The following is a 110,142-nucleotide window of genomic DNA, read 5'->3' as shown; positions in this document are numbered from 1 at the left end:
TGGTTTGTAGAAATACAAAGAAGATAGCGAGGGCGCTAAACAGCTAAAGATATCAGTAATAAATCCAGTTATAAAACATTTGTTGAAAACATTTGTTAGTCTGTCTAATATATCACTCTAAAGATAGGGACGTCTCCCTATGTGTATACAATGTATCAGATCTGCCAGTGGACAATACAATAAAAGCAACAAACTTATTCATATTTGGTACATACCAGTTAAAAGTCCCAATATGTCTATATATCACAGAGATATGTATTCAGAACTTATTTGCGTTTAGTGACAACATAGTTTTTTTAAATTATACCACCATAGAATCTGCTGATGTTTATTTCTGTCTCATATAATTCCGTTTATGGATAAGATAAAGGTTACCTCCAAATCAAGGGATCCTCTTATGTACAGTCTTTAAGAGTTTGCTCATACCTGAGCTCTCATGCCGTTATGAAGTTCCAAGAGAGTGTTTGGCGACTTGGTTCAATTTCTCACAACCTCTAGTGACCGATGGTGTCTGACGTCACGGGTGACCCTTGCAAAATTTTTACCCTCTGGATTCTGCAGCTTTAATAGATAGACAACTTTGACAGAAAGTGCTGAAAACACAACTTTATGTCTTAGTAGTGAACTCCGCTCCTGCACTTAGTGCCACGCACGCAGGAAATATCACAGTTGTTGCTGTTAGTGTTAAAAAGTCACAATTATCCTGGGTTAAAAAACACTTGAAAAGGTTTAAAAACAAATATTGTGAAAACACAATACTAATAGCCACTGGCTTCCTGTGTTGCTATTTACACCTCTGATGGTGGCGTTAAGCTCCATACCGCACAAAAGCCAAGGGCTGCTTTAACATGCTTGTGCACGCTTTGCCCCATAGACATCAATAGGGAGAGAGTGTTAGAAAAAAACACCTGAAGTACGGAATGGGGATCGCCGTAACGCAACCCCATTGATGTCTATGGGGAAAAGAAAGTTACATTTAAACCTAACACCCTAAGATAAACCCCTAGTCTAAACACCCCTAATCTGCCGCCCCGACATTGCCGCCACTATAATAAAGTTATTGACCCCTAATCTGCCGCCCCGACATCGCTGCCACTAATAAAAGCTATTAACCCTTATTCCGCCACTCTCCGACATCGCCGCCACTAAATAAAGTTATTAACCCCTAAACCTCCGGCCTCCCACATCTCCACCACTAAATAAACCTATTAATCCCTAAACCGCCGGCCCTCCACATCACAAAACACTAAATTAAATACTTAACACTAAAATCACGAAAAATAAATGTTATGGTATCACCAGATATCAAGGGTTAATACCAGGTGAACGATGTCCTGAATATGGGATCAGCAACTCACAACCCAGCTAATTCCCCCCTCAAACATGAGACCAGGCTCCACATTGAAGGTAAAAACAGAATGCACTTTATTGAAGGCTATATGCCCAGTATTTATGCAGGTCTGACCCCAGATGGGGGGTTGAAAGAATATTGTACATTAGACAGAGGGAAAACGCCCTTTGACATGATACAATAGAATTACATTACTTAAGCAGATAAACAATTTAGTCTTTCTTATCACTTGGGCGTCTGCTCTCTGGATGTGATTAAACAATGTGAATGTTTATCACTAAACTTAATTACAGTACACAATAGCTGAGGCTAGCAACCTTGTCTTTAGAAAATAGCTTCTTAAAGCTGAACAAAGTTAACTCTTTCAGTACTGACAGAAGGGTCTGTCACATAGCTCCCTCCTAGTGGAACACTCCGGCAGACCCGGCTTGACCCTTTGGCGGGTCAACCTGGGGATGACCGGACTAGGAGGTGGTAGGCATGTCAGTTTGCCGGGACAATCCATCTGTATTCCCGTTATGAGAGAGAATTCCTGCCCGTATAAATAAGGGTTCAACATCTTCAGTGCCCAGACCAGGGCTATACAGTCCTTCAAAATCTCATCAGCTTCTTTACGAGTTTTTTGTACCTGCTCTTTATAGGTATCCACAATCCCTTCATACTGACATAGGGTGCCCTTGAGTTGCTGCACCTCACTATGAGCCAGCATCAGCTTCTCCTCCAGTGTCGCTAAGTTTGTCTTTAATGTTTCATGTTCCACTCTCAAGCTGGTGTTTTCTGCAGTCTGTTGGTGCAGTTTGTCTAGCAGAGATTCCCGTTCTAAACGTGCTTTTTCCTCTGCACTCCTCTTCTCTCCCGCTAGCACTGTTACGTGATTGTTTATCGTGACCATTTCATCCTCTACTTGACTCTTCTCCTTCATCAGCGCATTGTAACGGGACTTCCACGTATCAATAGCGGATAGAGATTTACTGAGCTCAGCATCCTGGGGCTTAGCAGCAGGTGGGTCAGTCTCTGCTGCACGGATCTGGGCACGGGTAGTCACAGGGTTAAAATCAGCAAGACCCATAGGAGCATAGGCAGAAACAAGGGGGGCCAAGTTATTTCCAAGGAGAACATCAGCTGGTAAGTCCTTCATGACCCCCACATTCACAGGTCTAGCGCCCACTCCCCAATCCAAATGTACCCTGGCAACAGGTAGGCGGAACACAGCGCCCCCTGCTACCCTCACAGTCACAGTGTCTCCAGTGTGCTGTTTCTCAGACACCAAGTTCTTTTGAAGCAAGGTCATGGTAGCACCAGTATCCCGTAGACCACTGACCTCCTTCCCATTCACTTTAACCAGTTGCCGGTTATTCCGGTGGGCAGCTTGCACAAGGTCTGCTTCATGTAGGATGCCCCAGCATTCTTCCACCTCTACGCAGTGGGCCGCAGGCTGAGGGTTACGTGGGATTCCGCCGGCGGGTCTCCTCCATGACTGTGCTTGGTTCGCTGCGTTTAGGGGACACTCTGGTCTTTTGTGCCCTAGTTGCTTCCATCCAAAGCACCGAAAAGGTTGTGAGTAGTCCCGTGAGTTGAACCGGGCTCTCTGAGGATAGTTCGTGGCTGGAGGCCGTGTGGTAGAGCGGTGCGCTGGGGGTTGGTAACTGGTAGCTGCTGGGGTGACTGTGGGTCGGTACTCCACTCTGGCAGGGGGCTTAGTGGTAGCAGTGTCCAGTTTGCAGGCATCCATATACTCATCTGCCAAGCGAGCCGCTTCATGTGGTGGAGGGTTTACGGTCCCGAACCCACTCTCGAACTCCTGCGGGTAACTTGTCGAAGCAATGTTCCAACAGGAATAGCTGCAGCACCTCTTCCCCAGATACGGCTTGGCACCCCGCTATCCAGTGAGCTGCTGTGCGGTGCACCTTACATGCCCACTCAATGTAGGAATCACCAGCTAATTTAACAGTGTCTCTGAACCGCCTCCGGTATGCCTCCGGTGTAACTGCATACCTGGAGAGCAGAGCCTCTTTTACAGCATTATAATCCCCGACTTCCTCATCTGGAATTGCCCGAAAAGCCTCGCTGGCCCGGCCGGATAATTTTCCGGATAATATCGTGACCCAGTCCTCTGCGGGTACCTTGTGTAGTGCACATTGCCTCTCAAAATCCGCAAGGTACCCATCAATCTCTCCTTCTGTTTCCAGGAAGTTTTTAAAAGCAGCAAAATTTACTTTTCTCTTTTCCACTGGGGTTGCTGTGACTTGGGCTGCTGCAGCGCCGCTTTGGCGAAGTAGGTTGGCCTCCACAGCTGCTATGACCCGGTCGATAATTTCCGCAGATGGGTTGGGGCCATAATGTGCCAGTCTTATTTTTTTATCGCCCGATCAAAGCTTGCTTCTTCGGGGGATCTGTCTGATATGCTGGGCCCATTGGTTCCTTCGGTCCCTGGTACTCCTTCCATCTTAGTCAGTGTTGTAATAATCCCCCTCTTCCTGAGGTTACTGGCTTGTGTAGTTGCTCTTCTGGGCGATAAGGATCATCCCGTCGCTTGCCACCAATTGTTATGGTATCACCAGATATCAAGGGTTAATACCAGGTGAACGATGTCCTGAATATGGGATCAGCAACTTACAACCCAGCTAATTCCCCCCTCAAACATGAGACCAGGGTCCACATTGAAGGTAAAAACAGAATGCACTTTATTGAAGGCTATATGCCCAGTATTTATGCAGGTCTGACCCCAGATGGGGGGTTGAAAGAATATTGTACATTAGATAGAGGGAAAACGCCCTTTGACATGATACAATAGAATTACATTACTTAAGCAGATAAACAATTTAGTCTTTCTTATCACTTGGGCGTCTGCTCTCTGGATGTGATTAAACAATGTGAATGTTTATCACTAAACTTAATTACAGTACACAATAGCTGAGGCTAGCAACCTTGTCTTTAGAAAATAGCTTATTAAAGCTGAACAAAGTTAACTCTTTCAGTACTGACAGAAGGGTCTGTCACAATAAAAAACACTAAGATTACAAAAAAAAAGAACGAAATTATCAAAAATGAAAACTATTACACCTAATCTAATAGCCCTATAAAAATAAAAAGCCCCCCCCCAAATAAAAACACCCCCTAGCCTACAATAAACTACAAATAACCCATAATAGGGGCCTTTTGTAGGGCATTGCCCTAAAGAAATCAGCTCTTTTACCTGTCAAAAAATACAAAGCTCTTTTGCATTGTCCTTAAAAGGGCATTCAGCTCTTTTTCAAAGCCCAAACTCTAATATTTTAACGCCTTGGTAAAACACTCCGACGCGCGTTTCGGGACTCAATGAGTCCCGAAACGCGCATCGGAGTGTTTTACAGAGGCTTTCTTTTTCAAACTCACCATATACATGGGTCTCCCTGTTATTTTGTCCCGTGTCTCCAACAGCCTCTAACAGACGTTACAAGCAGAAGTCTGGTGCAGAATCTCACGCTCACTGAGCATTATCCTACAGGAAGCCGGACAGAGTATCAACAAATGTAATCTCTGTTTACTACAGGAACTGGGATATTACAAGCCTGTTCATTCATGCAGATGGCTTGTTTTCTTGTGTTACAATATGAACTGTAGATTTGCTTAGGAAATACTTTTAAGCAACATTTGCACCACACGCTAACTGTGTATAGAGGCTAACATATAGTCCGGTGATGAGGTCACTAGTTTTATGGACTGGGAATTTTGGTTTATGGGATAGATCTCTGGTATCCATCTTGCCTATTAGGGGTGTGAGACCTAGAAGGAGAGGAGTTCCCTAGATATATGGTGGTTTCATATGGTTTCTGTACAGCTGGGCAGTGAACGATTTGTAATGAGCTACAATCAAGCTTGACATATTGTTACAATACATGTGGATTACAAAGTTATCATTTTTTGAGCCCTTAATGAGCTACAATCACGCTTGATATACTGTTACAATACATGTGGATTACAAAGTATCACTTTTGAACCCCTACGTTATTTATTCACATCATTGTTCTGTGAATCTTTTTTGAAAAAGACACCTTTGTTTTTCTTCTCCTTAGGGACGCCTAAGGGGAATTGTTATGTATGCGGGTATATGCTGTATGCAAGTTTGAATAAGGATAGGTTAGGGACCTCTCACCATATTGGTGTTGTGTATACATTTTCTGATGGTATTCATACTACTGTTGTTATGATCAATTGACATTCATGTTAGCATTAAACATAATTACAGGTAGCCCTCAGTTTACGCCGGGGTAAGGTTCCAGAAGGAATGGTTGTAAATCAAAACCGTTGTAAATTGAAACCCAGTTTATAATGTAAGTCAATAGGAAGTGAGGGAGTTAGGTTCCAGGCCCCTCTCAAATTGTCATAGGTAACACCTAATACATTATTTTTAAAGCTTTGAAATGCAGACTTTACATGCTAAACAGCATTATAAACCTAATAAAATAATCACACAACACAGAATATATAATTAAACTAAGTTAAATGAACAAAAACATTTGCTAAACAGCATTATAAACCTAATAAAATAATCACACAACACAGACGTCACTTGCATTTTTCTGCAAACAGTTCTTTCTATGCATTCCAATCTGGACTGATTTATAGACAGGTAGATCTTGTTCCTTTGAAATCTGCTCGATAGCTCAGGTTCTGGTTAAACTGATTAATTTCAGCTTGCTTGGTTTGCTGCAACACAAGCGGACAGCTCAACCTACTGGCTATTTTAATCAATGCACTGCTTCTCAATAGCAGTCACATGACTGGAAAAAAAGGTTGTTATAATAAAACGGTGCAAATTGAACTGTTGTAAACTGAAGGCCACCTGTATTACTTTTTGAAGCATTTTGGTGTGCTGAGTATTTTTTAGTATTTTGTATTTGTGGGTATGTTGGCGATACCTTACTCTTGCACCCGTTTTTGACATCTGATGTTATATTTCTTACTATATTTGAGTAGTGCTGTTATTTTTAGTATGTTAAGTTTAATATAGTGTTTGCAATGTTGGAGGGTGGCAGTTTAAAAGTGTTAATAGGTAGTTTATGGGTGTTAGAGTACTTTGTAACATTTTAGTTATGAGTTTTGTGAAACATTTTTGTTACACAAAATCCATAACTACTGCTCTCAGATTGCAGTATGGATTGTGTCTGTATAGGCTGTAACGCAAGCATTTTAGCCTCACTGCACAACCTGTAATACCGGCGCTATGGAAATCGCACGCAAAAACTTAATTTTTTTGAGTGCGGGATTCACGTTGTGTTACAGGCTAAAATGCTTGTGGTATAGCTATACCGACACGACTCCCAATAGTAAGTTCCTGCTTTTACGCTGAAATTGCCATTTTTTCAGCGTTAAAAGCCGCAAAGCAAAACTTGTAATCTAGGTGTCTGTGTTTTACCTGATTGGCATCTATAAGTGTATGCGACTTCTTATTGGTTCACCAGCTGTGTCTTGCACATAGGGTTGCCAGGAGTCCAGTATTCAACCGGACAGGACAGTATTTTAGCAGGCTGTCCAGTATAATCTTCACAAAAATACTGCACACTTAAAGGGACAGGATACCCAAATACTGAAGCACTTGAAAGTAGCACAGCTGTAAAAAGCTGACTAGAAAATATCACCTGAACATTTCTATGTAAAAAAGGAAGATATTTTACCTCACAATTTCCCAAACCCCACTGTAAAGAGACTTTAAGCAGCCAATCAGGATGCTAGTCCCAGGACTTGCAAGGGAGCGTGCATCTGGTATGTGCAAGCAGAGTCATGTTTTTTCCTATTCAGTTTGAGGAAGTTGTTATGGTATAGCCCGGATATCGAGGGTTAATACCAGATGAAAGATACCCTTAACACAGGAATAGCAACACACGAACCCAGTTAATACACCGAACGGGGAAAATACACGAAATCCTTCTCTCCTGGAACAGGCAAAAGAATAATTCAAAGTAGCAATTCCCCCCAAACACGAGACCAAGCTCCGTCTTGAGGGTAAAACAGGAATCTCTTTATTGAGGGCTACATGCCCGGTATATAAGCAGGTCTCCCACCTGGTGGACAAGTATAGTACATTAGCCAATCGCAGTGGCTCAGGCATAAATGCTCCCCTTGGTACCAGTGAACCCCTCCTCCCTATCCTGGAGATAATTGGGAAGAAATCCAACTATCTCCATGGCTAGAGGAAAACGCCCTTTTACAGGATACAATAAAGATACATTGCATAAACGATTAAACAATCAAACAGAAGAAAACAATTGTCTATTCACAGGTAAAACAGATTAACATATCAAGTTAATTAACTGGGGAAGAAAGTTTACTCAGACAATCTGATGTTGGGCAGTCTAGTTAACATAATCACAAAGGAACACAATCAGTTTACCCAGACAGACTCCTGAGACACAATCAGATTAGAAACGAAAATAGAATACATCTTATTACAGAATATAACAGCTCTTATTAACTATTAAGTCCTTTATGCCCACTTGGTTTATAGAGTCACAATTGCTACAACAAGGGGCACTCACACCCTGTACCCATCCTGTATTTATGGATACAGGGTGACATGGACATAAGACAGAGTTATGAAAGTACATGGGGTGTCCAGCGTATAAAATTCCACATTTCCATGCAGTCTCTGGGTATCCTTAAGCCCATGTACCTCCTGCCCAAAGAATGTTCCATAACAGGCCCTCCAATGCACAGTGGCGAGATTGGTCTTGTCACAGAAGTTTACTATGAAATCTCACAAGATTTCAGTAAAATCTCATGAGATCATAGCAAAGCAATGCATGGCCTCAGCACTGTTGATGCTGATTGGCTATTGTTTAATCATTTGTTTTTTCCAACTTGCAGCTGAACAGCAACTGGAGTATAACTGTTCACAGAGCACTTACTCTGGTGAGCTAAAGAAATTGTGAGGTAAAATCTTCAGGTGATATTTTCAGTTCTGTTTTTTACAGTTATGCTGGATCACTTTCAAGTGAATTAGCATATAAGTATTATATCCCTTTAAGTGTCCAGTATTTTTAAAGTACCCATAGTGTCAGCTAAAAGTAAAGGGCCTCATATGCCTCTATGCATTACAAATATGGGCCAAAAGAAGTAACACTGTGCATTATAAATTATTTGTGGTAGAGGCAGCCATGTGAGGTGTTAAACCATTGCTGTGTGTGAGCTCCTGGCAGTCAATGGATCAATTCACTACTGTGTGTGTGTTACTAGCAAACAAGGGTATAAAATGACTGCTTAGCTGTGAAAAATATACACAGTGGGATTAAATATGGGCCTAAATTTGAGTTGTTTTTTTTTCTTTGGGGGGGGGGGGGGGGGGACCCAAGCTACCATCCATGCAAAGACACCTATAGGTTGTCTGGTATTTTTCTGTAGCAGAGCTGATAGCCCTACTTGCACAGGAACTGCAACTCATGAACAGGAAGTCAGTTATGCGATTAATCCCTTTGCAAGAGTTAAAGACACAGACCTGGATTTCAATCTTTTTGACACTGGGTAAATATTGCAAACCAAGCAAAACAATTTGAAATAACACCTGAGGTTGATGTATTTCCTGAGCTATTGTTTTCTCCTATCAAATTTGCTTCATTCTCTTTGCATTCTTTATTGAAGGAGCAGCAATGCACTACTAAGAGCTAGCTGAGCACATCAGGTGCGCAGGATCTTGATATACACAGATCTTAGAGTGGGCATCTTTTAGAGAAATATCCTAAGAGAACAAGCGGCTGATTATTTCCGCATTCGGATCCTCACAAAGGATTTAAAAGCAAATACCTAAAGAATAATGGGTTTAAATGTCATTATGTATAAGTATTTTACAAGAGTAACCTTTTTATTAGATTAATGGACCGGTGCCATGTAGAATCAAGTGGGTTTGAGGACAGTGACAAGTTTAGGTAAGTGATCTAATAGTAGTGACATATCCAGTGAGTAGGGGGTACCAAGAATAAAAAGTGATTGAATGCTCACTATTAGCTTTTAGCTTATAGAGCAAATTTAAAGTGACTTTGGACCTGGATCACAGCTGGTATCAGTGGCAGCAAATGAATAACACAGAAGAGGAAGTCATGTATAAGCCAATGAGTAATACTTATTATGTTTTGTTGATCACAGTTTTTTTCTGTACATCCTTGTGGTTCGATGGTCACTTCCCACTGAGCTAAAAGCAGAAGCAATAAGATACACAGATACATAATGATACATCGAGATATCACAGGGACGCTATACAGAGACAGTACAGAGAGGTAATACAGAGACATCACAAGGACCCAATACAGAGACAGTACAGAGACATCACAGAGACCCAATACAGAGACAGTACAAAAAAGAAAAACATTAGCCCATGGACAGACTAATTACAAAGACTACACAGGGATATACTGTTATGCAGACACTGAAAGATACACATGCACTTACACTCTGATAGAGACAGCACAGGGAAACTAAAAGAGACAAGACACTCAGATAGTGACAGCATAGGGAAACTGAATGAGATAGCACAATATGATAGAGACAGCACAGGGAAACTAAATAAAACAGCACATTCTGAGAGACAGCATAGGGAAACTAAATGAGACAGCACATTCTGAGAGAGACAGCACAGGGAAACTAAATGAGACAGCACATTCTGATACAGACAGCAAAGAAAAACTAAAAGAGAGACACGACAATCTGATAGAGACCACACAGGGAAACAGAGAGACAACACACTGATAAAGAGATAGATATATAGTCAACAACAGTGATCACAAAGACAACCGGAGGCAGAGCGCTGATGCTCTGTGCATGAGAGTACCATGGATTTCCTGCAGAGACATCTCCCCCGTGTATTCCTGGCGGTACAGAGTGCTTTGGTGAGACTAACCCAGAGGTCTGAGAGATGAGACAGACTAATATCTATAGTGTAAAATCAGCAGCAGAAAGTGCTGCAGGGAGGCAGTGAGAGGGTAATGAGAGAAAAGGGAGTACAGGAAAAGCTAACTGTGATACAGGAGGTAGTGAGAGGGTAATGAGAGAATAGTCAGTACAGGAAAAGCTAAGTGTGATACAGGAGGTAGTGAGAGGGTAATGAGAGAAAAGTCAGTACAGGAAAAGCTAAGTGTGATACAGGAGGTAGTGAGAGGGTAATGAGAGAATAGTCAGTACAGGAAAAGCTAAGTGTGATACAGGAGGTAGTGAAAGGGTAATGAGAGAATAGTCAGTACAGGAAGAGCTAAGTGTGATACAGGAGGCAGTGAGAGAGTAATGAGAGAATAGTCAGTACAGGAAGAGCTAAGTGTGATACAGGAGGTAGTGAGAGGGTAATGAGAGAATAGTCAGTACAGGAAAAGCTAACTGTGATACAGGAGGCAGTGAGAGGGTAATGAGAGAATAGTCAGTACAGGAAGAGCTAAGTGTGATACAGGAGGCAGTGAGAGAGTAATGAGAGAATAGTCAGTACAGGAAGAGCTAAGTGTGATACAGGAGGCAGTGAGAGAGTAATGAGAGAATAGTCAGTACAGGAAGAGCTAAGTGTGATACAGGAGGTAGTGAGAGGGTAATGAGAGAATAGTCAGTACAGGAAAAGCTAAGTGTGATACAGGGAGGCAGTGAGAGAGTAATGAGAGAATAGTCAGTATAGGTAAAGCTAATAGTGATACAGGAGGTAGTGAGAGGTTAATGAGAGAATAGTCAGTACAGGAAAAGCTAAGTGTGATACAAGAGGTAGTAAGAGGTTAATGAGAGAATAGTCAGTACAGGAAAAGCTAAGTGAGATACAGGAGGCAGTGAGAGGGTAATGAGAGAATAGTCAGTACAGGAAAAGCTAAGTGTGATACAGGAGGCAGTGAGAGGGTAATGAGAGAATAGTCAGTACAGGAAAAGCTAAGTGTGATACAGGAGGCAGTGAGAGGGTAATGCGAGAATAGTCAGTACAGGAAAAGCTAAGTGTGATACAGGAGGTAGTGAGAGGGTAATGAGAGAATAGTCAGTACATGAAAAGCTAAGTGTGATACAGGAGGCAGTGAGAGGGTAATGAGAGAATAGTCAGTACAGGAAAAGCTAAGTGTGATACAGGAGGTAGTGAGAGGGTAATGAGAGAATAGTCAGTACAGGCAAAGCTAAGTGTGATACAGGAGGTAGTGAGAGGGTAATGAGAGAATAGACAGTACAGGAAAAGCTAAGTGTGACACAGTGAGGCAGTGAGAGAGTAATGAGAGAATAGTACAGGCAAAGCTAAGTGTGACACAGTGAGGCAGTGAGAGAGTAATGAGAGAATAGTACAGGAAAAGCTAAGTGTGATACAAGAGGTAGTAAGAGGTTAATGAGAGAATAGTCAGTACAGGAAAAGCTAAGTGAGATACAGGAGGCAGTGAGAGTGTAATGAGAGAATAGTCAGTACAGGAAAAGCTAAGTGTGATACAGGAGGCAGTGAGAGTGTAATGAGAGAATAGTCAGTACAGGAAAAGCTAAGTGAGATACAGGAGGCAGTGAGAGTGTAATGAGAGAATAGTCAGTACAGGAAAAGCTAAGTGAGATACAGGAGGCAGTGAGAGTGTAATGAGAGAATAGTCAGTACAGGAAAAGCTAAGTGAGATACAGGAGGCAGTAAGAGAGTAATGAGAGAATAGTCAGTACAGGCAAAGCTAAGTGTGATACAGGAGGTAGTGAAAGGGTAATGAGAGAATAGTCAGTACAGGAAAAGCTAATTGTGATACAGGAGGCAGTGAGAGGGTAATGAGAGAATAGTCAGAACAGGAAAAGCTAAGTGTGATACAGTGAGGTAGTGAGAGGGTAGTGAGAGAATAGTCAGTACAGGAAAAGCTAAGTGTGATACAGGAGGCAGTGAGAGGGTAATGAGAGAATAGTCAGTACAGCAAAGCTATGGGCTAGATTTATTAACGCTGAGGCGTACAGGGGCGTGTATACGCGCCCCGTTACACCTCAGCTCGCCTGTGGCTTGGCGAAATTACCTGCAGGTAATCGCCATTGCACACGAGCGCAAATTTGCGTGCAATCCCGCCTCCTGCCCACGCACAGCCAATCACGCGCGGGCAGGAGCTGTCAATCTCCTCGGTCGGACTCGACCGAGGAGATTGAATTTCGCCACAATAGAGGTGGCGAAGATCTTAGGGAAGCAGCGGTCTGGTGACCGCTGCTTGATAAATCACGGCGAGCAAGTTCTTCTGAGAACTTGCAGCCGTAGAGGCTTGATAAATCGAGCCCTAAGTGTGATACAGTGAGGTAGTGAGAGGGTAATAAGAGAATAGTCAGTACAGGAAGAGCTAAGTGTGATACAGGAGGCAGTGAGAGGGTAATGAGAGAATAGTCAGTACAGGAAAATCTAAGTGTGACACAGTAAGGCAGTGAGAGGGTAATGAGAGAATAGACAGTACAGGAAAAGCTAAGTGTGATACAGGGATGTAGTGAGAGGGTAATTAGAGAATAGTCAGTACAGGAAAAGCTAAGTGTGATACAGGGAGGCAGTGAGAGGGTAATGAGAGAATATTCAGTACAGGAAAAGCTAAGTGTGATACAGTGAGGCAGTGAGAGTGTAATGAGAGAATAGACAGTAGAGGAAAAGCTAAGTGTGATACAGGAGGCAGTGAGAGAGTAATGAGAGAATAGTCAGTACAGGAAAAGCTAATTGTGATACAGGAGGCAGTGAGAGAGTAATGAGAGAATAGTCAGTACAGGAAAAGCTAACTGTGATACAGGAGGCAGTGAGAGGGTAATGAGAGAATAGTCAGTACAGGAAAAGCTAAGTGTTATACAGGAGGCAGTGAGAGAGTAATGAGAGAATAGTCAGTACAGGAAAAGCTAAGTGTGATACAGGAGGCAGTGAGAGGGTAATGAGAGAATAGACAGTACAGGAAAAGCTAATTGTGATACAGTGAGGGGGTAATGAGAGAATAGTCAGTACAGGAAGAGCTAAGTGTGATACAGTGAGGTAGTGAGAGGGTAATGAGAATAGACAGTATATGAAGAGCTAAGTATGATACAGGAGGCAGTGAGAGGGTAATGAGAGAATAGTCAGTACAGTAAAAGCTAAGTGTGATACAGGGAGGCAGTGAGAAAGTAATGAGAGAATAGTCAGTACAGGAAAAGCTAAGTGTGATACAGTGAGGCAGTGAGAGAGGGTAATGAGAGAATTGTCAATACAGGAAAAGATATGTGTGATACAGTGAGGCAGTGAGAGGGTAATGAGAGAATAGTCAGTACAGGAAAAGCTAAGTGTGATACAGGAGGCAGTGAGAGAGTAATGAGAGAATAGTCAGTACAGGCAAAGCTAAGTGTGATACAGTGAGGTAGTCAGAGGGTTATGAGAGAATAGTCAGTACAGGAAAAGCTAAGTGTGATACAGGAGGCAGTGAGAGAGTAATGAGAGAATAGTCAGTACAGGAAAAGCTAAGTGTGATACAGGAGGCAGTGAGAGGGTAATGAGAGAGTAGTCAGTACAGGAAAAGCTAAGTGTGATACAGTGAGGCAGTGAGAGGGTAATGAGAGAATAGTCAGTACAGGAAAAGCTAAGTGTGATACAGGAGGCAGTGAGAGGGTAATGAGTGTATAGTCAGTACAGGAAAAGCTAAGTGTGATACAGAAGGCAGTGAGAGGGTAATGAGAGAAAAGTCAGTACAGGAAAAGCTAAGTGTCATACAGGAGGTAGTGAGAGGGTAATGAGAGAATAGTCAGTACAGGAAAAGCTAAGTGTGATACAGGCAGGGCCGGATTTCCCATTAGGCATGTGCCTACAGGCGCCTTGCAGTGAGGGGCGCCTGTCTGTCAGTAATAAATAAAAAAAAAAAAATTTTGTGAGGGCATTAATTTTAGTAAGAATTGTGCTGCACCTGCCAGGTGCTTACAGAGTCGAGTGTTTCATTGGGAATATGTTACAGCAGTTGAGGGAGCCATGAAGGAGAGAGGGGCAAAGATTAAAACTAAACCCCTCCCATTTTCACCAGGCATGTTTAGTTTCACTTTTATTTTATGTACTTCTGTTGCCTCACACAGCCAAGCTACATGCTGATGTGTAGCAGACACTTTTTGTTGAGGAATAAAAGCTTCAGAACAGGTTAGGACTGTACAAGGCTTCTAATGCTGCCTAGAATGACAACATAACAAGCAGAGAACTTTAACCCCTTGGCTACCAGAGAGGGTTGCAGTGTATTCACTTGTTATGTGCTGTAGGGCATTTTTATAGCCAGGGGGTTAAATTCTGCTTCAGGATGAATGTTTTTGTTCTATAAAGGCCTTGGAGGTGTGGAGGTTATGTGGGACTAGCTGCTCTGCTCTTTATTACAAGCTGCCAATTGTGATTTACAGCCTTTAGGGCACTTTGACAACAAAGTTTGTAGACTGTAAGGCTGTAAAATGTGTATGTGTGTAAACCACTCACATGACATATTTGTATGTATATATATATATATATATATATATATATATATATATATATATATATATATATATATATATATATATATATATATATATATATATATATATATATATACACACATACATCACATTAAAAATTGTAAATCTGTTCTTTTATCAAGTAAGTGTGGTATTTTTGTATTGTGGTAAATTTAATTTCTAATTTTAAACACATTTGTTGACCCCTGGATTACATATAATCTACAACATTCCATGTTTTCCTTTGAGAGCAAAATCATATTATATTTATATTTCAGAATAAAATAAATGTAACATCTTTGTGTATTTGTACAAAAATATCAGAGTTCACAAGATTTTTTTCATGTAGTGAAAAAGATACCTACATTTTATATTTTCTTCCACTGGCTGCAAAGGTTGTTGATGAGCTTGCATGCTGCTAGTTTTAATATTGCTATTGTTTACACAAAACTGTGTTTAACTCCAACAAAATGTTAAACACATAGTCAAAATCATCTCCAGAAAAGCAATACACTAATGGCTTGTCAATAAACATGTCCTATGAGCCCATCTGGGTCTGCACAGATGTGTATTGCTGTCTCAGAACTGACATTGACTATGTGTTTAACTCTTTTGCAGGAGGCTAACACACTTCTGTGCAAGCACTAGTGCAATAATAAAATGCCCTAGCAAACTGTCACATTTTATGTCCCTTTAAATAGGGTTTTCTTTAGAATATTTTGCATTTAAAGTTTAACATGATTTGTTTTTGTTATACATAATATAAATTGTATGGCCATTTGAGTCAAGTGAATATTGATTTTTGGTGTAGCTTCCATTACAACAAATATTGCAATTGGTGTGTGTATTTGTGTATCTCCATAAAAGGGAAAATTTAATTTTACATCTAATATTTATTTTTAGTTGTCCTAAATAATAAAAAAATCCTCATTTTTTCCCCCTTTTTTTGGGGGTGGGGGGGGCACCTCAGGTTTTAGTGCCTACAGGCACCTGAGATGTAAATCCGGCCCTGGATACAGGGAGGCAGTGAGAGGGTAATGAGAGAATAGTCAGTACAGGAACAGCTAAATGTTATACAGTGAGGTAGTAAGAGGGTAATGAGAGAATAGTCAGTACATGAAGAGCTAAGTGTGATACAGGGAGGTAGTGAGAGAGCAATGAGAGCATAGTCAGTACTGGTAAAGCTAAGTGTGATACAGTGAGGTAGTGAGTGGGTAATGAGAGAATAGTCAGTACAGGTAAAGCTAAGTGTGATACAGGAGGCAGTGAGAGAGTTATGAGAGAATAGTCAGTACATGAAGGGCTAAGTGTGATACAGGAGGCAGTGAGAGGGTAATGAGAGAATAGTCAGTACAGGAAGGGCTAAGTGTGATACAGGGAGGCAGTGAGAGGGTAATGAGAGAATAGTCAGTACAGGAAGGGCTAAGTGTGATACAGGGAGGCAGTGAGAGGGTAATGAGAGAATAGTCAGTACAGGAAGGGCTAAGTGTGATACAGGGAGGCAGTGAGAGGGTAATGAGAGAATGATCAGTACAGGAAAAGCTAAGTGTGATACAGGGAGGCAGTGAGAGGGTAATGAGAGAATAGTCAGTACAGGAAAAGCTAAGTGTGATACAGGAGGTAGTGAGAGGGTAATGAGAGAATAGTCAGTACAGGAAAAGCTAAGTGTGATACAGGAGGTAGTGAGAGAGTAATGAGAGAATAGTCAGTACAGGAAAAGCTAAGTGTGATACAGGGAGGCAGTGAGAGGGTAATGAGAGAATAGTCAGTACAGGAAAAGCTAAGTGTGATACAGGAGGTAGTGAGAGGGTAATGAGAGAATAGTCAGTACAGGAAAAGCTAAGTGTGATACAGGGAGGCAGTGAGAAGGTAATGAGAGAATAGTCAGTACAGGAAAAGCTAAGTGTGATACAGTGAGGTAGTGAGAGGGTAATGAGAGAATAGTCAGTATAGGTAAAGCTAAGTGTGATACAGGAGGCAGTAAGAGAGTAATGAGAGAATAGTCAGTACAGGAAAAGCTAAGTGTGATACAGTGAGGTAGTGAGAGAGTAATGAGAGAATAGTCAGTACAGGAAAAGCTAAGTGTGATACAGTGAGGTAGTGAGAGAGTAATGAGAGAATAGTCAGTATATGAAGAGCTAAGTATGATACAGGGAGGCAGTGAGAGGGTAATGAGAGAATAGTCAGTACAGGTAAAGCTAAGTGTGATACAGGAGGTAGTAAGAGGGTAATGAGAGAATAGTCAGTACAGGAAAAGCTAAGTGTGATACAGGGAGATAGTAGTAGTAGATGGCGCTGGTCTATTGAGTGATTTTCTCTAGTAAGTGAAGAGAAAAAAGGCTTGATGCATATATTGAAGCCAATTAATATGGGTGCAGTATACTCACTCCATAAGATGAATCTTTACAGCTGAAAGGGAACGTAGCGTCAGATGGCAAGAGTCCACAGGTTCCTGGAGTCAAATACTGAATTTTCAGGTTTATCCAAAAGTGGACTATAAATGAATAGAGACCCAAATGACAAAAGTATCCAGTGTGTAATTGAAAAAATGTAGTAACTTACTCCATAAATAAGGAGATTCCAGCTCAGCACAGCAAAACAAGATCTTGAAAATCTTTCAACAAAGGATAAAAGGTTTTATTTGCTCAACGCATTTCAACATATTACACGCTTTTATCAAGAGCATACATTAAAACAGGTAAGTAAAACCAAGTATTGAGTGTGTTTGCTGTGGCTACAGGGCTGGTTTATATACAGGTGAACAATTAGTTCCAATTTCCTGTTGAGCACAGGAAATTGGACTCACAAAAACTTCATAAAATGTTTAATACTATATATATGCATCAATAGTAAACTATTCCTGAAAATAAAAATGAATAAAAATATATTTTAAAGAAAATCATTAAAAAACCATCAAAGTTTAAAAATAGAGGCTTAGTTTAGTATTGATACGTTATTTAACCAATCAAAATACTTCTTGAATATTTAGACCAATGAACAGACAGTAGTATAAAGTCCTCAATCAAGTAGTCCGTTGTGTAACAGTTCCTTTTCAGGTCCGATCTGTGGTCATATGCTTCTCTTGTCCAATCAGAGGACGGCTGTAATCCAAGGGTGAAAGCATCAATCCGGAAGAGTCAAAATTCTGTGTACTAATAGAGGGAGTGTCCTGAATGACATCAGACATACATCTCAGCCAATAAAACAAGATAAATAATTCTGAAACAAAAGCAGGAAAAAAGTGACCAGTATTTGCTCTTCAGAATGGATCTGAAACATTTGTGACACACTACATTCATATTTCAAAAAGGGAATCCTTACTGCAAATATTTTGTTTAAGGAAATTTCATGGTAAGAGTCCACAAATCTAGTAACATGATTATAAATAAATATTTTGTTTAAGGAAATTTCATGGTGAGAGCCCACAGATCTAGTAACATGATTATAAATAAATATTTTGTTTAAGGAAATTTCATGGTGAGAGTCCACAAATCTAGTAACATGGTTGTGAATAAATATTTTGTTTAAGGAAATTTCATGGTGAGAGCCCACAGATCTAGTAACATGATTATAAATAAATATTTTGTTTAAGAAAATTTCATGTTGAGAGCCCACAGATCTAGTAACATGATTATAAATAAATATTTTGTTTAAGGAAATTTCATGGTGAGAGCCCACAAATCTAGTAACATGGTTGTGAATAAATATTTTGTTTAAGGAAATTTCATGGTGAGAGCCCACAGATCTAGTAACATGATTATAAATAAATATTTTGTTTAAGGAAATTTTAAATATTGTCTCTAACATAAGAAATAATAAAAATAAATAGATATGTGCAACATTTGAATAGTGAAAATTTAATTGTGCTTATTTACTATAGAAAGTCCCTATACTAATACATTAATATTAATAATGAAATGAATAAAAAGAAATAAAAATGAATGAATAAAAAGAAATAAAAATGTGATAGATTGAAAGTGAATGTGATGTCTTAAATATTGATTTAATCCTAAAGTATAACATAAGTGTGAATGGTATGTGTGAAGTGTTGATGAGATACCTAAATGTACCTAATAGTTTATGAGTGTAGCATTAATTTAATAATGTGTCAAGAATAGTGTATTAAATTAATAGTAATATATTTGATATGTTAGATAAAGGCTGCTATCCTAATGTCCTTGTTTAGACCCCATTGGTTGTAGGTTCTCATAGTGTGAATCCACCAAAGTTCCCTTCTGTCTTTTTTTTAAAAAATGTGATACTAACACATATATCAGACACAACAGCCAACACCACCCCAGTTGGCTTAAAGCCATCCCTAAAGGCCAATTTCAACGCCTCAGACGAAATTGTGACCAATTAGACGATTATGAGGAACAGTCCATCATGCTAAAAAAAAGATTTTTACAAAAAGGATACAAGTCAGAGACATTAGAACTAGATAGACAGTATGCCAAAAATCTAGATCGAAGGGAGATACTTAAAGGACATAAAGGTATACAATCACAAGAAAGCTCCTTCCCTAGGTTTATAACAACATTTAATTCAGGACATAATCAAATTAAAAACATCATAAACAAACACTGGCACGTGTTAAAGAGTTATGAAGTATTAGATACAATTATTCCCTCCAAACCACAAATTACATTCCGAAAAGGCCACAATTTCAAACATAAATTAGCACCTTCATTAATTAAAGGGATGACCCCAAAAATTCCTTTGTCCATCGCGAACCTACAAGGCTTCTATACCTGTGGTCGGTGTAAGGGTTGTAACTACACAAAAAGGGTACACAAGTCATTTACTTCATCCACTACAGGACAGACATTTATTATTAAACATTTCATAACATGTAAAACCACTAACGTCATTTACCTTCTACAGTGCAATTGTAAGATCCAATACTTAGGCCAAACAACCAGGTTTTTAAAAACACGTATACTAGAACATCTCAATAAAATAGAGAAAAAGCACGAAGATCACGGTGTACCCCTACATTGTAATTCCTGTCAAGATTTCAACAAAAATAATTTCCTCTGGTTGGGTATAGAAAGAGTGTCTACCCACTGGAGGGGGGGGGGGGGAGCTGGAAAAAGAACTAGACAGAAGGGAACTTTGGTGGATTCACACTATGAGAACCTACAACCAATGGGGTCTAAACAAGGACATTAGGATAGCAGCCTTTATCTAACATATCAAATATATTACTATTAATTTAATACACTATTCTTGACACATTATTAAATTAATGCTACACTCATAAACTATTAGGTACATTTAGGTATCTCACCAACACTTCACACATACCATTCACACTTATGTTATACTTTAGGATTAAATCAATATTTAAGACATCACATTCACTTTCAATCTATCACATTTTTATTTCTTTTTATTCATTTCATTATTAATAATAATGTATTAGTATAGGGACTTTCTATAGTAAATAAGCACAATTAAATTTTCACTATTCAAATGTTGCACATATCTATTTATTTTTATTATTTCTTATGTTAGAGACAATATTTAAAATTTCCTTAAACAAAATATTTATTTATAATCATGTTACTAGATCTGTGGGCTCTCACCATGAAATTTCCTTAAACAAAATATTTATTTATAATCATGTTACTAGATCTGTGGGCTCTCACCATGAAATTTCCTTAAACAAAATATTTATTCACAACCATGTTACTAGATCTGTGGGCTCTCACCATGAAATTTCCTTAAACAAAATATTTATTTATAATCATGTTACTAGATCTGTGGGCTCTCACCATGAAATTTCCTTAAACAAAATATTTATTTATAATCATGTTACTAGATCTGTGGGCTCTCACCATGAAATTTCCTTAAACAAAATATTTGCAGTAAGGATTCCCTTTTTGAAATATGAATGTAGTGTGTCACAAATGTTTCAGATCCATTCTGAAGAGCAAATACTGGTCACTTTTTTCCTGCTTTTGTTTCAGAATTATTTATCTTGTTTTATTGGCTGCGATGTATGTCTGATGTCATTCAGGACACTCCCTCTATTAGTACACAGAATTTTGACTCTTCCGGATTGATGCTTTCACCCTTGGATTACAGCCGTCCTCTGATTGGACAAGAGAAGCATATGACCACAGATCGGACCTGAAAAGGAACTGTTACACAACGGACTACTTGATTGAGGACTTTATACTACTGTCTGTTCATTGGTCTAAATATTCAAGAAGTGTTTTGATTGGTTAAATAACGTATCAATACTAAACTAAGCCTCTATTTTTAAACTTTGATGGTTTTTTAATGATTTTCTTTAAAATATATTTTTCTTCATTTTTATTCTCAGGAATAGTTTACTATTGATGCATATATATAGTATTAAACATTTTATGAAGTTTTTGTGAGTCCAATTTCCTGTGCTCAACAGGAAATTGGAACTAATTGTTCACCTGTATATAAACCAGCCCTGTAGCCACAGCAAACACACTCAATACTTGGTTTTACTTACCTGTTTTAATGTATGCTCTTGATAAAGACGTGTAATACGTTGAAACGCATTGAGCAAATAAAACCTTTTATCCTTTGTTGAAAGATTGTCAAGATCTTGTTTTGCTGTGCTGAGCTGGAATCTCCTTATTTATGGAGTAAGTTACTACATTTTTTCAATTATACACTGGATACTTTTGTCATTTGGGTCTCTATTCATTTATAGTCCACTTTTGGATAAACCTGAAAATTCAGTATTTGACTCCAGGAACCTGTGGACTCTTGCCATCTGACGCTACGTTCCCTTTCAGCTGTAAAGATTCATCTTATGGAGTGAGTATACTGCACCCATATTAATTGGCTTCAATATATGCATCAAGCCTTTTTTCTCTTAACTTACTAGAGAAAATCACTCAATAGACCAGCGCCATCTACTACTACTAACTATCTATACACAGTCACAAGGGAGAGACTGCAAGAAGGCTGCGGTCTGACCTAAAGGAGAGTATCAGTTCTTAGTTCATTTGTACAGAATATTGTGTGTTTTTTTCCATAATGCACCTCTGTATATTGTTTTCCTTTTTGTGATACAGGGAGGCAGTGAGAGGGTAATGAGAGAATAGTCAGTACAGGAAAAGCTAAGTTTGATACATGAGGCAGTGAGAGAGTAATGAGAGAATAGTCAGTACATGAACAGCTAAGTGTGATACAGGAGGCAGTGAGAGGTTATTGAGAGAATAGTCAGTACAGGAAAAGCTAAGTGTGATACAAGAGGCAGTGAGAGGGTAATGAGAGAATAGTCAGTACAGGAAAAGCTAATTGTGATACAGGAGGCAGTGAGAGAGTAATGAGAGAATAGTCAGTACAGGTAAAGCTAATTGTGATACATGAGGCAGTGAGAGAGTAATGAGAGAATAGTCAGTACATGAAAAGCTAAGTGTGATACAGGAGGCAGTGAGAGGTTATTGAGAGAATAGTCAGTGCAGGAAATGCTAAGTGTGATACAAGAGGCAGTGAGAGGGTAATGAGAGAATAGTCAGTACAGGAAAAGCTAATTGTGATACAGGAGGCAGTGAGAGAGTAATGAGAGAATAGTCAGTACAGGAAAAGATATGTATGATACAGTGAGGCAGTGAGAAAGTAATGAGAGAATAGTCAGTACATAAAGAGCTAAGTGTGATACAGGAGGCAGTGAGAGGGTAATGAGAGAATAGTCAGTACAGGTAAAGCTAATTGTGATACAGGAGGCAGTGAGAGAGTAATGAGAGAATAGTCAGTACAGGAAAAGATATGTATGATACAGTGAGAGAGTAATGAGAGAATAGTCAGTACAGGAAAAGCTAAGTGTGAAACAGGAGGTAGTGAGAAAGTAATGAGAGAATAGTCAGTATAGGAAAAGCTAAGTGTGATACAGTGAGGCAGTGAGAGGGTAATGAGAGAATAGTCAGTGCAGGAAAAGCTAAGTGTGATACAGTGAGGTAGTAAGAGGGTAATGAGAGAATAGTCAGTGCAGGAAAAGCTAAGAGTGATACAGGAGGCAATGAGAGGGTAATGAGAGAATCGTCAGTACAGGAAAAGCTAAGTGTGATACAGGAGGCAGTGAGAGGGTTATGAGAGAATAGTCAGTACAGGAAAAGCTAAGTTTGATACAGGAGGCAGTGAGAAAGTAATGAGAGAATAGTCAGTATATGAAAAGCTAAGTGTGATACAGGAGGCAGTGAGAGGTTATTGAGAGAATAGTCAGTACAGGAAGAGCTAAGTGTGATACAGGAGGCAGTGAAAGAGTAATGAGAGAATAGTCAGTGCAGGAAATGCTAAGTGTGATACAGTGAGGCAGTGAGAGGGTAATGAGAGAATAGTCAGTACAGGAAAAGCTAATTGTGATACAGGAGGCAGTGAGAGAGTAATGAGAGAATAGTCAGTACAGGAAAAGCTAAGTGTGATACAGGAGGTAGTGAGAGGGTAATGAGAGAATAGTCGGTACAGGCAAAGCTAATTGTGATACAGGAGGCAGTGAGAGAGTAATGAGAGAATAGTCAGTACAGGTAAAGCTAATTGTGATACAGGAGGCAGTGAGAGAGTAATGAGAGAATAGTCAGTACATGAAGAGCTAAGTGTGATACAGGAGGTAGTGAGAGGGTAATGAGAGAATAGTCGGTACAGGCAAAGCTAATTGTGATACAGGAGGCAGTGAGAGAGTTATGAGAGAATAGTCAGTACAGGTAACGCTAATTGTGATACAGGAGGCAGTGAGAGAGTAATGAGAGAATAGTCAGTACAGGAAAAGATATGGATGATACAGTGAGGCAGTGAGAGAGTAATGAGAGAATAGTCAGTACAGGAAGGGCTAAGTGTGATACAGGGAGCCTTTGAGAGAGTAATGACTAATGAGAGAATAGTCAGTACAGGAAGGGCTAAGTGTGATATAGTGAGGCAGTGAGAGGGTAATGAGAGAATAGTCAGTACAGGAAGGCCTAAGTGTAATACAGTGAGGCAGTGAGAGAGGGTAATTAGAGAATAGTCAGTACAGGAAAAGCTAAGTGTGATACAATGAGGTAGTGAGAGGGTTATGAGAAAATAGTCAGTACAGGCAAAGCTAAGTGTGATACAGGAGGCAGTGAGAGAGTAATGAGAGAATAGTCAGTACATGAAGAGCTAAGTGTGATACAGGAGGCAGTAAGAGAGTAATGAGAGAATAGTCAGTACAGGTAAAGCTAAGTGTGATACAGGAGGCAGTAAGAGAGTAATGAGAGAATAGTCAGTACATGAAGAGCTAAGTGTGATACAGGAGGCAGTAAGAGAGTAATGAGAGAATAGTCAGTACAGGTAAAGCTAAGTGTGATACAGGAGGCAGTAAGAGAGTAATGAGAGAATAGTCAGTACATGAAGAGCTAAGTGTGATACAGGAGGCAGTGAGAGAGTAATGAGAGAATAGTCAGTATAGGAAAAGCTAAGTGTGATACAGTAAGGCAGAGAGAGGGTAATGAGAGAATAGTCAGTACAGGAAAAGATTAGTGTGATACAGTGAAGCAGTGAGAGGGTAATGAGAGAATAGTCAGTACAGGAAAAGCTAAGTGTGATACAGGAGGCAGTGAGAGGGTAATGAGAGAATAGTCAGTACAGGAAAAGCTAAGTGTGATACAGGAGGCAGTGAGAGGGTAATGAGAGAATTGTCAGTACAGGTAAAGCTAAGTGTGATACAGGAGGCAGTGAGAGAGTAATGAGAGAATAGTCAGTACAGGAAAAGCTAAACGTGATACAGGAGGTAGTGAGAGGGTAATGAGAGAATAGTCAGTACAGGAAAAGCTAAGTGTGATACAGTGATGTAATGAGAGAATATTCAGTACTGGTAAAGCTAAGTGTGATACAGGAGGCAGTGAGAGGGTAATGAGAGAATCGTCAGTGCAGGAGAAGATAAGTGTGATACAGGAGGCAGTGAGAGAGTAATGAGAGGGGGCATAAAAGCAAAGAGCAGTAAATAAAGTAAATTTAGAGTGAGTACAGAATTGGCAGGAACCATATAAAAGGATATAAATCAGTAAATAAATGTCAGACATAATGATGTATGTAAGCAAAGATTAAGCTGAGAATAGTATTTATATGTGTTTATTATAATTAGCAATTTCCAGACATTGAAATGCTCTCTGCTAACTTTCAAAGGCTAACCCTGATACATATCTATCTCTAATTGAATTGATAAGATACAAACTGAAAAACAACACATTTTATACTAAATTACTGACTGCAGCTAGCCTTGTTGACTGCGGACTAAAGAACAGATTGGTTCCTCAAAATAAGGCAAATTGTGGGTGGTGTTTATCTAGCGGATAAATAATTGTATTAAAGGGACATTCCGGTCAAAATTTAAATTCACATAGATGAATTACATCTTTGTATAGAACCATATGTGCAATATACATGTATTAGACAGTGCATACTCAAATATACTTTAAAAAAAGCTATAGCTTTTATTAGAAGCATTTTTGCTAATACGTGTATATTACACAATGGTTCTATTCAAAGCTGAAATGCATCCATGTGGGTTCCAATTTTGGATGGAATTACAAAGTTGTTTATTACATATAATTAAACATTTATGTTTTATTTTATTACAATCTCAAACTGTTTAATATCCCTTAAAAGTAAGATTTAAGTTGTGAGAACAAACTGCAAGTCTATTATTGTGACTAGCTCTTTATGGAGAAATGAGATTGTAGAGGTACTGGCGAGACAGAGGAACTATAGCATGAAACTGGGTTATAATGTCGCATTGTAGTAAAATATTATAGGAAATGCACACACAACAAAAATACTGAGGGGGTGAGTATACAGAGGCTAGCACACACACAGTACAGATACAGGGGTGAGTATACAGAGGCTAGCACACACACTGTATAGATACAGGGGGTGAGTATACAGAGGCTAGCACACACATAGTACAGATACAGGGGTGAGTATACAGAGGCTAGCACACACACAATACAGATACAGGGGTGAGTATACAGAGGCTAGCACACACACACAGTACAGATACAGGGGTGAGTATACAGAGGCTAGCACACACACAGTACAGATACAGGGGTGAGTATACAGAGGCTAGCACACACACAGTACAGATACAGGGGTGAGTATACAGAGGCTAGCACACACACAGTACAGATACAGGGGTGAGTATACAGAGGCTAGCACACACACAGTACAGATACAGGGGTGAGTATACAGAGGCTAGCACACACAGTACAGATACAGGGGTGAGTATACAGAGGCTAGCACACACATAGTACAGATACAGGGGTGAGTATACAGAGGCTAGCACACACACAATACAGATACAGGGGTGAGTATACAGAGGCTAGCACACACACACAGTACAGATACAGGGGTGAGTATACAGAGGCTAGCACACACACAGTACAGATACAGGGGTGAGTATACAGAGGCTAGCACACACACAGTACAGATACAGGGGTGAGTATACAGAGGCTAGCACACACACAGTACAGATACAGGGGTGAGTATACAGAGGCTAGCACACACACAGTACAGATACAGGGGTGAGTATACAGAGGCTAGCACACACACAGTACAGATACAGGGGTGAGTATACAGAGGCTAGCACACACACAGTACAGATACAGGGGTGAGTATACAGAGGCTAGCACACACACAGTACAGATACAGGGGTGAGTATACAGAGGCTAGCACACACACAGTACAGATACAGGGGTGAGTATACAGAGGCTAGCACACACACAGTACAGATACAGGGGTGAGTATACAGAGGCTAGCACACACACAGTACAGATACAGGGGTGAGTATACAGAGGCTAGCACACACACAGTACAGATACAGGGGTGAGTATACAGAGGCTAGCACACACACAGTACAGATACAGGGGTGAGTATACAGAGGCTAGCACACACACAGTACAGATACAGGGGTGAGTATACAGAGGCTAGCACACACACAGTACAGATACAGGGGTGAGTATACAGAGGCTAGCACACACACACAGTACAGATACAGGGGTGAGTATACAGAGGCTAGCACACACACACAGTACAGATACAGGGGTGAGTATACAGAGGCTAGCACACACACACAGTACAGATACAGGGGTGAGTATACAGAGGCTAGCACACACACACAGTACAGATACAGGGGTGAGTATACAGAGGCTAGCACACACACAGTACAGATACAGGGGGTGAGTATACAGAGGCTAGCACACACACACACACAGTACAGATACAGGGGGTGAGTATACAGAGGCTAGCACACACACACACACAGTACAGATACAGGGGGTGAGTATACAGAGGCTAGCACACACAGACAGTACAGATACAGGGGGTGAGTATACAGAGGCTAGCAAACACACAGTACAGATACAGGGGGTGAGTATACAGAGGCTAGCAAACACACAGTACAGATACAGGGGGTGAGTATACAGAGGCTAGCAAACACACAGTACAGATACAGGGGTGAGTATACAGAGGCTAGGACACACACAGTACAGATACAGGGGTGAGTATACAGAGGCTAGCACACACAGTACAGATACAGGGGTGAGTATACAGAGGCTAGCACACACACAGTAGAGATATTGGGGGGGTAATATACAGGCTTGCACACACATAGTAGAGATATTATGGGGGGGTGGGTTAGTATAAAGGCTTGCACACATACAGTAGAGATTATGGGGGTTAATATACAGGCTTGCACACACATAGTACAGATATTATTGGGGTGGGTTAGTATACAGGCTTGCACACATACAGTAGAGATATTAGGGGGTAAGTATACAGGCTTGCACAGACACAGTAGATATATTATGGGGTGAGTATATAGGCATGTGCACACACAGTAAAGATATGGGGGTGAATATACAGGCTTGCGCACACACAGTAAAGATATTATGGGGGTGAGTATACAGGGTTGCACACAGAGATGAGATAGAGAACAATAAATAGTAGAAAATATTTGACAGTAAAGTAAATAATGTATCTTGGGTAAACACAAATAGCAGAAGTAGTTACAGGTGAAAATGAAGTATTACAGGTAACAAACAACAATGTATTGTTATAGCACAGGGAACATAATCTGATACCATAAGGCCATAAATCACAGAAATAGCAGAGTGCTATGAGATATGTCTGATTAGTATCACTGTGTGAGCACATATTACACAAACAGCACAATCTCACATGTTTCATGCTAAATGAGAGTGCTACATAGTTAGTACGATGCTGTGTGACACAGAAGGAAGAATAGAAAATGTCACTGCACAGTCTTTAGGGTTCTAAAACTCACAAAATGACAACGTAGCTGTGTGAGGGTAAAATCTAACAGAGGGTGCACTGTATACAGCTAAATTACATGTATAATATAATAGTGTGTGTCACAGTGCTAAGTGAGTACAGGAATAAGGAGAGCAATGACAAGTAGGTGCCTACGGCAGCAGGATTGGCTTTCATCACTTTTTGAGGGGTATATCCTTGGGCTTCCACAGAAATATTTCATGGGGGGGGGAAACATATGCATCAGGAGTGCGCTGCTTGTGGTGTGCATAAGCTGCACGTCATTTTAAACATGGCTGCTCACTGTCATCAAGTCACTCAAGTGGAGACATGCTTAGATATAAGTTGCAAAGCTCAGTGGGGGAAGGGGTTGCATTTGCTGCCCTCTTTTACCCGCTCCTGACACCCATTGGTAATTCCCCCACCTCTATGCTCTGCAAATTTTTTATTATTGATTTTATTACAAATCAGTTATCCCTGTTAGTCTAGTGTGTACGCATGACTCCTCCAAGTGTTCCCCGCATCGGCTTGTGAGATATATACAGGGTGAATATGATCTGGAATTGTAAGAATTGGAGGTTTCTGGGGCGGGGGCAGGAGATTTCCTTGTGCCTAGGGCAGCACAAAATTTATATGCCCAACTGGTGCAGAGTTACTGGCATGGTTTTGTCATGACTAGAAGGACATTAAAGGTGTATTCTTGCAGGAAACGCACTTAGATCTAGCTGAAGCAATACAATTGAAAACTTCATGGGTTGAGGAGGTCCTTGCCTCCCCAGGGATTAAGAGGACAAGTGGAGTAGCTATTTTAATAGGGAAAAAGATTAACTACTAGATTCTACAGACCTATACAGATCCAGAGGGTAGATATCTGCTTTTAAAGTTAAGGATAGATAATCATATCTATACTTTGTGTAATATCTATGCCTCAAATTAATTTAGTCCTGGTTTCTAGGACTCGGTTCAGGAAAAAATATTGCAATGCTCAGAGGGATATTTATTGCCGAAGGTGATTTTAATATAGCTCCCCAGTGTCCTCTAGATACAGGAAAAAGATTCCTTCAACCAAAACTAAGAGAGATGGTCTAGAGACCAAATTGTTCAGAAAGATAAGCCTCAACCTGGTAGTCAGGGATATCTGGAGGATACAGAACCCGGATATTAGAGAATTTACGTGCCTCTCCCAGGCACATAAATCTCTCTCCAGGATCAATTTATTCCTAATAAATTATAAGATAGCTAGATTACAAATTAAAGCAATAATAAACCCTATCTCTATTTCAGACCATGCTCCGATCTCACTCCTAATTGTCATCCCCAACCGTAGCTTTTCCTCGAAATGGTTCTTCTTTCCAAAACATCTTTGTAATGAAATAAAATGTAAAGAATTTCTAAATAGAAAGTTTGATGAATTTTTACAGTATAAACATGAGTATGTAACCAAACCAGTAGTATTCTGGGAAACGGCCAAAGCAGTGTTAAGGGAGGAGATTATAGCCTGTACGGTTGTACTACGGAAAAGATACAGGAAGAGGGAACAAGAAGTGCCAAATTTCTTAATTAAATCCTATAATCGGTACCTGTTAGAGAGATCTACAGAAAATTGGGACACTTACACCCGAGCTAAAAAAGAAAGGGACACCTATTTAATACACAAAACAACACAATCTGAAATAAGATCACAAGCCAGGTTTTATAAATATGGAAATATATCTGGAAAGTTGCTGGCGGCTCTACTCAAGAATATCGATAGGCCATCAGCAATTAACAGAATTGAAAATAAAGGGATAATAGCTACAACTCCAGAAGAGGTGATGCAACATTTTACCAAATACTATACTAAGTTATACTCTTTGCAGGAATCTTATGTACAAAATAGAGAGGCTTTTTGGGGAAAGATTCAAAATCCCACTATATCTCCCGAGTCAGCTGCCATTATTTTTTTTATTTATTTTTTTATATCTTTATTTATCATACTGCAATACAAGATATTTACAGAAATCAACCACATCAAGTAAAGAGGCACACAAGACCTCTAAGACAAAAATAAAAATTGGTTTCTACTCAAGACATATATTCCTTATTATTGCATTTTACTATTTATCTAATACCACAACATAAAACAAGAGAAGAGAAAGAAAAAGAAACCAAACAACCTAACTGCCCAAAACCTCCCCTCTCCCTCATCTCTCCGTATCTTCACCCTCATTATTAGAAAAAAGCCAGGAATTAGGTAAATGGCCAGCAAGCATTTGTGATTGGACATATGCCGTTTTCATAAGTGGTTTAACTATGGTACTTTGGACAACAGGTGTAAGAGATAAAATAAATACTTTCCAATGTTTAAAAAACACTGCTATTCGGGCATCAGTTGTGTTTTGTAAATTACATTGTTCCAATAAACATTGGGCAATCAACACATTCTTAAGCTCTTTCAAGGTGGGAGCTAATTTTGCCTTCCATGTTCTTAAGATCAAATTCCTACCAAGAAATATAATTAAGTTAATTAGTTTTAAGTTTCGCGCCACTCCTTGAAATTTAACTAAGAAAAATATATCCAATGGCTGGTTGCAATAATCCAATTTAAGAATGACATTCATCCAATACACTACTTTGGCCCAGAATTGTCCAATTTTTGAACAAGTCCAAAAGCAATGTATAAGATCTGCAGTAAAAGAGCTACATCTAGAGCAAAAAATATTTGTCTTGTACCACTTAGATAGCCTTGCCGGAGTCAATTAGGTCATTAGAGATATTTTAATCTGTGATTCTCTCCAGGTCGTCATGACCCAACTTTTTTCCATTAATTTAAAGGTATCTGTTATTACCTGTCTATCTATATGTGGAAAAAGAGGGGTCCACTTTGCCACTATATATTCTATTTGCTCTATAGAAGGCCTTTGATTAAGAAGAGTATAGAGAGAAGAGATGGAGTACCGACCGCTTTGATACACATTAATCACCTTTTGAAGCTCTTGGAGAGACCAGTCCAAACCATACATTTGTTTTAATTCATATATAAAATGTCTTAACTGTAGATATGCATAGAAATCATGCTTTGACAGACCAGATTGGTTACATAATTCAGTGAAAGTTAGAAGACTTAAATCTGACTCTAGGGTTTTTATATGTTCCAAGCCTTTAAAGGACCATTGTCTAAACACCCCGTCCGTTTATCCTGGCAAAAAAATTGGGTTACCTGTAATAGGTAAAAATTTGGAAACATATGGGGAACATCCCATCTCCCCGCATATCTGCTGACATACTATAACAATATTCCTAAAAGTTATAAGTTGAAAAGGCAATGAAGGAAGGGAAGTAATTGGGCAATGTAAAATTGCTTTTAATCGAAAGGGGGCCACTAAAGAAGATTCCCACACTAGGGATGTAATTTGTTCTTGCTCTGTCAACCAGTCCATTGCGATCTTCCCAACGAGCAGCTAAACTATATAATTGTATATTAGGAAGTGCAAGCCCTGCATACATTAATAACACCAGCTTATGACCCCCAATGTGAATTCCCTCCAACTGCTGACGAAGCAAAATCGCCAGGGGTTCCAATGATATATTGAATAATAATGGTGAGAGAGGGCATCCTTGACGGGTACCCCTTTGTAATACTAAACTTTGTGAAATCTCACCATTAATGATTAAAGCTGACGTCGGGGTTGAATATCTTAACCAAATAAATTCATTCAGGCCAAACTGCTCTAGGGAGAAAAATAGATGATTCCATGAAATCTGATCAAATGCCTTCTCCGTGTCAACCGTTAATAAGGCTAGATCAGGAATATCTCTGTGCCTTAATGATCTAAATTTATTCCAGAAGAAATCTAACAGCGTCATTACCTTTCGCATATTCTTGGCTATATTCCTCCCTGACATAAAGCCTGCTTGATTCTCATGAATAATAAAGCCAAGATGGGGTTTTAATCTATTTGCCAAGATAGAAGTTAATAACGTATAGTCCGTATTTAGTACCGATATAGGCCTATATGCTGCTGGTGATTCAGGATCTTTATTTTTCTTAGGGATAAGAGATATATTGGAGGCCCAAGTTGTGAGCAAAATTTCTGTAAAATACGAACTTTCCTATCGAGTATAAACAGAGGGGTCTTATTAATTCTATCGAGTATAGGATCTGCAACTAAGTTTAGGTCTTCTGCCACTATAAGGTTTTCACCTATATATTTATATGGAGAATATGGAGAATTTATGCCTCCTTACATTCCAGGAGGCTAATTTAAAAGACGCTACCATTTACTTAAATTACAGGTAGCCACCCAAAATTCCATAGCAGAAATGAGGACGGGCAAAAGAAGCACCCCCTTCATAAAACAAAAAACAAAAAAAAAAAACAATAAATAAATAAAATTTAAACAACAATAATATACCATATATATTCCATAATATAACATCTGCATTTAACACCTTCAATGCAACTCTCAGCCTGCAGCTCCACAAGTAAGCTTGTAAATTAGCAATATAATACATATATATTCCATAGGGAAAAAAACAACCTCGCAACATAATTAAATAAAATTAAAAAACATATAAAACCAAACTCCATCCTTAATTTGATGTAAAATCCAAACTACATGTTGTGTTATATATATCTCAATGTTACAATAAACCTAATTCCTTACAGAGACAAATTGCTTCCTGAGTATTGTTTAATGTAAATGAAGTCCCTGCCTTAGACACTATAGGTTTTGCAGGATAAACCAACCTGACATTATACTCTGCTTCCATGAATTTCGTGAAAAAAGGTGACATTTCTCTTCTCTTGGCAAGCGTCTCAGAAGAAAAGTCTTGAAAAATCAAGATCTTATGTGTGTCAATAAGAAGAGAATTAAGTTTCCTATAATACTTTAAGTATAGTAGTTTATCAAGATAATTAACAAATTTAAAAATAATAGGTCTAGGTTTAGATTCTGCATTATTATTCTCTCTTAAATACCCAATTCTGTGTGCTCTTTCTATTTGAAAAGCGACAGAAGGAGGCAGGATCGAGAGTGCCTGAGGCAGGGTAAAAGAAACAAAAGCCATCAGGTCCTATGAGCCTACTGACTCTGGAAGGCCAATAACCCTCAGATTATTGCGCCGTGACCGATCGTCAAGATCTTCAATTCTAGCTTGCAATAAAGAATTAGTCTTACTTTGTTTAGTTATGATAGGGTCATTGCTATTTAATCTATCTTCCAAATCAGACACCCTTGTCTCTACCTCCTCAATTCTAGCAGTGAATTGTCGAATTTCACTCGAAAATCTCAATTTTGATTTATTTTTTAACAATATCTAGGTGAGGTGAGATCACTTTAGCCACCTCAGCAGCAAGCTCTGCCATATCATTAAGACCAGTACCCGATAACCTTTGCTCATGTGAAGTGTCTAGGGTGGGATCTGAAACCTTCGTACAACCCTTCTTATCCTTTTTTAGGGGGCATGTTTGGAGAGGAACCTTTTTGGTGAGAGATAAACCTATCCATTCACCTATGTGAATTCTTATGTGTTAATCAAACAACAACACTACTGTGTGTGTGCAAGTTAGTGAGGAAAAAAAAAAGAAGGGAGGGCTCTTTATCTAGTACGCAGTGACTAATACCCTCTGCAGACTTTGGCAGAGGAGTTGAATACTTTGAAAATAACCTTGTGAAAAAAAGGCCAATATACCTTAAATCTTATGCTTCTGTGTGTATGTGAATTAGTGCTAAATCATTCACCTAAAAAAAACATGTGTGATTAATATACTTCTAGAAAAAAAACCAAATACTATAAATAAAGTGAAATTATGTGACTCTCTTAGAAAAAGTAAAGCAGTGACCTTAAGGTTCCTAATTAAATAATATCTAATAAAGCTGTACAAGAAGTTCAGGTCGCAAACCAACTAAATGAACCACAAAAGCCGTAAGAGCTTCACAGTAACAATTTAAATCAAATACTAGGTCATAGGCCTGAGACTTGGCAGAAATGAAGAACTTACTGTAGCTTTCTAGTAATGACCCACAAATAGATGTAAAACTCCTTATATTACTGAATAGCTTAATATTACTTAGGCAAAACTAATGACCCAAAGATTTGATAGCTATGTTAATTAGGACACTAATATTGCTCTGACTAATATACTTCCATCTAACATTAGGCAATTCAATATAAACAGAGCTGTCTAGAAAATACAAATACATTATGAGGCCTATTTATCAAGCTCTGTATGGAGCATGTGGGCCCGTGTTTCTGGCGAGTCTTCAGACTCACCAGAAACTGCAGTTATGAAGCAGCGGTCTAAAGACAGGAATCGCCACAATTCAACCCGATCGAGTACGATCAGGTTGATTGACACCCCCTGCTGGCGGCCGATTGGCCGTGATGCTGCAGGGGGCGGCGTTGCACCAGCAGCTCTTGTGAGCTGCTGGTGCAATGCTGAATACGGAGAGCGTATTGCTCTCCGCATTCAGCGAGGTCTTGCGGACCTGATCCGCACTGTCAGATCAGGTCCGCAAGATCTTTGATAAATAGGCCTCCAAGTCTCAAGAAAATAACAGCCCTGCAAGTTTGTTTAAGTCTCAAGCCAAAATATAACAAGTAATACAAAATGTAGCAGTATATAGTCTATATAGAATACTCAGCGAAATGTCAGTTTGCTCTTAAACCCCAAACCAGGGGCCACCCAGGGGCCACATTATTACAATACCTATTGAATACTTTATATGCTCAAAAAGTTTCTTGGCATAATGGACAAAAATAACCTGCTTTCCAGAAGATACCAGGAGTTCCAATTGACAGTACCAATAAGGTCAAATTAAGCCAGAAGCACTGGGAAGGAAATACAATCACCGTGGGACACTCCACCACGCGGGCGACCCTGAATACAATAGAGGGTGTGTTCACAGTAGATAACGGGATTGGTCCACCCCACTCTTACCGGAGCAGCTGATCTCTGAAGTGAAACGCAGGTTTTCGGAGAGCCGTGGGATTTGCCCATCCCTCCGTTAAAGTAATACCTGAACCAAACACCGAAACTCCAGGCTCTCAAAGCTTCTTAAAAAAAAGCCGTTCCTCTTCCCCCGGGACCTCTCTCAGCTCATCTGCCCGCCTACAGTTCCAGCTCTGGCGACCTTCAACACCTCTGGGTTCCTGTTACGCCTGTCAGTTGACAATAAGGACAGGTCGAGCCAGAGGCACCGGAGACAAGATACAACCACTGCGGGCCACACTGGATACAATAGCAGGTATGTTCATTCACAGGGGGCAACGGGATTGGTCCTGTCCGCTCTTATCAAGACCACTGCTGATCCAAACGGAACTCAAGTTTACGGAGAGCCGTGGGGTTTACCCATCCCTCCGTTGAAGTAATATTTGCTTTATCCGATCATCTGTCCACTTCAGTTTTAACGGTGAACTCTTCAGATACCTCCAGGCTACATGCCTGTCAGCTGTTCCGCTCTTAGTGATAGAGCCGCTGCTACAACTCATCCGTTCCCAGGAATATTGTTGAATTAGGTAGATTTTAGCGGGTGCTTCTTAGCCCTTAAACCGCTAAGTGCTTAAAGTTAAATAGCAGCATCAGATGGACATTGTCAGAAAGGATTCTTATGCCATTTAGAGATTTTCACTCCGAGATACATATATCCTGCACCAGCCCTACTTAGTCAGGTAGGGCAAGGTCCACTTCGAAAGGCTGGAGCGTAGTTTAAACCCCAATATGGAGAAGTGAGGCAAACGGTAACTACCTGCAAACAAGCTACCTGTTAGCTCCGCCCCCAGCCGGAAATCTTGTTAGCTGCCATTATTAATGTTCCCATTTCTGAGATAGAAATCAAAAAAGCTATTAAAAATCTATCAAGGGATAAAGCACCTGGGCCCGACACACTCCCCAATGAGTTTTATAAAATCTTAGCCCAAAATATCACCCCCTATCTGGAAAATCTTTTCAATCTTTTTTATATTGAAAATAGTGCTATCCCCCCTAACTTTCTGCATCTATGACTATGCTAATTTTGAAGCAAGGGAAGGATCCTAAAATAGAAGAATCTTACAGGCCTATAGCACTTCTCAATTCTGACTACAAGCTACTTACACATATTCTGGCTAACTGCCTTTAAATTATATTACCAAATATCATCCATAGAGATCAGGCAGGGTTCATGCATAAAAGAAATTCTGCAGCTAAGATTAGAGAGATTTTCTTGACTATTGATCATTTTAATTCTTTAAAGGGACTTCCTTGGCAAGAGAGAATATCCTCGCCGGACCTTGCAATCATTTCGATAGACCCAGAAAAGGCTTTTGACTCTGTTCATTATGATCATCTGATATTTTCTTTGCTTAAATTTGGATTTAAAAAAAAAATTGTCTGATTTATTTGTAACGTATGTAGCGCCTCGGCTACAAAATTAATAATAAATAATAACTTTTCACCAGCTATAATTCTTAATAGAGCCCAGCTGTTTGTAGTTCACCTTCATAAGAGCCGACTACAACAGTGCAACTCTCGGTAGGACCCTTCACCCATTTGATCTCTGTAATCGTTTTTATATACCATCTATGTTCATAGTGCTGCAGAACCTGTTGGCGCTCTACAAATACCTGATATTAATAATAGAGGTATGCGCCAAGGATGTCCCTTATCTCCTTTTCTTTTTAATATTTCAATTGAACCCTTAGCTATTATGATCCGGCAATATCAGGAAGGTATTAAAATCAGACGTAAGGAGTTAAAGATTACTTTGTATGCAGATGATGTGTTATTATACATATCCAATACTAAGACAAATATCCCAAAAGTTTTATCAATAATTTAATTGTTTGGATCCTTCTCGGGTTACAAAGTAAAGGCTTCAAAATCTGAGATTTTATGGATTAGGAAAAATAGGGATTCAGCTGCTGTAACGCCATTCATGAGGGTTTCAAGTATCTAGGCATTTTCATTTCTCTCTATTCAGAGAACGGGTATAAATTGAATATACGCCCTGTTCTTGATAGGGTTAAAGAAAATATGAAAAACTGGCAAAACATTCCACTCTGCATTTCTGGCCAGATAGCTTTGTTCAAGATGGTTCTCCTGCCAAAAATGTTGTATGCTTTACAGAATACACCAGTTCTTATAAAAGGAAAGGACCTGAGAACTTTAAATGCTTCACTTCGAAGATTTATTTGGCAAAATAAGAAACCGAGAATCTCATTTAAAAAACTTTGCCTTCCTAAAAAATTTGGAGGCTTAGCCCTACCAGACCTCCGAATGTATAACTTAGTATCCCTAGCCCGAATAGTAGTGGATTGGATTGTAAGTCTAAATTATTTTACTAATAATGATCTTGAACACAATATATCTTATCCATACTCGCTGGTATCTCTGATACACTGTCGACCTAATAATATGCCTAAAAACATACTAGCTTGGCGGAGGATTCTTACAATATTAGCAATTAAAGTTGATGTTTCGAAATTTCAAACCATTCTTGGGAATCCAGAATTCCAGCAAGGGACTCCGTCACTAATATTTCAGAAATGGAATGATCTAGAGCTAAGTAGGATATCGCAATTACTAGAAACGGAGAGGCAGGCAGTTAAAACATTCAAAACATTGAGTCATGAATTGAATCTTTCGAATAAAGACTTCTTTGCATATTTACAAGTGAGACACTATATCTCGAAGCTAGTAATGGATGGAGGTGGCAATGGGATGAAGTTGAAGATTGGCTCACATTGACAAAAAATGGAAATTTATCCATATCCATGGGGTATCAAATACTTTTATCTCAAAGAGGTGAGTCAAACCTGATAGAAATCTCTCAACAATGGAGCAATTTAATTTCCCCAGAAAATATAAATATTGATCGGGTTAGAAGGTCTTTGGGCCTGGTTTCTCAGACTACATTGTCCTCAACCTTGATAGAATCGCATATAAAACTATTATATAAGACATATTATACACCAGAGAGAGGAGAGAGATGGGTAAATGTCCTTTTCAACTCATGCCCAAAATGTTCATATCCAAGGGCCAACTTAGTACATATGATATGGGAATGCCCTAAGATCCGTCAACTCTGGCATAAAGTAACCTACTGGGCATGTAATATACTGAACCTCCCCTTGCAAGATATTAACCTTACACAAATAATATTTCTATGGGAAGAGATTCAAAAGTTCAAATATAAAAAGTTGATTAAGATGATTATTCTAACAGTTAGATATTTGATCTTTAGGAAATGAAAGGAAGCAAATACCCCTAATATTTTTTACATTAAGAATTATATGAAAAAACAATATATACTTGAACAACACAATGTAGATATGAACAATGACAGAGATATTTATATTTTTTTTGAGAAATGGTCCCGATTTGTTAAAAGTTTTCCTTCAAATGAAAGGGAACATTTGATCTATCCCTTCAGAAATAGTGAAATAATACTATTGGGAATTTGGTAATATAAGTAAAAGGGATAGAAGAAGAAAAGAGAAGAACCCCCCCCCCCTTTTTTTCTCTCCCCCTCCCAGCCCCTCAAAGAATTTGTTGAATAAATCACTTTAGATACAGGATTTGTTTCTTCCTTTTCTCTTTTAATGTCATGTTCATAACAATTACATTAGTGCAATGTTTGATGACATATGTCCTCTTTTTCTGTAAATAGTGCTTGTATTATAATGCATACTTCTTGTTAAGCTTATTTTTTTTTCTTTTCTTGTTTATTGATTTATAATGTTGATGTTAAAGGGATAGTCTAGTCAAAAATAAATGTCCATGATTCAGACAGAGCATGCAATTTTAAGTAAATTTAAGCAACTTTCTAATTTACTCCTATTATCAATTTTTCTTTGTTCTCTTGGTATCTTTATTTAAAAAAGCTGGAAAGTAAGTCTAGGAGCCAGCCCATTTTTGGTTCAGCACCTGGATAGTGCTTGCTGATTGGATGGCTACATTTAGACACTAATCAGCAAGTGCTATCCAGATTCTGAACCAAAAATGGGCTGGCTTCTAAGCTTACATTCCAGCTTTTGAAAATAAATATATCAAGAGAATGAAGAAAAATTGATATTAGGAGTAAATTAGAAAATTGCTTAAAATTGCATCCTCTATCTAAATCATAAAAGTTTAATTTTGACTATACTATCCCTTTAAGTATGATAAATTGGAAAAAAAAAAAAAAGAAAAAAAGGTGTATTCAAGACTTTAATATTGTAGTAAAACTATTTTGCAATATACTGTCTTTAATTGTTTTGTTCCCCTTTAATGTAATTTAAATTGTGGACTTTCAAATTACTGTTACAAGTGAGAGCAGACTTCAGACTTAAAGGGACATGAGACCCAAATATTTTCTTTCATGATTCAGATAGAGCATGCAATTTTAAACAACTTTCTAATTTGCTTCATTCTCCTGATATCCTTTGTTGGAAAGCATATTTAATTATGCTCAATAGCTGCTGATTGGTGGCTGCACATAGATGTCTCATATGATTGGCTCACCTATGTGCATTATTATTTCTTCAACAAAGGATATCTAAAGAATGAAGCAAACTAGATAATAGAAGTAAATTGAAATGTTGTTTAAACTTGTATTCTATATCTGAATCATTAACCCCTTAATGACCACAATGTACCCTGTATGTCACTGGTCATTAAGGGTTTTTTCAGGACATAATAGCACAAGTCTAGCAAGAACACACTATTAATGACCTCCCTCCAGCAGGCTTTGTGGAATAGAGCAGTCTCAACGCTGGTGGCAAGACTGCGCTATAAAACAATCAAGTCCCAAAAAAAGGCCAGTGACATACAGGGTACGTCGCTGGTCCTTAAGGGGTTAAAGAAACATTTTGGGTTTCATGTCCCTTTAACGCTGCTATATTCCACCCAGTCATTGGTTGTACAGTCTAGTGACTTATAACTGTCCCTCATTGGCCTGAGCAGAGAGGGAAACCTAGGTTACAACATGGGAGCTCAGAGTGCTTACGGACACTAAAACTTCACTCTAATTTTTTTCAATATTTAAAGAGCTAAAATCATTTTTAAAAGCACAGCTGCATATTATTCTGAGAGTAATTTTTTTTTTTTTTTTATTATTTTTATTTTTGTTGAAACTCACAAGTATACAAAAATCATAAACAAGTTACAGTGTCATGTTACATAACTGAATGTCATTGTTCAGGATATCTTATAAAACCTACAAATATTGCATAGATACCTAGTGAGTCTCATTATACAATTTCTTTTAAAACATATCTTTTTGGAAAAGATGACATCCTAGGCTAAACATGTGTCCTAGGATGGGGGGCTTTTTAGTATGAAAATAGAGAACAGGAATAAACAATTAACAACAAAACAAGTTTTTGCTATGTATCAAATCAGATCATGTGCCCAGTATGAGGAGAAACCAATTAGATCTTAGGTTATAAGACATCTTCAGTTTAATCTAAAGATGTAGCCCCTTTACCATATATTCCATTCTCCCCTTATGGCTGCCTCCAACATGTATATCGTATTTTTAAAAGGGTAGAGCACTCTCCTCTGGGTGGAGAGGTCTAGCGACTCCAAAAAGAGTCTCCATTTTACAATGAAACGAGCAACTCTGTTATCAACATCATACAAAGTGTCACATTGTTCATACATTAAAGATTTCAGTAGCGTTTGCTTTAAGAAACTAACAGAAGGGGGATTAACATTTAACCACTTATGAAAGATGCACTTTCTTGCCAAGAGTATGATATTAATCAAGAGTTTCCTATCTCGCCTTGAGACCTCTAAGTGCTCTAAGAATATCACTTGATTGGGCGTAAGGGTGATGGGAGCACGCATAAGTCTAGAAAGCCAGAAGGATACCTGATTCCAATATCTACGAATTTTGGGGCAATACCACAGATAATGTAAAAAGTCAGGCTTAGGGTAGGAGCATTTTCCACACACATTCGAGAAATCTGCCCTCCATTTACTCAGTCTATTAGGTGTGAGGTAGTCCTGATAAATAACCCTTATTTGGGATTCCCTAAGGTCGGCTGCCAAGGTCGCTGACCAGGTAAGGGTGAGGCTGTCTAGGATGGTCTTGTCAGAGGAGATCGTCGGTAGTTTTTTACGCCAGTTGTCTAAGAGGTGAGACATGGTCGTGGCTGCTTTTGAGCTTATGAGTGTAGTGTAAATTGAGGAAATAGTATAATTGTGAGCTCGAAACTGCGCTATGGTACGCACCAGCGGGGGGGTGGCCCAGAATGTCTCGCAATGTTGTAAAATGTGGTTGATATAGTGTCTGGCCTGGAAGTAGGCAAATCTACTGGTGTAAGGAATTAAGAATCTTCGGCATAATTCGTCAAAGGGCAAGACTGTTTTAGCTGAGTGATCTAACATTTTATCTAGATTGTCAACCCCCAGAGCTTTCCACGTCTGGAAGACAGGGTATAGCATACCAGGTTGGAATCTCAGATTACCTGTCAAGGGAAGGTATTTGGTGTGGGTGGGATCCCACCCCAAGGTTCTGGTTAAAGATCTCCACCCAAGAAGCACATCTCTAAACATCGGGTGAGTAACCACGCTCGCAGGGAGCTCTGATAGGGTGGCATGCGGGAGGAAAGCAGGAGATATTTGAGGTAAGGAAGCTTCTTCTAAGTGAGTGCTAGAGAAATGTTGGGTGTTTAGTGCCCAGTCTAATGGGAACTTTGCCAGGGAGGCCCAGTTATAATATACTAGGTTCGGCAACCCTAGTCCCCCACGCGAGTAAGGGAGATAGAGTTTATGTGCCCCAATACGTGGCTTACCCCCTTTCCATAGAAAAGTTCTGATTATAGCGTTTAAGAAGGCCACATCTCTCCGTGCGAGTAATAATGGGAGCATTTGCATGGGATATAGAATTTTGGGGAGGGTCATCATCTTGACAATGTGGACTCTACCCATAAGAGATAGCGGCAAGTTTTGCCATGCCACCAGCTCTGTTTTGATTTGGTGGACAAGCGGGGTTATATTTTGGGAATACCAATGCTGCGGGTTTGCTGAGATATGTATGCCTAAATAAGTTAAGTGGTTCTCTACCGGTCTAAAGGGGTATGTCTCAGGGACGTGGTCAGATCTCCGGTGTAACCATAGGATTTCAGACTTTGAAACATTTATTTTATACCCTGAGAACCGTCCGAACAGCTCAATGGCATTCAGGATAGCTGGGATGTGTGTCTGAGGGTTAGAAACAAAAAGTAACATGTCATCTGCATAAAGGGCGATTTGAAGCTTATGAGATGCCAGTTGTATTCCTGGGAAGATACCTCTCAGGTACACTGCCAGGGGCTCTAGAGCCAAGTTAAAGAGCAGCGGGGAAAGAGGGCAGCCCTGTCGTGTTCCTCTATGAAGATGAATCGGGGGAGAGTATAGATTGTTTACCAAGAGGTATGCAACCGGGTGAGAGTATATGTTAGTGAGGAAAGTTGTGAAGTGTCCTGATATGCCAAAAGCCCTCATAGAATGAAAGAGATGTGACCACTCCACACGATCGAAGGCCTTCTCTGCGTCAAGTGACAGCAGGAAGGCCTCCGAGAGAGAAGAGAGGGTTCCCTGTTGTCTAGCCTGCCAGTAGTGAGATATTGCATGAAGGACTTTGCGAATGTTTGTGATCGATGAGCGGGTGGGTGTGAAACCTGTTTGGTCCGGGTGTAAGACGTGGGGGAGTAGATGTTTCAGTCGGTTCGCTAAGAGCTTGGTGAGTAACTTGTAATCAACGTTTAAAAGGGATATGGGCCTATATGAGGCTGGGAGTGTGGGATCTTTGCCCGCTTTATGAATGACTGTAATATTAGCTGCAGAAAAGCTGGCAGGGGGGACGGTATGTTCTGTAAAGAAGTGGTTAAATAAGGTGGTGAGGATCGGGGTAGTTTGGTCAGGGAGCATCCTATAAAATTCGGTGGGCAGCCCGTCTGGGCCAGGTGTCTTTCCCAAAGCGAGAGATTTAATAGTCAGGGTGACCTCTTCAGGAGAGATCGGGGCATTAAGATTAGTTAGCTGTTCCTCCGTGATTGTGGGTAGGGTTAAGTCTTTCCAGAACTGTTGATGTGCAGTGTCGTGAGGTGGCTGTGATTGATACAAATTAGTATAGTAATTTGTGAATTCCGTCACTATCATAGATCTATCATTGGTTAGTTGGCCCTGGCTGTTTATAGCTGGAACTCCTCTGTTAGCTTGCTTAATTTTAACCAAGGAAGCTAGGAATTTTCCAGCTCTATTACCATGGCGCAGAAATAAGCCTTGGTTTTTGGTTTCCCTGTGTATGGTGTTTTGTAACATGAAAGCGTCTCTCTCCCTTTTAGCCGTGAAATAGGCGGTTCTGTTGTGTGAGGTGGGGGACCGACAATATTGGGCGTATGTGTTGGTCAGCTGAGTGTTATAGTGTTCTTCCCTACCACTTTGGAGGCGCTTCTGTTTAGAGAGATAAGCAATTATGTCGCCCCTCAGGACCGCTTTGGCTGTTTCCCAAAAAAGAGTTGGGGAGGAGAGATGTGTCTGGTTATTGTTCATGTAATCGTCCCATTGTCTCCTTAGGAACATTATAAAATCAGGAGATTTTATGAGGTAGGTTGGAAATCTAAACACCTTTTTATTAGTAGGTTGGGGAGAGTGGGTAATAGTCAGAGAGATTGGAGCGTGATCTGAGATGGTCAAATTAGCTATTTTGGCTTCTGTGACTAAGAGTTCTAGGGAGCTAGAAGTTAAAAAGAGATCAATGCGAGAGAATGAGTTGTGTGCCCTCGACGCGCAAGTGTAGTCCCTACCCACAGGGTTCCGTCTCCTCCAGATATCTTGTAATCCCAGGGAGTCATACAAGGCCCTAAAGACCTTGGTCGGGAAGGTTGTCATGGGTCTACGGTCCCCAGATTGGAGAATACCGGTAGGGTCTCTGAATCTGTCGAGAGTGGGATTGGGCGTTAAATTGAAATCTCCTGCCATAATGATTTTAGTGTCCAGGTGTTGAGCTAGAGAGTTGGTTATAGATTTCCAGAACGCAGGCGCTCTATGGTTAGGGCCATATATATTGCAGAGGGTGTACCAATCCTCCTGCCATTTCAGCCTAACAATGATGAATCTCCCCTCAGGATCCCGGATTACCGGCCCTAATTGGTAATCTAGATCTTTGCGTATGAGGATCGCCACTCCCCTACTAGAGCTATTGTACGGGGCGTAGAGGATCTCCGCGATCCATTTGGCTTTGAGTTTTTCATGTTCAGAGGCGGTAAGGTGTGTCTCTTGTAGAAACATAATATGGGCCTGCGTTTTTTTAAGATGCGTCAAAACAGTTTTCCTCTTAATGGGCGAGTTAATCCCTCCCACATTCCAGGAGCATATTTTTAACGTCATTTAAAGACAAAAGGGGGGGTAGGAAATTACAAGTGTAGCGCGTGTCTCTACCTGTGATCTGTGCTTGGCTAAATTAGCAGGGCAGCGCATGCTTGACCTATCAAATTTCACCATTTGCGGGGGGCATGGGGGGACAGGGGCAGCGGTCTGTCCTAGCAGTGTATAAAGACAGATCTAAGACATATTGCATCAAAGAACAGGGCAGCTCATATCTCACATATACGTAAACAATTGTAATTATTGCCATAATCTCTGCAAGTTGAGTGACATATTGTATGTTCATAATATTGATAGTCTCGAACACTACTCTATGCTGCTTAGTTAACTGAACATTTCCCTGAAAAGTAAGGCACACATTATATAGTTTCCAATTACTTATTACACATAGCAAAAACATAACATATTTACATATAACAACCAGGACATCAACGTCCCTGAACATTTTCATACGATACCTATCCATTAAGGTATTTTCTTAAGTCCTATAGGAAGAAATCTGAGGCGTAGATTCACCACCTCAGCAACACTTTGTATGTCCGACCCTTAGGGTCATCGGCTGGTTTGTCTACGTCAGCCAGGAGAGTCTCTGCTCCCTAGGGAAAGAGTAGTGGGAGAGTTCTTTTCTTGGTCCAGGTAATCCTGTGCCTCTCTAGGAGAATCAAATAGTTTGAATCCTTTTGAAGTGCGGAGCTTGAGGCGTGCAGGAAAAAGAAGAATAGCTTGGCGTTTGTCCTTGTGCAGAGAGCTACAAATCGGAGCAAAGTCTTTTCGCTTCTTAGCAACTTCCACTGAGTAGTCTTGAAATAAGTAAATTCGTTTTTCATCATATAGCAACATTTCTACCTTCCTATATGCTTGTAGAAGCTGTATCTTAGATTGGAAGTTAAGGTATTTAATCATTACCCCTCTAGGAGAGGGTTTCTTCCCGTCTTCAGGTGGCCTGAAGCCTCCAATGCGGTGGGCTCTCTCCACCTTCATTGGTATCTGATCGGCTGAGATGCCCAACAGATTAGGGAGTGAGTTCTCTGCAAAGTATAGTAGCTCTGAAGGGCGGACAGATTCTGGGAGTCCCACCAGCCGGATATTGTTCCTGCGTGAGCGGTTTTCCAAGTCATCCAGCTTTTGGTGCAGATATTCATTTTGTCGCAGCAGCTTTTTGACTTGAATAGAGGAAGTATGGTGGTTATCTTCCAGGTCAGAAATTCTCTGCTCTGCCCCCGTCAGCCTGGAGTTGAATTGCTTGACTTCTGAGGTTAGGTTGTCCATTCCCCTTTGGAGAATTTCGAGTTTGGATAGTAGCAAAGAGCTCATTTGTTGTTCCTCCAAATTAGAGTTGTCAGATTCTCGAACTGGGGCAGGTTTTGTTGGAGAGCTTGGATGCTGGGCATCCGGAGGTTGTTTGTGCCTTTTATCCTGTTGGGATTTGTTTCTGCTCGACATTTTTGGGGTTGTTAGAAATCTGTCCATAGAGAGGGGGGTGCAAGCCAAGGGGAGGGCGATAAGATGTTATGTCTCTGCGTATCTCTCCCCAGGGAGTATGCCACCACTGGGCTCTGTCGGAGAAAGGAGAGAGGATATGACCCGCTCCCAGCTATGGAGCGGGAAAGGGGGAGGAGAGATACTATCTAGACCCAGGCCGGGTCCCTATATCTTGATATTATAGTCCCAATGGCAATGGAGGGTGTGAGCTTCACACAATGGTCTGTAAAGATTCTGTCTCCAATACTGGGTTGTCTGCCACCAGGGAAGTTGACAGTCAAGATCCTGTGTACCCAGGGGGTGCAAGTTGGGCTATGTCGTCCTGGGGAGCACTCCAGGGATAAATAGTTTCTGTCAAAAGCAGCAATTTGACAAACAGTACATGTAGTTTAGTGTTCTTGTTTCCAGTTAAAGATACCCGGTTAATATGATTCTTAAAGACAGTACCACCAAGCCTGCTGAAGTGGGTTATTTACTTTCTCACAATACCCTAGACTCAAAGGTCTCACAGTGGTCCTTTTCAATTTAGTTAATTACTAGGTTGCCGGCTATATGAGTATGAAGGCCTGCAAGTTGTGTAGTCTGAGCAGTAATCCCATTCCCTTTGGGCATACTCACGAGTCATAGAGCTCCAGCAGGGTTGTGCTTGGTAAACTCCTGCGTTTGCGAAATGGTCCGGTAGTAGCGGGTACAGACCGCTTACATGAGGAGCAGTCTGCAGGTGATGGCGCAGGGTCTCCTAACTGCGTGTATCCCCGGCTGCTTGTGCAGGAAATTCTTTAGTATTTGCCGGCTCCAGTATCAGTTAGGAGCCGTTCCCGGTTGTCCGTGTGGAGGTGTATGGCTCCGTGAGAGCACAAGACAGTCCAGTCAGTGCAGTGTACACGCTCCACGAGGGGAGCCAAGATGGCGGCCAGGTGTTAGCGATGTCTCCGGTGGTGAGGCGAAAGATGTACCGACCTCACAAGTCGCTGCATCGGCTATGCACAATGCCTCCAGGCTAATTCGGATCTTGCTGTAGCCAAGGAAGAGCTTGGGAGCCAGTGTGGGATTGCAAAATATAGTATTTTTCAGACTTGAGCACGGAGCTCTGTATGAGTGCGACCACACTGTAGCTCCTCCCACCGGAAGTCCCTCTGAGAGTAATTTTATGCACTTCTGTCTCTCTGGGGATAATGGAGAAAACAGCATTTTCAGGAGTTAAGTTAAAGGGACACTAAACCCAATTTTTTCCTTTCGTGATTCAGATAGAGCATGCAACTTTCTAATTTACTCCTTTTATCAAGTTTTCTTCGTTCTCTTGCTATCTTTATTTGAAAAAGAAGGCATTTAAGCTAAGGAGCCAGCCAATTTGGTTCAGCACCTTGGACCGCACTTGTTTATTGGTGCTGTCCAATCAGCAAGGACAACCCAGGTTGTTCACCAAAAATGGGCCGGCTTCTAAACTTACATTCTTGCTTTTCAAATAAAGATAACAATAGAATGAAGACAAATTGATAATAGAAGTAAATTGATTAAAATTGCATGCTGTATCTGAGTCACGAAAGAAAAAATTTGGGTTCAGTGTCCCTTTAAGGATATGGAGGACAAAAGTATAATAATTTCAATGTTTTTTTTTATTGTCCAGAATTATCTGTTTTATGATGCATTGCATTTTGAGTTTGTTGTGACAGCGGAGAGTGTGATGTCGCTGTGCAATGGTATTAAACAGTATACAGGGACAGTTATGAAAACTCACTTCTAATTTATTTGTTATAGGAGTATCTGAACAATGTCACCGCACAGATTTTTGGCACCCCCACAAACCCCCAACGCCCCCCAAACCGAGAAACTAAAGTGGCACTTGGGTCTACTCCACCACATCCTCCCACTGATGGTTCTCTACACTCCAAATCAGAAAGAGCTGGGAGCGAAGGTACCCAGGTATGCAGTGATTTAAAGCATTATATAATAAGGTGGTTTAAATATTCCTACTTGCTTGGAACACATAAACATGGCACATAGCGCTAGGTAAATCATTCATGCCAGTTTGCCAATGCTACTGTCTCCGCCTGGAGCAGAAAGCCAATAAATAGCGAGAACAGAGAATTCTGGGAAGATGTGAAGCATAAAAATAAAAAAGCAGGTATAATAGGCCTAGCATTAGCCATGTTCAGTATCTACCCAAGGAGCTGGGCAGAGGGGAGTGTGCCATTTAGGCAGGGGAAACAGCATTAAAGGGGCATGGTATTCAAAATCAAACTTTCTTTTCCATGAGAGCATACTGAGGTAGGCTGAAGAGTGTGCATGTGTCATGTGCACTTTATGGTGGCTACATATATATACCTCATGTCACTGGCTCACTCAATGTGTTTAGGTAGCTCCCAGTAGTCTATTGCTGCTCCTTCAACAAAGGATACCAAGAAAAGGAACCAATGTGATAATAGAAGTAAATTGGAACGTTATTTAAAATGATATACCCTATCTGAAACATGAAAGAATAGAAATGGGAGGTATTAACAAGCATCTCCATTAAAGTCTATGGAGATGTCTTATGTTACCACCAGAGTTTACAACAACATTGGAATTTAGACCGGAAATGTTGTAAGGACATCTAGGGCACTGTAATCCTTCTGTCCCAGACTACCCTGTGATGTCTTATTTCTTATACCCCCTGTATAATGCTGCAGAATCTGCAGAAATAACCATAATAATACAATAATAATAATTTACTAAACACCTAGAGCAGGGATAGGCAAGGTGTCCATGACTGGCCCTTGCAGTGTCCACCGCCCATTTCGCTGCAGGGAGGGAGGAGAAGGACAGATGAATGCTGGTCCTGACTCCTCCTTGACACACGCGGCACCGCGTTTCGCAGGGTTGTGGCCACTCCCACGTGATGCTGCTTAGTACCCGGAAAATGACTCTGAGTGAAACAGAGAGAGGGAAAATTCAAGAAGCAAGCTGGAGTTTTATATGCAAAGGTAAAGCACTTTAACCAGCACCTGAGGTTTATTATAAGTAGTATTTAATTAGAAAGAAAAGATATACTGTGATTCACAACCTTAGTATATCTTTTCTTTCTGATTAAATAATAGGAAAGGGAGAATAGTGTGAATAAAGTTAGTGGCTTGTCAAGAGACTGCTAGGGATATTTTGTGATTAGTTATGGAATAAATAAAGCCTGAGTGAAATACTGGATGTGTATCTGCATCTGTATAATAACAACCAGCTCTATATAAAGACACAGTAGTGACACTGGCACATGCGTATAGCCAGACAAGGACTGGTTATAGGATCAGTGGTATCTGCATCTGTGTAATAACACCCAGCTCTATGCAAAGACACAGTAGTGGCACTGGCACATGCGTATAGCCAGAGGAGGGCTGGTTATAGGATCAGTAGTATCTGCATCAGTATAATAACACCCAGCACTATATAATGACACAGTAGTGACACTGGCACATGGGTATAGCCAGACAAGGGCTGGTTATAGGGTCAGTGGTATCTGCATCAGTATAATTACACCCAGCACTATATAATGACACAGTAGTGACACTGGCACATGGGTATAGCCAGACAAGGGCTGGTTATAGGGTCAGTGGTATCTGCATCAGTATAATAACACCCAGCACTATATAATGACAGTTTTATATAATGACACAGTAGTGACACTGGCACATGGGTATAGCCAGACAAGGGCTGGTTATAGGGTCAGTGGTATCTGCATCAGTATAATAACACCCAGCACTATATAATGACACAGTGGTGACACTGGCTTATGGGTATAGTCAGAGGAGGGCTGGTTATAGGATCAGTGGTATCTGCATCAGTATAATAACACCCAGCACTATATAGCGACACAGTAGTAACACTGGCACATGGGTATAGCCAGACAAGGGCTGGTTATAGGGTCAGTGGTATCTGCATCAGTATAATAACACCCAGCACTATATAATGACACAGTAGTGACACTGGCACATGGGTATAGCCAGACAAGGGCTGGTTATAGGGTCAGTGGTATCTGCATCAGTATAATAACACCCAGCACTATATAATGACACAGTTTTATATAATGACACAGTAGTGACACTGGCACATGGGTATAGCCAGACAAGGGCTGGTTATAGGGTCAGTGGTATCTGCATCAGTATAATAACACCCAGCACTATATAATGACACAGTGGTGACACTGGCTTATGGGTATAGTCAGAGGAGGGCTGGTTATAGGATCAGTGGTATCTGCATCAGTATAATAACACCCAGCACTATATAGCGACACAGTAGTAACACTGGCACATGGGTATAGCCAGAGGAGGGCTTGTTATAGGGTCAGTGGTATCTGCATCAGTATAATAACACCCAGCTCTATATAAAGACATGGTAGTGACACTGGCACATGGATATAGCAGGAGGAGGGCTGGTTATAGGATCAGTAGTATCTGCATCAGTATAATAACACCCAGCTCTATATAAAGACACGGTAGTGACACTGGCACATGGGTATAGCAAGAGGAGGGCTGGTTATAGGATCAGTAGTATCTGCATCAGTATAATAACACCCAGCACTATATAATGACACAGTAGTGACACTGGCACATGGGTATAGCCAGAGGAGAGCTGGTTATAGGATCAGTGGTATCTGCATCAGTATAATAACACCCAGCACTATATAATGACACAGTGGTGACACTGGCTTATGGGTATAGTCAGAGGATGGCTGGTTATAGGATCAGTGGTATCTGCATCAGTATAATAACATTCAGCACTATATAATGATGTTTTTAATTTGAAATGCACCTCGGTGTCCGTCACTAAGGTCTTTACTTTAGAAAATGTCCACCACAGCCTTGGTTCGTGCCTATCCCTGAGTGAAAGCGGCATGGCAGAAGCGAGCACTGGGCACAGGAAGTGGCTTCATATTTCCAGACCATTGTCAGGTTGATAAGAAAAGGGAACTGAGAGATAGGGATGGAAGTTCTGTATTGTCACCTTCATTACAGTATTTGTATAGAGACAGAAAACTCACGCAATCAGCACTATTTAAACATGTTACTATATATATATATATTTCAGTAATTAAGCACTTAATTGCATAGCACATTTTAGTAATTAATCACTGCATTGCTATCACATATTAGTAATACAGCACTGCATTGCACAGCAAATTTCAGAAATTAATCACTGCATTGCATAACATATTTCAGTAATTAAGCACTGCATTGCATAGCACATATTAGCAATCAAGCACTGCGTTGTATACCACATTTCATTAATTAATCACTGCATTGCAGAACATATTTCAGTAATTAATCACTGCATTGCAGAACAAATTTCAGTAATTAAGCACTGCATTGCATAGCACATTGTAGTAATTAATCACTGCATTGTTCAGCACATTTCAGTAATTAGTCACTGTATTGCATTGCACATTTTAGTAATAAAGCACTGCATTGCATAGCACATTTTGGTAAGTTAACACTTATTGCATAACATATTTCATAAATTAATCACTGCATTGCATAACATATTTCAGTAATTAGTCACTGTGTTGCATAACATATTTCAGTAATTAAGCATTGCATTGCATAGCACATATTAACAATCAAGCACTGCATTGTATACCACATTTCAGTAATTAATCACTGCATTGCAGAACATATTTCAGTAATTAATCACTGCATTGCATAACATATTTCAGTAATTAGTCACTGCGTTGCATAACATATTTCAGTAATTAAGCACTGCATTGCATATCACATATTAGTAATAAAGCACCTCATTGCATAGCACATTTCAGAAATTAATCACTGCATAGCATAGCACATTTCAGTAATTAATCACTGCATTGCATAGCACACTGCATTGCATAGCACATATTAGTATTAAAGCACTGCATTGCATACCATATTTTAGTGATTAATCACTGCATTGCATAACACATTACAGTAAGTAAACAATGCATTGCATAATATACTTCAGTAATTAAGCACTGCATAGCACATATTAGTAATAATATAAACAGTACTGTTAATTCCTTTATCTCTTTATTGTGCACAAATAGAAAAAAGCGACGTTTCGAGTCTAATGACTCTTATTCATGCTATATACACAATGCTCGAATACACTCTTTAAAAACCCTAATTTTCGCGCCAACCACCAAATACTGTGACTCTGCTTCCATCTACTGGTAAGAAAAAATATTACACGTTTAAAACCAAATACATTGTACAACAGCTCACTTACACTGAAATGTGACTTAACCATACAAGCATAGCTCTCCAGCTTCTTGTTAGCTACGTCTTATACTTAGATGTTTAAATACAAACTTAGTATGTGCCTCTACACTATCTACAACAAATCTATAAAAAATCTATAAAAACACTGACCAGTCATATTCCCTATTTAGGCCCTTAGGTGTGATACTTTCTAATTCATGCACCCAAAACATTACTTTTTGTTTAAGCAATTTCTCTCTATTTATTCCACTTCTTTGTGGATTCACGTGATCTATTATTTGCCATCTCAATTGACTGATTTGATGGCCACATTTCAAGAAATGGTTCGATACTGGTGCTTCATCATTTTTACATCTTATATTAGATCGATGTTGACATATTCTTTCACGGGCTTTGCAGGTCGTTTCCCCTATGTAAATTAGGGAACATGGGCACTTGATAAGGTACATGATATAGGTAGATTCACATGTAAAATATTCTTTTATTTCATATCTTTTGCCTTTTCTAGGATGAAAAAAATATTTCCCCTTAATCATAGCATTACAACTCATTCAGCCCAAGCATGGGTAACTTCCTAATTGTTTCTTATTTAAAAAGCTTTGTTTATCTTTCTTTTTGGACCCTACATCTGTATTGGTCAATTGATCTCTAAGGTTTTTCACCCTCCTGTTTGCCATTAGGGGTGGATTCCTAAAGACTTCCATGTCTTTATTGCATTATTTTAGGACGTGCCAGTCTCTTTTTATTATACATGATAATTCCTCACTATTAGGATTATATTGTGTTACTAAAACCAATCTGTCTGCTTTAGTATCTTTCTTTTTATTTTTAACCTCTTTGTCTCTTTTTAAGCTATTCAGTTGTTCACTAACTAAGGCCTGTGGGTATCCTCTATTCACACATTTTTGTTGCATTTCCTTCATTCGTAACTCCTTAGTGTTGCTGAATTCTAGTCCCCTCACTGCTGCGTTTATCTCATTAACAAACTCTTTAAGGGACTCACTGCATTGCATAGCACAGTTCAGTAATTAATAATCACTGCATTGCATAACATATTTCAGCAATTAAGCACTGCAATGCATACCGCATTCGAGTAATTAGTCACTGCATTGTGACAGACTTGCATTTCAGGCAATCAGTGCAGACTCTTAAAAAACTTCACATGCGTGAGCACAGTGTTATCTATATGAAATGCATGAACTAATGCCCTCTAGCTGTGAAAAACTGTCAAATGCATTTAGATGAGAGGCGGCCTTCAAGGGCTTAGAAATTAGCATATGAGCCTACCTAGGTTTAGCTTTCAACTAAGAATAACAAGGGAACAAAGCAAATTTGATGATAAAAGTAAATTAGAAAGTTGTTTAAAATTACAAGCCCTATCTGAATCATGAAAGTTTAATTTGAACTTTACTATCCCTTTAATGCTTTATTACGAGGAACAAATAAGAGCTACAAAGTTTCAGATTTTTGTATTTTTGGAAAATGAACCTAAATGAATCTTAATAAAAAAAATGCTTTTCATTTCATAAAGGTGTAAAAAGCCACTCGCCAGTGTGAAACACACAATTCTAGATCATATGGGTTACACATGAAGTAGTGATTGCGTAATGGAAATACAAGATAAAACATTATTTATTATTATAACCCACAGACGTGCAAGCGATACAAATGAGGTCTAAATGACATCCTGATATCTCTCTGTTCATTATTTATAGCATCATAGATACATGTGAATTATTACTTGTGTTTCATACACAGAAGTGATAATAAAATAGCTGCTGGGTATTATAAAATATGAGAGCAGTTGTTTGCTACACAAAAATAATGCAATATTACCGAGATACTCCAGAGCTTTGACTGCTGATGACATTTATTCTCTGGCTGTTGATGTGGTCCCAATTTGAATTCTTTGGTTGGTATTTATTGTTAAAACTTAAAGGGACAGTCAAGTCCAAAATAAACTTTCATGATTCAGATAGGGCATGTAATTTTAAACAACTTTCCAATTTACTTTTATCACTATTTTTGCTTTGTTTTCTTGGTATTCTTAGTTGAAAACTAAACCTAGGAGGTTCATATGCTAATTTCTTAGACCTTAAAGGTAGTGATCGGCGAATGTTTCGCAACATTCGAAAAATAAAACAAATTTTAACACATTCGTTAGTTCGAATCGAATTTCGAATGTTTACATAACATTCTAACATTCGATTTTCGAATGTTCGATTTTGAATTTTACGATTACATTCGAAAATATTAGTTTAGAAAAATTTGAATTTATATGTTTGTTATAGTATTTTTAATGCTTTCTTTAAATGTAATATTTGACTTATGCAATATTCTATATAGAAACATTCAAAATGATATATTTGTATCTATTATCTATCAGTTTACTAGATTCCCTCCCTACCACATGAACTATTGAACTTCTGAATAGTATTTGTTAAATAGAATGTTAAATTTGAAATTTCGAATGTGGACATTCGATAAAATTCTAAACATTCGAATTCGAAAGTGACATTCGAAAACTGTAAATAGCATTCGATTATAGAATGTTCGTTCTTATCAACATTCGGATTTATAATTCGAATTTCAGTAATAACATTCGTTCTAACATTCAAATTCAGAAATTTACACATTCGCCCATCCCTACTTAAAGGCCGCCTCTTCAGTGAATATATTTTGACAGTTTTTCACCACTAGAGGGTGTTAGTTCATGTTTGTCATATAGATAACACCGTGCTCAGGCACGTGAAGTTACCTAGGAGTAAGCACCGGTTGACTAAAATACAAGTATGTCAAAAGCACTGAGATAAGAGGCAGTTTGCAGAGGCTTAGATACAAGATAATCACAGAGGTAAAACGTGTATTAATATAACAGTGTATGTTATGCAAAACTGGGGAATGGGTAATAAAGGGATTATCTATCTTTTAAAAAAATAAAAATTCTGGTGTTGACTGTCCCTTTAAAGGACCACTAAATGCAGTAGTTTTGCATACTTAACAAACGTACAATAACAAGACAATGCAATAACACCTACTCTGAGTTTCACATATATAAATGCATAATTTAATGATCATATGTAATTTAATTGCACATTTCATTATTTAACGGTGGGCTTTTTTTAAGCTTTGTATTAAATAAAACAAATTTGTGCTTATTAATATATAAATTTATATGTACAAAATCTAATTATTAATACAAATATCAGTGTGGGCAAGCAGTAAAGCACCAAAAGAGATATTTGTAAGAGTTCAGAGCTGTTGTGTTTGAAAATCCCAAAATCCTTTAAAAGGGATCAATCACAATTCTCTATTAAAGTCTATAGGGATATGTGATCAAATTATTTGAAAAGCTTTTGTAAAGGATTAGGATCAACCCCATAACCTGTTGGATATAGGGTTGCCAGGTGTTCCGTATTCAACTGGACATTCCTGTATTTTAGCAAGCTGCCCAGTATTTTTGTGAAGATTTTACTGGACACTTAAAAGATCATGAGTGTACTGTTAGCTAAATATAAAAGACCTCATATATGGAGCAGAAATAAATAAGGAGCACTCAAGGGGTCAAATCACTTCATATGTTACTGGCAACCAAGGGGTAAATCTACTGCTCAGTTTAAAAAAAAAAAAATATACATCATGGGATAAAGAGTGGGGCTAAGGTAGAGCTTTTAAGGGGGTATTGTGCCATGCGCCAAACAGCAGACAACCCTAGTTGTAAAGGTGTTTTCTGATAGATCAGAATATGGCTGTGGTGCTGTCCTTAGGCAATGCCACAAATGTATTTGATAAGTTTGTTATAAATGGTTTATCACTGGGAATTTAATGGATTAGGATGGCTTTGTATTTCAAGGCCCTACAAAAATATGTGCAAGTCACTTTGCAAAGAAATATACACTCTCATGTGCCACTTTATTAGGTACACCTTGCTAGTACCGGGTTGGACCCCCTTTTGCCTTCAGAACTGCCTTAATTCTTCGTGGCATAGATTCAAGAAGGTGTTGGAAACATTCCTCAGGGATTTTGGTCCATATTGACGTGATAGCATCATGCAGTCACTGCAGATTTGTCGGCTACACATCCATGATGCGAATTTCCTGTTCCACCACATCCCAAAGGTGCTCTATTGGATTAAGATCTGGTGACTGTGGAGGCCATTGGAGTACAGTGAACTCATTGTCATGTTGAATAAACCAGTTTGAGATGATTTGAGCTTTGTGACATGGTGCATTATCCTGCTGGAAGTAGTCATCAGAAGATGGGTACACTGTAGGGATAAAGGGATGGACATGGTCAGCAACAATACTCAGGTAGACCATGGCATTTAAACAATGCTCAATTGGTACTAAGAGGCCCAAAGTGTGCCAAGAAAATATCCCCTACACCACCACCACCAGCCTGAACCGTTGATACAAGGCAGGATGGATCCATGTTTTCATGTTTATGCCAAATTCTGACCCTAAAATCTGAATGTCCCAGTTGAAATCGAGACTCATCAGACCAGGCAATGTTTTTCCAATCTTCTATTGTCCAATTTTGGTGAGCCGGTGCGAATTGTAGCCTCAGTTTCCTGTTCTTAGCTGACAGGAATGGCACCCGGTGTGGTCTTCTGCTGCTTTAGCCCATCTGCTTCAAGGTTCGACGTGTTGTGCATTCAGAGATGGTATTCTGCATACCTTGGTTGTAACGAGTGGGTATTTGAGTTACTGTTGCCTTTCTATCATCTCGAACCAGTCTGCCCATACTCCTCTGACCTCTGACATCAACAAGGCATTGTCGTCCACACAACTGCTGCTCACTGGATATTTTCTCTTTTTCGGACCATTCTCTGTAAACCCTAGAGATGGTTGTGTGGGAAAATTCCAGTAGATTAGCGGTTTTTGAAATACTCAGACCAACCCTTCTGGCACCAACAACCATTCCATGTTCAAAGTCACTTAAATCCCCATTCTTCCCCATTCTGATGCTCGGTTTGAACTTCAGCAAGTCTTCTTCACCACGTCTAGATGCCTAAATACATTGAGTTGCTGCCATGTGATTAGCTGATTAGCATTTTGTGTTACCAAGCAATTGAATAGGTGTAAATAATAAAGTGGCCGGTGAGTTTATATATATAGAGATTAAAGCAAAAATAGCAAAGGTACCCACCAATATAATCAAAGGTCTGTTTTATTTTACCGTGACGTTTTGGGTGGTGCCCCTTCATCAGACATATCATATGTCTGATAAAGGGGCACCACACCGAAACATCACAGTAAACTAAAACAGACCTTTGATTATATCGGTGAGTGCCTTTGCTATTTTTGCTTTACTCTGTATTTACCATGCATGGAGCACCCCGGAGGATGTGAATATTTATGCTGTTGAGTGCCAGCCCTCTTGTATTATTTTATATATATATATTTCCCAGATCATCTGATGTTTTCTCTGGGGCCATAGAGCAATACGTTTTTTTATCTATGCAAAAAACAAACAAAAAAAACAACATATCTATAACCTACTTCTTAAAACAGAGAAAATAAAAAAAAATAGGTTAGACTTCATTCAAGACTAGACTTTACTATTTATAATGTAATTGTAGTAATTTGGATTTGTCCTTATCTATCAATTTATTATTACAAATACAGTTTGTTTAATAGCCATGAGCTTTTGATGTGATTATTCTTTTTCCTAGGTCACAGAAATCACAGTCGTACCAGAAGATTCATTTTGTCAAAGTGAAGCTACAGCGCAGAGTCTTGAACATGTGGGGTTTACATCGGAGTTTGAATCAAATTTGGAACAGCAAGGTGAATTGGGTTTACTATTAGCATCTGAAAAAAAGAAATATTTTTTATCTCTTCATTTAAAAGGACAGTCTATTTCAGAATGTTTATTGTTTAAAAAAATAGATAATCCCTTTATTACCCATTCCCTAGTTTTGTATAACCAACACAGTTATATTAATACACTTTTTACCTCTGTGATTAACTTATATCTATAAACCTCTGCAGACTGCCCTCTTATCTCAATGCTATTTACCGACTTGAAGTTTAGCCAATTAGTGCTGACTTATGAATAACTCCACGGGAGTGAGCACAATGTTGTCTTTATGGCACACATGAATTAGCAGCACCTTGGTGTGAAAAGCTATAAAAACGCACTGAGATAAGAGGTCTGTAGCGGCATAGAGAAAGGGAGAAATTTAGAGGTATAAATAAAAAGAGAGAAGCACTCGACCTGGGAACGAACAATAGCATAATAGCTTGTTCTATGGCTAGTTACCACCCAAGAAGCAGCCTCTTTTTGCTCAACATGTGCTTTTCACAGAGAACTTTCCTGAAGCATATCAGTCTGATCCTGACTTAACAGTACAGTCCAGCTCCGAAATACCAGGCAATCCCTCTCTGAATGAGAGAAACGGCAAAACCCCAGACATACGTTTCGGCCTAGTGTGGGCCTCATCAGTGAGGTGCAGCCATATCCCTCTAGGGCTGGCCATAGAACAAGCTATTATGCTATTGTTCATTCCCAGGTTGAGCACTTCTCTCTTTTTATTTATGCAAATTATGACACTTAGGGAAGTCTCCCTAAGTGTGATGGCGGATCCAGACGTGGACCCGTTGCTCAGTGGGCCTAGAGCGATATGGCTGCACCTCACTGACGAGGCCCACAATAGGCCGAAACGATCAGCTGAGGTTGCTTCTCGGGCCTTTGGCTTGGATCAAGTTCAGTTTTCTGTGCTTGGTCTTGGTCTTGGTTTGCTGCCTGGAGACCTGCTCCTTCGGCCTGGGGTCCTTTCCCTTTGGGGTTTGGGCTCCTGCTGCTATTGGGGGGGGTGGCTATTCCTTAGGCGTAGAGCAACTGGGTAGTAGGGCCGTCCCCTTGGCCTTGTGGCATCGTCCCTGGACTTCAGCCACATGCTGCTTTTGGGGGGGCGCTCTGAAATCCAGCCTAAAGAGGCAATAGGGCAAATATGGCTACCAATGTGCCAAATGTTCCCCATACACTTCGGGTGTTGATTTCTGAGGACTTTCGAGAGAAGATTGGTTTGGCTCATGTCCAGCAGGTGGTTTTGGAGGGTGTTTTGAAGATGCCAAGAGCAAGTTTGCATTGTGTTCAGTCATTCCCTTCAAGAGGGATTTTTGATGTGGCTTTCACCGATGAGCATTATATACAGACCTGCTATCAACGGACTATTGATATGGCTGCTGCTCCAGAGTTGGTTGGCATGAAATTTATTGCCTGTGTGCAGAGGGAGAGAAGAATCCCGGTGACAGTACATATGTACAACCCTTGGGTCACTGATGTGGAAATTCGTCTGTTTCTTTGTCGCTACTTTGATGATGTTCAAGGAGGTAGCAAGCTGAAGAATCAGTTTGGGACTTTCAATGGAAAGTGCAGGTTCTGGGTGCGGTTTGTGCCAGATGAATTAGGTATTGGTGGAAAGAAACACCCTCCACAGACTTTTGCCATTGGTGGAAATAGAGGTTTCCTGTACTATGATGACATGCCTCTTTTTTGCCGTAGTTGCAACCTGTTTGGTCACATTGCTGAAAATTGCCCAGGTGCCAGATGTCGAAATTGCGGTGAGGAGGATCATCTTGTTGCCCACTGTAGTAAACGCCGGACCTGTGACCTGTGTGGTTCTTCAAGTCATCTGTGCAGGATGTGTCCTTTGATGATGATTCAGGGGCTTGATAGAGTGAAGCCTTCCTATGCTGATGTTGCAAAAAAAACATCTTCAGTTGCAGTTGAGCCATCTGTGAATGAGGAGGAGGTCTCTGATGAGGCATTGAACTCTATATTACCTCTTTTGTGTAAGAAATCTGCAGTTGGGGTCCCTGTCAGAGAGGTGTCTGATGTTCCTGTGGTGGTTCCTGTGGCTGAGAAGGTAGAGGAAGCCCAATCTCATCTTCAGGAGGTGGATCTTGCTACATCTAACGTGATAGCTGCTTCAGATGTTCTTGAAGCCCTGTTGCCTAATTCTGTGGATGATACTGTTGCTGTTCCTGGGACAGAGAATTTTTCCTTCACTGAGTCATCTTGTGATGCTGCTCCTGATGCTGTTCTTGGTGAAGGGGAGAACATTGATTGGTCTGCTGTTGTGTCCTCTAGTTCTGAGGAGGATATGGACACTGAAGGGAAAAAATCTGCCTCCAAGCGAAAAATAGATGCGGATTCTGATGGATGGGAGAGTCCTGATTTGAATCTTCCAGTAGTTAAGGGTGCAGATCCAGATACTACAAGTGATGCTGACTCTTTAATTTCAGAGTTTCCTTCTGTCTCTACTAAAGACGTTCCTTCTGACTCAAGCCAGTGTATAGGTGACTTTTCTGATGCTTCTTCTGTTGGTTATCTAGATAAAAGAGATGTGAACCAACTTGCTGAAGTTACTGGTTATGAGGCTGGCAAGGGGGAGCCTAGGAGGTCGGAACGTCACAGAGGCAGATTTAAAGGATCTCCTTTGAGTCCTAAGAAAAAGAAAGGGAAGAAGAAGTCCTGATGTTATTTCTTTTTTTGTTTTTCTTTAATTTATTTTTGTGATGTTTCTGACCATTTCTTCCCTTAATGTCAAGTGTATGACAACTATAGCAAGGAGAGCTGCAATTTTTAAATTATTATCTGTATGTTCTGCTAATATTTTTTGTTTGCAGGAATGTGGTCTCTCTGAACATCCTAAATGTGCTGACTGGGAATATGGTCCTAAAGTATGGTCTTGTTCTTCTGATAGGAATGGGGGGGGGGGGGAGTTTTGGTTAAGGGGTTTAGTTTTTCTATCCTTAATGTAGTTCATATTGTCCCAGGTCGGGTACTTTTGGTTAGTTTTAGTTTTTGTGGGACTGTTTTTCGTTTGTTTAATGTATATGCTTCTCCAAATAGGGTAGAACGTTTGCTTAATTTTGAAACGTTAAAGTTTTTTCTGCCAGGTCGAGAACCAACTTTTTTGGTTGGGGATTTTAATTGTATTAAGAATGGGGACAGAGAGGGTGGGAGTGATTGTAGGGTGGATAGCTCAGGGAAGTTTTTACTTGATTTGCTTAAATCTTTCGGTTTGAAGGATGCCTTCGGGTCTGTTTCTTTTTCAGGGGAGGGTTTTACTTTCTTTAGTGATAGTGGTGGGATAAAATCTCGAATTGATTTTTGTTTTTTATCTAAATTTTTATGTGTTGAGGATTTTTCTTTAAAGCGGATGCCCTTTACGGATCATGCCCTTTTAATGTGTAAGGTGAATTGTGATTTGAAGATCAAGTATGGTAAGGGTGTTTGGAAACTGAATGTGGATTTGTTAGAAGATGAGAAGTTTAAGCGTCAGTTTGTTTGGATGTATGAAAGGTGGCGTGAAAGAAAATGTGATTTTAGTAATGTGCTTATGTGGTGGGAATGGTTGAAGGTGGAAATAAAGAGGTTTTTTATTAAGAAAGGCTGTGAGAAAGCTAGAATGGAAAGGGAGTTGTATGATAAATGGTATCTGAGGTTGTTGTATTTGTATGAATTGAGAAATTGTGGTATTGATGTGCATGAGGAAATTGCTGAAGCAAGAAAGATAATTAAAAAGTGTATGCATGAAAAAGGAAAGAAAATTGTTTTTATGGCAAGATTGGAGAAAATGGAAAAGGATGAGTCTTGTAGTAAATATTTTTTTAAGAAAGCTTTTGAAGGAAAGACTGGTTTTGTTAGTGTTTTTGATAAGGTTGAGTGTGAAGTTAATGGTACGGATGGTGATTTGCGTGAAGTTCATGAGTTTTACAGTGAGCTGTATAAAGAAAAAACAAGAGATGTTTTATTGGAAAATGAGTTGTTGGAAAACATTGAGGTTAAGTTGGAAAAATATGATAATAATTTGTTAGAAAGGGATCTAAGTTTGGATGAGATTGCAGAGGTTGTTAGGAGTTTTAAGAATGGGAAGGTACCTGGTTGTGATGGTTTGCCTGTTGAATTTTATACTTGTTTTTGGAATTTGATTGGGGTTGATATGTTGGATGTTTGTAAGTTTGTTTTTAGAATGAATGTTTTGCCTGTTTCAATGAGGAAAGGTTTGATTGTTTTGTTATTTAAAAAGGGTGATAAGAGAGATTTGAGGAATTGGAGGCCGATTACGTTGTTGAATGTTGACTATAAGGTTATTGCAAAGGTGTTGGCAAATAGAATGCGTGGAGTGATTGGTAAGGTTGTGGGTGAAGAGCAAGTGTGTGCTGTTCCTGGGCGTTAGATTTCTGAAAGTTTGTTGTTACTACGTGTTGTACTGTGGTATGTGAGGGAGAGGATGAGGTCTGTTGCTGTTGCTATTGTGGATTTTGAAAAAGCGTATGATAGGGTAGTGCATGATTTTATGTTTCATGTTTTAGAACGTTTAGGTTTTTCTGGTAAGATTATTGGATGGTTTAAATGTTTGTATAGTGATATTGTGAGTCAAGTCCAGGTTAATGGTTTTTTGACTGAGGAATTTTGTGTTAAATCTGGAGTGCGTCAAGGATGTCCTTTGTCTCCTGTGTTATTTGTATGTGTCATTGAGCCATTATTAACTAGTTTGAGGAAGGATAAATTAGTTAGAGGTGTGAGTGTTCCTGGTAGTAATGGAAGGTGTTTAAAAGTGATTGGGTATATGGATGATGTGAGTGTGGTATGTGAGACTCAGGCTGGTTTGAGGAGGGTGAAAACTTTAGTTGAATGTTTTTGTATGGCAAGTGGTTTCAGAGTTAATTGGAATAAGTGTAAAGTTAAAGTTTTTGGTAATGATAGGGAGATTGATTCCTGTGGATGGCCTGTGACTGAAGGTGCAATTGAGGTGTTGGGTGTGAAATTTGATGTGGATTTGAAAGGCTTGGAAAGTTGGGAGAATGTTTTTGATAAAGTGAGTAGAAAACTTCAGTTTTGGTCTTTAAGGACTTTATCTTTGGAAGGAAAAATGTTAGTTATTAAATCGGTTTTGATCCCTATTATGTTATATTTGGCGTTAGTTTTTCCGCCACCTGAGAGGATTTTTCGGAGAATTTTGAGAGTGTTGTTTTCTTTTTTCTGGAGTTCTGGTATGGAGCGTTTGAAAAGAGATGTTGTTGTTAAGAGTAAGAATGTTGGTGGTAAGGGTTTTCCAAATGTGGAGAGATTTTTGGCTGTGAAATATGTTAGTAGGTGTGTGGTTCTGAGTGGTAAGGATAGCATGGCTGGTTGTATGGTAAAGTATGCTTGTGGAAATGTTTTAAGACGATATGGTTTATTTGAGATTGATAGAAAGAAACCGGTATGTTTTGCTGTTCCGTGGTTTTATGTAAGGGTGGAATGTTGGATTAAAAAATATGGTTTGGAGAATGTTAGTAGGGAGATGTGGTGTGCAAACAGAATGGTGTTGAAAATGTTGGAGAAGAAGGAAGGTCTTGAGTTGATTGGGGGTTTGAATGAAAATGAATGTGTGTTGGTATGGAAAAATGTGTGTAATAAGTATTTGATGAATAGGCAGAAAGATATTAGTTGGATGAGTGTGCATAAGTGTTTGCCAACAAGGGATTTTCAGAGAATGCGTCGTTTAGTGGCTTCAGAAGTGTGTCCTAGAGATGGTTGTTTTCAAAGCGAGAGTGTTATTCATTTGTTTTGGAATTGTGAGTATGCTAGGGATGTTTGGAGAAGTTTGAAAAGGATGATTAAGGGTTTGACTGGAGTGCCGTTTTTTACTTTTAATATGATGATGTATGGTTTGTGTGGAAGTGGTGTGGAAAAGGAGAAAGCAAGATTGATATGGTTGTTGGCATGTTGTGTGAAGGAGGTGTTGTGGGATGTGCGTAATATTTTGATTTTTAAGAAAGAGGTAGTTACTGTAGGTAATTGTGTGGGTATGATCCGTGGGAAGTTGTTTTTGTATTTTTCTTTTGATAGGAGGCGATATGGGGAATTAGATTCTGAAGGCATCTGGAAGACAAAGAAGTGGAAGGATTGGATTATTTAGTTGTTTTTTTTTTTTTTTTTCTCCAGTTTGTTTTTGTCTGTATTTGAAATATGTTTAATTTTATTTTGTGTGATTATTTAAGTTTTATGTTTGCATTTTGTTTTGTTTTTTCTGATGACAAAAATTTGGGTCAATATTTCAGTTTTGTAACAAGAGATATTTTGTTTGCATTTGTTATTATGATTTTATTTTGTATATATGCATATATGATTATTTTTCTAATAAAAGAATTACGAAACGTAAGTCTGGGGTTTTGCTGTTTCTCTCATTTAGAGAGGGATTGCCTGGTATTTCGGGGCTGTACTGTACTGTGAAGTCAGGATCAGACTGATATGCTTCAGAAAAGTTCTTCTCTGTGAAAGGCACATGTTGAGCAAAAAGAGACTGCTTCTTGGGTGGTAACTAGCCATAGAACAAGCTATTATGCTATTGTTCGTTCCCAGGTTGAGCGCTTCTCTCTTTTTATTTATGCAAATCATGACACTTAGGGAAGTCTCCCAAAGTGTGATGCTGGGAATCCAGACGTGGACCCGTTGCTCAGTGTGCCTAGAGGGATATGGCTGCACCACACTGACGAGGCCCATAATAAGCCGAAATGTACGGTTGGGGTTTTGCTGTTTCTCTCATTCAGAGAGGGATTGCCTGGTATTTTAGGGCTGGACTGTACTGTAAAGTCAGGATCAGACTGATATGCTTCAGGAAAGTTCTTCTCTGTGAAAGGCAGATGTTGAGCAAAAAGATGCTGCTTCTTGGGTGGTAACTAGCCATAGAACAAGTTATTAAGCTATTGATCGTTCCCAGGTTGAGCTCTTCTCTCTTTTTATTTATAGAAATTTAGAGGTGTAAAGGTTATAAAGTATATTACTATATTAATGTTGGTTGTGCAAAGCTTGGGAATGGGTAGTAAAGGCGTTATCTATCTTGGGGTATACTGCCCCTTTAACCTTTCTCACGAAGCTGTCAAAGCTTATTCTTGCAGCATTAGTGGTAGATCTTTGGATAAGTAACCTTCAGATGACTGCTCCCAAAAAATTGTTTGCTCTGATTAGATGTTATTGATGAACTGAATTGGTGATGAACTGACCAATTTGTTCTCTTCTGTTTTACAGGAAACTTGATGCATCAGAGACAGGACACAGATCTTAGGAAAAGGAAATATGAAATGAAAGACAAACCACAATATAATGCTGAACTTGTTGATAACATGAAACTAGTAGAGTCAATGACTCAGGAAGAATATAATTTTCCTAAGCATGAAGAAAATTTGGAGTATCTAACATATGCCAAAGTGAGAGAAGAAGAGAGTCAACTGAACAACCTTGAACATAAATCTCTAGATAACAGAGGACAAACTGAGAAATCGGATTTAAATTCTGATAAAACAGGAAGTTTAACCTTGTCTGTAAATTTCATTGAACATCTTGAAAAGGCTGGCGATGAGGAAATGTTGGTCAAAGTGGAGTGTGAAATGCAAGAGAAATCAATGAAAGATTTGTCAGAAGCAACTGAAAATAATGTGACAACTGACTTAGAGTTGTCAAATATAGAAGCCAATTTGATTGATGCTGTTGTGACTAAGGTTCTTAACTCAGCATTCAGTGAGATTGGATTTGGCCACAATTCTGCTTTACAACAGAATAAAGAAAATATAATATCATCTCTTAATAAAATAGATGAAAAAAATGTCAATGAACATAAAACTGATTTTAATTATTTAATGGAAGATATATATCAGGAGAAAATAGATTCTACAGAAGTAGTCCAGAGATCAGAGATCAAAACTGATCTAGAAATAGAAGAAAGCTGTCAGTCTCCAGACAAGTCCATTGAAGATCCAGAGGGATCCATGTCTGTTTCCCCTTATATGTATGAAGATGTTGAATCAATGCAAGAGACAGATCATTTAAAAAACAAAAGAGAAGAGAGACATGATCTAAATGACATTATAGATGATAATTTTTCTTGGAATAATTTATTGAAAAAGGAAGAGGTGGAGGGTCCAAAAGAATTAAAGACCGCAGTGTGGTATGATGATTATCGCCATCGTTCAAATACAGAGGAAGAAGCTTACATATCCTCAAGACAGATGGATTACCCACCCGAAGTTGGTAATTATAAATTTCTTGTACAAACACAAAACTTAAATATGACAATCAATATGTCTGAACTAAAGAGCATGGATGAACCTTATGGAGAAACCACAGCGGATAAATCATTACTATCATTGGAAGACCAAACTAAATCTTTAATTGAAACAAATCTTTCTTGTGTTGATGCACAGAAAGAAGAGGATGACATTCAAACAAAAATCTACCACCATGAAAAGGAGGAGATAACTGAAACAATAAATGTTTTTGATGACTCAGCTGAGAAGAAAGAGATAGCAGTGCTAAAGGATTATGTGATTGATGAGGCGAGTTCATCTAAAGAGAAGCCTGAAGATGTCCATAGTGTCCAATTAGATGAAGTTTCCCATAGGGAAGGAAAGGAAGGACATCAAAAAAGTGATTTGGAAGGAGAAACTGAAGATACATTTCTAAAGGATCACAATCTTTCTATTGAAAATGAAGAGTGTGAAATTCCAAAAGAAATAATTATATTGCAAACAGAAGAAGAGCTAAATCAACCTCTTTACAGTGTATCTGATGGGAGTGATCTAGCAATGGAAGTACATCATTATTCTGTAGAACAAAATGAAGAGGCATTTAGTGTAAGAGAGGAGGATATATGCAACATAGAAATATATCTCACACATGTGGATGTAGAAGGGTCTGGAGAACTACATAAAGAATTTGAGGGTCATTCAAAAGAATTTGATATATTTCTGGGAGATGTAGATCTATTGCAAGAAACTGAATCTGTTATCTCTCCAGATCTCTGCAACAAAGAGATTGAAGATCCCCAGAAAGGGAGGGATCCTGATATGGAAATTAATTCTGTTTCTTTACAGGATGACCAAGCACAAGAGACTTCTGAAGAAATTGATCACTTAGTAGAAACTGTGTCTACAGACCAATATTACCAGCAAGATGAAGTAAAAGAGCAGATCACTGAAACAGAAATTGCAAAAAAAGGTGGATTTTTGCTACCAGATAACTCAGAACAGGCCACTGTGTCACAATTTGAGTCTGATTTCACTTTAGATTACCAAATTACAGATGAAAGCAGTTTTCAAGAAAATAATTTAGTTGCCCCACCATCTAAAGATGTCCAAGGAACTGCAACAGGAACTGATCTCTTATCAGACATTGATACTAGTTATACACAGAAAGAAAATATGGAAAACACATCTATATTTACAGATCGTTTTGAGAATGAATTACCCGCTGTTAAAGAAAAAGAAGAGCATCTATGCCAATCCTATTTTGAAAAACCAACACAGGATCAAGAGTGTTCCTACAGTTTTGAAAATGAAGATACTGGGGATCGAAAAGCAAAAGATAATTCAGAAATGGATGATATTTTTCATATAGAACCAGATCAATCACACATGGAATCTACAGGAAGTGACCTTAACCAGAAACAGCAAGATATTTCATTAGAAGGAATAGACTCCTCATCACATGCACAAGAAGAGATGCAACGTCATATAAAAATATACAAGATACAAGAGGGAAACAATAAATGGCATGGAGAATCAGTTGAAGAAGATGGAGAAAATAAGAAAGAAACCAACCTGTTATTGGAAACATGTGATACAGAACAAGGTGATATAATTCTGGGAAGTATACAACCCTCAGAAGAAATAGGATCTGTGATCAGGTCTGATACCTGCTTACAAGAAATAGAGGAAGGTGAGAAAGAATTCGAACTAGAATTGCAAATTCAGTCTATGATCACCCAAAATCAACTTTATGAAGCAGAGCCCATGCAATCTATACTTATAGAAGAAAATGCAGATGATACAAAAGAACTCAGTGAAGCAGAGACCCCAGAAGAAATTGGATCATCTGTTTTACAAATTTCTCTATCAGAAATCAACAAAATAAATGCTGTGTCTCACCCTGTTTCAGAGATTACATTAAATGAAGAAATAAAGGTTGATGGTGCTATTTTGCCAATAGACCACTCAAAAGAAACAGAATCTGTTGAGATACCACCAGAAGATTTCCAGAAAACTGTTGAGCAAGCTGATCTTTTATTTGAAGTTGGATCTACTCAAATACAGACAAATGTTAGTAAAGGTTTGGGTAGCTCATCAGATGTTGAAATAACAGATAATAAAGAATGCACCAAAATTAAACCTACATTTAAAGATGATCACTTTTTAGTAAAGAAGACAGAAGGACCTGACATAGATGATTATCTACTAGGAACATCTGCTGAAGAAGAAAAGTCATCTCTAGTTTTTGATCAAGGTATGTGTGAATTATCTCCCACATCAGAAATGTCAGATGATTTACAAAGATCATATTTTAGAGAAACCAGTAAGGATGCAGATATTCCCAACAATGCAGAGAATGACATTATAAAAGTAATAGATAGTTCTAAATCAGATGATGAAACATTGGAAGAACCTGATCAATCATCTCCCATGGAATCTAAAGAAAGTGGTCTTTCCCCAAAACAGCAGACTGTTTCATCAGAAGCAAAAGATCACTCATCACATGATGAAGAAGAGATGGAATGTCAAATACAAATTTTCAAGACACAGAAGGAAAATAATATATCAGTTATAGAATTAGATTATTCAACTGAAGACAGCACATGTAAGAAAGGTACAGATCTACCATCAGAAACTTATAATTCAGAACAAGCTGATGGAATTCTGGAAAACAGAGAACCTTTAAAGAATTTGGGATCCATGACCGGTTCTTATTTCTATGTTGAAGACTCAGAAAAATATGAGTATGAAACAGATCTTGTGTCAAAAATTCAAGATTACCATGATTTAACAGAATCTACAGAAATTAAATATACAATTAAAAATGATCACTTTTTGGAAAAGAAGCCAGAAGGACTTGAAAGGGATGATGATCTACTAGGAACATCTGCTGAAGAAGAAAATGCATCTCTAGTAATTGATCAAGGTGCTTGTGAATTATCTCCTACATTAGAAATGACAGAGAATTTACAAAAATCATATTTTAGAGGAACAAATAAGGATGAAGATTTTCCCTACAATGAGGAGAATGACATTATAAATATAATAGATAGTTCTGAATCAGATGATGTATCATTGAAAGAACCTGATCAATCATCTCCCCTAAAATCTAAAGAAAGTGGTCTTACCCCAAAACTGCAAGATATTTCATCAGTAGCAAAAGATTACTCACCACATGCTAAAGAAGAGATGGAATGTCAAATAAAAATGTTCACGACACAGAAGGAAAATGATAAAACAGTTTTAGAATTAGATTACTCAACTGGAGAAGCCAAACAATGTAAGAAAGAGACAGATATATTATTAGAAACTTGTCATTCAGAACAAGCTGATGTAATTCTGGAAACCAAAGAACCTTTGCAAAATGTGGGATCAATGACTGTTTCTGATTTCTGCATAGAAGAACCAGGAAAATATGAGTATGAAAAAGATATTGTATCAAAAATTCAAGATTACCATGATTTAACAACAGGAACCCAAGATCAGCCAAAGGAAGTTACAGAAGTGCATGAAACAATTGTTGTATACCAGTCTGTCTCTGAGATTACTACAGATGAAGAAATAAAGATTGATGACACTCTCTGGTTGATGGATGATTCAAAAGGAATTGAATCTTTTGATACACCACATGAAAATGTCCAGGAAATAGTGAATCTAAATGATCTGTTATTTGAAACTGGATCTACTGAAATGCAGTCAGATGTTGGTGATACTCTGGGTAGCACTGTTGTCTCTCCAGAAATGAAAGTTCTAACAGATTACAAAGAATTCTCAGAAACCGAATCTTCAGCCAAAGATGATAACTTGCTGGAAAAAAAGCTAGATGAATCTAGTTGTATAAAAACTGAAGACCATCTTGGATCAGTGAATTACTCAAAAGCTTTTGAATCTATTATTGTACAGGTCCAGGAAACTATTGAGCAAACTGATACTTTATCAGATGTTGGATCTTCTGATGTACAGACAAATTTCAATGATACCCTGAGTAGTGTCATTGCCTCAACAGAAATAAAAATATTCTCAATGGATACCAAAGAATCCTCAGAAATGCAGTATGCAACCAAAAATGATCATTTTCTTGAAGAGAAGGCAGAAACATCTGATAGTAAACATATTGAGGTCACTGTTTTGCCAGCAGATTGCTTGACAACACATGAATCAATTAGTTTACCTCTTGAAGTTTCCCAGGAAACTGCCAAACAAACTGATATTTTATCAGAACTTGGATCTACAGAAACACAGATGGATGTTAGTGAGTTTCAGGGTAGCACTCATGAATTTGCAATTGTCATATCCACCGATACTAAAGAATCCTCAGAAACAAAATCTCCAACCAAAAATGATCATTTTTTTGAGGAGACAATAAAAGGACCTGAAGCACACATTGACCTGTTAGAACCAACAACTGAAAAGGAAAACTCATCTCTAGTGATACATCAAGATAAAATTGAATTATCATTCAAACCAGAAACAGTGCACCATTTGCAAGGACCAGTTTTGCAATTTCATGAAGAATCCAATAAACAACAATGGGGACATCTAGTGGAACACAAAAGATTGTCAACGGATCATTTGCACCCAGGGACAGAAGATGAGGAACCAAAACCTCAGCTGGAAGAAAATGAAATAGACTCAGAATTGGTGAGATTCTAACCTATAATTAATTGACTGCCCCATGTCTTAGTTGTTGCTGTTTTAGTTACAAATCATTCTCTATCCTGGGTTTTATGCAAACTACACTTGGCTTTTACTTATTGTGTGCGTCAGGTACCACATTTTTTAAAAGTTGAAAGTGAAACGATTTTGCTCCCACGCTAACCTGATATGCGCTAAAAGCCGAAGTTAGAATATCACAACCACATTACATATTCCCACATAGCCTTCAATTGAGCATGAAAAGTGTGTGTGTGGGGGAAATAACACCCAAAAAGTCGCACAAACCCAATCACGTTTAACCAAGTGCGCAAACCAGACATGAAATACTAATATTTCACATTTCAATGTTCCTTACATAGAAGAATATATTCTATTTATTCATAAATACATATTTCTATTTTTGGTAACATATATATATATATATATATATATATATATATATATATATATATATGTATGTATGTATGTATGTATGTATATATGTATGTAGAAAAGAGTTCTATAGCAGGTAACATTTAAAACGAAAAATCTTTATTCCACCACTTTGGTTAAAATACATCCATGGGTCACAATACAAGGCAAAGAGCAGGAAGATTCGCTAACATAGCCGTAATCATAGCTAAGGATCTAAACACCTGTTTAGCTATTTAAAACATTAACAGTGTACTGATTGGTTTAAACAAAAGTGCTGCAATTGGTTGCCATTATCTAGGCTGAAAGACTTAAAGAGATACTACCCTAACTTTAAATAAGGAACTAGGAAGCATAGAGATTTAGTAATTTAGGTACATATATACATATAGTCTGACTATCAAGAAATGGAGACCATACAATACATCCTTATTATTTACATGGTCAATACTGTAGGGGAAATTAGACATAGTTCAGTCAGAGACTGAAAACAACTGAGAGAAAAAGCTAATGTTACTAACGTTCTTTGGTGGCTTATTATGAATGAACTTTTTTCTAGCAAGATTACACGTGCATTTACACATACAATATGTGAGTCAAGAGCATTAGCAAAACTATCTGGCAAGCTAATATATGGAGGTATACAATAGGGAATGAACAAGTGAAAAATCCACAAAATGCAAAAAGTACAAAAAGGCCCCTATTTAAGAAAGGTCTTGCGGACCTGATCCGACAGTGCGGATCAGGTCCACAAGACCTCGCTGAATACGGAGAGCAATACGCTCTCCGTATTCAGCATTGCACCAGCAGCTCACAAGAGCTGCTGGTGCAACGCCGCCCCCTGCAGACTCGCGGCCAATCAGCCGCCAGCAGGGGGGTGTCAATCAACCCGATCGTACTCGATCGGGTTGATTTCTGGCGATTCCTGTCCGCCTGCTCAGAGCAGGCAGACAGGGTTATGGAACAGCGGTCTTTAGACCGCAGCTCCATAACTTGTGTTTCGGGCGAGTCTGAAGACTCGCCAGAAACACGGGCCCACAAGCTCCCTACGGAGCTTGTTAAATGGGCCCCAAAGAGTCAATGCTAAGAGCAATTAAGCACATAGACAAAAATCATAGAAAAATCTCAATACTTTTGATACAAAAGGGACTGAAAACATGTGAAAGATACAAAATACAAAAAGAGCCAGTGCTAAGAGCAATTAAGCACATAGACAAAATTCATGGGTAAAATCCCAATACTTTTGATACAATCAAGTGGTTATTTCTAGAACTACAAATTATCATCTTTTCTAGTATTAAATAAGACTGTTTCTGATATGCATAGTATACACACTTAGTTAAACACACATTTTGTTAGGTTGGTCCTCTCTGCTCCTGGTGATTTTAAAGAGAATACAGGGACTCAGGTCGATGATATGATATATACTGAAGTCCCGTGACCTAATACATGTTTCCAGAGATGTGGCTTATTGTCAGTGTTTGTGCTAAGCCCTTGAATATTATTTAAAAGAACAGTGAACATCCTTTTGCCTATATATTTATATGATTATATAAAGGTATAGATATATACAGATATATATATATATAGGAATCTATATTTAAAAATACTTAGAACATATTCCCTTATGTGAAGAATATTGGAATGTGAAATATTTACAGTGCATACACAGTTAAACACTTTATTAAATATGAATATTGCATAAATATGATTTTACATGTTTTCAGCTACTTGACTGCAGAGGGTTCCAATGCACGTTTATATATCTCTATGTAAACATATGTATTTAAGTGTTTATATGTGTATATATATCTATATAAAGTGGGCATGAGCTTAAAGGTCCTACCACAATAATATGCTGTGCTCCTGAAAGTGAGCTTACAGGTCCTACCACCATAATTTACTGTGCTCCTGAAAGTGAGTTTACAGGTTAGACTCCTACCACAATAATTTTCTGTGCTCCTGAAAGTGAGCTTACAGGTTAGACTCCTACCACAATAATTTACTGTGCTCCTGAAAGTGAGCTTACAGGTTAGACTCCTACCACAATAATTTACTGTGCTCCTGGAAGTGAGCTTAAAGGTCCTAGCACAATAATATACTGTGATACTGGAAGTGAGCTTACAGGTTAGACTTCTACCACCATAATTTACTGTGCTCCTGGAAGTGAGCTTACAGGTCCTAGCACAATAATATACTGTGATACTGGAAGTGAGCTTACAGGTCCTAGCACAATAATACACTGTGATCCTGGAAGTGATCTTACAGGTCCTAGCACAATATTATACTGTGATCCTGGAAGTGAGCTTACAGGTTAGACTCCTACCACAATAATTTACTGTGCTCCTGGAAGTGAGCTTACAAGTTAAGACTCCTACCACAATAATTTACTGTAATCCTGGAAGTGAGCTTACAGGCTCAACCACAATAATTTACTATGGTCCTTGAACTGGGCGTACCCGGCCAAGCATGGTCATTTACAGCTCCTGGCAGTGGGATTATAGGGTTAAGCAAGCAAATTTACTGTGCTCCTGGAAGTGAGCTTACAGGTCCAATCATGTTAATTTACTATCGGCTAGATTACGAGTTGTGCGTTAGGCTTAAAAAGCAGCGTTGGCCGGTCCCAACGCTGCTTCTTAACCACCGCTGGTATTACGAGTCTTGCAGGTACAGGTGTACCGCTCACTTTTTTGGCCAGACTTGGAAATACCGCAAATCCACTTACGTCAATTGCGTATCCTCTTTTTTCAATGGGACTTGCATAGCGCCGGTATTACGAGTCTGACAAAAAGTGAGCGGTAGACCCTTTCCTGTCAAGACTGGTACCGCATTTCAGTCAGTAGTTAAGAGTTTTACACTACAATGCTGTAGCATAAAATTCTTAACTAAAGTGCTAAAAAGTACACTAACACCCATAAACTACCTATTAACCCCTAAACCGAGGCCCCCTACATCGCAAACACTAAAATACATTTTTTAACCCCTAATCTGCCGAACCGGACATCGCCGCCACTATAATAAATATATTAACCCCTAAACCGCCGCACTCCCGCCTTGCAAACATTAGTTAAATATTATTAACCCCTAATCTGCCGTCCCTAACATCGCTGACATCTACCTACATTTATTAACCCTAAATCTAAGTCTAACCCTAACCCCCCTAACTTAAATATAATTTAAATAAATCTAAATAAAATTCCTATCATTAACTAAATAATTCCTATTTAAAACTAAATACTTACCTATAAAATAAACCCTAAGCTAGCTACAATATAACTAATAGTAGCTAGCTTAGGGTTTATTTTTATTTTACAGGCAAGTTTGTATTTATTTTAACTAGGTAGAATAGTTATTTAATAGTTATTAACTATTTAATAACTACTTAGCTAAAATAAAGACAAAAGTACCTGTAAAATAAAACCTAACCTAAGTTACAATTACACCTAACACTACACTATAATTAAATAAATTAACTAATTTAACAACAATTAAATACAATTAAATAAAATTATCTAAAGTACAAAAAAACAAAACACTAAATTACAGAAAATAATAAACAAATTACAAGATTTTTTAACTAATTACACCTAATCTAATCCCCCTAACAAAATAAAAAAGCCCCCCCAAAATAAAAAAGCCCTACCCTACACTAAATTACAAATAGCCCTTAAAAGGGCCTTTTGCGGGGCATTGCCCCAAAGTAATCAGCTCTCTTAACTGTAAAAAAAATTACAAATCCCCCCCAACATTAAAACCCACCACCCACACAAGCAAACCTACTCTAAAACCCACCCAATACCCCCTTAAAAAAACCTAACACTAACCCCTTGAAGATCACCTTACCGGGAGAAGTCTTCACCCAACCGGGCCGAAGTCCTCAACAAAGCCGGGAGAAGTCTTCATCCAGACGGCATCTTCTATATTCATCCATCCGGCGCGGAGCGGGTCCATCTTCAAGACATCCGACGCGGAGCATCCTCTTCAATTGACGGCTAACACAGAATCAGCCAATAGAATGCAAGCTCAATCCTATTGGCTGATTCGATCAGCCAATAGGATTGAACTTCAATTTTACAGGTAAATTTGTATTTATTTTAGCTAGGTAGTTATTAAATAGTTATTAACTATTTAGTAACTATTCTACCTAGTTAAAATAAATACAAACTTGCCTGTAAAATAGAAATAAACCCTAAGCTAGATACAATGTAACTATTAGTTATATTGTAGCTAGCTTAGGGTTTATTTTATAGGTAAGTATTTAGTTTTAAATAGGAATAATTTAGTTAATTATAGTAATTTTATTTAGATTTCTTTTAATTATATTTAAGTTAGGGGGTGTTAGGTTTAGGGTTAGACTTAGGTTTAGGGGTTAATAACTTTAATATAGTGGCGACGACGTTGGGGGTGGCAGATTAGGGGTTAATAAATGTAGGTAGGTGGCGTCGATGTTAGGGCCGGCAGATTAGGGGTTAATAATATTTAACTAATGTTTGCAGGAGTGTGGCGGTTTAGGGGTTAATATGTTTATTATAGTGGCGGCGACGTTGGGGGCAGCAGATTAAGGGTTAATAAATGTAGGTAGGTGGCGGCGACATAGGGGGCGGCAGATTAGGGGTTAATAAATATAATGTAGGTGTCGGCGATGTTGGGGGCAGCAGATTAGGGGTTCATAAGTATAATGTAGGTGGCGGCGGTGTCCGGAGCGGCAGAGTAGGGGTTAATAATATAATGTAGGTTGCAACAATGTCGGGGGCGGCAGATTAGGGGTTAATAAGTGTAAGATTAGGTGTTTAGACTTGGGGTTCATGTTAGGGTGTTAGGTGTAGACATAAAATGTATTTCCCCATAGGAATCAATGGGGCTGCATTAAGGAGTTTTACGCTGCTTTTTGGCAGGTGTTAGACTTTTTTTCAGCCAGCTCTCCCTGTTGATTCCTATGGGGAAATCGTGCACGAGCACGTTACACCAGCTCACCGCTAACGTAAGCAGCGCTGGTATTGGGGTGCGGTAAGGAGCAGAATTTTGCTAAATGCTCACTTCTTGTCTGGGTTGTAAAAACCCGTAATATCAGCGCTGTCTGTAAGTGAGTGAAAACTGCTCGTTAGCACCGCACATCCTCTAACGCAAAACTCGTAATCTAGGTGTATGTTTCTGCGAGTGAGCCTACAGAGCTAAGCACTTATATTTACTGCTCCTGTAAGTGGCCTTACATGGTCAAGCACAATAAATTAATGGACTGCAATGTTAGGCTGATCATCTCTCCATGCAACATGGGAAAGGTGATCAACTAAGGTCTCGGTTCCATTGAGTTGTTAAAAATGGAGCTGTAAGCTACCGTAGTGGCCGACAGCAAAAATAAGTTTATGGCTTCAATTTAGTAGCAGGTTTCCATTTAAATATCTTGAGCATTGCGTGCAGTCGCTCTTTTCCTGTAGGTGTAAGCCTCCCCTAGTTATTGTTCTAGCAGTTATTTTATTAAATTTATAAGGAAGTCTAATTTTTACACTAATTCACTTCTGTAGGACAAGGGCACGTTTAAATAGAGTCAATATGTGAATTTAAACAAGTAAAGTAGCTTTGGCCACAGTTACATTTCAGGGTATAGCATCACCCCTGGGTTTTATAATCCTGATAAATTTAACTGTTCCTTAAAGAAATTATTATGTGGAGTTGAGTTTATGTGACTTCTCAATTCCTTTAATTTATGTTATTGAACTCCTCTCTCTCTCTCTCTCTCTCTCTCTCTGTCTCTCTCTCTCTCACCAGCCCACCCACAACACATTGGATGTAAGTGCCCAGAAGAGCAGAGTAATTCTACGTCGGAAGACCTCCATCCGCAGGCGGCAGCAGGTGCAGCGTCAATCTTCTCCTGATACAGAGCCCTCTGAGCCGCCACCTCGAATATTCAGACCCTTTTCAATGGGAGTGCCAGTTTTTCCAGGGAAGTTGCCACCCATTCCCAAACCAATGCCAGCAGAAGAGCACAAAGACGAGCCAGCTGCCAAAGAGGAGCTAGCTGTGAAACCGAAGGGAGTCCCAAAGCATGCTGGGTAATTATAACTTTTCTAGCATGAGAGTAATGAATGAGAAAAGCATACTGGGTAATAATGAGTGCCAGAATAAGCTGTAGGAGATGACATTCTGGTTAATTATAAATATACAGTAGCATTCTAGGTATGAATAAAATGGTAAGTTATGCTGGTCAATACTAAATATAGAGCGGCATTCTGAGCAATGGTGAATATAATGAGGAATATTGGGTTGTATAGAAATAAGTACATAAAATGAGGCATGCTGAGTATATGTGAGTACATTATTGGGTGCTCTGGGACTTATCCCCAAACATTTGTGGCTGATGGTTTTGTGAGTGGGGCCATGTTGGTAGGGATGGGGTAATGGGTAGATAGGGTAGTGGGTGGATAGTGGGAGGAATCGAGTGTGTCTGGTCCATTAGTCTGCATGTCTGGGCTCTTCATGGGCGTATCCAGGTGGTCTGTGGGTGGGGTTTAATGAAAACATGCAAATTAGGACATACAGCTTTCTTAGAGGGGCAGCGCGACAGAGTTAAGAATTAGGGACTATCCCTTTCAAATTGGGATAGTTGGGAGGCCTGCTGTAATCACAGTTGTGTGTAGGGCTGTATGATCTGACTTGACATATTTGTGTGTTTGAGATTTAAATGTGCATGAGTGTATTTCAATTGTGGATAAAAGCATTTATATGCCCATTAGCAAAAAAACAAACAAATGCTTCCAGGAAAAGCTATATTCCTACAGTGGCACATGCCCATATGCCACGCATGCCCTGTGAACTATCAGTCAAACACTGCACCTGCTCAGAGAGCCAGCAGTGCTGCGTATCAGTGTCAGCGATGATGCATTATGCAAGCCAACTCTATGAGCACTGGGTACATGTAGCATATGTACGTATGTCACTGAAACATAGATAACATACTGCAAAAAGGCTTCTATTCATAATGGAAATGTACTCACAAACATGTTTTGTAATTTTGACCATTGTGTCCTTTTAAATTATTTTCTTTGTTTCTAAACCTGTATACATAAACACATACATGTGTGTGTGTGTGTGTATATATATATATATATATATATATATATATATAGTGTGTGTATACATATATATTTATTTTTCCGTTGGATGTCACTTTAAACATTTGTTTTAAATTGAATCCGCAAGCTATTTAGCACGTTTGCGATATTCATTGAAAGTATAGATTGCACTAGAGAGATGTCAGCCAAGCTAACCTATATCTGTTAAATTAGATTTACCATGAATTTGTAATATCAAGTTGTGCGCTAATGTTAGCGAGGTCCAGCGATACTGCTATCAAATATACATAAATTCATTAATTTGCCTCACTTAACTACTGAAGACATATGTGAGATTCCTTGACCTTTTATGTCGTCAAATCTCCGGCCCCTTAACCAACACACATTAATACCAACCTTCAACATAAAAAAAACCCCACATAAATAACAGACAACAGACTTGGCGATGGTGCAAAAAATTGGCTGCAGCCCTTTTATTAATAAATAACTTAGTAAAACTTTTAATAACTTAATAAATAACAGTGCAAACAATTGTAAACATATTACACTTCAAAAACCACAGCGGTGCTAGTCCCCCGTTAAGTTTCTTAATTTAACTATGGCCGTAACTCCTTGTTTACTGGACCCAACCGTGCAAAATGGTTGGGCCTGTCACGATCCTCCACATCCAGGTTTTCTAAGGAACCCCTTGCCCTTAGAAAAACCCCCACCTTGCATTCCCCAATGGGAATACAAAAATCCACCAAAAAACAACCATTGGCCATAATTGTTCTGCAATATAAGGGCTAGCACCCCCGCCTCCAGACTGCGACATACAACCTGAAAGAAAAGAAAACAGAACAAACACAATTCTTCAACACTAGGGACGGGTGGGAGGGAGATGCTCCACTTCCTTTAGAAAACTTATTGTGCTGCTTTTCCCGCTCAACCTGCCCACTTTAAGCCCTCTGCCTCAGCTCCTCCTGTCCCCCAGCCAGGCTAAACCACCGAGAGGAAGGAGAGAGGGGGGGCCTCTTTCCTCCTCCGGTCAAAGCTCCCTACAGTCAGCTCCGCAACTTCCAGGAGCAGCTTGACCTTTTATGTCGTCAAATCTCCGGCCCCTTAACCAACACACATTAATACCAACCTTCAACATAAAAAAAACCCCACATAAATAACAGACAACAGACTTGGCAATGGTGCAAAAAATTGTCTGCAGCCCTTTTATTAATAAATAACTTAGTAAAACTTTTAATAACTTAATAAATAACAGTGCAAACAATTGTAAACATATTACACTTCAAAAACCACAGCGGTGCTAGTCCCCCGTTAAGTTTCTTAATTTAACTATGGCCGTAACTCCTTGTTTACTGGACCCAACCGTGCAAAATGGTTGGGCCCGTCACGATCCTCCACATCCAGGTTTTCTAAGGAACCCCTTGCCCTTAGAAAACCCCCCACCTTGCATTCCCCAATGGGAATACAAAAATCCACCAAAAAACCAACCATTGGCCATAATTGTTCTGCAATATAAGGGCTAGCACTCCCGCCACCGACTGGCCTGACACCTCAGCCCAGTCCCACCAACCGCACATAGGGCCTCCTTAAAATTGAGGATAAAAAGCTGCAGCCCGAAATCATTTAAATGCACCCCATCAGGCATATAGAATTCACCATCACCAACCTCCGCCAAGTCTGAGTGATGAACGACCGAACCCCCAAGCCTCCTCACAAATGCACCCATAATCTTATTTACTTTCCGCCTGCTCTTATCCAGGCGCACCGGATCCCAAGCCGACCTCCACACCATCCTTGGCAGGATATCCGACCACACAATGGTCAAAGATGGGAACAAGCTCTTTAATCTACCAATGTCCCTCTTCATTATCCTCAACAACTCTCTCTGCAGCAAAAAACCAAGGTCATTCCCCCCAGCATGGATTATCAACACATTTGGAGGCTGAAAACGCCTGCAATAATCCAACACCAGAGGCAGCACTCCGACCCATCTTAGCCCCCGCACACCGAACCATTTCACTTCACCACGAGATTTGGCAATGCCCAACTGCAAACCATCCACTTTCGCCGCAGCTGCCCTCCGGGCCCAATAAATGGAAGAGTGGCCGACCAACCACAAACGCTCCACACCTAAAATATAGAAATTCAATGAACCACAAGAAAATTAACTTCAAGTACCCAAATCAGGGCGCACATAAAGCCGAAAACGACCCGAACCCCACCTGCCAATTCCCTTAATTGCCACCTCGGAAAGCCCCCTCATGGATGCTTCCGTCGCGGCCCCAATTCGGAAAGAATGGGTTTCAAAATCCGCCGGATTGACTCCCAACCGGCCCAACGCTTTTTTAAGCACCGCCTTGAATTGAAACTGTGACATAGGACTCCCGTCCTGATGAATTAATAATGAACCGCCAAGGCCCGGCCGGACCCCCAAGTAATCCTGAACACAACGCCAAGGACAAACCAAGTCACCACTGGGAAAAAGGACAATTGTCCTACCTCTTCCAAACTGGTCTGTCTTACTTCTTCTCAAAAAGATTTCAACCCTAGAATCAAATAAATATACATCCGAAAAACCCAAACCACCCATCAACTTCAGATTTTTGATAACCAATTCCGAGACTCTAAAAGCCCCAAAAAAAGGCCAGAACATAAGCCGCCCTAAACCGACAAGTTTCATAAACCGATCGGCACACGACTTCCATGACCTCATACAACCGTTGCAACAACGAAAAAGTAATTGGCCTCCTACCATCCGGGGACGGGCCAACCAACCCCTTTTTTAAACCCTTCAAAACCTGTCGAACACAAAAAACCTTTGTAGCATCGTGCAGACCGAGCAGTTTAAAACGAAATGACAAAGCTGCCATCCGCCTATCCATAGCTGAAGGGGACAAACTCTGGCACCCCCATTCCCACATCCAATCCAACAGGGGACCAACAAGATCCATACCCTTCTCCACAAAACCCGATACCCTCAGCCTGGACTCCCAATCCCACCACACTCTGGAATAAGAAGCCCAAGTACCTGGAGCGAGCGAGGCCTTCACCCATCCAGCCAATCTTCCGTACCGAGCCTCCATAGAAACACCAATTCCCGGAACCGCCGCCACTGAAAGCGAGAGAGGGAATCGGCTATAGGATTATCAACCCCAGGGATATGTTTAGCCCTAACGCACATGTTCATCCTCAAACACTTCAAAACCAACAAGCGCAACAAACGCCGGCAATGAGGAAACCGTTAAGGTATTTAAAGCCGAAACAACACCCATATTGTCGGTCGAGAAAACCACCGACTTGTTACTCAACTCGACCTCCCACACGTACAGAGATACCACAATTGGGAAAAGCTCCAAGAAAACCAAGTTCTTTACTAAGCCACCAGACCGCCATTCCACTGGCCATTCAGCCGCACACCACTGCCCCATGAAGTACGCTCCAAAACCACAACTACCAGCCGCATCCGTCACCAGTCCCAATTCCTCATTCAAAACCCTAGGCGATTGAATCAATGAAGAGCCATTGAAACCCGACAAAAAACACCGCCACACTCTCAAGTCATCCTTCAGTTCCCTTGACAAACGCACAAAATGGTGCAGCCTGACTACACCGGCCGTAGCTAAGGACAACCGCCTGAAAAAAACCCTCCCCATGGGGATGATCCTGCAGGCGAAATTGAACTTGCCAATCAAAGACTGAAGATCACGCAACGTGATCTTCTTGGCCACCAAACAGCGGCCCACAATCTCCAGCAAATCCGACACCTTATCAGCGGGAAGCCTGCACTCCATCTTTACGGAGTCAATCGTAATACCCATGAAATCCAAGACCGACACCGGCCCCTCTGATTTTTCCTTGGCTATTGGCACGCCAAATTCCAATGCCACCTGACAGCAAACGTCCCGTAACCTCCCACAAACTTCCGACCCAGCCGGGCCGACAAACAAGAAATCGTCAAGGTAATGCACCAATGACGACAAACCTGACCGCACTGAAACCACCCATTCCAGGAACGAACTGAACTGCTCAAACAACGAACACGAAATAGAGCAGCCCATAGGGAGACATAAATCCGCGTAGTACATGCCATCCACACTACAACCCAACAAACGATGCGAGGACGGGTGCACCGGCAACAACCTGAACGCCGCCTCTATGTCAACTTTTGCCAACAAGGCCAAAGGACCAGCCTCCCTGACCAATGCCACGCCTGATCAAAAGAGGCATATTTCACCGATGCCAATTCCTGAGGGATCCCATCATTCACTGATCCCCCTTTGGGAAAAGAGATGATGGATCAGCCGGAACTTACCGGGCTCCCTCTTGGGAACCACCCCCAGCGGAGATATTCTCAAGTCCACTATGGGAGGATGGTCAAATGGACCAGCCATCCGCCCCAAGGACACCTCCTTGTCCAATTTATCCCGTACCACCTCCGGCCACAAACGGGCCGACTTCAAATTACCCCTGAATACCCGACTCCCACCCTGCGACGGAATAACAAAACCGAATTGAAAACCATGATACAAAACCGCTGCTGTCTCACGACAACCCCGCCGCCTAGCGTACAGGACGAGCCAACGCTCCATCGCGTCTAGCCTCACCGGGGTCACCCCCTTTGTCAGCCGAATCCCCTGAACCCCCTGACTTTCCCTTCCGGAAACATCTTGAATAGGGGTGAGCCCCCCCACACCCTAAGCACTCGTGCTTGAACTTGCACGTGGCACCCCACTTACATGATTTCTCATTAAATGCGAAGCAACCCCCTTTTCTAACCGATGCCGGGGACCCACCCGCGGAGGGACTACCGGCTCCCGACCGAAAGGACTGGGAGGCTCTCAACGGTGTCATCACCTTCAGCCACAACCCCATGTCCCGGTCGTCCCACCTCATATCCGGCTTGACCGACAGCCGCTGACGAAAGTGCTCGTCATACGACCACCAAGCCATCCCGCCATACGTCCGCTGCGCGGCCGCGATCTCGTCCAAGTAACAGAACAAGGCACTACCCTGCTCCGGGAATTTACTCGCAAAAACACTGGCATAAATGACAAAGGATTGGAACCAATTAGAAAACGTTTTAGGTAGTTTCCTATAACGTTTCTTACGCTCCTCCTCCTTCTTGGCCACATCCTTTTTGGAATCCTCCGGTATCTCAAAGGATTGCTCAAGAGGGAGGAGCGAAAACAGCTCAATAAACTCCCTCTTACATATCTTTTCCCTGACCTCCGCCGTCAGGTGCATCCCTAATGGCCCTATGGAACAGAGGCATGACCGAGACATCGCCGTGTCCGCCACCCTCAACTCCGCCCCCTCCGACGATTTTGCAGCCCCAGGTGCCGACACAACCGCAGGCCCAGGACCCTGCGCCACCACCGGCAGACAAATGCCCTGCACCGCCACCGGTGGCCCGACTGTACGGGCCAGTGAAACCACCACCGGACCACCCCCGCCCCCCCCCCGACGCTACCGGAACCGGAACCACCGGAGCCGGGACCCATGCCCTCTCAACCGCTATCTCCTTTGTAGGGGGCGCCCCCTACAATTGCGACAACAAATCCTGCAAGCCCGCAACAACCCTCACAGTCACAGAAACATCATCACACCCCACAACATTACCCCCCACGTTCACTATCCCAGCCTCACCTGTAGAATTGTCCGCAGCCCGAACTCCCGATGAATCTTCAACCGGAGCCCGCCCTCACGTGGCTTCGTACTCCGCTGCACCCCTTCCAGAATTATGGCAGCCGTCCGTGCAGACTGGTCCGGCTGCCGTGTAGCTTCCTGGAAAACATCAGCACGTGAACACAAATTAAGAGGTAACAATCCCCTCCCCCCCCGCCTCCCTTGTGGCTGGATGCCACCCCTAGCTGTGCATGCCACTCCCAGGCCATGCAGCCTCCGCCACTGGCCGTCTCCTAGTGCCCCCCCTAGGAACACTCCCTTGGCCCACCACCCCGGGCCGTCTGACCCCCCCCCTACCACCCCGAATATTTCCCACATGCAGTCTGGCCCTACCCCGAGCTCCTGCCGACCCCACCCCCCTAGCCCCTCCCCTCACCTCGACACCAGCCACGGGCAACGGATCCTGCTGTCTGCCGTCATCAGGCTCTATCCTGATGGACTCAGTCCAAGAGTCGTGCAGGCCAAAGAAATCCTCCTCTAGGCCGTCCATGGAATCCGCCGCTGCAGACGGGCCGTAGCCCAGTAGTACCTGCCTCTGAAAAAGAAAAACTGACATGTGAGCCCCCAACAACATCCACGCCACTGACCCCCAAATCAAAAGACACCCCAGGGTTAAGGGAACTCCCCTTGGGCCCACCAACAGCACCCCCAAACTGGGTAACCGGCTTACCACTAGCCCCAGGAGAGGGGGGGACACACTCCTCATCTGATGATTCAAGGTACAAACCCACAGCCCCTGGATCACTCTCAAACTCCTCAACCTCCCCTCCAGACCCATAGTCCAGGTCCACTAACATGGGGCAGATATCAGATGAAATGGCCCTATGGACCTCAGCCTGCACAGTTATCTCCCTACCGCCACCCAACCTGCCAGGACCTGAACTAGCACTACTCTTATCCTCTCTGAACAGCAGCACAGGGGAAGAGGATCCCCCCCCAACCACACCACCCCCCACCCCCCCATGCTCTCTAACATAACCACTATGCCCAGCTCTAACTCCCCCCCCAGAGAACCCCCCCTCCCCCTCAGACCGCTCCCGGCCGTAATCAGCCCCCCCATCCCCAGTACCGCATGTAGCAGCCGTTACCGCCATAGGCCTCAGCTCCTGAGCACTGCCGCTCCTCCCCGCCTGGGACACCTCTACCGCCGCGGGCCTGGAAGGCCCAGCTGCCGCAACCGCCACCAGTCTCTTCTGCGCACTAGGCGCCGACTTCCGGCCTCCACCAGCCCTCCCGTGAACTTCTGGGCTGAGCCTCAACGGAGGCTTTGACACCCTGCCTGATCTCTTCCTGGGGGGCGCCTGCCCCACCGCCGCAACGGGCACCGGAGTGCCGAGAAGAGCCCGGATCTGGCCCTCAAGCCAGGTAGGGCCACGCTCCTGCGCTGCCTCCTTGAGCTGCGATAGCAGCGCCTCAATCCCTGCCATGACGCAGGCCAAGCAGGAAAAGCAGCACACAAGATGCTCAACTTCCTTTAGAAAACTTATTGTGCTGCTTTTCCCGCTCAACCTGCCCCCTTTAAGCCCTCTGCCTCAGCTCCTCCTGTCCCCCAGCCAGGCTAAACCACCGAGAGGAAGGAGAGAGGGGGGGCCTCTTTCCTCCTCCGGTGAGTCCGGTCAAAGCTCCCTACAGTCAGCTCCGCAACTTCCAGGAGCAGCTTTCCTATAGACATATCTTACTTTATCAAACAGCAATAATTGTATTATTTAAGCATACGTTTCTATGCAGTAATTTTCTATGCAGTTCTCATGTTCACACAATAACAGCTGATAAATAATGCTCAGCTGAGCTTTACTAGACTAAAGTCTGCCATCATGAGGGCTGAATAGGTATTGCAGTTTGTCGGATTACCAGACGTCGGCAGTAAACATACATAATAATAAATAATAATCAGAATTGTTAAATATTTATTAAAGACCGTTGGGCACATGATAATAACCTCTTTTAAATTATCAGAATTGTTCTTTCTCCTATCTAGGTTTTTGCTTGATGAACTACTTAGACCCCACTAACTTATTTAAAGGGGTAGTAAAGTCATAATTAAACATTCATGATTCAGATAGAGTAGAGAATACAATTTTAAACAACTTTCCAATTTACTTCTATTTTTGCTAATTTGCTTCCTTCTGTTATTATCCTTTGCTGGAAGGTTTATCAACAAAAGCTCAGGAGCAGCAAAGAACCTAGGTTCTAGTTGCTGATTGGTGGCTGCTCCTTCAACAAATGATTGCATTAGCATTGTATGGCAACGTTGTTTGCAGTATTGTATAGCATTGCTATAAACATTGTTGCAAACACTGCTGCAATAGAATGCTAAAGACACATGCACGCTCCTGAGCTCACCTAAGATTACTGTTTAACAATGGATACCAAGAGAACTAAGCAAAATATATAACAGAAGTAAATTGGAAGGCTGCTTAAAATACCATACTCTATACAATTTGTTTTTGTGTGATTTTTACTTTACTGTCTCTTTAACTTAAAATCTATCTAAATCTCCATGAACATTTACTCATATACAGGAAAATCAGGGGCGAGCAAACGTTTCTCTTATGACCCCGAATGAGGACTAGGTTAAAAGCAATGCGCTATAATGGTGTCACCAAGTTTTTCATAGTGACAAAATGTTATTGACTGGATCATATACATATTGCTATTACAGGAACAAAAACCCTTTATCCAAACTGCTGGGGAACAGAAGAGGTTTGAAATGCAGAATAGTTTGGATTTTGGAATAGTTGCAACTGTAAAATGGGACAGTTTGGAGAGTGGATGGAACCAAGTGTAATCAGTAATATCTTATGTCATTTATCATAATACAGCTCATACATGTAACTTAAAGGTAGTTTTATTTAATATCTAATACTTTTGTATATTTAGTTCATACAGAAAGATAGTTCAGTATTGTAATCCGGAAGGTCATATTTGTTCTTTTAAATAAATACAGACTATTATTTGCATTTTAGATCACAAAAACCAAACCAAAGACACAGGCTGATTGTTATATACAGAGGGGGGAATGTATTTTGCGTTTTGGAATTCTGGATTTGGGGGTTGTACCTGTATTAGTGACAGCTCAGTACATGCAGCTCATACAATAGTATCGCTATGACCAATCACCAGGGAGTGTCTGACCTCAGGCACAACAACACTGGCACATGTATCACATAGACTCCAGTGTTAACTCTAACTGTGACCTACCCACTTCATTTTAACCGTAGTACAAGTCCATTAACATGTAACCCCCCTCCCTAAATTATAAATATTGTAAAAAATAAACAAAAAAACTTTTATTTTGAAGTGCCTGTTGCGCTCAGCCTCTTCCCACCAGGTCCTCTTAAATCCAATCCTAGCCATATTTACCTTTTTATTATTTATAGAAAAAAAAATGAAAAAATCCCTGAGAGCCAGTCATTAATCAGTGTGCCGCCGCTTTGCAGCGCTGCTCTGTATTTGACTGTTCTCTTCAAACATTGCTTTGCTCTGGCTGCACTGTGTTAAAAAAACAGTAAATGCAGTAGATATGCATAATAAACAAATTCATAATAAAAAGACATTGCATTAGAACTTAGAGGCCTATTTATCAAAGATCTGTCGGACCTGATCCGACAGTGTGGCTCAGGTCTGACAGACCTCGCAGAATGCGGAGAGCAATACGCTCTCTGTATTCAGCATTGCACCAGCAGCTCTTGTGAGCTGCTGGTGCAATGACGCCCCTTGCAGATTCGCTGCCAATCGCAAGCAGGGGGGTGTCAATCAACCCGATTGTACTCAATCGGGTTGAATTGTGGTGATCTCTTTCCTCATCAGAGCAGATGGACAGGATTATGGAGCAGCGATCTTTAGACCGCTGCTTCATAACTGCTGTTTCTGGCGAGCCTGCAGGCTCGCCAGAAACACGGGTTAATAAATGGGCCTCTTAGTCTAAACTTTATATGAGTAGTCGATTTTTTTCTGACAAATTTTCAAGTCACATCTATTTCAAATCCTCCTGTATCATGTGACAGCCATCAGCCAATCACAAATACATATACGTATATTCTATGAATTCTTGCACATGCTCAGTAGGAGCTGGTGACTCAAAAAGTGTAAATATAAAAAGACTGCACATTTTGTTAATGGAAGTAAATTGTAAAGTTGTTTAAAATAACTGCTTTATCTGAATCATAAAACACAACTAAAGAACAGCACTCCATGAGGTAGATCAGAAGCTGGAAAAAACCTTCCATGCATGTCCATTTTTATAATAACTCCTCAGGGTGCACAGTCTTTTAGCACACTATGCTCCTTTCACAGAGAAAAAATATCCTGAAGCATATCAGTCTGACCCTGCCCAATGACAGTCCAGCGCCGAAATACCAGGCAATTCTTCTCTGAACAAGGGAAGCAACAACCCCAGACGATCGTTTCGGCCTTCTATGGGCCTCGTCAGTGAGGTGCAGTTGTATCTCTCTCTAAGGGCAAGTGTGCATGGAGTCCACGTCTGGTTTCCCCATTACTCTCTGTGGTTGTTGCTTTCCTTGTTCAGAGAAGAATTGCCTGGTATTTCGGCGCTGGACTGTCATTGGGCAGGGTCAGACTGATATGCTTCAGGATATTTTTTCTCTGTGAAGGGGCATAGTGTGCTAAAAGACTGTGCACCCTGAGGAGTTATTATAAAAATGAACATGCATGGAAGGTTTTTTCCAGCTTCTGTTCTATCTCATGGAGTGCTGTTCTTTAGTTGTGTTTTATCTGAATCATGTAAGTTTAATTTTGACTTGAGTGTCCCTTTAAGGAAAACTAACACAGTGCAGTGAGATCACAGAGCTGTTTAAAGAGAAACGCCTAAGGTGGAGTAGTGCTACAAAGCAAAAGCGCTAACAGTTCCCGCATGTGTTCTGCATTTTCTGCGGTGACATCTCAGATCACAACATGTGACGGTTCAGGGACTTTAAAGTGCAGCTACAGAAGTTGTTTGAATGATGGGGCCTAGTCCTGGTATCACCACTCTGCCTTTCAGCTTCTTGAAGTTGATTAGTTCAGTCCAAGTAAATTAATTATACGCTTGTAAACTGCTGTATTCCATTAAAATGAAAGTAAAACCAGAAGACTGCAATTTGCACTGTGATATTGACTGGGTGCCACATAATTCATGTATCTATTTTATAAGAGTTAATCAAATATATTACCCCAAACAAAAATCATCTTCCTTTTTCTCTATGACTGATCTGGGAACTTTGTTTTTATGCTGTGTATAGATTGAGAGACAGCTGCACGTGATGTTTACAACACCAGTGTTTATATTGAGAAAAAAAAATGCAAAAATTCCCTAAACTGGACCATTTATTGTCCATAACTGGGAAATTCCTAATAGGGTGGCATTAGTACAGAACTATCGCCCTCCCTAACCAAACTATGAGGAGAGGAGGCACGTCTCTGCTGAGCTGCTCTGCTGTCACATTTTTAAAACACTGGAATCATAGTTGCCAATGTCTGAAAAATCTAAATTGTACACAGAATGCAAAAAATATGAAATATTTGACAATTTACAGATGCCAGTTCAACAAAATAAATATATTATTGTATTATTCTGCTTCTCTAAGGTAAAGATGCCACAATCAGAGACCCAAGCACACACCTTAGGGCATATTTGTACAATACAGAACAGATTCCAGGGACAATTACACCATGGGACAGGGGGGACCAAAAATCAGCACTGTCCAGGAAACAAAATGGGACAAGCACACGGTAATTAATTTAAACCACTTTATATTACAGGTTTGGGATACCACACCCTATGATGATGCAGGAATTGCAGGCCCGTCTACAAAAGAAGAAGCCTAAGCAGTAATGGAATGTGCGGGAGTTCAGCTCTGAAAGCATTACTCTGTATGTATATTATTATTGTAATAAAATGAGTATTTCACTAATAAATCTTGTGTGATTATTTCCATTGCTCATATACGTGTCTGAGACATTTTGAGAAGCACAGACCCTGATTCCAGCTCCTTAAAGTTTGCTCTTGGGTGTTTTTTTTATCTTGAATTTGCTTTGACTTTCAATCCATAAGTATCAGAGCTATTTGAATTGGTTAAAGGGCCATAATACCCAAATGTTTAAACACTTGAAAGTGATGCAGTATAGCTGTAAAAAGCTGATTAGAAAATATCTCCTGAACATCTCTATGTAAAAAAGAAAGATATTTTACCTCAAAAGTTCCTCAGTAGCCACCTCCCATTGTAAAGGATTTCTAAGCAGCATATTAGTGTGTCTGTCCTGGGACATCTGAAGGGACTAGCATCGTGCACTCTCATATTATTTCACCAATCAGGTAAAGGAAGTTTACTATGAAATCTTATGAGAGTTAAGTGAAATCTCATGAGATCACAGTAAAAGAGTTCATGACCTCAGCACTGCTGATGCTGATTGGCTGCTGTTCATTTCTTTATTTTTTTTTTATTTTTTTTTACCTGCAGCTGGGAGCAGCTGAGTATAACTTTTTACACAGAACTTACTCTGCTGAGCTGAGGAGATTGTGAGGTAAAATATCTTCCTTTTTTACATAGAGATGCTCAGGTGATATTTTCCTGTCAGCTTTTTACAGTTATACTGCATCACTTTCAAGTGATTTAGCATATGAGTATTATGTCCCTTTAAGGTCAAATTACAGGTTTACAATATATAGATGAGAATATCAATTTCAACAGTTTTATAAAATTTTGCAATATAAATAGATTTTCGTAAAGGGCTAAAGTAGTAAAAGATTTTTAAAAAGTAAAGACTTTAAAAATAAAAAATCCTAACCTTAAGAGATAAGATATCCAAGATAGATAGCTGTAGATAGATAGATTATAGATATATCTAACTGCTAAATACATACTAATCAATACAGATTTACAGATCGATATATAGATATTTTTAATTACAAATACACAAAAATCTATAAATATATAGGTATGTTAACGGAATAGGACAGACAAAATTAAACTTGAGCAGGTCATTCCAAGATACTTTTAAATTCACTTCTATTTTCAAATGTGCTTCATTCTCTTAGTATCCCTTGTTAAAAATGAATATGCACATATCCTACACTAGTGGGAGCTGCTGCTAATTGGTGCCTGCACACATTTGTCTCTTGTGATTGGATAGCTAGATGTGTTCAGCTAGCTGCCAGTAGTACGATGCTGTCCCTTCAGTAATCGGAAACAAGCAAATTAAGCAAATTTGATAATAGAAGTAAATTGGAAAGTTTTTTTAAATTTTATGTTCAATCTGAATCATAAAAGAAAATGTTGGGGTTTACTATCCCTTTAATAGGAAGATTATTTTTAAATATACTGTATATATACGTAAGCTGTTTTGTGACAGTGCTTGTCATGTTAATAATTATCTTTTGCTGTGGAAGTTAGTTTGTGTTGATGAAACTGGATTTGCGTTTCTTGTAAACTTAAAAAAAAACTTTCCCCAGTGACTAAAAGTAAGAAGTTATTCCTGATATATTTCAGAGGGGTCTTCCAACTCTCTACTGGGTCTTTCCTTGAAGGACAAGATGAGGGCAGTGTTCAGTCTCTAGAAGGTCTCTAACCCATAGCAGTGCAATACAACATGAAAACTATAATAATTGAGACTCTCATAAAGTGCAATGTTATTTTTATTGAAATAAAAAATATGAAATAAAAATAGAGCACATCATTATTAAATTATAAATAAAAAATAAAACACAAGATTGCATGAAATGTCCAATTGTATACATTTAAAAAGTAAACACCAGTGAATCCATAATTCTATAATTACAAGTCACTTCTAAAAATCCCCACTGGTTCCAAAAACACTTGTGCATTGTACCCCATCCAATCCACATCCATGTGTGCACTACAGACATTGTAGGACAGACAGACATAGGAGATTGGGAATTGTGAGATACATTGACAACCTGAAATGCAGTGGGACTTCTGTCTAGTTTTATGCAAAATAATTGCAATACTTTTCCTCCTACACATACATGTAGAACTTAATTGTTGTATAAAACTCTGGCTAAAGCCAAATATTTTTATAGGGTCAATATTCACAGTAATGAAGCCTTTAATGCAGGCTATATAGATGTAGATACTGTAGATACTGTAGATTTGTAACATAATAAAGGTAATTTATTTTTATATAAATGTAGGTTTGTTCTGAAAGTTTTAAACCTTTCCTGGTATTAAACTGGACTTTACAGCAGCAAATATATAGCTAGTACCGCTTATAAGAAAATAATGAAACATTTATGAGATAGCAGCACTTATGGGTCAGAATTCAGTATAGAAATATACTGATTATTTGACCCCTTTATTACTGTATAAAATATGTTAGTAGATTACCAAACGATCTTTCAGGCATTATCATAAAACAATACAGTACAAAAATATCAAAACATACTCTGAATATATCATATATTTTAAATGTAGAAGTAAAATGTAAACTGGTTTCACCTATAAAATGCAGGTAAATGGAATGCAGTAACAGCTTCTCAAATAATACTTTTAACATACATTTTCAAACAAATAGCATGTCAATAAAATAACAATTTAATGTCAAATAAATAAAAATAAATAAAACTCGTGGTATGAAAATAAATACTTTAAAAATACAATATAAAATGTAACGGATGAGGCAGAGAGGCATGCTGGAAAGTAAACCATTTAGTAGACACATGTTCAGGTTCTACAGTATCTGAAGGATTAACAGCATAGAATATTGAGAGATACTACAATGCAATAATAAACTATTTTATAAGAAGTACCTTTTTGACCTGGCGTCATTTAAACTTGTTTGTAGGGAGAGGTTACATATGGAACTAGGAGTTATTGGGAGCTTTATCTGGAGTAATAGGAGAAGTTATAGTGAGGGTTATATGGAGCAATAGGAGTAGTTATAGTGAGGGTATATGGGGCAGTAATAGGAATTATAGAGAGGTGGGAGACTACATATGGAACTATGGAACTATAGACTACATATGGAACTAGGAGTTATTGGGAGGTTTATCTGGAGTAATAGGAGAAGTTATGAGGGTTATATGGAGCAATAGGAAGAGTTATAGTGTGGATTATCTAGAGCAATATGAGGAATTATAGGGAGGGTTATATGGTGCAATATGAGGATTTATAAGGAAGGTTATATGATGCAATTGGAGGAGTTATAGGGAGGGTTATATAAGGTAATAGTAGGAGTAATAGTGAGGGTTATATGGAGCAATAGGAGTAGTTATAGTGAGGGTATATGGGGCAGTAATAAGAATTATAGAGAGGTGGGAGACTACATATGGAACTATGGAACTATAGACTACATATGGAACTAGGAGTTATTGGGAGGTTTATCTGGAGTAATAGGAGAAGTTATGAGGTTTATATGGAGCAATAGGAAGAGTTATAGTGTGGATTATCTAGAGCAATAGGAGGAATTATAGGGAGGGTTATATGGTGCAATATGAGGAATTATAAGGAAGGTTATATGATGCAATTGGAGGAGTTATAGGGAGGGTTATATAAGGTAATAGTAGGAGTAATAGTGAGGGTTATATGGAGCAATAGGAGTAGTTATAGGGAGGGTATATGGGGCAGTAATAGGAATTATAGAGAGGTGGGAGGAGTTATAGGGAGTGTTGTATGGAGCAATAGGAGGAGTTATAAGGAGGATTATATGGTGCAATAGGAGGAGTTATACAAAGGATTATATGGAACAATAAGAGGAGTTATAGGGAGGGATATAGTTAAGTCTTATTTGCACTAGTAGGAGTTATAGACTAGCGTTATTTGTATGTGTTATATGAATAGAGTATACTAAACAATAGGCTCATTTTTGGGGACAAGGAGGAGTTATAGGAATTAGTTATATGAATGAGTTATACGGATGGACTATATGGAGCATTATAAAGAGTTATAAATTATGATTATATGGAACAATACAATAAGTTAATTAAAGGAGGAAATTGGAGCAATAGGATGAACATTTGTATCCATTACTATATGGTGTTAAATCCCACCTGATCCCTAACATTGCCCTACTGGTTGACTTCCCTGCAGCCTCCGTGCTCTTATAACTTATATAACTTATAGTGTCTATTGGTCAGTTGTTCAGAATCTGGAGTCATCAGGAACCTCATGTGTTTGCTGATCCTATTTCAGGCCCTCACTGTACGGAGTAGCAGAGTGTACTCTCTCACTGCACGGTGCAGGGTTTTCTCCAGGCTACGCAGGGCGTGATACATCTGCACTTTACTACGCCAGTTATTGACATTCAAATGGGCTGGCTTGGGCACCAGAGGTTTAGAAGAACTCACACCAAAGATTGACATCTGTAAGAAAATATATAAAACAATGATCAAAGATTTTGCCACACTTCGAATACATGTGGAATACATTTAGTAATCTGAGTAGTTGCCTAAGGAGTCAACAATGTAGTTGACTAATGTACAAGGAGGGAAGAGACATCAAAATCCATAGTGAAGGGTATTATATTTGATGATAGAAGGAAGATGAAATGCAAACCACTGGCCTGAGGGAGATGCCCAGAATCCAACATTAACCTCTGGACTGGAAGGTGATGTCATCAATGTACCTTTAAAATGTCTCAGTATCCCTTTAAATGACAATTTGCCTAAGAATATCTTGAACTTTGTTGTAAACATTTTCCATTTCATTGATATCTATCACAGGGGTGCATCAAGGTGACAGATGTGTATATCACTGATGCAAATAGTAACCAGTGACTTGGATTATTAACTGTGTCTAAGGTTTTGTAAGATTATGATAAGCTCTACTGTATTAAATGTCATCTTTCTCATACACTTTTTTTTGTCATGGGCACTATTATCTAGAACATTTCTGAATTACATTTACTACTGTACAATACATTTATCCACAAGTACCATTATTTTCCAGAGCTTTATGTGTCCTATTCCTATCATTCATTACAGTGGTTTACTTTGCAATGGTGTAGGGTAACAGCTTTATCTATTATGCTTGAACTTGTCCTTAGTACTGGTGTTGGCTGGGGTTACTGAGCTAGATTCACTAACAGCTCTTTTGAGTTCTTGTGTTTTTAGGAAACCTTTCACCATTGATGGCTCAACATTAGATATTGAGCATACTCTATAGAATAACATAGGAACTCTTGAGAATGTAGAGTTCAATAGGCTGTTAGTAGCTTAAAGTCCTTGGCTCTGAAGCTTAAAGGGATAGAATGGTAAAAAATTATATGTGCGTGGGTGCATTTAAATTTGAAATAGAAGCATCTTTGCAGTATACTTCCATTAGCAAAAATGATTCTAGTTTTTCTATGGCATACGCACATATCCTGTGAGGACCGTGCTCCAATATTCAAACACCACACGTTCTCAGAGGGTCAGCAGTAGCTTGTAGGACACAAATTAGGTCTTCAGAAGCAACACACACCACAGCCACCTCTTTGAGCAAGCATGGTGTTTGAATACTGATGCACGCGCCCTCACAGGATATGTGTGTATGCCGCAGAAAAAAAACAGTAATAACTTTTACTACAATTATTTTTGCTAATGGAAATATATTGCAAAAGTGCTTCTTTTTCAAATTAAAATACACATTTCAATTTTGATCTTTCTATCCCTTTAAAGTAGCGGTTCTCCTTAGTTCTGATTCATAGAGTTTTGTTGTCCCTATTTATAAAGAGTGGAGTTCCTGGTGCCCCTTGCTTAAGTACCGAGAGTTCCTGTTGTCCCTGTTTCAACACATGGACTACCTGATGTACATTGCTTTTGTGTATGGAATATCTGACACCCATATCTGTAGTGTGGTGTTCTTAGTGTTCCTGGCTCTGATGCAAGGAGTGCCTGTTGTTCCTAGCTTTGGTACATGGAGTTACTGATGTACCTAGATCTGGTTAGTAGTAAGTCTAGTGTTTCTAAGTTTGGTATATGGAGTTACTGATGTCCATGCATCTAGTGAGTGGTGATCCTAGTGTCCCTGGCTTTGGAACACAAAGTTCCTGGTGTCCCTAGATCTTGTGGGAGGTGTTCCTAGTGTCTCTGGCTTTGGAACACAACGTTCCAGGTGTCCCTAGATCTGGTGAGAGGTGTTCCTAGTGTCCCTGGCTTTGAAACACAAAGTTACTGGTGTCCCTAGATCTTGTGGGAGGTGTTCCTAGTGTCCCTGGCTTTGGAACACAAAGTTCCAGGTGTCTCTAGATCTGATGAGAGGTGTTCCTAGTGTCCCTGGCTTTGGAACACAACGTTTCTGGTGTCCCTAGATATGGTGAGAGGTGTTCCTAGTGTCCCTGGCTTTGGAACACAAAGTTTCTGGTGTCCCTAGATCTGGTGAGAGGTGTTCCTAGTGTCCCTGGCTTTAGAACACAAAGTTTCTGGTGTCCTTAGATCTTGTGAGAGGTGTTCCTAGTGTCCTTGGCTTTGGAACACAAAGTTCCTGGTGTCCCTACATCTTGTCAGAGGTGTTCCTAGTGTCCCTGGCTTTGGAACATGGAGTTCATGGTGTCCCTAGAACTGAAATTGATTTTTGGGTGTACTTGAAGTAGCCTCTAAGAGCTTAATATTCATAATTGGCTGTCTCATAATATGACAGGTGATGGGTGACATAAGAAGGTTTTAAGTAACCTAATAAAGCTGAGGAAAGTGTTTTTCACTAAAAGAACAATGCCAGAAGAAGAGGTCATGATCTCACGTTAGAGGGTAGGGGGTTGAGGAGAAATTGGCGGAAGCATTTCTTTACAAAAAGCACATTTTATTCATATAACAAACTGTAACAGCTGATAGTATGCTATGGCTTTGCAGCAGTTTAGGCGGCTTTACTTATTTAATGCAAAGATTGGCACTGCATGCATGTGCCTGGTGTTGATCTCTGAAATTACATCTGATTGATAGGTGAGATCAGTGCACTGTTAAAGGGACAGTATACACTCATTTACATATAACTGCATGTAATAGACACTACTATAAATAATAAGATGCACAGATACTGATATAAAAATCCAGTATAAAACTGTTTAAAAACTTACTTAGAAGCTGTCAGTTTAGCTCTGTTGAAAAGGTAGCTGGAACGCCCACTGCAAGTGGCAAATAAGACACTCCCCCCTCCCCCTTCTTTTGCATATGAAAAGACCCTTTACACAAACAGGAGCAAGCTGGAGTAGGTAGCTGACGGTATTCACATAACACTTTGGGGCTTGCTTAGGAGTTTGAAAATCAGAGCAATGTTATTTAAAAATAAGCAAAACTATACATTTATTTTAAAAAAAAACTTTATGGGCTATATAAAAAGATCATCTACAAAACATTTATGCAAAGAAAAAATGAGTGTATAATGTCCCTTTAAGAGAGCTTACCTACCAATTTGCACCTATATAAGGTCTAACAACTGTGTTGGGTGCAGCATGTGGTTGACTAGTATTTAAAAGAAAAGGCTAAAGTGACCTTCTATATGCACTTTCCATTGACTTTCATGTCCCTTTAAAGTCAAATATTTATAGCAATGCAAGAGAGCTTGGGCTATGCATAAGGAAATCTGAAAAACCAATTAAAGGGACAGTAAAGGCAAAATTCTACTTTTATGTTTCCATTAGAGCATGCAATTTTAAACAGCTTTCCAATTTTTTTCTGTTATGAAATTTGCTTCATTCTCTTGGTATCCTTTATTGAAGAGTAAATCCTGGTAGGCTCATAAGAGCCCAGGAGTGTGCACGTGTCCTTATTACTGTAATGTTGCAAAACGTAGTATGCAGCCTTCACCAGCTTGGCAATATCAATGCTTTTAGCTTATGATTTAGAGTATTTCAGTTTTGCTTTAGGATGTTCTATTAAGCTTACACTACAAAAGGGAATATGACAAGAGATAACTGGCATTCTGGTTATTATCTGCCATTAAAATCTATGGGGCCGATGTAACAAACCGTCAACCGGCCCCAATGCATCTGTTTCCGCGTGAGCCTTCAGGCTCGCCGGAAACAGGAGTTAAGAAGCAACGGTCTTAAGACCGCTGTTCCTTAACTTGTCCGCCTGCTGTGAGCCACGGACAGCAATCCACCCGATCAGATACAATCGGGTTGATTGACACCCCCTGCTAGCAGCCGATTGGCCACGAATTTGCAGGGGGCGGCATTGCACAAGCAGTTCACCAGAGCGGACCATGTCAGACAGACCTTTGTTAAATCGGCCCCTAAATCTCTATGTTGCTAACTCACCTGCAGTTGGATGTGATGCAGAAGATCCCTGAGGTCCAGTCTTATGCTGCTGATCCTCCCTGTAACATGAGAGGAACCGTCCTCACTCTGGACAGAGCCCTCATCACTCTCCCACTTCTCCAGCTCCTCCAGATATGCAGGGAAAACCTGCAGAGCTTCCTTCAGTATCTGGAGACGATCCCCAGCCTAGAAACGGAGATTCTGTATCAAAACTATTGCTAGTGTCACTTTATTTACTGTGAAAACCTTTACTTTCTTATAGTTTACAAACAAATAGAAGAAACAAGGAAGCTAAATAGATTCTGGAAAAATATACACTTCATACTCATTTGTCAACAAACAGATTATAATTTATGTTGCTATTCAAATATGCTCCATGAAAAAACATTAAAAATTGAGATTTGAGAAATAGTTTTCATCTACAACAGCTTTTTTGAAGGGGCATAAAAATGTCATAATACAATGAGGTTAAAATAATGATCAGAAGCCTCCGTGTACCTGTGGTGCACTCACTGGGAACAGCAAGGGTTAAATATATAGTTCTAAATGGGACATTAGTGCACAAAATATGTTTAACCCATGCAATTTTACGGTCAACCCTGGATAGCGCTTGCTTATTGTTGGGTACATTTAGCAAACCAATAAGCAAGCATAACCCAGGTTCTCAACCAAAAATGGTCCGGCTTCTAAGCTTTACATTCCTGCTTTTTAAATAAAGATAGCAAGAGAACGAAGACAAATTGATAATAGGAGTAAATTAGAAAGTTGCTTAAAATTGCTTCTCTATCTGAATCATGGAAGAATAAAATTGGGTTTAGTGTCCCTTTAAGAACAGGTCTCTCCTTTTAAATAGCCATCTTTTTAAATGAAAAACCATTATAACCATATATAAATACGAAATAAAAATTTTAGTATAAGAAAGTGAAAATATATAATTATAAATGAACTTTTGTTATAATTGCTATAATTCAACGTTTCAGCGTTTTCAGAAGTTTCCTTCTTATTTTTGTTGTGAATATTTATATACTTTTTGGTACTAAGGGGATTTGTACGTTAAGGTGGATAGCTTTGATTATAACAGTCTAGCACAGAATTCATGCATTACTGCTCCTTTAACAAAGGATACAAAGAGAACGAAGCAAATGACTTTACATTTTTGTTTTCAATATTTAAACAACTAATAGAATTTATTTTAAAAATACATCCATGTGTTATTCTCAGGCTAATATTGTTGTGAATACACCTTTGTATTTGGAATGTATTCACTGTTTGCATTTAAAGGGATAGGAAAGTCACAATTAAACGTGCATGATTCAAATAGAGCATGTTATTTTAAGACACTTTTAAATTCACTTCTATTTTAAAAATGTAATTTGTTCTCTTGATAATCTTTGTTGAAAATGAATACGCACATATCATACACTAGTGGGAGCCGCTGCTAATTGGTGCCTGCACACATTTGTCTCTTTAGATCCCAGTCGTTTGTCCAATCCTCCAATTGTTGTATATCACTTCTCATTTTGTCTACCCCCCCCCCCCCAGAACATCCACTCTGTTACAAATGTTTGTATCATCTGCAAACAGACAGACTTTCCCCTGTAGCCCTTTGCTGATATCACAGATACACTGAACCCAAATCATGAAGAAAAACAGCAATTACAGGAAATAAATGGTGAAAGAATATTGCATTTTTTACTAAATATAATTAAACCTATAACTATTTAATGTCCCTTTATGTCTTGCAAATGTCTGTTTTTGTCAATTAAAATGTTATATTTAGCTTATTAGCATTATCTTCATTGGCGACTGACTTATGGTCTCGTATCTTAAAAAAAAAAAAGAGAACAAAATAAAATACAAACGTTTGATATCCTGGAACTATTTTTTAAGTTCACAATCTTAGTGAAATATCTATCTATCTATCTATCTATCTATCTATCTATCTCTATCTATCTATCTCTATCTATCTATCTATCTATCTATCTATTATCTATTTATCAATATTTATCTATATGCAGTACTATCACTGTAGCAGAGGATTATGGGTAATGGTATGCAAATAAACCCCACAATGAATTGTCTTTAGTTTCTTAATCTATTTGAAATATGGAAACATTAAAGTTTCTAAGTTATTGATAACCCTAAAAAGAAAAAAAAGTCCCCTGTGCAATATCTGCAAACAAAAAGAGGGGTTAGTAAGATATATGGCCAATGTTAGTAAACACACCTGCCCCGGCAAAGCAAACCCTTTAAATTGCCAGAAATGTTTCTTTAAAGGGACACTGAACCCAAAATTTTTCTTTTGTGGTTCAGATAGAGCATGCAATTTTAAGCAACTTTCTAATTTACTCCTATTATCATTTTTTCTTTGTTCTCTTGCTATCTTTATTTGATAAAGAAGGCATCTAAGCTTTTTTTGGTTAAGACCTCTGGACAGCACTTTTTTATTTTTATTGGTGAAGGAATTTTTCCACCAATCAGCAAGAACAACCCAGGTTGTTCACCAAAAATGGGCCGTCATCTAAACTTACATTCTTGCATTTCAAATAAAGATACCAAGAGAATAAAAAAAATTGATAATAGGAGTAAATTAGAACGTTGCTTAAAATGTCATGCTCTGTCTAAATCACGAAAGAAAAAAATTTGGGTTCAGTGTCCCTTTAAGTTATATTATGATACATTTTGTTATGGGAGCATTTAAAGTCAGTTATACACTGCACCTATATATCCTTGGTTGTCTCTGCAACCTATATAAAGCATCTCTAATGAGATTAAAGGGACAGTATACACCAGAATTTTATTGTTTTAAAAGATAGATAATCAATTTATTACCCATTCCCCAGTTTTGCATAACCAACACAGTTATATTTACAGTATATACTTTTTACCTCTGTGATTATCTTGTATCTAAGCCTCTGCAAACTGCCCCTTTATTTCAGCTCTTTTGACAGACTTACGGTTTAGCCAATCAGTGCTGGCTCCCAGGTAACTTCACGTGCATGAGCACAGTGTTATCTATATGAAACACATGAACTAACAACCTCTAGTGTGAAAAACGGTTAAAATGCATTTTGAAAAGAGGTGGCCTTCAAGGTCTAAGAAATTAGCATATGAACCTCCTAGGTTACGCTTTCAATTAAGAATACCAAGAGAACAAAGCAAAATTGGTGATAAAAGTAAATTGGAAAATTATTTAAAATTACATGCCCTATCTGAATCATGAAAATGTATTTTGGACTAGACTGTCCCTTTAAGGAGTGGGCTTATTTACCCACACCCAATTGACCCTTTAAAGGACATACAAGCACATTATTTATTGAGGCCATTATCGGCTATATAGATATAGGGTAAGCTGGTGTCCAGTATTGAAAAAGACACTCCGGTATTTCATCTAGTCATCCAGTAAAATACATGTTTTTTAAAGGGGCACTTAACTGATTGAGTATGATGTGAGCATAAATATTACTGGTGCTACTGGGAAGTTTTAGTGTAAAGGGCATATAACTGGAAGAATATTTAGTGCAATGGGATCTGATTTTAATAACCTATTTGGCATATGACAAATAGGTGCTATAAGGTCACAATTTCCCTAGCTAACCAGTCGTCTACAGCACTTTTATGGAAGACAGCTGGCAACTCTAAGTAGCTATATAAATTACACAGAAAATACATTTAAACAGTAAAGTTATGACAATAGATAAAATAAAAGAGGTGTGTGAGGGAAAGACTCAGTGGTCCTGACTCACCTGCATCCTCAGCCATTCTTTCATGGTGACACCGAGGGAGGGCAGACCCTCATGACTGCCAGTAAAATCCAGGTGTTCTCCTTGCAACTTCTCTGCCACCTGAAATGCCAAAGGAATTGGTTAGCCACATTAATGTGAAACTGCAAGCAGACCCAGGGACAGCACAGAGCAAGGTGAGATAAGCATTAAATAGTTGTACTTTGGCATTTGAGGAAAGACACTGAAAGGTGCTACACTTATGTGACAGTATATCCTGCTATTATACAGAGATTGGGATCAACATAAAAAGAGATACGATAAACAGAGATAGCAGTGCGTTATATAGTGAACTACAGGGGTCTCAGCGTTGCACAGACATAATGTACTGAGAAAGCTGCATTACACAGAGTTAGTAGTGTGTTAGATAGTGATATACAGATGTAGCTGCAATACACAGAGATAGGAGTGTGTTAGATAGTGATATACAGAGGTAGCAGCATTACACAGAGATAGGAGTGTGTTAGATAGTTATATACAGAGATAGCTGCAATACACAGAGATAGGAGTGTGTTAGATAGTGATATACAGAGATAGCTGCAGTACACAGAGATAGGAGTGGGTTAGATAGTGATATACAGAGGTAGCTGCATTACACAGAGATAGGAGTGTGTTAGATAGTTATATACAGAGATAGCTGCATTACACAGAGATAGGAGTGTGTTAGATAGTTATATACAGAGATAGCTGCATTACACAGAGTTAGTAGTGTGTTAGATAGTGATATACAGAGGTAGCAGCATTACACGGAGATAGGAGTGTGTTAGATAGTGATATACAGAGGTAGCAGCATTACACAGAGATAGGAGTGTGTTAGATAGTGATATACAGAGGTAGCTGCATTACACAGAGATAGGAGTGTGTTAGATAGTAATATACAGAGGTAGCTGCATTACACAGAGATAGGAGTGTGTTAGATAGTGATATAGAGAGGTAGCTGCATTACACAGAGATAGGAGTGTGTTAGATAGTAATATACAGAGGTAGCAGCATTACACAGAGATAGGAGTGTGTTAAATAGTAATATACAGAGGTAGCAGCATTACACAGAGATAGGAGTGTGTTAGATAGTAATATACATAGGTAGCAGCATTACACAGAGATAGGAGTGTGTTAGATAGTAATATACAGAGGTAGCTGCATTACACAGAGATAGGAGTGTGTTAGATAGTAATATACAGAGGTAGCAGCATTACAACGAGATAGGAGTGTGTTAGATAGTAATATACAGAGGTAGCTGCATTAAACAGAGATAGGAGTGTGTTAGATAGTGATATACAGAGATAGCTGCATTACACAGAGATAGGAGTGTGTTAGATAGTGATATACAGAGGTAGCAGCATTACACAGAGATAGGAGTGTGTTAGATAGTGATATACAGAGGTAGCAGCATTACACAGAGATAGGAGTGTGTTAGATAGTGATATACAGAGGTAGCTGCATTACACAGAGATAGGAGTGTGTTAGATAGTGATATACAGAGGTAGCAGCATTACACAGAGATAGGAGTGTGTTAGATAGTGATATACAGAGGTAGCTGCATTACACAGAGATAGGAGTGTGTTAGATAGTAATATACAGAGGTAGCAGCATTACACAGAGATAGGAGTGTGTTAGATAGTGATATACAGAGGTAGCTGCATTACACAGAGATTGGAGTGTGTTAGATAGTAATATACAGAGGTAGCTGCATTACACAGAGATAGGAGTGTGTTAGATATTGATATACAGATGTAGCTGCATTACACAGAGATAGGAGTGTGTTAGATAGTAATATACAGAGGTAGCAGCATTACACAGAGATAGGAGTGTGTTAGATAGTGATATACAGAGGTAGCAGCATTACACAGAGATAGGAGTGTGTTAGATAGTGAAATACAGAGGTAGCTGCATTACACAGAGATAGGAGTGTGTTAGATAGTGATATAGAGAGGTAGCTGCATTACACAGAGATAGGAGTGTGTTAGATAGTTATATACAGAGGTAGCAGCATTACACAGAGATAGGAGTGTGTTAGATAGTAATATACAGAGGTAGCAGCATTACACAGAGATAGGAGTGTGTTAGATAGTGATATACAGAGGTAGCTGCATTACACAGAGATAGGAGTGTGTTAGATAGTAATATACAGAGGTAGCTGCATTACACAGAGATAGGAGTGTGTTAGATAGTAATATACAGAGGTAGCAGCATTACACAGAGATAGGAGTGTGTTAGATATTGATATACAGAGGTAGCTGCATTACACAGAGATAGGAGTGTGTTAGATAGTGATATACAGAGGTAGCAGCATTACACAGAGATAGGAGTGTGTTAGAAAGTGATATACAGAGGTAGCTGTATTACACAGAGATAGGAGTGTGTTAGATAGTAATATACAGAGGTAGCAGCATTACACAGAGATAGGAGTGTGTTAGATAGTAATATACAGAGGTAGCAGCATTACACAGAGATAGGAGTGTGTTAGATAGTAATATACAGAGGTAGCAGCATTACACAGAGATAGGAGTGTGTTAGATAGTGATATACAGAGATAGCTGCATTACACAGAGATAGGAGTGTGTTAGATAGTGATATACAGAGGTAGCAGCATTACACAGAGATAGGAGTGTGTTAGATAGTGATATACAGAGGTAGCAGCATTACACAGAGATAGGAGTGTGTTAAATAGTGATATACAGAGGTAGCTGCATTACACAGAGATAGGAGTGTGTTAGATAGTAATACACAGAGGTAGCAGCATTACACAGAGATAGGAGTGTGTTAGATAGTGATATACAGAGGTAGCTGCATTACACAGAGATTGGAGTGTGTTAGATAGTGATATACAGAGATAGCTGCATTACACAGAGATAGGAGTGTGTTAGATAGTGATATACAGAGGTAGCTGCATTACACAGAGATAGGAGTGTGTTAGATAGTAATATACAGAGGTAGCAGCATTACACAGAGATAGGAGTGTGTTAGATAGTGAAATACAGAGGTAGCTGCATTACACAGAGATAGGAGTGTGTTAGATAGTGATATAGAGAGGTAGCTGCATTACACAGAGATAGGAGTGTGTTAGATAGTTATATACAGAGGTAGCTGCATTACACAGAGATAGGAGTGTGTTAGAAAGTGATATACAGAGGTAGCTGCATTACACAGAGATAGGAGTGTGTTAGATAGTAATATACAGAGGTAGCAGCATTACACAGAGATAGGAGTGTGTTAGATAGTGATATACAGAGGTAGCTGCATTACACAGATATAGGAGTGTGTTAGATAGTAATATACAGAGGTAGATCCATTACACAGAGATAGGAGTGTGTTAGATAGTGATATACAGAGGTAGCTGCATTACACAGAGATAGGAGTGTGTTAGATAGTAATATACAGAGGTAGCTGCATTACACAGAGATAGGAGTGTGTTAGATAGTAATATACAGAGGTAGCAGCATTACACAGAGATAGGAGTGTGTTAGATAGTGATATACAGAGATAGCTGCAATACACAGAGATAGGAGTGTGTTAGATAGTGATATACAGAGAAAGCTGCATTACACAGAGATAGGAGTGTGTTAGATAGTTATATACAGAGGTAGCAGCATTACACAGAGATAGGAGTGTGTTAGATAGTGATATACAGAGGTAGCTGCAATACACAGAGATAGGAGTGTGTTAGATAGTGATATACAGAGAAAGCTGCATTACACAGAGATAGGAGTGTGTTAGATAGTAATATACAGAGGTAGCAGCATTACACAGAGATAGGAGTGTGTTAGATAGTGATATACAGAGGTAGCTGCATTACACAGAGATAGGAGTGTGTTAGATAGTGATATACAGAGGTAGCAGCATTACACAGAGATAGGAGTGTGTTAGATAGTTATATACAGAGATAGCTGCATTACACAGAGATAGGAGTGTGTTAGATAGTGATATACAGAGATAGCTGCATTACACAGAGATAGGAGTGTGTTAGAAAGTGATATACAGAGGTAGCTGCATTACACAGAGATAGGAGTGTGTTAGATAGTGATATACAGAGATAGCTGCATTACACAGAGATAGGAGTGTGTTAGATAGTGATATACAGAGGTAGCAGCATTACACAGAGATAGGAGTGTGTTAGATAGTGATATACAGAGGTAGCAGCATTACACAGAGATAGGAGTGTGTTAGATAGTGATATACAGAGGTAGCTGCATTACACAGAGATAGGAGTGTGTTAGATAGTAATATACAGAGGTAGCAGCATTACACAGAGATAGGAGTTTGTTAGATAGTAATTTACAGAGGTAGCAGCATTACACAGAGATAGGAGTGTGTTAGATAGTGATATACAGAGGTAGCTGCATTACACAGAGATAGGAGTGTGTTAGATAGTGATATACAGAGGTAGCTGCATTACACAGAGATAGGAGTGTGTTAGATAGTAATATACAGAGGTAGCTGCATTACACAGATAGGAGTGTGTTAGATAGTGATATACAGAGGTAGCTGCATTACACAGAGATAGGAGTGTGTTAGATAGTGATATTCAGAGGTAGCAGCATTACACAGAGATAGGAGTGTGTTAGATAGTGATATACAGAGGTAGCTGCATTACACAGAGATAGGAGTGTGTTAGATAGTGATATACAGAGATAGCTGTATTACACAGAGATAGGAGTGTGTTAGATAGTGATATACAGAGGTAGCTGCATTACACAGAGATAGGAGTGTGTTAGATAGTGATATACAGAGATAGCAATACACAGAGATAGGAGTGTGTTAGATAGTGATATACAGAGGTAGCTGCATTACACAGAGATAGGAGTGTGTTAGATAGTGATATACAGAGATAGCTGCAATACACAGAGATAGGAGTGTGTTAGAAAGTGATATACAGAGGTAGCTGCATTACACAGAGATAGGAGTGTGTTAGATAGTGATATACAGAGGTAGCAGCATTACACAGAGATAGGAGTGTGTTAGATAGTAATATACAGAGGTAGCTGCATTACACAGAGATAGGAGTGTGTTAGATAGTAATATACAGAGGTAGCTGCATTACACAGAGATAGGAGTGTGTTAGAAAGTGATATACAGAGATAGCTGCATTACACAGAGATAGGAGTGTGTTAGAAAGTGATATACAGAGGTAGCTGCATTACACAGAGATAGGAGTGTGTTATAAAAAGATAGCAGTGGGTTATACAGAGATAGCAGTGGGTTATACAGAGATAGCAATGAGTTATAAAGAGATAGCAGTGGTTTATAAAGAGATAGTGGGTTATACAGAGATAGCAGTGGTTTATAAAGAGATAACAGTGAGTTATACAGAGATAGCAGTGAGTTATACAGAGATAGCAGTGACTTATACAGAGATCGCAATAGGTTATACAGAGATAGCAGTGAGTTATACAGAGATAGCAGTGCGTTATACAGAGATAGCAGTGGGTTATACAGAGATATCAGTGGGGTATACAGAGATAGCAGTGGGTTATACAGAGATAACAGTTGGTTATACAGAGATAGCAGTGGGTTATACAGAGATAGCAGTGGGTTATACAGAGATAGCAGTGAGATATACAGAGATAAAAGTGGGTTATACAGAGATAACAGTGGGTTATACAGAGATAACAGTGGGTTATACAGAGATATCAGTGGGTTATACAGAGATAGCAAAGAGTTATACAGAGATATCAGTGGGTTATACAGAGATAACAGTTGGTTATACAGATATAGCAGTGGGTTATACAGAGATAGCAGTTGGTTATACAGAGATAGCAGTGGGTTATACAGAGATAGCAGTTGGTTATACAGAGATAGCAGTGGGTTATATAGAGATAGCAGTTGGTTATACAGAGATAGCAGTTGGTTATACAGATATATCAGTGGGTTATACAGAAATAGCAGTTGGTTATACAGAGATAGCAGTGGGTTATATAGAAATAACAGTTGGTTATACAGAGATAGCACTGGGCTATACAAAGATAGCAGTGGGTTATATAGAGATAACAGTTGGTTATACAGAGATAGCAGTGAGTAATACAGAGATAGCAGTGGGTTACACAGAGATAGCAGTGGGTTATACAGAGATAGCATTGGGTTATACAGAAATAACAGTTGGTTATACAGAGATAGCATTGAGTTATACAGATATAGCAGTGGGTTATACAGAGATAGCAGTGGGTTATGCAGAGATAGCAGTGGGTCATACAGAAATAGCAGTTGGTTATACAGAGATATCAGTGGGTTATACAGAAATAGCAGTGGGTAATACAGAAATAACAGTTGGTTTTACAGAGATAGCAGTGGGTTATACAGAGATAGCAGTTGGTTATACAGAAATAACAGTTGGTTATACAGAGATAGCAGTGGGTTATACAGAAATAGCAGTGGGTTATACAGAGATAGCATTGGGTTATACAGAGATAGCATTGGGTTATACAGAAATAGCAGTGGGTTATACAGAGATAGCATTGGGTTATACAGAGATAGCATTGGGTTATACAGAAATAGCAGTGGGTAATACAGAAATAGCAGTGGGTTATACAGAGATAGCAGTGGGTTATACAGAGATATCATTGGGTTATACAGAGATATCAGTGGGTTATACAGAGATATCAGTGAGTTATACAGAGATAGCAGTTGGTTATACAGAGAGAGCAGTTGGTTATACAGAGATAGCAGTGGGTTATACAGAAATAGTAGTGGGTTATACAGAAATTGCAGTGGGTTATACAGAGATATCAGTTTGTTATACAGAAATAGCAGTGGGTTATACAGAAATAGCAGTGGGTTATACAGAAATAGCAGTGGGTTATACAGAGATAGCAGTGGGTTATACAGAAATAGCAGTGGGTTATACAGAGATATCAGTTGGTTATACAGAAATAGCAGTGGGTTATACAGAGATAGCAGTGGGTTATACAGAAATAGCAGTGGGTTATACAGAGATAGCAGTGGGTTATACAGAAATAGCAGTGGGTTATACAGAGATAGCATTGGGTTATACAGAAATAGCAGTGGGTTATACAGAGATAGCAGTGGGATATACAGAGATAACAGTTGGTTATACAGAGATAGCAGTAGGTTATACAGAGATATCAGTGGGTTATACAGAGATAGCAGTGGGTTATACAGAGATATCAGTTGGTTATACAGATATATGAGTGGGTAATACAGAGATAGCAGTGGGTAATACAGAGATAGCAGTGAGTTATACAGAGATATCAGTGCGTTATACAGAGATATCAGTGTGTTATACAGAGATAGCAGTGGGTAATACAGAGATAGCAGTTGGTTATACAGAGATATCAGTGGGTAATACAGAGATATCAGTGGGTAATACAGAGATAGCAGTGGGTTATACAGAGATATTAGTGGGTAATTCAGAGATAACAGTTGGTTATACAGAGATATCAGTGGGTTATTCAGAGATAGCAGTGGTTTATACAGAGATAGCAGTGGTTTATACAGAGATAGCAGTGGTTTATACAGAGATAGCAGTGGGTTATACAGAGATAACAGTGGTTTATACAGAGATAGCAGTGGGTTATACAGCAATATCAGTGGTTTATACAGAGAAAGCAGTGGGTTATACAGAGATATCAGTGGATTATACAGAGATATCATTGGGTAATACAGAGATAACAATGGGTTAAACAATGATATCAGTGGGTTATACAGAGAAAGCAGTGGGTAATACAAAGATAGCAGTGGGTTATACAGAGATAGCAGTGAGTTATACAGAGATATCAGTGAGTTATACAGAGATAGCAGTGGGTAATACAGATATAGCAGTGGGTTATACAGAGATATCAGTGGGTTATACAGAGATAACAGTTGGTTATACAGAGATATCAGTGGGTAATACAGAGATAATAGTTGGCTATACAGAGATATCAGTGGGTTATACAGAGATAACAGTTGGTTATACAGAGATATCAGTGGGTTATACAGAGATGGCAGTAGGTTATACAGAGATAGCAGTAGGTTATACAGAGATAGCAGTGGGTTATACAGAGATAACAGCGAGTTATACAGAGATAGCAGTTGGTTATACAGAGAAAGCAGTGGGTTATACAGAGAAAGCAGTGGGTTATACAGCGATATCAGTGGGTTATACAGAGATAGCAGTGGGTTATACAGCGATATCAGTGGATTATACATAGAAATCAGTGGGTTATACAGAGATATTAGTGGGTTATACAAAGATAGCAGTGGGTAATACAGAGATATCAGTGGGTTATACAGAGATATCAGTGGGTAATACAGAGATATCAGTGGGTTATACAGAGATATCAGTGGGTTATACAGAGATA

The 110,142-nt window shown here is 39.5% G+C and overlaps 1 protein-coding gene across 1 annotated transcript; it reads left to right on the top strand.

Annotated features, from left to right (window-relative positions):
- The first annotated feature begins 9,564 nt into the window (after nt 1–9,564).
- On the top strand, nt 9,565–89,792 carry LOC128642416 (uncharacterized). Its single transcript, XM_053695184.1, has 6 exons — nt 9,565–10,209; nt 47,574–47,738; nt 57,708–57,822; nt 65,063–70,698; nt 76,891–77,174; nt 89,637–89,792. The coding sequence occupies exons 1-6, from the start codon at nt 10,153–10,155 to the stop codon at nt 89,707–89,709; spliced, it is 6,330 nt and encodes a 2,109-aa protein (XP_053551159.1). The 5' UTR covers nt 9,565–10,152; the 3' UTR covers nt 89,710–89,792.
- The last annotated feature ends 20,350 nt before the right edge of the window (nt 89,793–110,142 follow it).

Source organism: Bombina bombina, chromosome 11 (assembly GCF_027579735.1).
Source record: "Bombina bombina isolate aBomBom1 chromosome 11, aBomBom1.pri, whole genome shotgun sequence".
Taxonomy (NCBI): Eukaryota; Metazoa; Chordata; class Amphibia; order Anura; family Bombinatoridae; genus Bombina; species Bombina bombina.
This window is presented reverse-complemented; position numbering and strand designations above follow the sequence as displayed.

What these genes read in the sequence shown, in the direction of transcription:
- LOC128642416 (XM_053695184.1), top strand. Translation starts at nt 10,153, where the DNA reads ATGGATTTCCTGCAGAGACATCTCCCCCGTGTATTCCTGGCGGTACAG. An exon ending in TGGCGGTACAGAGTGCTTTG is followed by an intron (nt 10,210 to 47,573) that starts GTGAGACTAACC and finishes TATTTGTTATAG; the next exon opens with GAGTATCTGAACAATGTCAC. An exon ending in CTGGGAGCGAAGGTACCCAG is followed by an intron (nt 47,739 to 57,707) that starts GTATGCAGTGAT and finishes TCTTTTTCCTAG; the next exon opens with GTCACAGAAATCACAGTCGT.